The sequence below is a fragment of the Fukomys damarensis genome, unplaced genomic scaffold (genome assembly GCF_012274545.1).
Source record: "Fukomys damarensis isolate Sample0158 unplaced genomic scaffold, DMR_v1.0_HiC HiC_scaffold_16, whole genome shotgun sequence".
Classification (NCBI taxonomy): Eukaryota; Metazoa; Chordata; class Mammalia; order Rodentia; family Bathyergidae; genus Fukomys; species Fukomys damarensis.
In genome coordinates, this window is record NW_022900928.1 from 29739239 (window position 1) to 29841507 (window position 102269).

The 102269-nt window shown below is 47.4% G+C and overlaps 2 protein-coding genes and 1 long non-coding RNA gene across 4 annotated transcripts in view; 1 reads left to right on the forward strand and 2 right to left on the reverse strand.

Moving 5' to 3' along the window:
* Window positions 1–3278: 3278 nt before the first annotated feature.
* LOC104855102 (guanylate cyclase 2D-like) lies at window positions 3279–35537 on the reverse strand. The gene is made up of 19 exons (XM_010613910.1): window positions 35500–35537; window positions 34619–35365; window positions 32462–32757; window positions 31032–31386; window positions 29254–29338; window positions 28518–28614; window positions 28307–28435; window positions 26843–26923; window positions 24052–24228; window positions 23673–23829; window positions 23226–23375; window positions 21356–21504; window positions 15087–15250; window positions 14483–14675; window positions 11070–11244; window positions 10149–10247; window positions 9197–9291; window positions 7609–7694; window positions 3279–3483 (listed from the first exon to the last, which is right to left on the reverse strand). The coding sequence occupies exons 2-19, from the start codon at window positions 35358–35360 to the stop codon at window positions 3375–3377; spliced, it is 3339 nt and encodes a 1112-aa protein (XP_010612212.1). The 5' UTR covers window positions 35361–35365; window positions 35500–35537; the 3' UTR covers window positions 3279–3374.
* A 9134-nt stretch (window positions 35538–44671) lies between these two features.
* On the reverse strand, window positions 44672–59082 carry LOC104855189. Of its 2 annotated transcripts, none has more exons than XR_778348.1 (4): window positions 58187–59082; window positions 56074–56277; window positions 52932–53072; window positions 44672–45595 (listed from the first exon to the last, which is right to left on the reverse strand). It is a non-coding gene; the product is annotated as an uncharacterized LOC104855189 (long non-coding RNA). The 2 variants fall into 2 exon arrangements; XR_778342.1 differs by having other exon boundaries at window positions 44672–45721.
* Window positions 59083–101600: 42518 nt separating this feature from the next.
* The window catches only part of Tsku (tsukushi, small leucine rich proteoglycan), a 14311-nt gene continuing 13642 nt past the window's right edge, over window positions 101601–102269 (forward strand). The window contains exon 1 of the mRNA XM_010614162.3: window positions 101601–101856. The gene's annotated coding sequence lies outside the window, so the exon portion shown is untranslated. The remainder of the gene's footprint in view (window positions 101857–102269) is intronic.

Genomic DNA, 102269 nt, shown 5'->3' on the forward strand with positions numbered 1-102269 from the left:
GGAGGGGAGAGGAGGGGAGGGGAGAGGAGAGAGAGAGAGAGAGAGAGAGAGAATGAATGGGAAGGGTTTGACCAGAAGTGGGCTGGAGGTAAGGCAGCCATTGTGTCATGACAGTGTGGTGAAGGCAGCAAGGGAAACCCTGGGCTGATATTCCAGTAGGCATTTATAAGCAGCATTCCAAACAAGCATCAGACCAGGGATAGAGGAGCAGCAGAGGAGAAAGTGGGCAGGTGACCTCAAGAGTGAGCATCACAGAAGCCTTTGGGCTGATTTGTTCATTCATTTGTTCATTCATTAATTCGTCTTCCAGTACCTGCCTGTCCTGGGCGCCGGACCAAAGGAGTAAACAAAGCAAGGCTCCTACCATCAAGGCTAGTCAGACATGTCAATTGCTGGTTCATTCAGAACAGGGTGGGAAAGCATTTTGAGAGAAAGTGGCTTTTAGGTAGGCTTTGGAAGATGTGTAAATAGATGTTCACAGGGTATTGGAAAGGGGCTAAGGTAATTTAGGCAGAGAAAGCAGCAGGAGAAAAGTGGTGGTACTCTAAGGGATGTGCGGAAGACTAAGGACTGTGATATGGCCAAAGCATGGGTGCCTTGGAGTGGTGTGATGGGGCCAGCAGGTGTAAGGCTTTGAATGCCATGTTCACGGGTTTGGCTTTTCTGGGGACCCATCCTCAACTGTATCCACCTAAAGAACTAGGAACCAAGTGATTCCAGATCACCTGGCCCTACCAGTACCTTCCAGAAGTCTATGCCCCCTTCTGCCACGGTGAGGCTCCATCCCCTAGAGATGGTAGGAATGTTCAGCCTCAAAGGAAAGAAGAAAGGCCCCAGGCTGATGGAGACCTCATGGACATCCTGAAAGTCATGACTTGGGGCCCCTCTCCAACCTGAGCATATGCTCAGACTCTATGTGAATGGTGGGCTGGCTCCTCTCTGGAGCTGCTGCTCAGTGCTGGGGCCTCCTTTAGTCTCACCATGGAAGTGCTATCCTCACCTTCATTCTGCAGAGAAGAGAGCTGTGTGCCCATGAGCGCATCTCTGCCTTTCAGGAACCATTGCTATTTCTTTCAGCTTTCATAGGTACGGCTGAGTCAGTATCTTAGGTCAGGAGGCAGACAGATGGGCAGGAACAAGGCACCTCACGCCTTCTAGCCTCCATCTTCATCTGGAAAGTGGTCAATAACTCCTGTCTCCCAGGGTGGTGTGGTTGACACACTGAGCATGGAAGCCCCTGGCATATGGATGGGTAGTAGGTAAATGGGACAGAACAAAGCCAGAAGCCTCCCGGCTGAGGCATGATACAGGCTCCAGTGGGTGCTGGCCTGCTTCCCTCAGCCCCACTGGTATGGAAAGCTAGGGAGGCGACCTCAGGATGGGAGGTCTAGTTACATGCAGCCTGTCACTTTGGAACCCTCAAATTCTGCCCTGGGGTCTGAGCATTAGCCTCTGAGAGTGGAGTGGTCTTGGCCCGATCACATGTGTGTGGGCTGCTCCCTGGCCCACACATCTGGAGGGCCTAAGAGCTAGGCCCACAACCGGACCCAGCACATCCCAACAGACCTCACACAGACATACATGATGTGCACTGCTCTCAAACTAAGGTGCCCGAAGAAACTCAGACACATGACATGCACAGAGCTCGGTGCATGCAGATGCAATGAGGTCCACAACTGCATACATGAAGACATATGGATGCACAGATGGACAGCACCGATACTGAAGATACATAAATGCATGCAGATACAGTGACAAGCCACAGGTACATAGGTACAGGCACGGGCGCATCGCCGCCTGTCTGCTAAGGGGCCTGTGAACTCTGATGTAAATGTAAATGATGTACACACAACCACACAGGTCAGTTCCCATAGGCCTGAGTGCCTAAATCGTGCCTGTCCCATGCCTCTCAGTTAGTGTAGCCTTGGCTCCTGCCCCTTCTGTTCTAACAGCAGCTGTAAGGTGGACAGGGCAGTGAAGATCTGAAGGCCTAGAGACATCAAATGCCAGCCACATCACACACTCATGGAGGGAAAGCTGAAGGCTGGTTTGAATTTGGGGCTCCTGTGTCCGTCCATAGCTGGAGAATCTATCCCATGGATTCAAACAGGGTATGCACAGCTATGCACCCAGAGGGCCCTCACCAGTCACCCAAAACAAATGCTCATGTCACAGATGAGGAAACGGAGGCCCCGAGAGAACTTTCCCAGGCCTGAAGTGACCCACATTGAGAGGCCGTGGAGAAACCATGGCTTCCATCCCCACACCAGCCTGTGGCTGTACCAGGCGCATGGATAAAAGCACAGAAGCTGAGGGCACAGGACACAGACATACATGCGGGTCCTCCCCACACAGTGTCCTGTGGGCTCACAGGGCTAGATGTGACGCTTCCACAGACCTCATTTAATTTTCACATGACATGGCGGCGGGGGCGGGCAGTGAGAGCAACTGGACCCATATTGTATTTGAGGAAAACAAAGCATAAAAAGATTAGACTCAAAGTTGTGCAGGTAGGGACAAATGGTGGCATCTCCTGAGCCAAGTCTGCACACGACACGTCCCTTACATGTCTTCTATACCTTGTACACGCTGATTCATGTACACCAGGCATCCTAGATGCAGGGTACAGCAATCCCCAGAGAGAACATTTTCCCAGTAACCCTCCATTCAAAGTGATAGCGTTGTTTGTTTTCCCCCTCCCAAGGCTCTTTTGAACTCTGAAATTACCCATGTGGGATTTGGTGACCATTCTTTGGTGTGAAAGTCACTTTAATGAATTGGTTATGGGTTTTGGTGGTTTTATTTTTCTGTAAGATATGTGTCTCATTTTTCCAAGAACGAAGGGATTCTCAGCCTCCCTCACTGGCCCTGGATTCTGGGCCAAGGCCAGGACTCCTTATACAGTGCTTCTAAGATAGTGAAGGCTTGGGCCAGCTAGGGGAGAGGCAGGTAAGGAGACAGCACACTGTGCATTTCCTGTGGGCCAAGCACTATGCTAGGAATTTAAAAAATCCTTCCTGTGGGCCTTGGCCCTCTGCTGTGCAATGGGACAGTGATCCTACAGCAGGAGTAATGAGCTCCCATGATAACAAGCTCTCTGCATCAAAATGATTTCTCTGGAATAAAGTGCTGTGTGGGAGAAAGCAAATATTTCTATTTTTATTGCTTTGTGTAAGAGGCAAGTTTACCCCTGTGACTTGTACAGGACGTACCAGGTAGTATCACTCCTGGGCTCTTATTAATGAGCAGCCAGTGGCCCTCAGGGAGCTCAGCAAGAGTCTTTTGTAAGAAGTGGGACAGGGTGTGTGTGGGGGGGTATGGAGTGATACAGGAGCCTCAGGCTGGTACAAGCACTGCCCCACTCTGTCTGCTCCTTAGGGCCGGGCCACGGCTTCTCCTGAGCTCCAGGGCCCACTAGAGCTCTGGCGAGCTTTGGTGAAGGCTGCCTTGATTTCTTTGTTTATGAGGTCCTGCCAGGGGTCTCTGAGGAAAAAGGAGAAACAAGAGCTATAAACCATTCCCCAGAACAACAGCCTTGGGCATTCAAAGCCTGATGTAGAGCTGGTGAGTAGCTCCTTTCTCTTCCCGTGTGTCCTGCTCCCACAGAATCCCTGCCCTGGGCACATCTCCTTTCCCCACCTGTGAACTTTAGGGAAGTAGGTGACACATGTTTTCTTCAATGCCACACAGAGGCTGCATGTGTGGCTTCCAGGCCAGTGACCTCCCAGGACATGAGGAGCTGGCCCCAACTCTGTCTCTTACTCTGGACATGATCTTGGGAGGCTGGGAGGCTCTGGGTCAAGAGTTCTGTGACTGTCTGGGTGTTATGCAAATTATTGTAGGGTCCCTGGATTCCCAACCCAAATAACTTTCACGTTCTCATTTGCTGCTTATGGGTGCCTGGAGCACGTAGATCCAAGTCATTGCCTTACACAGACAACAAAGCAAGCCTCTGAGTGACAGCCAGCATCTCACATCAATCAGGCAGGGGACACTTCTTTTTCTGTACTGCAATTAATCACCACTCTCCTACCTCCCGGAACTCACATATGCCGGGCAAGCTCTCTACCATTGAGTTACATCCCCAGTCTTAGGGGGACACGTTTGAGCCTGGTCCATAGGGAAAGGGCCGAGAAGAAGCCACTTTTTAGTGTCTTTCTGACAGGTGACAGAGGCACTTCTCTGCACTCTGCTGCTTGGCTCTGGGGTTACACCAAGGCATGGTTGGGGAAAGACTTGTCCTCTTCCCCTGACCTCCAACAGCTTCTCCAAATATTCCCAAAGAGAAAGCTAAAAAACTTCTGCAGATATGGGAAATACATATGAAGAAGATAAACGCACGTTTATAAAATTTGGCTTTGAGGAAGACTCAGTTGCAACATTCGATTCAGGTAAAAGTCTTGTCAATACAGCCCAAGACAAGTTCCCATCTGGCTGACACCTAAGGCCCTCTTGCAGAGATACTATCTGCCTGTGTCATATCCAGACAAGCAGAGGGGTATGTGGCATTGTTTCCGTGCGTGTACACACCTGGTGCCCATCAGACATAGTGTGTTTTTATACATCTGTGCATGTATGCATGCTGTGGACCCCTGTGATGGGGGATCTGAGTACAGTCTCCCTGCCTGGAGGTCAGGGAGTCCCTCAAGTCAGGTTGTTTGCAACTAATACCCACTCTCCCTCCTCCCTGAGCCAAGGAGAAACCATTTTTGGCACTATGTAAAGTTTCTGTTTGAGTCGAAAAGCCTCAGCTGAGGGAGCTCAGGATGACAAGTGGCTGCCAGACCTGCAGGTTCCCAGTCCCAGGATGATGTGGCCAGGGAAGACTTGACTTTTCCAGCTGAAAGAACAGAACTGGGCTGGGAGCACGGCGGGATGGTGTTGTCAGAGCTCATATTCCCTGGGCACTGGGCACCAGTGGGTTGGGGCGCAGGTCTCCTGGATGTCCTGGCTCTCAGGGCACTTACAGAGTAGAGTTCCACAAATGCAGCAAGAAATATCAGGTAGTGCTATACAAGTGCTATAGAGACCCCCACCTGGGGGGGACTGGAGGGTGACGGCAGGGCTCTGTTCAGAGTGTATGACCAAAGCCACCTCTGATAGAGATAGTATCTGAGTGGAAACCTGCATGATACGAAGGGGCAGGGTGTCCCAGGTGTAGGATATCCTAGGTATAGTGAACAGTGAGTCTAGAGGTGAGCAGAAGCAAGGGGCACTTTAGGGAGCAACCAGCAGGCCTATGAGTGAATGGTGAGCAGTGGGAGGTGGCAGAGGAACAGGGCCACCAGTCAGGCACTGGTTGGACTCAGCAGAGACAGAGTGCTTGGGAGTCTGGCTTTAGTCCTCTAAGCAGGAGGATAGCCCAGGAGTGTGAACAGCAGGAAATTTTCATATCCATCATGTTTGTGTTTTTAAAAGATCTCTTTGGCCCCTAGGTGGATTAGGGGAAAGCGACTTGGAGCCCGGCAGGTGAGGTGCGACAAGATGGCCCGGGCAGAAGCATGGAGGTGGGAATGATGGAAGCAGGGCCGCAGAGTGTGTGGACGAAAGCCTGAGAGGTCCCGATTTGCTGGCAGAGATGGGCTGGGTATCGAGAGATGGAGTGGCCCAGGACAGAGTGCAGCTCTCTGACAGAAGATGGCGAGGCCGTTGGTGCAAAGGACTCTGGAGGAGGAGCAGTTTCAAGGGAAGGTGGGATTTGCAGTCTAGGGGGCTGTGGGAGCTCCATGTGGAAAGACAGGGGCAGCAGGAAGGGCAGCTGGAGCTCAGAGGGACATTTGGGCCTAGTCATACAGTGGGGGTGTTGTCTGTATGGCAAGGAAAAACCCAGAGTGGAGAGGGCCTAGGGGTCGGTGGAACCTCAGCATTTAGGGTTGGGAGGCAAGGGGAGGAGCTGGAGGCATCCCCGAGGAAGGAGTGTGGAGGCAGGCCAGAGAGTACTTCCAGGGAGAGCGAAGGCAGTGGGGGAGATGCCACAGGGCCATCAGTGGGAACTAAAACTTCCCATGGACCTAGTGACACAGAAGGAGGTCACAGGTGACCTTCCAAAGAGCCTTCTGGACTGGCAGGGGTGGAAGTCAGCTGGTGGGGGCCAGAAGGAAGTAAGGTTAGCATGAGCAGGTAGGCACCTTCTGAGAAGCTGGGCTCTGCACAAGGGCAGAAGCTGTGGATGGGCCTGGTGTCTCAGACATAAAGCAAAGAGCGGAAGGGCCCTGGCCTCTCTCCTGGGGCTGAGGGGGCTGAGTCTGCCTTGGCACATGGGAAGAGAGCTGGACTATAACGGAATGGCCACAAGGGCCCTCAGGGGCCAGGCCTGCGGGGGGGAGCACCTACCTGAGGTGACACTATCAGAGAGCTCAGGTTGGGCTTATTTTGGCTGCAGACCTGGCTCCTGTCCTCACTGTGGGCTACTGTCCCAGCAGCCATGCACACAGCAGCCTACAAAGGGGTGTGTGTGGGGGCACTGGCTGGCTGGAAGAAGCCTCGTCATAAACCTCGGCTGCTTCTATGCCTAGGAGGCTGGTGTAGAAAGGGACCTCTGTGTACTCTTTACCCCCACCAATGGCTGTGGCCTCATTCCTAAGCTTGCTGGGAGGCCCTGGGCCTGTTCTGTGTAACAAGAATAGGTGGCATGGCACTCTGAGATGAATGAGGTACCAGCTGACCCCCCAGGCTCCCTGGGGCCTTGAGGCTTTGGGTACCCAGACAGAAACCTCAGACAGGAGATGAATGCTATGGGAGTCTTTCTCCCAGGATGCCCCTAAGCAATCTGTCCACTCAGAGGCTCAGCCCAGCCTGCTCAGCCTACCTGGTCTCTTCCAAGGAAGTCCACGTATATCCCGCATATCTTTGAGAGATAAGAAGGATGGCTTTGGGATGGAGTCATCCTGGGACAGCTGAGAGGGGCCAGTCAGAAGTTTTGATGAAGGAGAAATCCAAGGCAGGGAGAAAACAAGTCTGTACTATGGCCCAAGCTCTGGTGTGGTTGTTTTGGGGCCCAGGAGGACACTGCATCTCTCTGCTCACCCTCCTTCTAGTGGGATGACTGTTGGTTCCAGTAACCCTGGACCTTCTTGGCCATTGGCAATACTATACCCTTTGCTCTGTGGCCCTATGGTCCTAGAGGACCAGTGACAGAGGGAAGTGCCAAGCTTTTAGGGGATCTGCTTGGGGGGGGACTAAAGGGTGAGGGCTCTTTTGATCTAAAAACCCCATATATGCAGAAACAGTCTGAAAAGTAACAAACACACGTAATGTTTACTACAGCTCACCTGTGGCCAGCCCAGAATGGAAGAACTCTACGTGCTTAACAATGAGAGAGGCTGAGTGTGTGGTTGTGGCCCCCTGACCAGCTGCTCTCCCTGGTCGGAAGCTCTCTGAGCAGGTCAGGTGTTATGGGAGCACAGGACAGCGTGAGTGACCCTGGTGGCCTGACCCAACCTGGCTGTCTCCCAGGAAAAGGTGGTGGGTATTTGAAGATTATTTGAAGCTTTCCATATTTTCCAAGTTTTCCCCTAGTAGGCAGGAAATAGTTTTATATTCAGAAAAATAACAAGTACCCAACTTGAAGCAGAAGAGTCCAGCCTTTGGGAGGTGCCTCTTACTTACCCGGGTTTGATGTGCAGGGGTGCAGGCAGGGGCCTGGAGAAGCCTGCTTTCCCTACCAGCCAGTAGGTCTCCTCCATGCCCTTTCCCTGGAAGAGGGAGGAAGGGCGTCAGAGCTCCCTGCCCGGCCCAAGCCTTTGGGGGATGAGGAATGAGGAATGAGCTGGGCCCCGACAGCTGGGCAGAGAGTGGCCTGGAACCTGGGGGAGGTTGTCTGGGCCCAAATCAAGCCTCTGCCTCTCATCAGCTGTGTGATATTGGCCAACTTATTCCACATCTCTGCCCCTCCCCTTCCTCTTTACCTCACAAAGTGATCATGAAGATTAAACAAGTTAATATTCATCAGTTAATGAAATAAAGCAAGAAGGAATCATAAACCCTGGCCCACAGGCCCAGGATGCCAAGACCAGAGGATTGTAGGACCTGATGATGTCCCTTCAATGAGGAAGAAATTGGCAGATTCCTGAGGATGGAGAGCAGCTGCCTGGAGATGAAGGGAGTGAGTATGAGGGACAGTGAGGTCAGGGCTGGCCTCTAGCACTCTAGACCCTGAGCTGGCCAGGCTTTGTGGGATGGGTGTTGCTCCAGGGAGCCCCAGCCAGCGTCAGGGCCCTGAGGTCAGTGCAGCCCTCCCAGCCCTCTACATGCCAGTCTGGACCTCTGCTTCTTGGAACACCCAGCAATCCCTACCCCCACCCCTCTGCCCAGCAAGACACAATGTCACTCCCCAAGCCCCAGGCATCCAGAGCACAGGGTGCCACACATGCTGGTCCTTGCCGGCTGTGTGCCCATCCACAGGCTGCTGCCCCTCTCTAAGTTGCACCCTCCTTCTCTGACACCACACAGTGAAATGGAGCTCCACAGAACACTCAGTTTCCAAGCCAGTCACTGCCTTGGGCCTTTAAGCCAGCCCATGCCTATCTCCTCACTAGGCTTGGCTTTGAGCAATTTGGGGAAATAAAAGGAGGTGGGTAGGAAGAAAATTCATTCTCAGCCTTCAAGCTGCTCATGGAGAAAGTATACCCAATATTATGCTAAACAGTGAAGTGTAGGGCCCATGGATGCACAGAGAAGCTTGTCAGTCACTTCTAGGGGAAAGAAAGAGGGTGCTTCCTGGGCCAGGGCAGGCTTTAGTGATTGGTGGCATCTGCACTGGGGTTCTGAGGAATGAATAGAAGCCTAACAGTGCTCTGGAGAAGGCACAGGATTTAGAGCTATCAGATCTATATTATGAGCTGTGTGTCTGACACAAGACTTTTCTTATCTAATTAAACTTTTTCAACTGTAAAATGGAGACAAGGCTACTACTTCAGTATTGCTCGAGTAGTGAATTTGTTGGTGTCTGTTTTGCCCCCATGTGTCACCCAGGTAGACCATCAATACAAGGTGACATCTCTGGTCTAGCTCTTCCTTTCACAAGGATCTCAAGGGCTCCCTCCCAGGAAGTAATATTCCTTAGGATGTGGGGAGCAGAGAACACATGTAAAGATGATCATTTACAGCCCTCACTCTAGACAGTCACGTTAGTGAGATGGGAATCTCTCCTGCAGCCTGTGGAAATCAGACCTGGGGGACCAGGACATTCTCTCACCTTCAGCTCTGTCTGACCTCTGACATCAATTTTGTAGCCTTCATCAAGGCTGAGCAGGGCTTGGACTGTGCTTCGGCTGATGTGGATTCTGTAGGCTGAGAAGAGTAGTGACTGAGTCACCCTGTGGTAGCAGTGAACCTAGCATTTGGTAAAATCATTAAGAGCTCAAGCAGCAAGAGCTCCATCCAATCCTACTCACAATTATGACTTACACAAAACCCTCTGGGCTTCTTATCTCTTTAGATAGTTGGTCACTAAGAGAACCCAAGGAAAAGCAAATTACATAGATTGTTAAGTGGGACTCAGGATGAAGTCAGAACCCCTGGGAACATAATATTTATTTGTAGGGAAGTCTGTAAAGGCTGAGCCAGAGAAGACAGTTTTTGTTTTCTTTTTGAGCAGAACTCCCCTGTTGTGGACTGCACAGCCTATACAACTGGAAGCAGAGGCCTTGGGACTTCAACATTTTCAGTTTCTCTAACAAGCCAGCCAATAGCTCCTGCTGCCAACAAAGGCCCAAAATGTTGGGGCTGCCTACATGGTAGTGTTGGGGCTTCCCTAGCATAATGGAAGGTGCTATGCAGTCAAGAAAAAAATTCCAAACTGAAATGGTCTCCTGGTAAAATGTGGAGACGGAGGCCTGCAGGAGGAGCATTCTTCTCACAGATATTACGCAAGCTGGTTGCAGACCCAGGGCTGGGCCCTAGTTTCCTCGTGTTTTGAGTCATTGTTTTCTCTGCTAATTCCCTCATGAAATCATCATAAATACCCTGTGGAAAATGAGACGAACCAGGGACACGCTTCATCTCCTTCCAGTTGCTTTACTAACAACTAGGGTATGCTGTCACCAGGTGGTGACGTGGTGACTCAGCCCTGTTGCGAATAACCAGGCTGTGCAGCTTATTGAGAAAGAGAGTCCCTCCCCTGGCCAGGACAGAGCATAGATACTCACGCAGGCCTGTGGACTCCATCCGGGATGCAGTGTTGACAGTGTCCCCAAAGAGGCAGTACCGAGGCATGGTGACACCCACGACCCCTGCCACACAGGGCCCTGAAACCCACATGTACCTGGTGAGCTCCAGCGGGCTCAGACCAGACAGTCCCCACTTCCAGAGGCAGGCCCCTCCAGGGTCCCCACATACTGTCATTCCCCTGGGTTCCAGCTGGTGGGAAGGACAGTGCTATCTGGCGTCTCCACAACACCCACCAAGACAGAAGATGTGACCTGCTAGGCCCTGGGCTGGGAACCCAGATAAATCAGAGCCAGTCCCTGCACTTGGGGAGCTGTTTGAATTGTGATCATTGCTGGCATGAGGGGAGCACTATGCTCTCCCAGGAAAGGACCACCAAGCTGGTCCAGAGGACTTTCTGGAAGAGGCTAAATGTGGGTGCACCTTGGAGGATGACAGGAAGGGTGGGCAGAGAGCATCAGGTACAAAGGCACAAAAGGAGAGCCCACAGTCTGTGGAAAACTGCAAGGAGTTGAGGGTGGATGGAAGGCCGCGGGGGGTGGGATGGGAGACTAAAAAGAGAGAACTGGGGCGTGATAGAGACTCTGGGTCTCTTCCAGATCCTTCTCAGCCAACATCTATTTGTTTGCATGGCCACAAGATTTCTGTTCTGCCTCTTCTATCAGACTATTGGCACCTCTACATAGAATCAGATGCCTTTGATCAGATAGATGGAGACTAAAACACTTGAACAACAGAAAAAATTTGTGAACTTGAGATAACAGTAGAAAATATGGCAACCAAGTTTTTCTGGCAGAGTTTCAGGATCTCAGAAATCCAGAAGCAGCCATTGGGCCACCCCAGCTGATGCCCCAGGGAGGGTTGGGAGGCTGACCATCATCACCCGAAGTCAACCCCTGTACCTGAGTGCAGCCCAGCCCTGATATGAATGGGTACATTGGGCGCATGCTGCATCCGGAAGCCACCTACAGAGCTGAGGATGTCCAGGGCCATGTTGGCAATCTCGGCTGCGTGCCGGCTCCCATTGCGCTGGGGCAGTCCCGAAGCCACCATGTAGGCATCCCCAATGGTCTCCACCTGGAAACCACAGCCCCCACACTCCAATGTGAGAACACATCCTTCCTGGTCTGTTCTACATCTGACCACACAAAGCCACCTTTCAAGAGCTCCCAAGCCCACCCTGTGGATCTTTGGCCCCCAGTGCCATCTCTGCTAAGTCCGGGAACTTCGGCAACTTCTGCCTATAGCACGTGACCATGACTTTTTCTCTGGTGCAGGCCATGAGCTCCTTGGCAGCAGATCTAGGGGTCTCCTATACACAGCCATGAGGGCTGATCAGGATTCATCTTTATACAGAGGGCTCATGTATGGGCACCTCCTATGTCCTAAGCCTGCTGTCCTCCAAGGCATACTGTGGAGGGCCTGAGAGAGGAAGACAGGAGAGAACCCATGTGTCAAGATATCTTCTCCTTTTCATCATGGTTTTGGAGAAGGCACAGCCTCAGAACCACCTGATTGGATAGGATGTTAATGATCACCCACCTTGTCTCCCATAGCTGCACATCTTCCCCAGCTGCTTTATGGGACAGGCATTTCCTTGGGGAGCCCCAGGCCAGTATAAGAGACCCGGAGCTTGTGTGCCAATCTTGCCAGCCCTTTCTGTATCTCTCTCTGCCATCTTGGACCTCTGCTTCTCAGGACACTCAGTGCCCCCTTGCCCAAGGAAGACACCTGGCCCTGACTTCTCCAGCTTCCTCCCTAAGCCCCAGGCACAGGGTGCCCCACATTCTGGTCCTCACAAAGGGGCTGTGCTCAGAGAGGCTGTCAGCTGCCAGGTGAGGGACATGGTTCGTGGTGCTCAGATGTGTCCCCTCTCACACACAGGTGGACACAGCTGGGAGTGGAGAAGTGAGAGCAAACACACTAACAAGTACAGATGTGAATTCTAATTCCTCCACTGAATTGCAGTGTGAACTGCTCTGAACCTGGGTCCTCCTCTATGGAGTAGGGAAAATAATCCATTCTACTGAAGGGCATGGAAAAGGTTCGATGAGGTGCCCTGTGAAAATCCTTTGGCTAAGTCTGCCCTTGTGGGGCCTCTCCCCTTCTCTGCTGGGGCTGGCGGTGGGGGCAGGTGTTAAGCTCCAGGTGCTGCAACATTCAACCTTATGTTGCTAAGTGGATGAAGGAAAGTGTTTTCGTGTTTCTTAATGTCAATTCTAACCCACAGGCATTTTCATCTCTGTTTTACAAATGGGGCACTTTGGGCTCGGAGTGTTGGCAGGCCCAGGATTGCCTGGCCACGTGGCTGGTGCAGATGTACACCCCTGTCTCCCTGAAGTTCCCAGGGACTCTGTTTTGCACTGAGTGTGCTCATAAAAGTGTGCACTCAGCACAGCCAGTGCTGAGAGGGAGCCCCAGACCCCTGCAGAACCAGGAAATGACACCCAGCTGCCTCCCAAGCCAGCTGGATTAAACAGCGTAACCAGATCCTGCTGGGGGTGGAGGGGAAAGTTAGGCGGCTGGCTGGAGTGATGAGAGATACATCGCACATCACAGGGAACAGGCCTCCTGTTTCCCACATCTGGAAGGGGTGTAGGCCGTGTTTTACTTCATTTCCCTCTTTCAGAAAGACACAGGCCTCTTGGCCAGAGTTCAGAGCAGAGCAGCACTGTGATTCAGAGCTGGGAGGGACATGTGTGAGGAAGGATCAGCGGAGGGGGAAGAGACAAGGCTGGGTGACTCAGGGTGGATCAAAGTTGTGGGGCTTGGCAGGATGGGACTCAATCTTTTCCTGGGCTCATGGGGCCAGACAACCATGGAGGCAGGAGAAAGATACCAGCATGTGAGAAATGCTTGGAAATGTGGGCCAGGGAAGGCGTGGGGTCCCTCATGGCAATGGAAGTGAGGTGGTATCCTTGGATGTCAGTGTCTTGGGTCACTGAGGGCCAATGTTGGGTTCTGTCTGCAGCAGACAGGACACCTTGGGCTCCTGTTCGTTGGCCCCTGTCTCCCTGGAGGGCTGTCGTATGTCCCAAGATGTGGTGTCCCCATCTTCTCCACCATGTATGAAGCAAACCCCAGGCCTAGCATCTGGATTAGAGAAAGGGATAGGGTTGAGGTGGGGAGGTCCACATGGCATGGTAAAGCCAGAGAGCAGAAAGTGGGAGGCAACTACTCTCATAATCTGTTTACGAGGATGTCCCATGGGGGACAGGATCCTCCTATCATCTGTGAACCTGCCAAGACTGAGGATCTTACTCCTATCCACAGGCAAGGGAACTTACCCCTTCCCCAGGGAGGAAGCTGTTTGTGCAAAGCCACACAGGAGCTGGCAGCCAGGCTGAGATGTGAACCCGGGATTTAGAGGTGCACAGGGACTGGACCATGGAGGGCCTTGATGGCTGTGCCAGGACCTCGGCTTCCCTCTCCAATGTCTCTCACCCCCAACCCACTGCTGGCCTACCTCATGCTCAGCTGTTGAGGACCACTCAGTATTCCGCACTCACCAGGACAGCACTTTTTCCTGGGAGCTTTCTTTGTTCTTACTCCACATACATTCCCCTAGCTAGCACGGTCTCCTCTTTGCCTCCTTGGGTTCCCCCAGTCATCACCTTTACTGGGGGTTGTCATCATCTCTTACCTGCAGGACTGTGAGTCCCTTGAGGGCAGGCACCAGAGTCATTTCTTCTATCTGCCCATGCCCAGCAAGGGTCAGGAACCAAAGGTCCTGCCAGTAAATGTTAAAGGGATGGATGGCTGGGCAGTGAACAAGTAAACACATGCCAGATAAATGGAAAATTGTCCACACTTTCCATGCTGTCTAGATCCACACCCATGGCAATATGACTCTAAAGCTTCTCCCATCAAGAGGTGGAGTTCATTTCTCCACATTTGGGCAGGACTTTTCCTTTGACCACTAGAATATATTAAAAGTAGTAATGTTCTGATGCCAGCGTAGAGCTCAAGAGGCCTGTGTTCCTCTGTTCTCTCTCTCCAAACCCAGCCATGCTGGGGTCTCCCAACCAAGGTTTCTAGCCAAGAGATGTGGAGGACTGCCTAAGATCAGCAGAGCTGCCCACCTTGCTCACAGCTGACCACAGATGTATGAATGAGTCCAGAAGAACCTTTCACCTGACTCTTAGGCTTGTGACCAATAGTAAATACATATTTTAAACTGATGGACTTTGGGTCTATCTGTTACACAGCAATAGATGACTGATATAAACACATAAATGGGTGAATGGAAGTAAATGTTCAACACAGACATAACAGTAAAGAGAGGAATAGAATGCTAGCTTCCTCTTATTCTCACCTTATATACATCATAGCTGCCCAGAACAGTATCATACAGTGTATAGAGGTCATGGAGCAAGCCCACCACCTCAATGGGTTCACTCAGGGCTGAGATGGTAGTGAAACCCACAATGTCACTGAAGTATATGGTAACCTGGTCAAAGTACTCTGGCTCCACAGTTGCCCCCATCTTCAGAGCTTCAGCCACAGACCTGAAGGGATGGAAGGGGCCAGAGTCATAAGGCTGGGGGACCCTTTTTTCAGTTCAGAGGTCAGAGAGGGATATTTTGGAGCAAGTCGTGGGTTGAGTGTTGGGGAATCTGTGACAGTCCTGCTGTGTGCTGGCTGTCCCGCAGCAAGTACCTCTCCTTCCCTGGGCCCGACTTTCTCTGAAGTGCAATGGGTACCCCGTGTCCCTCTCCTTCTCCCAAAGGTACAAGAGAGCAGAAGTTCAACCCTGGCACGCCCAACACAGTGCCTGGCACTTGCTGTTTAATAAATAAACAGGAATGAATGACTGAATGAATTCATGGGTCCCAAATTTTCTGAGTACCTACTATGTTCCAGGATGCCTTAATTGGAGCTGAGGCTAGAGGCACCCTTGAGTCCCAGGAGTCACTTACAGGGGGAGCATCTGTGAGAGCAGCCTTTCTGTCTTTCGCCTCTCCAGCTCCAGTTCCTCCGTTCTCTCCTGGACCAGGTCCTCCAGGCTCTGGGAATACTTCTCCAGCATCTGCAGCATGGAATCGGCAACATTGCTCGTCTTGCCTTGGCTGATGCTTTTGAACTGAAGATGGAATAGAAATTTCAATTCATCCCTAAAAGTCAGTGTCCTGGCCCTCAGCCTGGGAGTCTGGTGACGTGAATGAGCCCAGTGTAGCCCCAGACTGGAGGAATTGGGTTGTTGGGGGAGTCAGATTTGGAAGTATATGGGTGGGTGCTGGGGTGGCTATGACAAGGCAAAGACACACGTGGCTGTGAGCAGAAAGGCGGGGAAAAGATTTTGCAGCTGGTCTTGGACACAGCAGGGCATTATCACTAGCAAGTGTATCACCCTGCTGCCCACTTCCTCACACAGCACTGTGAGGTGAGGACTCTTGGTGGGGGGGAGAAGGAGACAGGTGGGGAGAGTAGGTCGATATATGGATGGGTAGATAAATGTATAGATAAAGTATATGTAGAATATGTATGTATTTATTTATTTATTTATTTATTTATTTATTTATTTATATTCTCTATTTCTAATCCTCTATTCCTTTCCTTATTCCAAAACTAAAATTTTAAGGGCCCAGAAGAAAATAAGGCAGTACTATAAAATAGAACACTAAACATGTGAGGACATTAGAACCAAAGATTTTTTTTTGTAGTTGCTAAGAAAAGGTTATTCCTGTAGTGAGGTCTATATGCAAAGTGCATGTTAAAATTTGATCACTATTTTGATATGAGTTTCCTAGCAACAAAACCAAGAGGGAAATATGGGTTACACAATCCGCAAAGGCCACAAGGCAATGAAGCATTAAAGTATTTGCTCAAAAGAGACACAAATTCTGCTCCTACCAAGCAAAGAGAAGCACCTCCTAGGTCTTCTTGTGAGGACACCTGCAGCCAACTGCACCTTCAGCAACAGCCTGTCAGGAAGCGTGGCAGCAGTTTCCTAGGGAAACTTTCTAGAACCTTCCCCAAGGCGGTCTGCACCTCCTAAAGTGCAGTCAGTAAGAGAAGCAGATTGGCAAGGGTCAAAGTGAAGGTGTGTGTTCTAGTCTAATCCAGAAGCTTGAAGAGTATACCAGAGTGTATATCAGTGTGTGCATATGTTTGTAGCAGTGTGTGTGTGCATGCGTGTGTGTGTGTGTGTGTGTGTGTGTCCAACCCCATTAACACCCACTTCTTTCAGCCAACTGTCTGCAAGTTGGGGAATGGCGGTGACCCCTCATGGGTGCTATTTGTGTTGCCCATTAAAAGCACAAGCTTCAGAGGTCTGTCAGTATGGGCAGGACATCAAGACATGAAGCTGATTCCAAGCTCACTGAGAGCCATCACTTAATAAATGAAGTAACAAAGAACCTGAGAAGTGATAACTTAAGGGACGCAGTTTCAAGATGAAGTCTTTAATTTTATCATCAACTGCCCCACTAAGGCATTATATTATTTGAAATGATTCTTTCATTGTTCTCCTGGGCTGCCCAGGAATGCAATCACAGGACCTGAAAATAGCAATTATTTTCTCCTTCCTTCCCAATATTAACTCTTTTTGGATTGCATTAGCTTGTATTCCCAGGGCAGTGGGACATGAATATAAACCAGCTTTTCACTTCAAGGTTAGAGCCCCTACTTTTGAACCTCTCTCACCTTCTTCCCAGAGAGCTACTTCTCTTTTAAAGACTGGTTATCTGATTTGCTGGCCACACCTCACCAAGGCTAGTTGTCTTCCCAGGCAGCATGTAAAGAGGCTGAGGTTGAACAGTCTTTAGCTTACTGGAGGTGAGAGAATAGGAAGGTGTTGGTACAGGGGTGAACCCGACCACTCCCACCCTCAGCCTCCCATGGTGAGATACAGTCCCCCTCCCATGCTGAACACCATATATAGCACCTCAGTCTTCTTTACCATAAGCCTTGGGCAGGAGTCTTTCCTACAGCTGCCCCTCACTAAGGGCCAGCGCCTCTTCCCTTGCCTTGTGAGTCACAGCTGTTTTTGACCCCCTGGAGGAGCTCTTAGGCTCTTGTTTTAGGATCTGGTAGCTCATTTTAGCTTAGCCACTCACCCTCACAGTGATCACTTTGAGCTCATGTACTCTGAGGCCCAGAGCCTCATCTGTGAGATGGAGCACCCCTACTCCCTGATGCCAGAACGCAGTGGGGGTGTGAGCAGCTTTCAGAGAACCCATGGGTTCTCCTGTCTGCATGCTTCCTCTGCTTCTGCTGTGAGGACACCCCTCTAGCTTGTGAATCTCATTTTGGCAACTTGCCTCTGTGGCTGGGTAGTGGAGGGCAGGAAGGGGAGGTAAAGATGTCATGAAAACTAAGAGAATGATACAAAAAAAATCAATGAATCGAAGAGTTGGCTTTTCAAAAGACTAAATAAAATCAATAAACCCCTAGCCAACCTTGTCAAAAAAATGAAAGAGCTGGGTGTGGCGGCACACACCTGAAATCCCAGCACTTGGGAGGCTGAGGCAGGAGGATTGCTGTGAGTTCGAGACCAGCCTAGGCTACATTGTGAGTTCCAGGTCAGTCTCAACTACATAGTGAGACCCTGTCTCAAAAAAGAAAGAAAAAGAAAGAAAGAAAGAAAGAAAGAAAGAAAGAAAGAAAGAAAGAAAGGGCTCAGATCTATGTAATTAGGAATGAAAAAGGTGAAGTCACAACAGATCCAGCAGGAATCCAGAGGATCAACACCTACTTCTAGAAACTGTATTCTAATAAAATGGAAAACACAGAAGATATGGACAGATTTCTTGATACTTATGAATTATCAAAGTTGAACAAAGAAGATTAAAAAGTTCTAAACACCCCAATTATAATCTGTGAAACTGAAAATGTAATTAAAAGTTTATCAACTAAGAGAAGCCCAGGTCCTGATGGCTTCACTGCTGAATTCTACAAGACATTTAGAGAAGAAATACTGCCACTACTCTTTAAACTTTTCAATGAAATTGAAAGGGAAGCAATACTTCCACATTCATTCATGGAAGCAAGTGTTACTTTGATTCCAAAAGCAGGGAAAGACCCAACCAAAAAAAGAGAACAACAGGCCAATCTCCTTAATGAACATAGATGCAAAAATATTCAATTAGATACTGGCAAACAGAATACAGAGGGTCATAAAGAAGATCATACACACTGACCAAGTCGGGTTTATCCCAGGATGCAAGGATAGTTCAACATATATAAATCAATAAATGTAATATACTATATTAACAGAATCAAGGACAAAAACCATATGATCATCTCAATAGATGCTGAAAAAGCATTCGACAAATTCAACACCCATTCATGATTTAAAGACCCAGCAAAAAATTGGAAGAGATGGTCTTTATCTCAACTTGATAAAGGCTATCTATGAAAAACCTACAGCCAACATCATATTAAATGGCCAAACACTGAAAACCTTTATGCTAAAATCAGGAACAAGACAAGGATGTCCACTATCACCACTCCTGTTCAATACAATTCAGGAAACAGTAGCCACAGCAATTAGACATGACAAATAAATTTAAGAAATAAAGATATGAAAGGAAGAAGTTAAACTGTCATTATTTAATGATGATGTGATACTCTACATAAAAGACCCAAAAAACTCTGCCAAAAGACTTCTAGACTTAATTGAAAGATTCAGTAGAGTAGCTGGATACAAGGTCAACACTGAAAAAAGCAATAGCCTTCTTGTACGCAAATAAAAGACTCACTGAGAGAGAAATTAGGGAAATAATTCCTTTCATAATATCATTCAAAAAAATGAAGTATCTAGAAATCAGTATAACAAAGGAAGCAAAAGACTTCTACACTGAAAACTACAGCACTCTGAAAAAAGAGACTGAAGAAGATATAAGAAAATGGAAAGACATCTCCTGCTCCTGCGTAGGAAGAATCAACAACTGCAAATGGCTATACTACCAAAACTGCTATACAGATTCAATGCAATCCCGATTGAAATCCCAACATTATATCTCACCAGAACTAGAAAAAATAGTCCAAAAATTCATTTGGAACCAGAAGAGACCTAGAATAGCAAAAGCCATCTGAGCAACAGAGACATGACAGAGGGTATCACAATCCCCATCTTGAAACTGGACTACAAAGCCACTGTGATAAAAACAGCATGGTACTGGCAAATAAATCTGAGGATCAGTGGAATAGATTGGAAGATACAGAAACAACTCCAGATGTACTCAGCTACCTCATCTTTGAAAAAGGAGCTGACCATCCTCACTGGAGGAAAGATAGCCTCTTTAATAAATAGTGTTGGAATAATGAAATGGTGTCTTTCAACTTGCTGAAGATTAAAACTAGACCCTTATCTTTCATCATGCACTAAACTAAAATCCAAGTGGATTAAAGATCTAAATATTAAAACAGAAACTCTAAACCTGCTGGAAGATAAGTTAGGCAGAACTATCAAAGACATTGACATAGGAAAAAAACTTTATGAAGAAATCCTCAGTAGCACAGGAGCTAGAAGAAAAAATCAACAACTGGGATTTCATCTTATTAAAAAGCTTCTGCCATGCAAAAGAAACCACCAACAGAGCTAAGAGACAACCTACGATGTGGGAAAATATTTTTACCAGCTGTTCCTCAGAGAAAGGACTATTATCTAGAATACATAAAGAACTCGAAAAAATCAGGCCACCCAAATATAAAGACCTGATTAAAAAATGGGCATCTGAAATGAAAAGACATTTCTCAGACAAAGAAGTAAAAGCAGCAAATAAACATATGATAAAATGTTCAACATCACTGGTCATTTGAGAGATGCAGATGAAAATAACACTGAGATTTCATCTCACCCTGGAAAGAATGGCTGCTATCAAGAAATAACAAATGTTGGCAGGGTTGTGGGGAGAAAGCAACCCTTCTTCATTGTTGGTGGGTGAGCAGACTGGTGCAATCACTGTGGAAATCAATATGGAGATACCTCAAAGAACTACTATTAGAGGTCCCATTTGACCCAGCCATCCCCCTGCTGGGTATCTTTCCAAAAGAATTAAAGGAATCACACCACAGTGACATATGTGCACCAATGTTTATAGTGGCACAGTTTGTAATAGTTAAAACTTGTAAACAGCCCAATTGCCCTTCAGTTGGAGACTAGATAAAGAAGATGTGTTTTTTTAAATAAAATGGAATACTACTCAGGCATAAACAATGAGAAACTAGAGTCATTCATAAGAAAATGGATGCCTATTGAGGCCATACTCTTAAGTGAAATAAATAAGGCACACATGTGTAAACACCTAAGTTTCTCTGGTGTGAAAAACTAAAAGTGTAAATAAGATCCAAATTGTATAACTGATAATGTGAAATAGGAAGAAAAGGGCTAAAGATGTAGGGGAATTGGGAAGGATAGGAAAAGGAAAGAAGGGAAAAGAAAAAATATGAGAAAAGGAAAAAATAGAATCAAAGTCTTTGTAAATAGGGGAGGTGGAGGGGGCGAAGGGAGGGCAGGGGTATGGGGAAAACAATGAGAACCAAGATCTGACATGTAAAGGTACAGGATCCCAATGATGAATGAAACTGTACTGTATATTTAGAAGGTACCAATAAACTCAATAAAAAAGAAAAGAAAAAAAAACGATGTCATCCAAGCTTGATGGGTTGGCCGTGGGGAGCTGTTGGCTGTCTCAGTCAGGTCCATACACTCTACTGTGCCTAAGGCCCTGTCCAGACTTGCCTTACCCTTCCCACTGCAGTCCCACAGTTGACTGGGGGACCCCAGGGCCCCTCATCTTCCAGTCTCTGACTCAGGAAGCAGTGCTGTCTCCTGGGCCACAAAGGGCCTCTCTGCTCAGGTGCCCGGAGGCCCAGTCCAGAGTGAGGCTCCTTGAATAGCTCTACCGACAGACAGAGAGGCCTAGGTCTCAGTTAGGTACCTTGGCCAAGTCCCCTCACTGACCTATGCCTCTTACCTGTTCTGCAAAGCCATGATAAGGACATGTCTTTTCAGAGGCTGCTGTGAGGCCAGACAGAAGCAAGAAACTTAGGAGGCCCTGACAAATATCCTGGGAACCTGTAGTTCTGAGGGAGGTTTCCTCAGAGGGTGGACCACAGGGGTGATGATGCCAGCCCTGGACCCCTGAATGCATGGCATCTCCAGACCTCAGGTCCATTGTGGGCTCTTGCCAGGCCGAGTGAGGCCCATGGATGGGTGCCCGCCTCTTCCCAGAGCCCTGACCTGGGTGTAGATCTGGTCCAGGCTTGGTCTGTCATCAGGAGCTTCTTCCCAGCACTGCTTCATGAGCTGGATACATGCAGGTGGCCCATGGTCAGGAGACACCAGTGGCCGGCACAGGGGAGGGGGAAATGCCACCTTCCTGATGATTTCTGCAACAAACACCATGTGGGCTGTGAGCCTGAGGTCCTAGAGGGCTCATGGGAGGGTGCTCAGAGGGAGAGGAGGGTAGACCTTAGAGCACGCTGATCAGGTCACTGGGATGGGTCCCACCCCCTTTACTGGTCCCAGGGTGCAGCCGGCCCATGGACAGAGCCTTGGTGCTTTCTTGGGTCTGCTCAGGGTTCAGTCAGGGAAAGCATCTCAGACCAGGAGCTGGGAGAGCTGGATTTGTATTTGGATCTGTCTCCATTTCTCTATGAGCGGGTGGAGCAGACCATGGAGACAGAGCAGCCTCTGTCTCCCCATCTGTGAAATGAGCTCAATAAATGGCCTGATTTGGAGAGGTGTTGAAGGAGGAGGTGACAGGTGTGAGGTGCTAGTATGTGGCACATTCTCTGCCACTGCCTCTACTCAGTTGCCAGTGGGTCAGCACGGGGCTCCTAGTAATCCATTTATATTCTATACATGTTGTATCAGCTTTCAGAGCCTTAGTTTCCTCACCTACAATATTACAGACCTTTAGGATTTTTATGAGGTACAGCAGATTAACTTCCTGTGAGGAGGGCTGGGATCCAGAGATGGGATCCCCTGGAGCCAGGAAGAGAAAACTTGCTGGATGTTAGTCCCTTCTCAGGCCTTTGTTGGCCTCCTTGTTGGGGGTAGCACAGGAGTGACTGTCTCGTTTTATAAACACAGCTGGGGGTGAAGGAGGGAACCGGCATAGGGCAAGTTAAAAACAAATCCTACAAGGGCGCTTGATTTTCCCCGGCCCACCCAGAGGTGCCCAGCCTGCAGGCCTCAGACCCTGAGGACCTTAGAGCATAGGAACGTGTGCAGAAGGAGTCAATAACACCACACATGAGCATGCGTGCACACCAGTACTGCTCTACAAAGGTGTGCAGGTGGCGTTGCGATGAATAAAATACAAATCCTTGTCAAAGTGTTGTTACTTTCAGAGCAAATTTTCCCTCTTTTTTTCATAGTCAGCAGGTATTAAAAGTCTAATAGTTGAATAGTATATGAGGCTTCAGGCTTTTCTTTTTTCTTTTTGGTATGGTACTGGTTTCTAGGGAGCCCTGACAGAGAACTCAGAAGGGCGGGGGCATTTCTAAAGTTAGGTCCTGACCCTGGGGCTGGAAGAGAGAAAATGTCTACACTGCAGATGACAATGGGGAACAGGGGCAGGATTATTTTGTAAGTGTGTATGGGAACAAAAGTATGGCCACAGAGGGGCCCTGGAAAGAGTCCCACCAGGCAGGTAACTGAGCCTCCAACTACTGAGCAGCCTGGCCATGTCAGCCACAGGCTGGCGCTGGTACATTTTTATTGGCTCTCCATTTTAAAAATGAAAAACCAAGGCTTAGAGAGCGAGTGATTTGTGTGAGTGATGGGTCTGTAGAGATGCAATCTGTTGCTGGACCATGCATTAGGCGTGAGTACCTACAGATGTGGCAGTGGCATTGGGAGAGAAAGGAAGGGGCCCGAGTTGGCACCGGAAATTAATGCTTTTAACTGCTGTAGCCGGTCAGCTGCCACTTTGGCAAAGTAGCCGAAAGCTTGCCTGGCTTAAGTCAAGGAAATTCAATACCCACAGTCAGACCTGAGATACGAATGTAGTGATTTTCAGGCTTGGATTTCCTGATGGTGACAGAGCTCACTATTTGGAGACTATAGCCAAGGACAAGCCAGGGAGGGGGAGTGGACACCATACCTTCTGCTGAGAGCCCTGAGGAAAAGTACGGGGGGCTTTGGGTCAGCACTTCCTGAAGGATGATGCCCATGCTGAACACATCCCCTTTGAAGGTGCCCTGCCTGGGCTCCTGGGGACCCCGCAGCAGCTCAGGAGCCGTCCACAGCAACTCTGCAATCACAGGGCAGGACCACGTATCACTCACTGCAGCAGGTTGGGCCAGGTGAGCTAGCACACATCTGTGATGTCATAGCCTCTCCCTCTGCTCTGGGTGGACATGGGCACTTCTATTCTCTGGGGTCACAGATAAAGAGCCTGAGGCTCCTCTAGAGCAGAAGTCATAGACTCAAGGTCATGGCACAAGGAGTGACTGATGACAGGATATCTTCTCCCACTCCCCTGCTTCTCAAGGCCCTGGTTTAGGCAGAGGTCTCAGAACCCCGGGGCCCTGCCCATTCTGGAGCTGACCTTCTGGGGCTGGCTGGGGTTGGGGTGACTGCTGGGTATCCAGGAGCTTGGCATAGCCATAGTCAGTGATCTTGAGCACAAAACGGCTGTCCATCACACAGTTCCGGGACTTGAGGCGGCCGTGGGTCAAGTGCCGATGGTGTAGATACCGCATGCCCTGGGGTAGACGTAATAGGGACCCTCTGGGTCTATGATGCATGAGAGGGGCCTCAGAACTCCCACGAGCTCCAGAAGGCCTTTCTGCCTTCCCTCCCCTTTCACCACACTATTCTATTTTCTCAGTTAGAGAAGTCCAGAAGAGCCCAGGTGTGGGATACCAGAACTTGTTTTGTCTCCCTGCCCTCCCGATGGGCCCACAGTTCCAGGGGAGGTTCCTCACTTGGATCAAATCCAGCAGTAGGGAGGCCTTGAAGGTCCAGTCTAGTCGCAGGGCCTCATTCCGTAGCAGGTCCTCCAGGCTGCCCCGGGTACAGTACTCCAGCACCAGAGCACTGACCCCAGGGGTCACGAAAAAGCCGAGGCAGGTGGTGACATTCTCATGCTGCATTTCTCGCATCTGCTGGAGCAGTGGGTATCTTAACAGCCCTCGGGGGACCCTCTGAAGGCTACACCAGGTAAGTCTACACGGAGGTCCCCTGTACTTAGCACCCAGTACAAGTATGAGCACAGAGAAGTATTAGAAATGATGGTTGGTTGGTTGTGTTAATAGATAGATGGATGGATGGTGGATGGGTAGACATGTGAATGAACAAGTGAGTAGAAATACCACTGATGAATAAATAAGTGAGCTATAATCACCTCCACAGAGTAGAGATCTAGGCTTTCTTCTCAAAATAAGTGACACGATTGACTTAGAAACTGTATCAGTTTTCTGTCCCAAGGCTAGGGTATTGAGGAAGGAGGAAGAACAGAAGGGATCTGGTATTAGCAGGTAGCAGTGTTCCTGACAGCTGCTCAGGAAATTAGAAAGCTCACATTCAGCGTTGATAGAGACTCAGTGGTAGAGCACTTGCCTAGCACACACACACAGCCCTGGGTTCTTGCCTCAGAATCCAGGAGGGAGGGGGAGAGGGAGAGGGAGAGAGAACTGGAACCTAGTCAGGGACACTGGTATTTGCCAAGCAGGACAGAAAGAGCCCTTGTCCGGCATGGCCCGCCTCATAAAAACAGTTCATGGATTGGCTAAGTGAGAAACCTGCACATTCTCTCCCACTGGAGATTCACAAGCTCGCTAGGAAACATGGGATTTAAGCATGGCCTTTCTCCCTGAGTGTGAGGGCGTAGTTCTGTGACTACTGTGACCAGCTGAATACAGTGGAAATTGTTTTGTATGCTTCTGCCTGCAGGACTGGCAACTTTCATTTCCTGTCCCTGTCCCTTGTCACCCTCTCTTTGGTGCCTTAAGCCCCCAGGTCAGAAGTCCTCTAACCTGAGTTACCACCCTAAAGAGGCTACATAGGGAAGCCCTGAGATTACAGAAAGAGGAGATGGATCCAGCAGACCCCAGCCTTCCAACTGCCCTGCCAAGGCACTGAGTATGAGTGTAGCCATTTTAGGGCCTCTGGTCTGAGAATTAGCAAATTTCCTGGAAAGGTCCAGAGAGTAAATATTTTAGGCCCTTTGGGTCTCCGTCACAACCATTCATTTCTGCCATTGTAGTATGAAAGCAGCCATAGACGACACATAAAGGAGAGAACGTGGCTTTATTCCAATAACATTTCATTTATGGACTCTCAAATTCCACAGATTTCCACTGCCAAAAACATGTAAATATTCCCAGTTCTCAACTATAAAGTGCTTCTCTCTTGAGGGCCTATAACTCTATTTCTTTAAGTGTGTATTTAAAAATTCTCTGTAATAAATCCTTTATGCCTCTTTTAAAAAATGTCATTTATCAAAGTAGACAATGTCCTTGATTTGCCTATGGGCCAGTTTACTAGCATCTGACAGCCCATTTATTAGCTAAGCACTACTGAGCTATCCTCCAACCAAGGCAAAGCAAAGCAGAATTGTCCAGTTGAGCCCTGCCAAAGGTTCTTCCCCACAAAATTGTAAGATATAAAATGGTCATTGTTTTAAGCTATTATTTTGGGGTAAATTATTACAGTGTGATAGATAGAACAGCACAGTGAAGATGCTGAAAAGCTTATGGCTAACCCAAGCAATTTTCAGATTTGAGTGACTACATATATGTCCTTGATTCCAGCTCCTCAGCGGGGGCAAGAGGATTACAAGTTTGAGGCCACCCTGGGAAACTTAGTAAAAACCGGCCTCAAAATTAAAAATTTAAAAGGTTGAGGTATAGCTTGACACTTTCTGGGTGTGTCAGGAGAGAGAGGCAGGGGAGAGAGGGAGAGAAAGACACATCTCCTCACGTTAGTTGCAAGATGACCACTGGGAAATGCCTAGCTTTACCCCCAGCCACTTAATCTCTCCAAACTTTATTTCAGAGTGGTGGTGTTGGAAACAGTAATAAAAAATAGCAAGAGTAAGATTCTCATAAAATTCATCATTGGTTAAAGATACATCGCTTGCCAGGAACAGTTCTGGATTATTTCAAATTCCCTGCACTCTTTCCAATTTCCCTGTGGCTGGACACTGTTGGCTCTGTTTCCCAGGGAGGCTAGTGTTCCTTGGAGGCAGAATCCTGTCTGAGATGTTCTTGTATCCTGTCCTTATCCCACAGTGTCTCTTGGGGTGGGACAATCTCAGGGCGAAGGTACTTATGTGGTTAGTGATGACAAGTGACCAGAAGCTGCTCCAAGGAAAGGACCTCTCTTTTCCAAAGCCCAGAACATGTCCTGGCACATGAGAGTGCTCAAAAATAGCAGATAGATGCCTGGACAGGCAGATGGAGGAAGGGCGCAGCACAGGGTCTCTCAAGGGTGTTGAGATGTCACATGATGGCACTATTGGAGGGGACTGTGTCCCTGGTGGCTATGGTGAGGACCATACTGGCATGGTAATGTGATCTTAGGGATGTGTGTGTATGTGTGATGGTAACAGTGATGGTGTCTAGTTGCAGTAGAGTGGCTGGTCATGAGCAGAGATCGTGATGACAAGCAGGACTTTCTCTCTGAGGCCAGAAGTTTCCACACTGAGTGGGGATCAATCCACACAGATTGCCCTGAGCAGATCCTCCCCATCCCACCTCAACCAAACAGTCCTACCTTTCTCAGGAGGCTGAGGCAGCTGGGGTGCCGCTCAGGAGCTGTGCCTGCTTCAAACTTCTTCAGCCAAACCCATTTTCCCTGTTCAAGGAAGAACAAGTTTGCCTGCTGCTGTTTCCTAGCTGTGTGACTTCAGGAGATCTCTACCTCAGTCAGCCCCAGCTTCTCCCCTGGGAAAGTGCTCTTTTGTGTTCTGTGATGCACAGAGCTTGCTCAGCAAGGATCATAGCTAGACTTTTACTGGGGCCCAGGTGGAGCCAGACCCTTGGCTTGACTGACAGAACCAAGTTCCAGTTCTGACTTCATCACCTTTTAGCTCTGGGACCTGAGCAGGTGACTTCAGTTCTCTGTACCCTAGGTTCTAAACCTGCAAGGAACTGAAGATAACCCCACATCTCCAGGGCCAATGAGATGGTGGCTATGAAGCATGCTAGTTCTTCACCTTGACATCAGCTTGACTCTGCAGGTGTCAGACATCCTTGATGCCCCAAACCCTGTGAAGGGCATACCTTTGACCTAGGAAAGGAGCAAGGGAGGGTGGGAGAGGAAGTGTCCTTAAGCTGGTGCTCTGTCCTTTTCTTGGCCCAGTGCAGCCCTGGCTGCAATTTCAGGCCTCTCTCCCCTTACCCCAGGTGGATGTACCTCCTTTTCTCACAGACAACACATACTTTGCATATCACTAAAGCAGAAAAGAGAAAAGGTGGAATTCTCTAGGGGAAAAGGTAGAAAAGATGCAGCAAGACTCTCAGGATGTTTCCCATGGATGCAGTTAGCTCATCAACTGTGGGAGTCACAGAATAAGAACACTGAAGTATCACTGAGTTGCTGAACTTGAGGATGACAGCACTTGAGAAATTGCAGTGGTTCTGGCAACCTCATAGTCTTGTTGGTTTAACATCTGTCTGCTAGAGGCTGTCCAGAGCTGTGTGCTGTTGTCAGGGGCTTGGGAATCAGAAATCTCATGGTTTAGATCTAGACTGTCTCTTAAATACCTGATGTGTTCAGAGGTAGTGCTTTTGGAAGGTGATTGGGTCAAGAGGATGCTATACTTATCTGTGAATTGATCCAGTGATAAATTCACAAGTAAATGTGCTGTTAGGAGGTGAGACCAGGTTGAAGGAGACATTTTTGCCTTGGAGGTAACAGACCATGGAGTGAATTCCCCCTAAACCATGAGCCAAATTAAACCTCTTCTGCTGTAAGTTGTGAGTGTCAAATATAGTGTCTCAGTGATGAGAACACTGACTACTACTGTGGCATGGGCAGTTCTTAGGGCCAAATGGCCAGGAATTATGAGCTGAAAGTCCTGTTTTCCACTTGTACCCTGTTGTTGACTTGGCAGAGGACCCAGGAAAGCCATGGTTCCTATTTGGGTCATTTTTCCATTCTCTGACAGGAATGGGCCAAATAACCTCCAAACTAATACAGCTCTCTGGGCCTCCCTGGAGTGGTAGAAGACCTCACCTGGTATAGGGCCATGTTGTTGGCTTCCTGGGGTGCTAGCAGGCTCCTTGCTGACCCCTCGGCCACTGATCTCAGGCTTCCACCATCCGCAATGCTTCTCGATTCGCTTGCACTGTCCATGTTCAGCTGCTGGAGGGGGCAGGCATGGTCAGGAGCCCAGTCTCTACCGAGGTCAGCTGCCTAATCACCAGCTCAGCCCTACCCCACCTACCTGTCGGCTTGGAGGTCTGTGGAGGAAAGTGAGTTCTTGGGCTGTCAGCAAGATGTGATGGGGGCCCCATGCCTGCTTCAGCTGCTGGATGCCTAGTCTGGAGATTAGTGAAAGAGGTCAGTATGGGTACTACAAAGGTCGCCCCACCTCAGTCTGGCCCTTGGTTCCACCTCTGACTCAGAGTCCTCCGCTATTCTCTCCTTGTTTCATTTTCGCGTCTCACTAGTCCTAGCTGAGCGTACTGAGCACTGTCCTCATGGAACCCTAGGCCTTGGGCTCAGGCCTGGAACTGCTGAGGGCCTGATGTGGCTTCTGAGTCCTAGCCTCAGCATTCCCAAGGTTTCTGGAGACTCCATGACATAGCCAGAGCCTAGGGTAAGCTGGGAATGAAAGGCTGCCCCCTGCTAGATGAGGCTGAGGCTCAAAGACCATCTGGATTCAGGAGCACAGCAATTGGAACCCAGAGAGAATTTGTTTTTATAGCTGAAGGGTCCTCAGGGTTGATCTTGACCACCCCTCTCACTGTACAGAGGACAGTCTGAAGCTCAGGGGTCAGCATCTCCTGGTGGGTCACAGGCCTCTTCCTGGGATCTCAAACAGACCTTCTTAGCTGGGGCCTTGATAGCCCTGATTATGGGTGGCCGTGAGGTCCCGGAGGATGGAGACAGATTGCCACAGAAAGGTCCTGTAGGGGGACAGGGAGAGCCAGAGCTGGCTCAGGCCAAGACAGTCTCACCTGATGAGGACAACGAGGGCCCCTCCAGCCAGCACCAGGATGCAGGTCAGTGACAGAGTCAGGAGGCTGCTCAAGGGCTGTGTACCTGTGGGGAAGCCAGGACAGACAAGAGTCACCACATAGCGACAGCCCCATCACTGCACCCCTGTGCTCACTTCCTGGGTGTCTCACCTGGGAAATGGGAACACACTGCCTAACTGCTTCCCCAGTGGCAAGGCTTGAAACTCCTGCCTGTGTTGGCAGGCCAATGTTCCATTCTCCCCTATAGCCCCGGGCTGAGCACAGTGCCTGGGGCAAGTAAAAGACTGGGTGAAGCCATTACCTCTGTTCCTCTCCCAGGGGATTTTTAGGGCTCATGTCTCTCAAGGAGAGAGACGGCACTATGAATACTATACCATATGCCTAGGGAGCACAGGTAAGGAGCCCCAACTTGACTTACAGAGTTCACCTCAAAGGACAAAGAAGATATAGCTAGGCAAAGTTAGGTGGAGTGGAGGGTCTAGGAAAGCACTCCAAGGGAAAGGGGTCACAGTCAAGGGAGCCTAACAGGGCAGTATGCATTCCAGGAAATGCGAAGAATTGGCCATGCCCGTGCACTTGGGTTGAGAGAGCAGAGAGAGCCCAGGTCGGAAGGAAGGGGCCAGAGGTTTGGGGCAAGGAAGAGAGTTGAACAAACCTGATCAAATCCGTGCTACCCATCAGTGGCAGTAGCTGCAACTAGGTGTGAGTTAGAGAATGTGGGTGGCCCTCTCCGCACACCTATGTGCACACATCTCTGTAGACTTAGGTACGTGAATGTCAGCACAGTCTTATCACGTCTGACACACGGGATGGATGAATAAGAGGAGTCAGAATGGCATAGGCTTCCTAGTCTCACATTCTCCACAAGGAAAAGAAATCCCGCACTTGCAGTCAGAGGACTGACGCTCCCTGTGAGAGCTCAGCTCCTGCCTCCCTGCGTGACCTGGGGCAGCTCGTCAATCCTTTCTGAGCTTCAGCTCTCTAGCGGTGCCCATGGAGGGCAATGGCCTAGTAACAAAGCTGTGGTGTTAGGAGATCGGAGAGATGGCAATGTCTCTGTAAATATTTTAGCCCTGCTCATCTGAGGGATGCCTTGCCAGTCTTCCCTGGTACCACATAGCTGCTGGCTCAGTCTTCTCAGTGAAGTGTCACAGCCTTCCTTTGCATCTGTTCCTGCTACTTATCCGAGGCTATCCACGTGAGAAACTTTAAGGAAGGATAGATGAAGGGATGGGCAGTAAATAGATGGGTGTAAGGGCAGGGGGTGGCAGACAGGCAGATATGGATAAATGGGGGATGGGTAGAAAGATAGATGGATTAGATGGATAGATGGGTGAAGGAGGGATGGATAGAGGTGGATAAGTGGGGGTGAGTGGATGGATGGATTGATGGGTAAAGGGATGGATGGGTGGTACATAGATAGATGGACAGATGGATGGATGGGTGGCTGTTGGATGGCTGGATAGATCATGAATTACCTCTCATACATAATTTGTTGGGATCAAACCAACAGCTGGAGTCACGGGCTGGAGGAGCCCCTCCTGGAAAGTGTATAGTCTTGCCCAGGGGCTGCACTTGCCATGTGGCTGTGTCCAGAGTGTAGGTAATAGATGGGTAGGAGGGATGGATAGAGGTGGATAAGTGGGGGTGAGTGGATGGATGGATTGATGGGTAAAGGGATGGATGGGTGGTACATAGATAGATGGACAGATGGATGGATGGGTGGCTGTTGGATGGCTGGATAGATCATGAATTACCTCTCATACATAATTTGTTGGGATCAAACCAACAGCTGGAGTCACGGGCTGGAGGAGCCCCTCCTGGAAAGTGTATAGTCTTGCCCAGGGGCTGCACTTGCCATGTGGCTGTGTCCAGAGTGTAGGTGGGGACTAGCTGGCTTTCTTGACCATCTGTATCCAAGATGACATACTGGGCCAGCCTCCTGCCCTTCTCATTGGTCCGGATCCTCTGGCTAAAGCCTGCCACATCAAGATCCCCTGTATGGTCCCCTAAATGAGCTCCTGAAAGCCCTGCCTCATGGCTTTCAGAGTGGTTCAGGGCATGGGCCAACAGGACAACCGCATCATAGATGGTTCCAAAGAGTGGGGACACCTGTGGAAAAGAAAGTCCTTTAACCGCACAACCCTATAGGAGGTTTTGGTCCTCTGCTAGGAGAAACGGTTTAGATTACTACTCTCTCCCCTAATGTAATCCCACATTATTACACTCAGCAGCTTCCCAGTCCCTATGGCCACCATCACTGTGGCCACCACCAATTCAAAGTTTTCCAAACCAAAGCCCCTGGTTCTATCAGGTGCTACCTCATTGTTCTTCATCTGAATCCTCACCTGGTTGCTTCCTGATCATTCACAGCTCAAGTGCCACCTCCTGAGTAGGCCACCTTGTCCATCCTGTCTCTAGTTGCTCACTACTCCCTCCAAGCCTCTGTCTATCACTTGATCCTCTTCTGTTTCTTGGCAGCATCATCACTATTTGAACTCTGTCATTGCCTGTCTCTCCCTAACACAATAAAACTCCCTGAGGCCCAGGTCTGTCTTGTTTACTACCCGGCTCTTGATACCTGACTCCTGATACCTGATACCTGATATGATGGCACATAAGAAGGACTCAATCCACATTTTTGATTGAATGATTGAATGACCCTCCTTGTCACTACTTCCAGATATTACCGTCTTCTTATAACCAAGAAGCAGACGGCCCAAGGGACAATGGAGTTTTTCTGAGTCTTACGAGCCAAAACCAAACCAGCAGCTTCATCCCCACCAGTAACACTCTTCACCTTAATGAGGTGTCTGGAAATCCTTCCTCTCCTCATTCAGTGCTCCCAGCACTTCCTCCTGATCTTCACAATTTGCTAGAGAGATGTAAGCCAGAGAGGCAGGATGTCCACACAGACAGAAGCAGGAGGAAAGAATGACAGGAGCTGAGAATGCTGCAGTTGGAGGGTAGAAATGGGAGAAGACCAAGAGGAGAACTGATAGAGCAGAGCAGAACACAGCACAGAGAGATGGAGAGAGAGAGATGGGGGTGGGATCTAACTCTGCTCGGGGAAGAGAAAAATCCCGTGTCAAAAAGAGACAGGCCGTGTGACCACAGTGGATGGGCCCACCCTTGGCTCACCTGCCCAGACCCCAGCCTTCTGATGTGAGAGAATTCGATCACCTACCTGCTCTGGCTCCAGGTGGGCAGCCGCTTCTCTCCCCACCCCAGCAGCACCAAAAGCCTCATTCTCAGGGCTGGACTCCAGGCTGACAGTGAGCACCGCGTCGTAGGCCTTCTGCAGGGGCCCGCTGTTGCCCAGGATGGGGTAGGAGCGGTTGCGGTAGGGCAGGGCAAAGAGGAGTGTATCATAGGGCAGGAAGACCAGCCTCCCATCCGCCAGGCCCTGGGCACCGGCGTGGCCCAGCAGGGCAGTCTGTTCCAAGCCCCCCAGCAACGCTGAGTGCATACACAGCACCACAACTGGGAGGAGGACAGCAGGGTCACCTTTGAGGGCTCAGGGCTCTGTGGCCTTCCATGGAGCCCAGAATCCTACAGTTCCTGAGAGCTGCTCAAAACTCTGCTGCTATGTCTCACCCCAGCCCTCCCTATTGGAACTCTGCTTCCCCTAAAGAACCATGTTTCCCCCAAAACATGACCTAGCCAGAAAATAATTATCCTTGAAAACTAGATGTCATAATTACCAGCCCAATTAGTCTATCCTTGCCCTACCTGTCTGGATGTGGTCCAGGTTTCTGCTGCAACCCCTTTTCCCAGAACACCCCAGAAAATGGAGCCATCAAAAAAGGCTAGGAGTATCCTTGCTGGGTTTGAGGATTTATATAAAAGTCAGAACCTGGAGCCTGGTTTGGCTGAGCCTCTGGGTTTGGTGACATGCCTGAGGTCACACAGCTGGAGGGCCAGTAGTGGAGTTCTTACAATCCAACTCGAGAGCATGAGACCTCAGTACTCTGCCTCTTGGTTCCTGAAAGCCAACACCATGGCTGGAACTCAGTCTCCCACAACAGGTATAGAAAAGGAGTCTAATGATTTCCTCACCTGCTGCCACCCTGCCCCAGCCACTGAGTTCAGCCACTCAGAACTGAACCAATCCCCCTTTGCCGCATCCCGTGAACGTGTTATCTCCACATGAGCTGATCCTTCTGCCCAGAATGACTTTCCCTCTCATCTCTATCTGTAATCAGCTTCTCATTGCCAAGCCCAGTCCTAACGTCACCTCTTCTGTGCAATTCTTCTCACCCCAAAGTGGGTGAGCTCCCAAGCCCCGGGCTCCTCTGTGCCTGTAGTTTATGCGTCTGTCTCCCCCAGACTCAGCTCCTGATAGCTGGGGCCCACAGCTCCTTCCTATGTCCCCAGGGCCCAGCTGGATCAGGATACATTTTACCCGGATACACTCACAGATCTCAGTATATAAAAATCAGGTCCACTGGAAAAAGCTTCACAGACCCCCCTTAATCCTTGCTCATGCAGGGGACTCTCAGGTAGAATACATTTTCATTCTGTTCCATTCTGTTCTATTTTATTGTACTCAATTCTATTCTTTTCTTTTTCTGTTCCATGCACTGCCCTTTTTATCGTGTGAGTCATGATTCACTAAATTGATTTCCTGACACTCATGGGCCATAACCCAGTCTGAAGACACTGAGGGTAGATTTGCCTAGGATCCATCTGCTCTCCCCTGTCCCATCCACTATGCCTTTCCCTGGCTGGTTACTTCCCTAGAGACAGGCCAGTGTTACCTACTCCAGGGATCCTCCACTTCCTTGCCCCTCGGGCTGTGCAGGCCTCTGCTTCATGGGATGGCCCTGACACCTCTGTCACACTGCCTGCTCACACAGCAGTCTTCCTATTGCACTGTTGTGCCCTGGAGGCGGGCCACCATGTCTGTCCTGTTCCTTGCTGTGACTAAGTACCAGTACTACAGGATTTGGTAAATAAAGGAAGCAATGGATCAATCAGTGAGTCCATGAAAGTTATAACTAACCACAAAATCAAGGCTGGCTCTGACTCCCATCCTGGGCTCAGGTGCTCCCACACTTTGGGTCCTTCATTTCGCAAAGTGGGAACCAAGGGTATCCTGTTCTCCCACTCTACAACCAACACTTGAATCAGAGCTCAGAGTCCAGCTGCACTGCCTGTCAACTGTGTGATGTGGGTGGACTACACACCTCCTCTGAGCTAGTGAATGGAGACTTCAGCAGGAATAGCTGTGGACTAGCAGTTGCCAATTGCTCAGCCCAGTGTCTGATGTAGAGGAAACCCCCATCAGAGGCAGTGTGAAGTCAAGCCTGCCCACAGGAGGGAGGCGTCCAAGTGTACTTACTTTTCAGGCCATCCATACTGCAGAGCTGTTTTAAAACCTCTGGGGCCCCTTGACCCCCAGGTCCCAGAGAGGTTACCAGCCCTACAGGTAGCCCATGTGTCCTGAAAGTCATGGCCAGCCGCTGGGCTGTGGCCACCCAGACATCTTGGTGGGAGGACACAATAGCTGAGTGAGCCCAGCCAAAGTGTCTCATGACAGACAGCATCACGTGGGCAGCGGAGGGCAAGGTGGGCACCAAATCACCTCCACCCTCTGGAGCCTCACACACCCAGGAGAAGAGAGTCTTTCCCCAGCTTTGGGCCAGCAGGGCTGCTGCTGGGCAGTAACCAGGATTGACAGGGCCCACAAACGCATCCACAGTATTCTTGTGGGCTAGCATTGTGGCCAGGGCTTGAGGAGTGTTGCAGCCTGAGGGGAGGACCACAGAAGCCAGCTGTGAGTCTAGTGATAGTGAGGAGTCCTGATTGGCTTGATCCACAGCCAGCTGGGCAGCTATACTTGGGAGGGCCTGGGCAAAGATGGAATCACAATCCCAGGGACCCAGTACCCCCACAGTGAAGGTCCCTGCCCCCAACACCAGATGGAAGAGGGATCCGGCCCACAGGAGGCCACCCCAAAACACCACCGAGAGAAGTGACAGGAGAGGGGTTGTCCTTGGAGGCCTGTGACGTGGGCCCTGGCAGGGCAGGCAGGTCTTGTGTGGCAGCGTCCAGTCCCAGCCTTCAGGGCACAGGCCCACCATGAGTCCTGGGAAAAGAGAATGTAGTCAGGGTTTGCTTTCAAGCATTTTCTGCCAGCACTTCCTATGTGATTTTGAGGCAGATACCCCCCCACCCCAAAATGAGGGACTTGGACAAATGATCTCCAAGAACTTCTCCCACCATGTCCACCAAGGTCTGGCTCCCAGCCTCCTGATGTCCATCCAAAGTCGTGGGCTGAAGCTCAGTCTTTCAGTATGCAGCATACAGGCACTGAGCTGACCATCCTCACATTCCTATTCCTGTCCATATGGCTCTGGGCTAACCTTTAAAGCTTTCTGAGCCTTGTTTACCTCCTCTGTAAAATGTGAGCAGTAAAAGCTACTTCACAGCATTATTGTGATGATTAAATGACATCATGCCTGGTACTTAAAATAATGCCTCCCTCTTCCAATGTAAAGTGCCCTTTGAGCCTCCCCTGCCTCTTCCCTCCAAGCCCAGTACCATTCCACCATGACCTAATTCTTCTAGATTCCACCTGGTTGGAGCTGTAGCATTTTATACACACAGCTTAAAAGCAGCCAGCTGCATATTCCAGTTCCAGCAGCGCTCCTTTGGTTGTACTCATAGAAGTTGTGTCTATAGGGTTTATAATGCACATGCCTGTCCCATCTCTGATCTCCCAGTCTTGTTCTATCCATACTATGCAAAGAAGGAAACCTAGCAAAACTGATTTGGAGTCATTAGAAAAATAGGATTTGACCCAAGTCTCTTCAGCTCATCCCTCATCCCACATTGACCTTCTGGATCAGGACATTTGGACCATTCCTCACTTCATCCTGCTGTTCCAGAGCCTTGAGGCCCACCTTGAGACCTTGCAGCTTCTGCCTGGCTTCTGCCTATTTCCCTGCTGTTGCCACGGGGCTCGGCATATTTCGTCCCTCACCGTTTATACAGCCAGCAGTTTATTGATTGTGGGGGCACCAGGAAGGAATAAGATTCAACCTCACCTTTAGGAAACTTCCAGGCTAGTAGGGAGGCAGATCCCAGCCAAGAGGAGAACTGACTCAGAGTGCAGGCAGTAGGCAGGACTGGGGGTCTGTGGGTAAAGGAGGCCCATATAGGGCTTCCCAGAGGAGGCAGTGCTCCAAGCAGCCCCACCCTAGGAGTATAACACAGGAAAATGAGAGGATGCCTCCAGGAACAATAGTGGGTGTACAGTTGCTCCTCAGACATTATGCTGTGTGCTGAGTAATGAGTAAAGAATCACATAGAAGAATAAACCCGTTTCCTTTTTCACTAGCCCTTGGGAAGAACTCTGAGGGAGATGAGAATAACTACCCAGGAGAGTTCTGAAAATGAAAATGTGTATGCTGTCTGAAACTGGGTTAAGTAGGCATTTACTAAAAGGAATAGTTATCATCATCATTACCTCATCATCACAATCTTTAGATTTTTGAGGATAGGCAGGTGGGCTGTAGTGCAAAGACAGCTGGCCAAGGAGGTGAGAAGTCGGATTCTCAGCTCCACAATAGGCCTTAACATTGCCCATCTAGAAAAGTAGCCCATTTACAGGGTGGGCCAGCCCCTCATCCACAGCCTGTGATGCTGTGGTCCTCCCAGCTCAAGGCTCTTTGACTTAGAGAGGGCTGCTTTTCTCCCAGCCTTTGGGCCCTCCCTGCTCTTCTGCTGCAGTGCTCTTATTGGTCTTCTAACAGCCAGGATGAGGTCCATCCCCCGCCAAGATAAGACCCATAGAGCTGCTGAATAAGCTCTGGATTCACAGAGAGCTGATCATTTCCAGATGGGAACACAAGCACTTACTGATGCTAATGATGCTCATCTTTCCTTTCAATATTTCTTGTCAAGGCACCTGTAATTCAGCTCTTTGCCTAGTCCTCCCAGAGCCACCAGGAAAAGACTTCTTACCTTCACATTCAGGGGAGCAAACTTTGGGTTAACAATTTGTCTAAGGTCTTACCAAAGTTAGGACTGAATCAGAACTGGAACTTGGATTCCAACTTCCCAGACAAAAGACAAAAGTTCTTTCTTTTCATTGGTATATGGAACATCAGAGCTGAATATTCCATGGAGAAATGAATATCTAAAACAATTCCTTTATGTCCAGGTGAGGAGACTGTGGCACATAAATGAAAGGAGGGTGGAGTTCTTCCAGTCATGGGAAACAGCAGTAGGCTCCTCTGGCTTGAGATCCTGCTGACTGCACTAAGTGCCCTCAAGAACTCTGCATTCAGTGACCTGCAAGGGCTCACAGAGGCCACAAATCCATTGCAGACCTGCTTTGGGACCAGGCAGGTGCTGACTTTCACCATAGCTCTGTCCTTCATCTGTGGCACAGAGTTCACATCCATTTCTGTGCCTCAGTTTCCCCAATGTACAGAGAGAGCTGTATTCAGATGCTTAAGTCTCCAAAGACCCTTCAGATCTGCTGTTCTACATATTAATAAAAATCAAGAAACAGGTAACTTCTCTCTGTGAAAATGGTCAAGTTTCCTCTCCCAATCTTTTCTCAAGAGGGCCAGAGCTGCCAATGTTGGCCAGAGGGCCAACTCTGCTCAGAGCAGGTCAGTTTGCCAACTACTGGGGACACCATTTGTATTTTTAGATTCTGGGAGATGGGCCCTGAAGATTAGCCACAGGTTTCTCGGCTTACAGAGCCAAATTCATGGAGTATATCACCTTCCTAGCACCATAACCCAAAGGTGAAGAAGGCTCTAGCAACATTAACAGACAAATAACTAAAATGGGAAGGTGATAGGAACCCACAGCAGGGGAATGGAGGACTTCTGTCAGAGTCAGGACCTTTGCAGCCCCTGCAGGAAACATTCACCTTTCTGACCCAACTTGTCCCTTTCTTCAGGTAAGCACTTACCTGCCATGATGAGCTCTTGATGCTGACTGCTGCTTCTTTGCAGATTCTAAGGTTTCTACACCAGCTCCTCAGAGATCACACTCTCCAAGCAGGCTCTGGCTTGGGGGCTCTCATTCTCAGCACAGCCTCAATGCCCATCCTGCTGCTGTCAGCTTCTTGAGACTCCTGACTGGGGAGTACCTCATATATGGCTCATTCCCTCCTTGACACCCTCAGGAGCCCGAAGAAGCCATTTGGAAAATTAGATCTGTTCAGATCCCAGGGCTCTAGAGAATCACATGCAGAAAGGAAGGAGGTAAAGAAGCGGAGGAGGGAGGGAGGGAAAGGAGAGGCTGTCTTCAGCACTGCGGACAGCTCCAGGCCAGCTACCATTCCCAAGAGGCAGGCAGGAAGGACAAGCACCTCAGAACACAGCATTAGTCACTAAGAGCCATTCCCCGTGCTGGACACTACTCATTCAACACACCAAGATAGATATCACTGTTATTCTTACTTTAGTGATAAAGAAAGTATGGCCCAGAGAGATGAGGTAAATCTGATAGATAGATAGATAGATAGATAGATAGATAGATAGATAGATAGATAGATAGATAGATTAGGCATAGATCTAGTAAGTGGCAGGCAGGCTTCTGCTCATCACACCACAATGAGTCTACAAGAACTAGAGAGGAGATTTTTCTGTCTTCCTTTTAGTATGGACACTTATGTGGAGATAGGACCTCAGTCCAAGCGGTTTATAGACTTTCCTCCTCTACCTGCTCTCTCCTACCCAAGGGTAATCATTATCTTTTGGGGTGTTTTGTTTTGTTTTTGGTATTGGGGATCGAGCTTGGGATCTTGCACTTGCAAGGCAGGTGGTAGAACCATGGAGCTAAAGCTCCAGTCCAGGGAAATTAATTCTACACTTGATCTTAGCCAAAAGGCCAAGAAGTGATGGGAATTAATTTTTATATGGCCACCATCCCTAGTATGTGCTAGCCTCATGCATACCCCGTTTCATGTCACAACCTGGTCAAGTGTATATTGTGTTTTATTCTCTTTGGATCCCTTTATTCATTCAATTAATGTAGCTAAGCCCAGGTCCCAAGCCCTGTGTTGTGGAGCCACCTGTAGACAACCCACCTGGGTGGCCTTGTTCTGGGACCTAGGCCCACTACTTTGTTCTGCATGACCTGGGGATGAATGAGGATAAATGACAAAGAGACAGAGAGTCAGTTTAATATGCAGGCAGCCAGTGGGTTTTTGACTCTTAGTAGGCAGAGAAGCCCCTAGTGTCTTGGCCATCTTGCCTTTATTCATGAAACGTAGATAGAAGCAATCAAATAACACAAGATTCATCTGCTTTCCAATGTCCATTGGTACCTACTTTTGTAAACAACTTAACCTCAGCTGTCTTAACTTTTCCCCAGCACCTGCACAATACCATCACCCCTGAGTGCAGCCTTTCTCCTTTGGGCTCACAGAGGAGGCAATTAGGCCCCAATTGTCCTCTGGTCTCTGACAAACTCATATTTACTGAGCACTCACTTTTTGGTTCTGTTGCAGGAATGTAAGCAGAACCTCCTGTCCTTTCCCTCCACTCCCATCCTACTTCTTGCCTCCTCCTTCCCAAACCCTGTAATGTTTCAGGCACTTTTCTGGACACCTGGGCTACATTGACAAATGAAAATAATAAAGATTTCTGCTGCTCACAGAAGCTCATTTTCTAGCTATGTAGGGAGGAGTGTAACAGTCAACAAATAAACATGGTAAGTAAGTACTGTAGAAAGTGACAGGATTTTGAAAAGGTAAAAGTTAAGGATGCCACATGTATTATATGATTCAGCATAAGTATTTTTCATACTGCTACAAAATCTTTATGATTATAATTTCAGTAGTCAAGAAACACATTGAATGGATATATCATAGGTTAGTAATTTTTATTGTACATTTTATTTGGCCCTTAATCGTTATCTGCACCTGTTTGTTCTCAGATACATTTTCTGACCTTCCCAGACTGAGTGAGCACCCAGAGGTGGGCTGGTGGTAGGGGAAAGGAGGGAAAGACTTTGGACTGCAAGACTGACCCTCTCGCTATAGGTTTCTGGATGGATTCAGCCAATAGGGGACACTTTCAGGGAACAGGAAAACCCAAAAAGGGAAGAAGACAAGGAATTTCTCCCTCTCTCTTTGTTTTGGACAATGTCCCAGTGATAGCTGCATCTCCTCACTGATCCTGACTTTTTGGACATCTGTCCCTATGTGGTCTCAGTTTCTGGGCTCTGTTACCACCACCTCCTTCCTTCCTTTTTTGCTCCACTCTAGGAATGTAGAAGGCTTCTGCTGCTACCAGTGTCTGAACTGCCTCACCTCAGCACCCCATGATCACTCTCCAACTGCACCTTCCCATTCCTAGACCACAGGAGAGGGCACACTATGACTCACCCACTAAGGTGAAGTTGGTTGCAACTTCTCACATAAGGAATAATTCTTTAATAAATGTCATGCTTTTTATAACCCTGGATTTTCTGCTTATGATAAACCCTCAGGAATGGACATGCTGAGTCAAAGGGTAGGAACAGTTTTAAACCTCTTGTTACACATCATTACAAGCACCGAAATGTATTAATGTCAAGATATTCTTTAGATAACTGGAGACATTTGAATGGACTAGGCATTAGCTTATATGAGGTTATTTTAAAATTTGTTAGCTTGATCCTGACAATGTGATTATGTGAAAAATTGGCTGCTATTTTCAAACTTGTATACTGAAATATATGGGGGGATGACATGTCTAGTGTTTGTTTTGAAATTATCATACAAAATGGGAAATGATAAATGACGTGTAGATAAATCTAAATTTTAAAATCTAGGCCATGGTGCACTTATGTTCATTATGTTCTTCCTATTTTTGTATATATCTGAGAACTTTTGCCATGAAAAGTCATGTTAATGTCAATTAAAAATGTAAGTATATAAATTTTACCATATCTTCCTTAGCATCCAATTGTCTACTTTTTTCTCACTTACCTAGAGTTTTAAAAATTAGGCATTGTATTAGCTTATTACATTGTATAACCAATTACTACAAACTTACACTTCAAAGAGTATCCCTTTATTACCTCATGGTTTCTGTATGAGGTCAGGACTCTGGGCAGGCTTAGCTGGGGTTTCATCTATGCTTAGGGGAAGATTGGCTTCCAACCCCCCAGATCGTCAGCTGTAGGTTTCACAGCAGCTGGCCCCTTCGAAGCCAGCAATGCTGAGTCTGCCAGCAAGACAGTATTATATAATACAATGCCAACTAACACAACACCATCACCCTTGCCATGAACTAATTAGAAGCCTGAGACAAGTCCTACCCATACTACTTGGCAGCATGTATACAGGAGGTAGGAGTCATGGGGCACCTTACAATCTGTCCTCCATGAGTGTGTAATAATGGAAGAAATTGACAGCCCGCATAAGTTCAAAGATATGAGTCATGTTGTGCAGGGAACAGGGTCAGGGCTGGAACCAGAGACCAGGTTTCCCTGTGTACTCTACCACCATTCCATGATTCTGCCAGAGCCATTATCTTTCCATCCTATTGCCCCCACTTCCACCCCTAGTTTCTGCCCTCTGCCTCCTGCTCCCCTTCATACTCTGCTCTCCGATCTGAAATACTCTCTTGGGAAGGTCACTGCAGGGTCTGCTCTCACTGAGGACTAATGGTGGACAAGACTCACCAGGATTCCTGGCCCAGAGTGTCTGCTGAGTAACAAAAGATCACAGATTATTTGCTCTGACAGGATGAACCTGACTCCTAGACACTTGAGGCTATACACAGTCACTGGGGATGTTTTGGGCGGAGAGAACAATATGACATTATCCTGGGACAGTCAAAGCCATGCTGGTACAGCAACCTGGAGGAAATTTGGGGATCTGCAGATCTCCGTTATAACCCTCAGCCCATAGTTCAGTCTCTGAGCAACGTTGGGTGAGTCATCTAGTTTCCCTGAGCTTCAGTGCCCTTATTGACAACCAGAGATACTGTTATTCATGCCTCCTTTATAGGAGATGGATGAGTGAGTGGAAAGCATTTGGTAAATGATGAATATCAGAGGTCATAGTCATCATTACTATTACTGAGCACTTCCTAGGAGCAGAAAGTCATCACATGATTCATGAGCAAAAGTGGTTCCCCTTTCCTGCATGTTCAAAGAAAGGAAAGACAGCCAATCAGGGAGGATAGTGCTGCAGCTGGAGGTGGTAGTAGCAGAGTGAGTTACTGTCCACGGGGAGGGACAGTTTATCCTTGAACTTGGAAGGGTAAAGAGGAGGCTGCCTTGACAAAGCAGTGACCCTCAACTAAGGGACACGGCCGCCCTAATCAGGTCTGTATTGAGGCAGCAACAGAAATAAATCTCCCACCTTCAATCTGCCAGGGTTCTCCTTGCCAAATCCAACCAGATGCTCTGAGGCACAGATGTCTGCTGATATCTCTATACAAACCAGCCTGTCAGGTGGGAGCACTGAGGGTGAGGTGATGAGTTCATCTGGTGGGCATGGCAGGAGATCTGGCCCTGTGTACCTTTTTGCCTCTTGTCCTTAGACCAGTGAAAACTTTTCCCCTATGACAAAGGATGTGGGAGGTTTCGGCAACACTGTGTTAGCAAGGTTGCTTATAGCCACTTGAAGCTCGTACCTCCATTCACCAGCCATCTTTATGGAGACAGTGGGTACAAAAGAAGCAATTGATATGACACATGGCTGCTATAGTCCCATTTCCATGGCTCTCTGGTGATCTAAATTGTGAGTCATCCTCCATTCATTCTATGCCCTCTCACAAAACTTCAGGTGATGCACTTCTTTCCCTGGTGTGGTGACCCAAACCTTCTTTCTGGAAGGATCTGAGATCTCAGTGGTCTGGTCTTTACTGGGTTGTCCTGCTTGCCAAAGCCAGAGTGCAGGTAAGGAAGTACCTGGGGTCCCCAGTTATATACTGCTTTCTTATCTTAGTCCTCCTGCCCCTGTTGTGAGGCAGAAACCAAATCTCCTGTGATAACCAGGATCTGTTGCATGGGCTCACATAGTGACTCCTTCTCTGCCTATTGATCCAGAGTCTGAAGGAGCCTAAATGGCCAACACATAGTTTCAGCTTTCAACTTAAAATCATTGTGTTAACTGGTAAAAGTGTGTGCCCCAAACCACTCAATTCCAGACCATGGGCAACGGCAGCAATGTTTATTCCAGTGAGTCTGTGTGGGGAGTAGTGAAAGAGGTGTCTTCTGTATTTATTCTTGCTTTCCAGTCCAAGTATCCAGACTCCAGGAACCAACTGTGTTAGGCATACTGCTCCCTGTTGGTGCACGGCATGGTTCCCTGCTTATTTTGTAATAGGGCCTCCAGTTTTTAGTCAAATACTTCGGGGGGTGGAAGATGGGTCCACCACATCAGTTTCTGTGCAGTAAAATGCTTCCTTGGGTCAGCACCACTGTAATGATGGGACACTCTTGTATGACTATGGTGGTAGTTCAGGCAAAATCACCCTGGGGAAGAAAAGCAAATTTATATGCAGCCCTGTTCCTAGCTCTTGGAGTAGAAAACAAGGCCGCTTCCTCTCTGAGGGGAGAGATCTGATATAATCAACCAGTCACCAGCCAGCTGGCTAACTACCTCCCATGGTGCCAGTTTGTGGACTCAGCAGGGGCCTCTGCTGCTGATAGGTCTGCAGTAGGCATTGAGCCATGGTGAGTGGAAGTCCATGTCCTTGCCTTATGTGGCCTTCATTCTGGCTACTATAGCCACATCAGCCCATTAAACAAGCACTGGGTGGCTTGGAGGAGCTGCTGATTTATAACCATAGGTCATCTTATTCACCCAAGTGATAAGTGCTTTCTGTGTTACAGATACCCTCTGGTGGGCAGTTATGTGGGACGTGTCTACCTTCACATCCTGAGATTCTTCTGACAAGTTCAACCACACACTTCATTGGCACCAGTTTTGTTTACACGAAGATGCCAGTCACCTAAACAGCCCATTATCAATTAACTATCTATAAGCGAAAGTAAAGAAGTAGCCCAGGCCATCTCTTCTTGTCCCCAAAGTGGGTAATAAGATATATCCCCTGAGGCTCTGCCCCTGAAAGACTCCACCTCATCCCGTATTGCAGGACCAACCTTGATCAGAGTTGTAATCCAGTTTCATCTCTGGCTGGTGTCAGAATACAGTGCTGAAATATCCTTCTATAAACCAGGCCATCACTTTTGCCCCTCCCACCAGTTGCTGTTAAGGAACTCCCCGTGAGCTTATGGGTGTAGGTTCAGAGAGAAATGGGAAAAAGCACAGAGATAAGTGCCACTGACCCATAGTCAATTCTGCTAGCAAGGTAACTTGGTGTTCATGGTCAAACATCCATTTCTATCTGGACTCAGAGGAAGTCAAAAGTGGTTTTCAAATACATAAAGTTGTCCATACACATACACACAAAATTTGCTTTACTTTAAAAATCCTAGGGTTCTACAATGTGATTCTCTTGCCAGAACTTGTATGTGGTTCCACATGGCCTCCTGGCCTGCTACAAACACTACTGGTGCTGTGGGGTCACAAGGCGCAGTGGCAGGGCAGCTGGCCTGAATCTGCTGCATGGCTCTTCCTTGCTGCGAACTCCACTCCAAAATGGCAGCTGATACATGGGCTACCTGATGAATGAGTCAGAGCAATACAGTGGTATGTGGCGTACATTCCCCCCATCCAAACAGACTCACCAATAGCTATACCCTTTTTATGTGATGGGTAGTACAAGGCACCACAACTCACCTCTGGCTTTAGAAAAGATACCCTGACATGATTCTGGACCAAATGGACTCCAGTGTGAAAACCTTCTGAGCTTTTGCTGGCTCTATCTTTCTCTCTCTGAGATGTGTCACTTGTAGGACTTTCCTAAACACCCCATCCAATTAGCAAAATGACATCAGTATAATCAGACAGTTCAATGTCCTGTGAGATATCAAGCTCATCTGAGGTCCCCTTGAGCCCTATTATGACAGGGAACTGGAGAGGTAACATGGCTCTGGGGACAAAACAAGTAAAGGCATACCATTGTTCCTCATGCTACTTTTGATTTCCCATACTGATAGAAATGGAAAGAAAATATTTTCTCAGCCAATGGCTCCAGACGAGGTGTCAGGTCTGTGTGACTTCCTCCAGTAGGACAGGTGAACGGCAGCTTCTCTCAGCATCATCTTGTGATTATGTGTAGGAGAACAGGCTTTATTCTCTAGGACCCATCTGGTTTCTGCACCAGTCAAAATGCAAGTGAAGGGGATGTAACAGGAAGGACTGCCCCACGTCTCTTCCATCTTTGATGTGGGCATCCATTTCTGCAAGTCTCCAGCAGATGCACTGTTGTCTTTGCTATGCTTTCTGGGCAGAGGAGAGGTAGGTGAGAAACAGTTTCCAGACTTCTACTTGACACTTTCTCCGACAATCCACAGGCTAGGGAAGCAATGTGAGGACTCTTCTAGCTGCTGTCTCCTCCCAGCATTCATTCTGGAGATGGGAAAATAACCCCAGGATGGGGCATAATTCCACTGGCCCCTCAGTTAGAAGGTCTCAGGCTAAGACTGCAAGTGACACCTAGCCTTCCTACTCTCTATCAGTATCCCTCAGGACAACCTGCCTTTTCAGCCACCAGGCATAATCTGAGCCAGTGTCCAGTAACCTTCTGGATGGTCTGGGTCTTTCCTCAGAGGACCATTGTCCTGATAAATGCCCCAGGTCCCCCTTGGAGGGAGATTCATGGTGTGCACTTTCCTCAAAGGAACACAGAATTATCCCTTCCTTCTCTAACCAAAGGCTGTGAGCCTCTGAAACTGCTCAGTCTGGGAACTGAGTAAGAGGCGTGGCACATATTACCATAATTTGAGACAGGTTTCTTTCTGTATGTGTCAAGCAGAATCTTAGAAGACACCCATCTATTCCTCCCCCTGAGTTACTGTGATTGTTAATGACTCCAGTGGATCACTGAAACAATTCAATAACTGCTCCACGCCTGTAGCGTCTTGTGATAGTTGTTACCATTTATTTATTTCTGGTGGTCAAATGCTTCTATTCTTTTGGGCTCTCATTACCCATACTGAGATTAGGAACCTTTTGTTACAACCCCCTCCACAGCCATTTCTGGCCTACAGAAGAGGGCCACCAGAGAGCCCTTCAGCATGATGTGGTCCCCCATCCCATAATGCATTCCTCACTGCTCTGGGCGGGGGGTGCATCCTCCAGCTTCTCCTTGGGTAAATGGCTTGTATGGATTCTATCTGCCCCCAACATGCCTGCTTCTCTAAGCCTCCAGACTCTTCCCTGTTTTGGCTCCAAGAAGGTTCTGAAATGTCATCTTCATGCTGTGAAACTTTCAGGGTCTACACTTCAATTAGCCTAGCAGATAATTAAAACTGTTCTTGAGTGAAAATATTCCCAAATCCAGCTAGGGCACTATATCTGTGAACAAGCCCAATTGAATCTAATTTTCCCCCTTAGTTTAAATCCTTGAAATACTGATGCAAATTGACAAGGTCTTATAGTCTTTTATTGTATCGATTTATGGTGTAAATCTTGGGCTCCTCCTGTAGACTGGACTGGGTGGAACCTCTATCATGAACCACTGTCCCAGATACCACCCCCATGGGCTTTTATGAAGAAGGGGTGCTCAGAAACGTCAGGAGGGTCTGCCTCTGCTGGCAAAGGGGATCCAGGGAAATTCATGGATTCAAAATTCTCAGCTCCATTCATGTCTTCCCAGATGTCTCTACTCCTTCCCCATCAGTGCCCTTCCTTTTGTACAAGAGACTGGAGGTGGGAGGCATGCTATTTTGCCATCAGATCCTAGGTCTGGGCCTCAGTCATCCTTTACTCACACGTATAGGACACGAGGAACTGCTGAGCTGTCATGGAACCCTTCTGTTCACGTGTTCTCAATGATGTCATCATAATTTAAAATTTCTCCCCTCCTGTGTCCAGTTATGCATAATGGTGAAGGACAGGCTGCATGTATAATGGTATGTGCCAAATAGCCTAGGAGCATGGTAAGATGTAGATATACTCTATGATGGTCACACAACTGTGTAACTGCCTAAGGCTATGCTTCTTAGAATACATCCCTGTCATTTAATGGCATATGACCACAAATAGACTCTCTTGGGCTATATGGTGAGGCTAGGTGGCTCCACTATTTTTACAGTCTGAATCGTTGCCAAAGAGGGTAAGTGCCACAGCCATGCACTATCCCAAAGCCTGGCTGGCCTTCTAACCCACATAAACTCCATCCTGTATGACTACCAGTGACCATCCCATTTTCCTCAGCAGAGAGATTGTCCTCATATTGCAAAAATATAGACCCACTTGGAAACAGCCCAATTGCCCATCAACTGGAGACTGGATAAAGAAGATGTGGTTTTTCTATAAAATGGCTACTCAGCCATAAAGAATGAGAAATTAGAGACATTTATAGCTAAATGGATGCATATGGAGGCCATACTCTTCAGTGAGACAAATAGGACATACATATGTAAATATGGAATAGTTTCTCTGGTGTGAAAAACTAAAAGTGTAAGTAAGGTTTAAACTGTATAATTGAAAAAAATTAAAAACCAAAAAAACTCCACCAAAAGACTTCTACACTTAATTGACACTTTTAGCAGAATAGCTGGATACAAAGTCAACACCCCAAAATCAATAGCCTTCTTGTACACAAATAACATATTCACTGAGAGAGAAATTAGGGAAATAATTCCTTTCACAATACCATCCAAAAAAATGAAGTATCTAGGAATCAATCTAACAAAAGAAGCTAAAGACCTCTACACTGAAAACTACAGCACTCTGAAAAAAGAGATCAAAGAGGATATAAGAAAATGGGAAGATCTCCCCTGCTCCTGGGTAGGAAGAATTAACATAGTGAAAATGGCCATACTACCAAAACTGCTATACAGATTCAATGCAATCCCAATGGAAATTCCAACACTGTATTTCGCAGAACTAGAAAAAAGAATCCAAAAATTCATTTGGAACCATAAGAGACCCAGAATAGCAAAAGCCATCCTAGGCAACAGAGACATGGCAGCGGGTATAACAATTCCCAATTTGAAACTATACTGCAAAGCCACTGTGATAAAAACAGCATGGTACTGGCAAAGAAGCAGACCTGAGGATCAGTGGAACAGATTGGAAGACACAAAAACAACTCCAGATGTACTCAGCTACCTCATCTTTGACAAAGGAGTTGACCATCCCCACTGGAGGAAAGATAGCCTCTTTAATAAATGGTATTGGAAAAACTGGATTTCAACCTGCCAAAGATTAAAACTAGACCCTTATCTTTCATCATGCACTAAATTAAAATCCAAGTGGATTAAGGATCTAAATACTAAAACAGAAACACTAAACTTGCTGGAAGATGAGTTAGGCAGAACTCTTGAAGACATTGGCATAGGAAAAGACTTTATAAACAAATTCTCAGTAACAGGGAACTAGCAGAAACAATCAACAACTGGGATCTCATTTTATTAAAAATCTGCAATGCAAAAGAAACAACAACAGAACTAAGAGACAACCTACAATGTGGGAAAAATTTTTACCAGCTTCTTCTCAGACAAAGGACCATTATCTAGAATATATAAAGAACTCAAAACAATCACCCCCCCGAATATAAGGCCCCAATTAAAAAATGAGCATCTGAAATGAACAGACATTTCTCAGACAAAGAAGTAAAAGCAGCAAGTAAATATATGAAAAAATGTTCCACATCACTGGTCATTCAAGAAATGCAGATGAAAACAACACTGAGATTCCACCTCATCACACAAAGAATGGCTGCTATCAAGAAATCACTCAATAACAAATGTTGGCAGGGTTGTGGGGAGAAAGGAGCCATTGTTGGTGGGAGTGCAGACTAGTGCAACCACTGTGGAAATCAATATGGAGATACCTCAAAGAACCAGGACTAGAGGTTCCATTTGACCCAGCCATCCCTATGCTGGGTATCTTTCCAAAAGAATTAAAAGAATGATATCACAATGAGATATACACACCTATGTTTATAGTTGCAGTTTGTAATGGCTACAACTTGGAAACAGCCCATTTGCCCATCAATTGGAAACTGGATCAAGAAGATGTGGTTTTTCTATAAAATGGAATACTACTCAGCCATAAAGAATGAGACATTAGATTAATTCATAGGAAAATGGATACATTTTGAGGATATGCTCCTATGTGAAATAAATAAGTCACACATGTGAAAATACCGAATAATTTCTCTGGTGTGAAAAACTATAATAGTACATAAGATCCTAATGATATAATTGACCATGTGAAATAGGAAGAAAAGGGCTAAAGGTTTAGGGAAAATGGGGAGGGTAGGGAAAAGGTAATAAGGGAAAAGAAAAAATATGAGAAAATGAAAAAATGGAAATAAAGTGTTTGTAAATGGGGAGGGGAGGAGGGGGTGAAGGGAGGGCAGGGACAAGGGGAAAAGAATGAGAGCCAAGACCTGTCGTGTAAAGGTACAAGATCCCAATAATGAATGTAATTGTACTGTGTACCTTAAATGTACCAATAAACTCAATAAAAGAAAAAAAACTAAAATCAATCAATAAATAAATTGTATAATTGATAATGTGAAATAGGAAGAAAAGGGCTAAAGGAGTAGGGGAAGTGGGAAGGGTAGAGGAAAGAAAAGAAAGAAAAAATATAAGCAAAGGAAAAATGGAAACAAAGTTTTTGTAAATAGGAAAGGGTGGAGGGGGTGAAGGGAGGGCAAGGGTATAGGGGAAAAATTAAGAACCAAGACCTGTCATTTAAAGGTACAAGATCCCAATGATGAATGTAACTGTACTGTATACCTAAAATGTACCAATGAACTTAATGAGAAAAGAAAAATAGGAGCAACTCATGTCCACAATCTCTACTTTCTAGGCTGCTCTTGGCGTGTCAGGGTCCCTGTAGAGTCAAGCTGGAATAATTTGAGAGACCTTGTTCATAAAGGTGGTTGGGTCATAAAGAATGTGGCAGTGATTGAGGTTAATGATACCAGAACTGTCACCTCTCCAGGTCTGGGGGGTTTCAGGAAGGGAGATTTCAGGAGCCTAGAAGAAGAGAGTTGGGTGCCTCCAAAGAAGGAATGACCTTAGATGAAGACTACACTGTCCCTGTTGAGGAGAAGGCAGGGAAATAGAAATCCAAGGTCATGTCCTTAGGCCGTCTAACGTCCTGTTAGGGTTTTTCACTCACCAAACCTAGCAACACCCAGAGGCACAAGGCCCCTGGATATTGTCTGCATGGTCCAGCCTCCTGGGCCCAGAACAGCAAGTAAGGGCGAAGAGTGGATGTAGATGGGAGACCTCCAGACACAGTTTCTCTCCATAAGAAGAAAGAGGCAGAGCACATGTAGTTCATCCCGGCCAAAAAGAAGGGAAAGTCCTCTGGGGCAGCGGGAAGGAGGTATCTGAGGAGAAGAGTGCAGAAACAAATGTGCAGAGACCAGGAGTGCAGGGCGCATACAGATGGGGGCCTAGCTGCCTAGAAGCTCGGTGTTATCATGTGCAGCTGACAGGCAGGTCTGCACTCACATCCTGAGCCTAAATCTCCAGGGTTGATCTGGAAGACGCTCTATTTCTGGAGCCTATCCATCTTACAGCTAATTATCTCCCACTTTAGACACCCAGAGACCTCTGGAGACTCCCGTTACGGTGGTCCACACTGGGGTGGCTAACCTTATCTATGGCTCCAGCCCAGCATTCTACCCTGCTGTCCATCCATCATATATGGCTGGGGGCCTGGATCTCACCAGCTTATCTAAGCAAGGTCACCCTGTAGCCAGCTTCTCTGAGTGCCCAGCCCTGCCAGGCAGGCATGTTCCCAGGTCTGCTGGCCGCTGTCAGTAGCAGCTTTGACAGAAGAAAGAACAAGGTGATCACAGAGCCTAGAAGAGGAAACCTTCTCCCTGGAGTATTGGTGAAGAAGGTTTCAAGGAGGAGGTACCATGTTACTACATCTGGAGCGTCTATGGCAGTTCACCAGATTTAGAGGAGAACATGTGTGAGGGAGAAGGCAAGATACCCCAAAATCTGGAGGCACAGAGAATGCCACATTTCTGGTGGTTGGGAAGATGAAAAGGGATGATGCTGGAGAAATCTGCAAGGACCAAATAAAAAAGAGATTTAAATACCAGGCTTGGGAATTTAGATCTTACCTTAAAGACAAGGGGGCAGGTACTGGGGAGTACTATGAAGATTGATGGGTCTCGGTTTGCATTTTCCTCAGGTTGCAATTTTACTCATTTTATAGAAGAGGATACTGAGACCAAGGGCAGGTAAGAAACTTGCACAAGGTGAATCAAGCATGTAAGGCACATGTCATATTTTTGGAGCATATTAGCTCTTTGAACTCTTAGGGAGACAAGCAGTGTGGTATCATGCTTAGTTAGCTAAGCATAATGATGGAAAACCAACTCCAACATGGAGGGCTGTTGCAGCAACCACCATTTATCACACTCGAGAATCTACGGTCTAGGTAGGGCTGGGCAGGGAACCGTGTCTCAGTGCTGTGTGAATCCATGGCGCAGCTTGTTAAGGTGAAGTGTAGAGCAGGGCATGTCTATGGCTGGGGTGCAATTCCTGGGAAGGGTGCTCAGGTTGCCAACTGGTCTCCTTGGCCCTGACAGAGACTTAGAAACAGTCAAGGGATTAGGGTTGAGACCAACAGGTGGCAGGCAGAGAGTCAGGAGGCAGCTCCTCCTTGGTCAGTCCCTCTCCGTTTTAGGGGTTTGTCCCAGGGGGTTAAAGGTCACTCTGTCTGTCCCTCAGAAAAATGGAGGCCTTTGACTAAGAAGGGAAGTATAAGTGGGCTCTTTGCCAGCTCATCAAGGTGCAGGAGCTCCCGTGGGGTCTCCACCCACACTTGCACATCTCTACTGCTAGCTACTTTCTGCTCCTGGTTGTGGAGCCACTTGGCTTAAAGTTTCCATCCTCTTGAGTGAGAGGCCTACCTTGCTCTGACCTCAGCATCCTGGTCCCTGATCCACACTGTCTGCCCACTCCTCTCTCAACCCCACATAGCCAAGAAGCAGCAACAAACAGAAGGCAGAAGTAAATGGCACCCATGGAGCCTTCACCGTATTCCTTAGGAATCTTCTAGGTGGTCGGCATGTAATTGTCACACTCCCACAAGACAAGATGGACTTTCCCTGTCTTGTTCTCTGCTGGATCCCTAAGACCCATTGTGGCACATATTAGACATACAATAAATATGTGTTGAATTGTTGTCCTCATTTTTCTGCTGAGAAAACCAAAGCACAGGGAGGCGATTACCTGCTGAAGATCACATTCCCCTCAGGTGGCAGAGATGGGATTTAGAACCAAACTCCATGCTCTCAATCCCAATATGCATGCTGATTTTTAAAATACAATGTCAACCACCCTCTTATCTTTTCTTTTCCCAGGAAAACATCTCCTAATCCTTGATTATTCCTTAGAGAGGTAATAACAATAAGATTATATACATGGCATGATGGGATGCTCTTTTCATGTACCAACTTAATTGTAACATCATAACATCACGATGGAAGATGTCAGAGACATCTCCCACCTTGTTCACTGATGCATCCCAAAGCTAAGTCAGGCACATACTATATCCATAGTAGATATATAACAAACTAGGTAACTTTATGGATGAAGGACTGAAGTTCGGAGAGCTTAAAAATACTCACCCAAGGTGGCAGAATTAGTAAATGACAAAGCACTGACTTGGAGCCAGTCTCTGCTTCCAAAGATGTATTGCACCATACTGCTTGGCTTCTGTGTGTTTCAGTTTCCTCATCAGTTGAACAGGATCCCAAGGCTGAGGGCTTCTGTGTGGACAAAGGATATAATGGATGTGAAAATGGCCTGCAAATAGGGGAGTGGAACACTCTTCTCTGTTTCCCTCTCTGTGTCAGATGCCTGTGAAGGGCCTGGTGCAGAGTAAGAGCTAGGGGTGCTGTGGTGGAAAGCCTGGTGACAGTGGGAGATACCTACAGGGTAGATGTGAAACCAGGATGGAGGGGTGGATGGATGGATGGAAAGATGGATGGGTGGGTGGGTGGATAGAAGAGTGGATGGGTGGATAGGTAGGTAGATGCATAAGTGGATGGATAGATGGATGGATCATAGCTGGATGGGTAGATAGATGGGCAGATGGAAGGATGGTGATGGATGGAAATGAGTTTTGAAGAAAAAGAGTGTGGCCTCTGGTTTATCCAGCAGAGGGCACCAAGACTCCACTAACTGGCCTTCGATCGTGTGCTTGGCAGTGAAAAGCCTCCCGCAGGGAAGCGCACCTGTGATCAGAGCTGGGCTTCACCTGCAGCTTATTGGTATTTCCAATAGGTGAAAAGGTCAAGACACGGAGGACCAGCTCAGAGTCGTTGCAGGACAGAGGTGAGATGTAAAAAGTATAGGTCCCACCTGCTGCCGGTACAGGGCCTCAGAGAAAGGGATCACAGGTCCCAGTTCCTTTTTATAAAACAGAGAAACAGCTGCGCCCTTCTGTACTCAGACTAGATGAGATGCACGGTTGGGGTACCTGGTATACTGGAGGTCCTTGGAACTTCAGGTGAAGCATTTGGGGGCCCCAGGCCACAGCCAGTCAGTATGAAGTGGGTGTAAAGGTATCAATCTCTGAAGAGCCTACTGAGTTTTCTTTGAGAATAGAGGAAATTAACTGTATTAGAATGAAAGTGGTCTCTGAGGGATGAAGATGGTCTGGGGGAGCTGCTGGGAGGCAGGGGAAGATTGCTGAAGACTCAGGAGGCTGGGTTAAGTGAGCCCACTCTGCCACCCAGTGGAGACCAAATGCACACTGCATTGTCCACCTGGAGGCACAGGTGCAGGGTGGTAATGTGGGAAATTAATCGCTTAGTGTGGAACTTGACTTTCACCTCCCCAGCGGCTGGATGTGAATTTGTCATCTTAACGGGGTGTTAGGAGGCTGAGTTTTCCCTCTGGTGGTTATTTTTTATGCCGCTGTCACTCCCAGTTCCTGCCAGGGATTTATCATAGGGACAAGACCCAGCTGAACCGCATCAGAAGGAGTTTGTAGGCTCAGTAGGTTCCCTGCAGAAATCCAAACTCAGTTCTACACGACTGCAAAACACAAGTGGAGCAGAGCATGGTGGTGTATGCCTATAATCCCAGGAATCTGGGGGGCCAAGGCAGGAGGATTGAAAGTTGTGCCCAGCCTGGACAGTCTAGCAACTTAGTAAGCACTTGTCTCAAAATAAAAAAATTAAAAAAGGGTTGGGGATGTAGGTCAGTGTGAAGGCCTTGTATTCAATCCCTTAATGCCTCACCCATCAAAAAACAACCTTGAGCTGAGTTGCCCCAAAAGTGGCTATGCGGGAGCCGAGGGAACAGTCAGTCTGCCCAGAATATGAAGTGGCAAGTAGGCTTCAGGTTGTAAGCTGGTCCCCTGGCTCAGTGAGAGCAGATCTGGAGGCGGGTAGAGGATCACACAGAAAGGTTCTTTCAGTCTGTGCTTTTTCTTCTCATCAGGCAGTGTCCAGACCTGCTGAAGTGCTGCAGGCCGCTGCAGAGACAAGTAGGTCACAGTCACCATGGCCTAAACCCTCTCCTGCTGGGGCGGCAGCCAGTATCATTTTCACACTTCAGCAGCCCCAGTGCACCTCACCCAGAGACAGCCAATGCTTCCTGCCACCAGGAGGGTCTGCCCTTCCACCAGCGTGCCTGGTTGAGCTCCCCTGTGTTCCTCTGTGATAAAGCTCCTCTGGTGAATCCTATTCACTCGTCCAGCTTGCGGAGAGGTACATACCTGTGCATCTGCGGGATTCATGTTCTCTGGTCTCCTAGTCTATGCCAGCTATATTTATGATGCAGTGAGACAAGGATAACTGCCCTCGGCATGGCAAGGTTTGGAACCTGGCAGAGGGGAGAGTAGCTGTGTCTGGAACAGGACTCCTGATCTGGCAAACCCTGGCCCTCTGTCTGCATACATGTGCAGGTGGGTGAGTTGCCCCCTGGTACTTCACCCCAAGCCCCAGCTAAATGATGGAGCCAGACAGAAGCAACAGAGGGAAGGCTGGTGGAGACCTGCCAGTGGCACAGAGCCAATGGCACATAGCAAGGAGCTGATGGTAGAATCCAGAAATGATCAGCAATGAGGAGCGGAGCCCACACTTGTCAAAGGGAGGGCACAGGACTGAGTTTGCATCCTGGAGCACTGTCCAGTAGCTTTCCATGGCAGCATGTCTTCAGACTTCACTGAAGGCCAGGAACAGGACTGAGTGCAGAGCTGACACTAGGGTGTGGAGGAACCCACGCTGGCCCAGTGTCTCAGGGTCCTGGGGTAGGGAGTCAGGAAGGAGGCAGATCCTCTTTTGTGTTGATAAACCACAACTATGCACCTCCAAGGCTGGCCTGTCATAGCTTACTCTAACACCTGGGCCACCTTTTGGGAATCTTCTTGCTTCCTTCAGAGTTGCCTCATGGCTCCACCCGCAAAACACCAGACTGGGAACTCTGACTCCAGTGTGGTTCCTGTTGGGATAGTGTGTCTGACATATTTTATTTCTCTTGTGCCTTTTCCAGGACCAGGACTGGCTGCCAAAGGTCTGCTTCTACAAGCCAACTCCATAGCTCTCCACTCTGCCAATTCTTCAAATGTGGATTGTTACAGTGGGTAGAGGATAATATGGGCGGGACAGACTTGTGCTGGGCTGAAAGTTCTTCTTCTGACTGGCCTGTGCCTTGGGATCTGAGTTCCCCCTGCCTGTGATATAGAGGACAATGTGCCTGACTCCTTGGGTGACTTTGAGGTTGGTGTAGGGTGACAGGCACACATGGCATGGTACATACCTAGCAAATGTTTGCCAGATCTAGACTCCAGAAAGCGTGAGGGCAGGCTCTGAGGTGTGGAATCTGCAGGCTGGATGGGATTAAGCCAACTCTGAAGCCATGGGTGGGTCAGAAATCTCCCAGCTGAGTTTTGATCTGCATCCACATGGGGAACATTCCAAGAGCCAGGCTGGGGCTGGAAGCTTGCAATTAAGGCTGGAGACTCTAAAGAGAGGAAGCAGTCTTTAGGCGCTTGCAGCTGCGCCCAGCTGTCTGTGTCTGTGTGTATGTGTGCACGCACATGGACATGTGCACATGCACACACATGGGCTGGGGTTGCTTGTGGAGCTGATGTCTGTACTCTGGGATTGGGCTGTGGCAGTATTCCCACCATCTGAGCCTCATCTGGATTTCCGAGACTTCTTCAAGACAGAGGCAGCCAGCTGGGCCCATCATGCTTCCTGGAGTCAGACTTGCAGCTGCTGTTTCCATTACAGGGAGGAGCCTGGCTCTGGCAGGGGCTGCGTGGCATCCACTCCCAGTTCCCATTCCCCAGTTAGGGCACAAACAAGAAAGGAAGCTCTGAATGTGGATAAGGAAAAGGGTGGGAAGCTGGAACCACGGTGTCAGGAAAGACTGGGGCTGCAATGTTGGAGGGAGTTGGGAGCAGTGAACTAGTAGTAACGAGGTGAGAGGTGGAAAACAGAATTCAGAGCAAAGCTGTCAGCCAGGGAAGAGGTAGAAAACCAGTGAGGAGGGCAGAAAGAAAGACAGACATTATAGAAAAACAAGAGAAAGAGATTCAGAGAAAGAAAAATTAAAATAAGAAGTAAATGTTGAGAGAAAGAAATAGTCTTAGAAAGAGAAAAGAGGGGGAAAGACTATAATTAGAGGCAGAAGGTTAAGAATATAGGATAACAACACAAGGAGCAAATTAAAGGATGTATGTCAAGGATGGGAGGTTGGAGAGGATGGAGGAAAGAGGGGCCTTATCTAACCCTTTCCATACTTTCCAGATTTAAAAGCTGAGGCCTAATAAGATAAGTGGCAAAATCAAGTGCCAGTGACCGTGAGAGGAGAAAGAAACCTGAAGGAAAGATGACAGATGGACATAAAGTTCCAAAGGTGGGGAGAAAGGGAGAGACACGAGAGGGAAGAGAGGCCAGGTTGGCAGGCGAGGGACCCAGATACCCAGAGGAGTGGACCCGCCGGTGGCCAACAGACTCCAGGGTCTCCTGCCAGACCCAGGGCCTAGCCACAAGTAGAGATAATAGAAAGATGAGCAGGACACATGGCTGGGATATGGGGCAGAACTGACAAGATGCCATTTAGCAGACACTAACACAGAATTTCCCAGTGATGCAGTCTTTAGACCCCTTCCAACCAGAAATGCAATGAGAAGCGTACAGCCTGGAGGGGTATCTAGGAAATGCCAGCCCTGGAAATCACAGCCATGTACCTAGACATGAGGTGTCTCGATATGAGACTACCCAGCACAGGGCATTGGTGCTGTAACAGGGAGTATACAGGACAGTGAAATACAGCTCCCAGCGTGCTCAAGCACCCTTAGTGAACTTGACTTACAAAGGCACAGAAAGAAGCAGACTATGCATTTTAGAGAAAGGGCCTCAAATCAAGAGTCTCACCTCAAGATGTATTCTTAAGGTCCCAAGATTTCAGGGGGGATTGTAATTATGTGTTTTCATTTAATCGACAATATTTGAGTGCTCTTCCCAATTATAAAAACAAACGATTTTCTTTCCAGTGACAATTCAAAATTAAAAGACACTTTTATAGAATAAAACACACATTTCCGAAGTCAGGATTACTCAGGAAAGACATCCAGAGGATCAGATCTCTATCTACCTCCCCTGGGTGGAGTCCTGGGACCACAAGGGGGTGAGGTCCAGCATGGGCTGTTAGAGCACAGGCAGGGTGAGAAGGTGTCCACACGAATAGGGCGCAGTGGTTGTGGGGGATACGGATCACATGTGGTTACATGTGATCAAATAAATGCATGCAAGTGATCAGAAAACACACTGAATATTTAAACTGTTAAAAAACATATTACACTGAAAGACCCATCACCATCCATCCCCCTAGAAAATTTCTCCCTTGCTTTGAACACACTTACCCCATAATTCTTGCCACTTTCTGAAGTAGTTCTGGAGGTCCTCTCTCATGTGTATCTTTACTTGTGCTGTTGTGGATGCCTGGTTGTCCTGAACTGATTCAAAACATTAACCTTTCAAGGTCATTTTGACGTTGGGAAAGAGCCAGAAATCTCATGGTGCCAGATGTAGTGAATGAGAACACACTAAATGGTTTTACAAGCCGGCCTTTCTGTTGGGTGGCACTCAGCAGTAGCATTCACCATGTTTCTTTAATCACACCTCAGAAAGACACTCATGAAAGAGGACTTCCAGAACTGCTTCAGAAAGTGGCCAGGAGAATGGGATAATTGTGTTCAAAATAAGGGGGAGTATCTTGAGGAGAGTTAATGGCAATGTGTCTTTTATTGTAATAATTTTTAAAATTTTAAATATTCACTATATATTTCAGTAAACCCTTGCATATCAAAGTAATAGAAGCCAGGCTCCCTACTGTTAGGAAGGAGTGTAGCAAGTATGAAAAAAGACAAAAGAACCACTCCAGTGGTGTTGGATTGGCATTGGCAGCACTGGTATGAACTCATGGGGAGATATGCTCTCTGGCTGTCTTCACTGAGAGAGATCAAAGCCTCAAGCACTTGAATTTTGTCTTCTGAAGGGAGCTAGAGCCCCTTGTAGAAATGGTTGATTGCAGGCCTGGCACAGGGAAAGTATAAAAGCCTCGAATCGAAAATCTTGCTGTGCTAGAAAGGAAGTATATGCTCAAAGAACAGGGGGCACATCAATAAGGCCCAGAAAGTACTGTGCAGGAGTTCCCATAGGGCAAATCTGGATCTCTCTGTGCATCAAAATCAATAATGATAGTAATTGATTTTAACTCCTTGAATAAAATAAGAAACCATGAGTCCAAACTGTGAGAGAAGAAAGAAGGAGAGAGGGAGCATTCGAGGAAGCACGGGATATTTATACAGTCTCAAAATGCCTCCCCACGGAATAGTTACTGATTATAAGTGAGAAAGGGATCATTTTCTGCAGCGAATGTGCTATGGAGAAGCCTGGCAAATGCTCTCTGTGAGACCAAAGTGCACATCACCAGGGATGGGACACGTGGAAATCACACACCCTCTGACAGGAGGCAGCGAGGACACAGCGGCCTCTGGAATGGTCCTGTGGAAGATACCAAGCTTGAGTGCTGTTGTGAGCAGGCATCAGACAAGCAAAAAGTGAAGGGTGTTCGACAGAACTCGCCTGTAATTGCCAAGGTTACTTGAAGCCTAGCCACTGCTTCATGTGCTGACTGAGACCTGACAACACAAGACTTTGAACTGGACCTCTTGGTCATACAGGATAACAGGACAACTGCAGAAATCTTCATGGGCCTAAGGGGCAGATGAGGGCATTGCATCCACGCTTGGTTCCTGATTTTGATGATCCTATTGTGGTTATACAGGACAAGGTCTTTGTTTGTAGGAAACACTGGAATATTTGTTCAGGAAAAATAAATTCTGTATATTCTACTTGCAGGTCTCTGCACATTTGAAATCATTAATTAAAAAAAAAAATCTGCCCACAATAAATCTCTCAAGATGAAGTGTTTTTCATCAATGTGATCCCAAACCTTCAAAGAATGAATAAGCCCTGATTTGCACAACTTTGCCTTACCAAAATCAAAGGCGATGTGGTAAAGGAAAATTCTAAATTTATGGAACCTGTGAACATATATGCAAAAACATTCAAATAAAATACAAGCTAAGTCTAGGGCACTAGCCTCCAGGAGCCACAGTTTATTGTTTTTCTTTTTCTTTTCTCCCCCCCTCTTTTTTTTTTGAGATAGGGTCTCACTCTGTAATTCAGACTGACCTTGAACTCACTATGTAGCCTGGGCTGGCCTTGGACTCATAGAAATTCTGCTGCCTCAGCCTCTGGCACGCTGAGCCCTTTCTTGAGAATCAGTGACCAGCCCTCTTCCTCCTGTCTTGCCCTGCAACAGAGGTGCACTGGACCTCTTGGACCTAAGGACACTCAGTAGGAGGTGGGCAGAGCACAAGAAGGAGGAGCCAGCATGCTTCCTGGAGGTCCACCCCAGACTACCCCAGACTGCCTGCTTGGGACTGCTGTGATGTGAAACCAGCCATGCTCCCCTTGTGTTACTCAAGCTACTACTTTGAATTTTCTGTCATTCATAGCCCTGAATCTAATTCGACTTAATATTTAACAATAACAGATTAAAGGAGAAAAACCAATATTTCATCAATAAAGTTCAGTATCTGTTCACAATTTAAATAAAACTCTTAGAAAACTTGAAACTGATGAAAACTTTCTTGACTTCATAAAGAGTACCTATAATACTACCCCCCTGCAAGGAAACACCATATTCAGTGGTGAATTTTTTAAAAATTCTCTTTAAAATCCAGAAAAGGACACAGGTGGCTACTGTCAGGACTTCTATTAAATTCTATCCTCAAGCTTTCAGTCAGCAAAATAAGGAGAAGGAGGGGCTGGGGACTTGGCTCAGTGGTTCTGCTGCCTGCCTGGCAAGCACAAGGGCCTGAGTTTGATCCTGGGTACACTAAATAAATAAATAAGTAAAATAAGGAGAAGGAATAAGAAGTATACATATATGAAAGGAAAAAGCAAAACTATTGCTTACAGATGATATAATTGTCCACATAGATTCCACAAATAATCAAAAAATCATTAAAATAATAGTTTAGCAAGATGCATGAATATAAGGTAAATATATAAAAAGCAGTTGCATTTTTATATACTCGCAACATAAAGTTCAAAAACATAATTTTATAAAAGTCGTATCTACAGCCAGGCATGGTGTTATACACCTGTAATCTCAGCCTCTCAAGAGGCTAAGGCAGAAGGATTTTAAGTTTCAGACCACTCTATGCAACTTAGGGAGGCCTTTTCTCAAAATGAACAATAAAAAGGGCTGGGGATGTAGTTCAGTGGTAGAGTGCCCGAGACTCAACCCCCAGTACCCCACCAAATATTTGTAATATGCTTTAAAGGAAGTTTAACAATAAATGGGCAAGCCTTTACAAGGAGAAAGATTTTAAACTTTATTAAAAATGATCAATTATTAGTGTCAAATAATAGATTTCTAGATTCCACAATTTTTCAGTCAAAATTCCAGCAGATCTCTTGGAGAATTTTGCAAATGAGTTTCATAGAGACTTAAAAAAAAAAAAAAAGATCAGCAAAAGACCAAGATATTCTCCAGTAAACCAAAATAAAATGAGGCAGCCTACTCTACAAGCTATTGAGACTATTAAAAGCCACAGAAATTTAAAAAGTGTGTTAGAAATAGCAAAGGGACACACCAGAGACCCCAGAAATCAGCCCCTGCACATATGGAATCTTGACAAATGTCATCTGTGTTGTAGATGAAGAAGGAGTTATTCACTGAGTGGGGCTAACACTCCTGCTTGTCTTTATGGAAAAAATGAAAGCTGGTGATTTGTACCTTATACCAAACACAGGATCACTTTCAGATGGATTAAGATCTTAACACAAGAGAGCTAAGTTTTTTGCTAATTTAAGGAGAAAATATGGGCACATTTCTTTATGAATTTAAGGAAGAATTTAGCAAGACATTAAGATGCAAATCTGAATTGAAACTGCAATAAATTTGACTCCGATAGAGTTTGAACTTCTGTTTATCAAAAGCTGTCACAAAGAAAGCAAAAATTAAAGTGCAAAGTGGGTGTGGCAAATGGTCTTCTAGAGCCTTGGTACTCCTCATCGAGTGGCAGAGTTTACATACTCTGCCCTTGAACCTGGGCTGGTGCTTGTGACAACATAACGCTGCCAAGGCTTGGTCATAAAAATGCCATGCACTTTGGCCTCTGTGCCCTGCTTTTGGCTTTGTATTTTCCCCGCCACACATGCACTAAGCAGGTGACACAGAGCTGCTTTCTGTCTCAGACCCTGGCTTTACCACATCTGATATGCTAACACCTGCTTAGGCTTGGTCTTCTCCAGCTGTCTTGGCACGGCCCTCCCCCATGTCCAAATGGCCTGGAACCTTGCCCTGGCCCTTCTTGGTTACAGCCCCCACCAGAGCTGGGGAAAGACATAGAACCCAGCAATGAAAGGCCCGTCGTGCAGCATTTACTCATGCTGAATTGTCAAGGAGGGGAGGGTGGCCTGGATCAGACTCATGTATGAAGGGGAGCTGTGTCCTCACTAGTTGTCTGGCCTGTCCTCCAGACTCATGCCCAGTAAGTGTGGGGAAATTTTGGACTTGAAGAGTCTGAGTCTTCTCTGCCCTTGATGTGCTATATGATACAGGGTATATTGCTTTGTTTTGGTACAAAGCTTTAGCATCCCGTCCTTCCTGCACTTTCCTGTGTACATCATTTTCATGCATCTGATTCCAAACAGTGAGCCTGATGTGTGGAGCTGGGGCTCTGTTGATAGGCTTGAAGGAGTACCCCCAGTTCACCCTTGTTTGTCAGGATCCAGCTCATTGTTATCTCCCCTAGAAAGTGTCCCTAACTAGTTAAGTCACACAGGGGTCTCCATCACAGCACAGAACTCTGTCTCTCCCCTCAGCCACCCCTGCCCTGAGCCTTCTACTGGCAGAAATCATACTGAAAATGTCTCTGCACCCAAGGTCCCAGCTTAGAGCCTAACACAGAGCAGGCACCAGGAAATGGCTGCTGAATTCATTATTTAATCAACACATGATGAAACCTGCTCCTCTGAGAGGACCTAGAAAGGTGTGCTTTGGCGGAAGGCCACAGCTGTTGCCAACCAGGATAGGGATCGAGTCCCCTGGATTCTTTGAGAGTCCTGTGAGTGAGATTAGTCATGGGGCGGTTGCGGAAAGTCACCGTCATCCAGACAGGGCTCTCTCAGCAGATCTCATGATACACATGAGGATCCTATTCATTTCTTTAGTGTCCAGTGTTGCAATTTTCCAGCAGGAGTTTTTTCCTTTTTCTATTAAGATCTGCAGAAAAAAAAATCTGCAGACATATGAGGACATTAACTGGCATCCATGCTGACTTTAAGACCTTTTTATACTTTTCATACCTTGATCAAAAGGCACAAGGTAAACTCAGTAGTGTGTGTATACATTGTCCATGGCCAATGTGGACACCTAGGTGGCTTGCCTGGGCCTCCTGAGCCACCTCTGCCTCTCATATGAAGCTCATGACTCTGGATTTCCAGGTTAGCCTGAACCAAGTAACATCTGATGTCCTGAGGTTTGCTCACACAACTCTGGTCTGCTACAAACTAGCTGGACCCTTTGGGGATACACTCAGACATGAGGAAGCACATAGACCAAGCTGTAGGTGCTCATTGAGCCCCACTATGGGACCAGCCTGTCTCACTGTCCTCTGCCTGATCCCTTACCCACAGCAGCACAGGCTGTGACCCTGAGTCTCAGAAAGGCCCCTCTGGCTATAGAGAACAGGCTGGATAGAGAGAGACTGAGGCAAGTGACCAGGGTTGCAGGCTCTGTGTTGTTCTGCTCACTACCCTGAAGACCACTTTAGCTGCAGGAAAGGTTTATTTCCACTGACCACTTCCCTGCTTCTCTGTCCAAAAAGAGAAGGGCTTTCTAGGTGATTCTAGCCCTGCAGATAACCTTGGGGTGCCCAGAGACACTCAACTCATTTCTCCCATGCACTTTATTGCTTTTCCTCCCCACTTTCTCCACTTCTGATTTGCTCTTATGAGCACTCCTACCCTCCTCAACAGACTACAAGGTCCAAGTCCCTGTTTTGGATTCTGTTTTGGGGGAGGAAGATGAAAAAGAAGACAGCCACAGAAAGGTCTGATGCAATAGTGCAAACAGATGTCAAGGGCCCGAAAAAAGACAGGGCCAGGAGAGTGAAGAGCACTGGCTGTTCCCAGTGAGGTTTCAATAGCAGAATGGGCAGGACGTGGCAAGTGATTAGATACAGGAAGTGGGGTGATAATATGGAAGAGGACAAGGGTGACACCAAGGTTTTTAGATTTGGCAACATATTTACTAAGAAAGGGTATGACGGAGAAGTAAATGCAGCAATGTCTGACTTCAGATTTTAATGAATTTCACATCCAAATTTGAAAATTCGATTTCAAATGTTACATATACAGAACTATAGCTAATCCTCACTACAGTCTTGTAAGATATTCATAAAACTGATTTCCCAACATGTCAGAAAAAGGAAACAAAGGATTTAAGGTAGCTTATAAAATTTCATAAAAGTACAAGATGGTATGTATGTAGGAATGCATGTTAAATGGACAGACGGCCAAACACAGTCATAAAGACAACAGGGCAGAGATATGTTCAGAGAATTTTATTAATGGATTCCAACTTCAAAAAATGGTATTATATTTCAAACTAAATTTTATTTATTTGCTGAACCACCATTCTGTGAGGGGTGAGGTGAAAACTTAATCTTAGGCATTCCTGAGCCTTTACTCTCTCTTCTTTTTCCCTGTTCCTATGCGTGGGTCCTCAAGTGCCACCTATCACCAATGGCATCCCCTGAAACATTCTATCCGGTTTCTTGAGCCACTGGCTCCCAGTCTTTACAGGTCATTGTCTGGTCTTGCCTTGGTCCTAATCATGTGGCCCTGTTATTTCCAGGTAGCATTGGTATGAAGAAAAAAAAAACTGCTCCTCTCTCCCCAGATACATTCATTTATCAACCCCAGAATATGGGAATATTACTGTAGATGACAAAAGATATGATGAAGACAAGGATCTTGAGAGGAGAAGCTTACCACAGATTATCCAGGGGGTTGCTAATAGTGATCCTGTACATCCTCTGAGAGACAGAGGGAGATGACACAAACAGCTAGGGAAGGAGATGTGTAGCTAGAACAGAGACAGTTTCAGCCGTCAGCTAAGGAGGACCAACCAACAGCAGCAGCTGGAAGAGAAAGGAAAAGACTCTGTCCTAGAGCTTCCTGAGGTAATGAAGCCCTACCAACACCTGTATTTCAGCTCATGCTATTGATTTCACATTTCTGTCTCCTGGAAAGGTGAGGGAATACATTTCTGTCATTTTAAGCCACCCAATTTATGATGATGTGTTACAGGAGTCTAGGGAAACAAATACAGCCACACATCAGGTAGGTTACAGTTGTGGCTCTCTATCACTTTCCATATCCTCAGAGCCCGGGAACTCTTCTCCCACCTGGTCCCTTTCCAGAGCCTTGAGGATGCTCTGAGAGTCTCTCTCCACCCCTCTGCCTGGGGACCTCAGTTGGGGCAAGGCCCTCCAGTGTCCTGTCCCCTACCTCCAGGCTCTGCCACAGGTGTGCCCTGCTCATGGAACTCCACAGCACCCTCTGCCTCTTTGTGACCGGCCCCCACGGACTTGGTCCTCCCAGAACAAGGCTGAGGGAGGTGGATGGTGCAGGGCTTCCTCTTTGTGCCTAAAGTTTCTCACCTTCACTCTAACTTTCTCTCTCTCTCTGCTCTCAGAATATTCTTCCTCTGGTGTGGGTAACTTGACTCTCCCTCAATTATCCCAAATTATCTCAATTAATTATTACACCTCAAAAGCCAAGTGAGTGTGACACAGTTGATGTACAAAGTACCCCCAAAGACTCAAGTGTGGAGAGTTTGATTCTCAGTGCAGCAATGTTCAGAGGCAGGGCCTATAGAGGCGATCACATCATGGGGGCGTGACCCTGGGGACTATATCCCGTCTCTGGCTACTTCCTCTCTTGCTCTTTCCCCCTTTCTCTGCTTCGTGGTTGCCAGGACAAGAACAACTTTCATCAGCCACACTCTACCACAGTGATGTTTCTGCCTTGGAGCCAGCAATCACGAACAGAAGCCTCTGAAGCTATGAGCCAAAATAAGCCTCTTCTCCTTTAAGTTGCTTTCCCAGGTATTTTTGTCACAGTGACAGAAAGGTGACTAAACGCAGGGGGCCTCCTGCCTAGTGCAAGTTCTACTGTGGCATCTGAGCAGCAGTACTATCTCAGCAGCCTGGGCAAGGACATGGGATTAAAGGAAAACAATGTTTAATAGCTTTGTTTTCCTCTGGCTGTACACACACTTGCATGGTTGAAAAGAAATACTATGAAAAAAGATTTAAAATGTTTATCACTGGGTCACATATATTTTTATTCATGGTCCTTTCTATGTACATTTCTACAACTATCTCACATTAACATGAACTCACATCAACTATTTATTTTTTAAGGAAAAATTTTATTTTGAGGGGAGGATTTAAAGGACATAACAGTACAAATAAATTCTTTAAATAGGCATGAAAGAAGAAAGTGCAGGAAAGAAGCTGGAGCTGCCTGAAGACCTGAGCATTCACCGAGGCAATGCTCACGCTGCCCTGGGCGGCTCAATAGCCAGTGAGTGCAAAGGACGCAGCCCAACTGCTCAGAAAGACTGCTATTCTTAGGCCCAAGGCAGACAGGAATTTCTGCCAAGGTTCTGTTAGACACATATTAATCTGTACTTTTACAGAGGAGAGTGAAGCTGAGGGGTGAAATAATGCCCAGTGTTGCAGTTCTGAAGAGGCCGAGCCAGGACTGGGACCCACAAAATCGTCCCAAGGAGCGATCCTTTCCAAATCTATGGCAAATCATGTCTCTTCTCCGCTCAAAACCACCAGTGGCTCTTCAGTGATTCAGGGCAGAAGCCAAAGTTCTGTTGGCCAGCATTTCTCTGGAGACCTGGCCCAGTAACAGATACCTGACCTCATACCTCTGTTCCTAGCTCCACCCAACAAGCCAGGTAGGCTCCAGGACAGGTTTTTGCCCTGGCTGCCCTGGGCTAAGTCCCTGAAGGCCTTTGTCTGGTGAACTCACTGACCTTTTTTGAGCCCTGGCTCCAGTGCCCTCTTCCAAGGAGGCCTGCATGAACCACTCGATTTAAAATTGTAACCCACCCTCTTCCCCCACACTTCCCTAGCACTGTGCTATTTTTATCCATAGCACTTGTCACTTTCTAACATTCACACTCTTTGCTATTTGTCGTCTGCTCCCCCTACTAAAAGGCAAGCTCTGCAAGGACAAAATCTGCAACTTTTGCTCACTGGTGTCACATAACCACCATATATAGAATCTGACACATAGTAGATGCTCACAAAGTATTTGTTGAGTGACTGAACGATGCATAGAGCACACTCCCTACGTTGGTGAGGTGATGTGAATTCTGAAATACTGAGTACTAGCTACGCATTTGAGTGTTCCTTATTTAATTTAATTCTCCTAACAACCTTGAAAAGTATGTGTTTCTGCTCCATTTTGCTGAAAGTCATACAAGGCCGCAGTTGATCAGTGACTGAAATCTAGTCACCTATCCTCTCATCCCTTCATTTCTTTGCTCTGCAGTCCTTTCTGAGTGTCTTCCCCTGTGCCAGCCACAGAGAAGATCTGAACACAGGTCCCCGACTCCTAGCTTATTCCTTTGCCAGGTAGTCAAATCCCATCTCAAGTAACACCATAAATTTCAATGCCAGGCATTTTATCCATGGCTTAGCGTTTAATTCTCCTAGCAGTACACGGGGAGGGAATCTGTCATTCTGTTTTATAGGAAAGAAAGCAGAGGCTCAGAAAGGGGAAGTAGTTTGCCTAAGACATCCATCCCCCTGGCAAGGCAGAAGCCAGTATCCCACAGAGCTAAATCTTTTGATTCCCACCTCCAGTTTCACATTCCATTCTTACCATTCCATCTCATGTTTTGGTTTTCTTATATCCTTCTGGTCCTGAGACCTTATCCTTTTTCACTAAAGAGGCCAAGAGATCCAATAGCCCAGCTCCCAGGAAGCAGGGGTGGGGGGAGGAAAGCAGCCCCCATTCCCTCTCCTTCCCCTGGAAGCCAAGAGTGCAGCCTTGCTTTGGGGATTGCTCCCTGGTTCAGGCACTGGAGCTGTCAGGGTCAGGAAGGGGCCCAACCATTCTGTAGGGTTGGGGTGGGCATCTCCAGGCTAGAAAAGGCCCAGATGACTTTGGCTATGGGTCATGGTCCCTCCCTCCTACCCCTCAGCAAGGCCATGCTAGTTTGTGGAGAGCCCAGCACACCCACCCATAGTCCTAGCCTACAGCACCCACCCAAGGCGAGGGCCTGGCTTGTCAGGGCTGGGCAGGCCCACACCAAGGACGGGATAAGGCCTAGATGAGATAGCCCAGCCGGCTGCCAGGCTGGGGAGGTTCAGGCCTATGGAAAGGGAGGGGCTCCTGGCTAGACAGGAGTCCAGAGGAGAGAAAAACAAAGACAGGAATAGAGAGACTTCAAAGGAAGTGCAGATGCAAGGGGCAAGTAAGAGACAGAGCAAAGAGACAGCCAAGCTAGAGGCACAGAGACCAAGAGACAGACACACACACAGAGAAACAGAGAGGGACACAGAGTCAGAGGGGCAAAAGGACGTGCAGAGAAAGAGAATCTGAGAGAAGTGAGCAGCCTGTCTTCCAAGGCCAAGGAGAGGCCTTGGGCAGTTCCACAGCTGCTGGGAGGCCTGCCCACTGCTGGCCTTGGGAAGGAGCCGTGACTCACCCATGCCCACGTGGAAACTGTCAAGGACCCTCGAGAATGAGGGTGTGGGGAGGAAGCCAGATAGGATCTGTGTCTAGCAAGGAAGCTGTGGATTACACAGAGGCCTGAGTGGGTAAAGGACAGGGGGAAAACAGTAGTCCAGAGAGGGAAAAGGAGAGGCCCAAGGTCTCACTGTCTACAGGTCTTCCGTTCATTCATTTATGCTTTTATCTGTTCAACAGTCATTAACAGCACCCACCACGTACTAAGTACTGCGCTGGATACTAAGGGGACACAGATGGTCTCAGCTCACAGTGCAACATGAGAGGGAGGCATCACAGTATAGTGTACTAAATGCTACAAAAAGGGAAACTCAGGGGTGTAGAAGTCAGTTTGGTGTTCAAGGGCAGCTTCCCCAGGGGGATATGAGAGTCAAATTGAAAGATGAGCAGGAACCAAGCAGGAGGAGAGGGGAGAGAAATTGTGCCAGGCAGAGGAAACTGAATACCAAGTACCTTGCATTCAGGTCACAAAACTTGGCTCACTGTGCTCTCCAGTGTACAAGGAAATTGTAATTATCTTGTTTGTTACCTAATCTGACTTTCTGCCCAAACTCCTCCCTCTTCTCTCCCTTCATTAACAGGAAAAAATTACATCATGTCTTCTACTTTGACTCAAAGTTTGGTCTGATCTGCTCCTGTAAATAGCCCAGATGCCACTCAGTGTATTCTGTGTAAAAGGTTTTATCTCTCAGATAGCTTTCACCTCCACCTGTGTGGAGTGTTGGGCACGTGGATGGAGTGAAGTCAGGGAGCTTAATGGAAACAACCAGGCAGGTAGAGGAGCACCCCAAAGGGGCAGATGAAGTTGAGATGCCATCTGCCTCTCTAGGGTAATCCTCTTCCTGCCCAGCTGGTGGGGGTCTCAACCCACTAGTGATCCTGGAGTTTTTTAGCTCAGGCCATAGTGGTGATCTTGCCTGATCTGAGTGCATGTGTAGAACCACAGTCTCAGCCCTGTTCCTCATGTAGTTCGTTACCTGCCTAGTGGTCTCCCCTCTACCTGTGCTGCCACGGTTCTTTACCCTCTGAGCCTATTAGTTTACTGGCCCTCATTTCAGCCTCTAGGACACTGTATAGAACTCCACAGCATTAGAGAGGAATCAGGATGTCTAGCCATCCCTATCCTCGAACATTTTATTACCAACTTTTCCATATAATTAGCAATGTTGCAATAAGCATCCTTGTGCTTTCTTCTTTGTGTTTCTGTGGAGTAGATACCAATAGAGGAAGGTCTGGGTCAAATGCAGTGTACAGTATTTTAAATTCTGATAGCATTTGACAGACGGCCTCCAAAGAGGCCACACCAACCTACACGGCCAGCAATTCATGGCTATTGCTCTGGCTTGAGTGTGGTTTGTCCCCCAAGGGTTCATGTGTTGGAAGCTGGGTCCCCAGTGTGGCAACGTTGGGAGGTGGTGTGGACTTTTAAGAAATGGGCCTCCTGTAAATTCCTGAGGTCACTGAGGGCTACCCTTGAGAGGAACTAGGGTAATTCTCAGGAGACCTGGTACTAAAGGAGTGAGCTCAGCACTCTGTGCTCTCTGGCCTCCTGTTTGAGGATTCAATCGCTTCTTCCTGCATACCTTCCTGCCAGTGTGATGCACTCTAACAGAAGGCCTTCACCAGAGCCAAGCTTGTGCTGGCATCAAATCGTTGAACCTCCAGAACTACAAGCTAAATAAACTTCTTTTATGAAGTACTCAGCCACAGAAGTTTCGCTATAATGATGGGGGGGTGACCTGATCCAGTTATCTTCAATAGTTTGCAAATTTGTCAGTCTCATAGGTGAAAACTAGTTTCCCAAACCATATCCATCATAGGCTTTCATTTCCCTGAGGACCAGTAAGAAGGGTATCTTTGCACGTGCAAATCCTTTTTATTTCCTTTATCACTTTCCCATTCAAACACTTTGCCTAGTTTTCTCTTAGTTTGACTGTCTCTTTTTGTGGATTTACAGGAGTTCTTTCCATTTTCTTGACATTAATCTCTTCTTGTGTATGTGGCAAATGTTTCTTTTTATTTGTCACTTGGTTTTTGTTTTTTTGTTTCTTTGTTTTTTCAAGACAGGATCTTGCTATATGGTTCAGGCTGGCCTTGAACTCACTATGTGATCCAGGCTGGCCTCTTAACTTGCAGTGATCCTCCTGCCTCAGCCTCCCTAAGCCATTTGTGCTTTAACATTATTCTGTCTCTTATTCAACAAAATTTCTAACTGACATGTAGTCAAATGTGTTAAACTTACCCTTTAAACCCATTGCCTTTTATTTTTCTATGCTAAAACTTCCTGAGATCTCCAATCTGGTCTATTGGAAAAAGACATCCTGAACTATTCCCTACACAGTGGGGAAGAGGTTTCCACTTTTCCCAGCCAGTAGCCAGCACCTGGGCCCCATCAACTTCTGCCACCTTTACTCCTCCTTGTCACACAGTAGTGTCTCCCACATCATGACAACCAAAGGGAGCCCCTCCTAGACCATCATTGTCCTCTGAAGAGTTGCCCCACTGTCTTCCTGCCAAGCTCCAACAAGAGTACACAGCACCTTGCCTGGCAACTCTGCCTATTTGGCTCATGGCCATGGGTGGTCCTGTGAGGTGGACGTTGGCACCATCATCTCACAGATAAGGATCCTGTGCCCTTTTCTCTTCTGCATGGACTCGGGTCTGGCAGTTGTTCCTTTTGAGCCCACAAAACACTCTAATTATACTCCCTCTTCCTGACCACACTGCTGTCCCCACCCAGGGATGACTTTTCACCATGACTTTCAAAGGACAGCTGTGCTTCCCATAAGTTGGGAAGAACATGAACCCTCCGCGTCAGCCTTAGCCCCTCACACTGGGCAGCCCAAGCCTGGGCCACTGCAGCAGTCAGGGTCACCTTTTCTCAGCGTCATTGCCAGGCAGCCTTCAGCCCAGGACTCAGGTGGCTTCCAGTGTCTGCCTGCTCACAAACCCCAGCCCACTGTCCCCTCCTCCAGGGACCGTCACTCTCCTGGTCAGGGGAACCTCTCCTGTAGGGAGGCCACACTCAGGGATCCCAATGTCATTTTCCACCTATTGCTTCTCTCTTTGCAGAACATAGAACTTAATTATTTCCAGGGTGCTCTTCCTGGCAGGGCAGTCACTGCTCATCCAAATCCTGGGGTGATAGGTTAGATGCACACAGACATTCTGAGTAGCAGCCATCATAAGAAAGAGGGTGTTCTCTCAGGAGTCACTGTGCTGAAGAGCCACCATCTGTACAGAGCCCCTCCCTAAGTCCATGGATTCTACATCAGCAGATTCAGCAAAACATGGATCAAAAATACTGTAAAAGGGCTGGAGATTTAGTTCAGTGGTTCAGCCACCTGCCTGGCAAGCGAAACGACCTGAGTTCAATCCCCAGTACCAAAAAACACAAAACTGTAAAAAATTGTATTGAACATATATAGATGTTTTTGTCATTATCCCCTAAACAATACAGTATAACAACTATTTACATTAGGTCTTATGTTATCTAGAGATGACTAAGAGTACATGGGAGGCTGTACATATGTTATGCACAAATAATTTGCCATTTTATATAAGAGACTAGGAGACTAGAGCATCCACAGATTTGGATGTCTGTGGAGGGTCTTGAAACCAATACCTTGTGGGCATGCAGGGTGGTTGTACTCCATCCTACTCATAGTGATGTCTTTTCAGGCTTTTTTTTTTTTCTTCTAAAAGCACACACAGTCAGTCTATCTCATTTTCCAGGGATTTCTTGACCCTAAACATCAAACTATTATATTAATTGGTATCTATAGTACCAGAGGCAGAACCAAAGCATGCACTTCCTTTATATTATCCTCCTCTTTTCAATGAAATGATCTGTTAATCATGTGACTACATATGGTTGAATTTTCATGCTTTATTTTCCTGCCCTGAGGATATAAGAACAAAGACAATATCCCTTCAGGCTGGGGATTTAGCTCAGTGGTTCCACCACCTGCCTTGCAAGCACAAGGACCCGAGTTCAATCCCTGATACCAAAAAAAAAAAAAAAAAAAAAAAAAAAAAAAAAAAAAAAAAAAAGGCAACATCCCTTCAAGATGGCACTTACAACCACGGTGGAAGACAGGTGGCAACAGTCAGACCTGGCACAAGAGCAAATGCTGAGCAGAAATTTGAAGCAAGCACTCTGAAGCCAGCTGGGGTGGGTAACTAATTCCCCAGGGATCTGGGAAAGTCCAACAGGATCCCTCGGGGTGGCCACACAGAATAGACAGGAAAGGGCATTCCAGACAGATGGGACAGCCATGCAAAAGCCCAGGAGCTGGAGACAGCATCTGGCTTGTGGGGAATGACAAACACCTTGTGGGGAAAGACAAATGCCAAGTGAGGGCCAAAAAGAACATGTGTGGGAATGAGAGGAGGGTGACGGGGCAGGAGCCAGGGCACAAAGGGCTTCGTCTACACAAGTCTGGAAAGGAGTTTGTGGGTTTTCTCTTCAGTGTTATCAAGAACCCACTGGCAATTTTCAATCATTTGTTTATCTCAACTTTTTACTGACATATGAGACACATAAAGAAAAATTCTATAATTATACTTCACGAATTTCCACAGGAAATACACCCATGTAACCAGCATCTACATAAAAATATGGGGCATGTCCAGGCCCAACAGCCTCCTGCAGGTCTCTACCACTTAACTATGTCCCTCCCAGGCTTGAACACTACCCTGTCTCCTTGCACCATACCTGTCCATTGAACTTCATATATGTCAAAGTAAACACGTGAACCCTGCCATATCTTTTTTACTGTTTTGTTGTATGTCCATGAGATTCCTCGAGGATGCTGTGAAAGCAGTAGTGGCCATGTTCCCCCACCGCCATGTGACTCCACCATGGCCTATGAGTTCATTCCACTGTGCATAGCCCCTGGTGTTGTGCTGAGGCACAATGCACAGGGCTATGAACATTCTAGTCCATAGTTTGGGTGCACATGGGCACGCATCTCTGCTGGGTTTTGCTGGTCAGAGTGTGAGCACACATTCAGCTTTAAGATGTGACACCAAATTGCTTCCCACAGTGTGTATAAATGGAGAGTTCTGAGCAAGGAGGTGCAGATGCAGGCCTGGTTTGGGGATGATCCTTTCTCTCTCTGGCCAGGCTGAGTGTGAGGGGCATGGGGATACCCCATGGCACTGCGGACTTGCAGCTGGAGAGGCAGGTAGAAAGGTTGGAGGCGGGTGAGGATGGAGCAAGTTGGGTGAAGAAAGGCAGGGCCACAGCCATGATGAGGTAGTGAAGGAGTCCTGGGGATGGAGGAGGCTCCAGAAGGGGCTAAGGAGGGGGAAGACCCAGTGAAGTGAGGGGCAGCACATCACGGCACCAGGGCCAGACACCAAGAGCATCAGATAGGACCAAGCATGAGTCTGACATGAGGTGCATGCCTGTAATCCCAGTGACTCAGGAGGCCAAGGCAGGAGGATCAGGAGTTCAAGACCAGCCTGGCAACTCAGTGAGACTCTGTGTGAAAATTTTAAAAATGTATAAAAGGGGGCAAGGGTTGGAGATCACTCTCAAATTGTTTGCTAAGCATGAGAGAGGCTCTGGATTCAATCTCCAGTCCTCCTTACCCAAAAGACAGAGCTCCAAGTATCCACCCAGTTTGACAAGGGACTGTGGAAGGCATGGCCACTGGGTTGGTGAGCATGCAACACTGCAGCAGGATGAGGTAGAGAGAGAGGAAGGATGTGCTTTATGAGCTGAGCCATGCACATGCAGAGGTTATTGGTGCTACTGAAGTCACCACGTGGAGGCTGGGCCCAGCTCCTGTGAGAAGCAGGTCTGGGCTAGTCCCTTTGTCCTTCTCCAGCCCCAGGTTTAGTAGGAACTGTTCTGCTGTTCCAACTGTGGCCAGTGTGCTGTGGAGGAGGGGATGGGGTGGGAAGTGGAAAGTCAAGGAGATTCAAGGGCTGGGCAACTCTCTCACTGCTTATCTGAACTGAAATGTTATCAGAGAGACTGGAAATGGGAACTGCTTCATGGGATAAGAATGAAAACAAAGAAAACCCCTGCATTGTTCCTAACACAAAGCAACTTTGGTCAGTATCCAAATCCTCTCCTTCCTGGGAACACCCTCCCCGCCACTCTCTTCATATTAAGGAGCCTTTCGGTTTAACATGAAGGATGATGGCTACAGATGAGACTAGAGCCAGGCCCTGTGGCAAATGCTTCCCATATCATGTCTCAGTTAATTTTCATGACAACATGTTGAAGACTTTAGAGTAGAAAATCATACCCATTTGAAGGGTGGGAAAATTGAGACTCAGGGAAGTTAAAAGACTTGGTCAAGATAACCCTAATCAGGAGGCTGTACACACTGACTCCAAAGCTTATGTACTTCTAACTCCCACCAACTCAATCTTCCTGAGATCTAGGCTCTTAGAATTCTGGAGTCATATGTTGGCCACCCATTCTCTAGGAAAGCCCAAAATCCTTCCTACTTCCCAAATGTCAGAGTCTGGTGCAAGAGGGCACAAACACCGTGACCACCAACATTGAGGGTTTTCTATTGGCCCTGGACAAACCATTCCCTTCTCTGTGCCTCTGTTTTCTCCTCTGTAAAATGGGGATAATAGTCTATCCTCCCAAGGCAGAGTTGGGAATTAACTCACTTGTACAATAAGGACCAAGGACAAGTATTTCAGAGTAAGCACCCATCCAGGTGAGTTCTGTTCTTTTTTCCACTTCCCATGCTTGGTCCCTGCCTCAACCTGCACAGTGTAGGGTCTGACACTGGGAAGAGCAGTGGGAGATGAAAAAAAGATGAAAAAGAGACCAAGATTATTCTTGATTGCTGGGACTAGGTGGGACCATAGCCTGATGAGCTGATGGCTGCTTGGCATCCAGTGGGCTCTTTATTTATAGTAGGAAGGCGGGATAACTAGTGCCATGTGGCCCACATGACCTAGGCTGAACATGATTATCTCCTGACTGGGGCAGGTGCAGAAAAGGAACAAGGATACATAATGTAACTGACTCCTAGGGCTGTGCCATTCAGGATCTACAATCTAAGCAGATGTCTGACAATCTAGTCTATGGAGGAGAAAGGGAACAGGGATTAGTGGAAAGGCCATCTTCAGGCTTGGCTGGGGGCAGGTCCCCCTTCTCCTGTCGAAGGCCTGGCCTTCTGTAGGGGTAGTGGTGGTCCATTGTGAGATCTCACTAAGGGCTCATGTTTGCTTTGGGTGACCTAGAAGATTTCCAGCTGACTTTTCAGCTGGAGGTGCTCCTCACTGAAGACACCCACAGACCTGCAAAAATGCAGGGCTGAGTCTTATGGCTCAGAGCCACTGAAACTGCCTACCAACAAGCTACCTGTTGAGGTCTTTGTGTCATGCACTCTTGAGGTCACAGCTTGATGGGCTTATAACTTTCAATGGGGGTTCATTAAATTGTATTTGTGTGAGTGCACACATTCTCACATGCAAAACCCCACTCACACTTATAGCCATGGCTTGGTCACACATACTCATAACCAATTATGGCTGATCAAAGAAGTAATTTGTTATAAGTCCAGTTGGGGAGCAGGACAGCAGCTGGTAGACAGGATGCAAAAGTCTGTTGTGTGGGAAGTGTGACAGTCCCTCACAAAGGGGGCTTTGTCTTCAGCCCCTCTTCCAAGAAGTAACTGGCACTTCCAGCCAGGAAGAGCTTGGTCCCATCACAGTAGAATGGCAGATGCTTGCAGAGACCATGACCCCAGCTGGCTGTAGAGAGGGCCGGGCTTCATCCTGTAGCTGTGCTATAGACAAGAGTGCAACTTTAATGCTTAGCTTCTGCTGCTGTGGGGCACAGCTTCGGTCAGTCCAGGATTCTTCTAGACAATTCAGGTTGTCCCAGCCCTTCTACCTGGAGGTATCTAAGTTCTAGACATGGGCCTAGCCATGACAAAGGGCACAGTTCCTGTTGGGCAGGAATGCTGCCCCTCATTCCTGCTGGCACAATCGAAGGCCCACATTTCCATCTGTTCAGACCCACTTAGATCTAAGCATGAGAGGCCTGAGCTTTGAGCTTTAGAGGTCCATACAGATCACAAAAACAAAACTATAAATGTAGAGGCAGTCTTACAAGAAATTACTTTGAATGTCTACTGCTTTGTCACCAGTTCAGACTGGGGAAGTTTACTTAAGATGCGGGCAGCCCAAAGAAGAGATGCAGAGCTGTGGACTGGATTAGACATCTTAGTCTGAGGTGGTGCTCCGCGTTGTGTACTTGTGTGGCAGTCCTCAGGCCCCTAGACAGCCCATTCTCACAGGAGTCCTTGGCTACTCAGTCTCCTGCTAGCCCTCACGGCAGTGTACAGTTATATTGAAATACACAACCCTGGCTATGTGCCAGTAATGACCTTTGCTATGTAAGTTATTTACACAGGCCAGCATTGGCCTTGGCTGTATCGGTTATTTAACTGAGAAGGATGAGGTGCACCTGTGCCAAAATCTTGCTGACTTGACTTAATGCCCACCAGAAATCACCCCCAATATACACACACAGCCATCTTGTCCTTCATTTTTCCCTAAATTTACTAACTGACTGAATGAACAAAAATGACTACAGATGGAAAGAAGAAATAACTGAGGACAACTGAGTGACATAGGACATGTCACTAGGTGAGCATCAAGCATTCCTAGTGTCAGACACCGGGATTGGAGAGGCGGACCCCTCACTATCCAGGTTGACTCTCAGCTGCCCCCACTGTGTCTGGACCCCTCAGATCAGTGCTGCCAGCACCATTAGCCTCATAGCAAGTTAGAGCAGCTGGAGATAATGAGCTCAGATGGGCCCTGGTGAGCTAATTAAATTAGGGCTAAGGGGAGTTGGTAGTAATTGAGTACATGGAAGTGAGGAAGCAACTTTAAGGTCCTGAAGGAAATCAGAGGCACAGAGGCATTCACCCAGGGCCTGGCTAAAGCTCTGGGAATGGAATACTGGTGGGGACAGGAGTCCCCAGCTACGGAGTCCTCCAAGACTTTCTAAACCTCAGAGCTAGAGATCGCAGCACTCTTGTACAGCTGGGTAGGCAAAACCCCCAGGGAGACAGGGCTCCTGCAAGGCTCCCAGCTGAGCTGAAACAGAAGCCAGGGCTTTGCACAATCACACCCTTTCCAGGCACCTCAGGAGCTTTGAAGTTCAAGGGCTGTGACTTGCGCCCATGCAGCTTTTTTCCTCATCAAGTTGTTAATGAGACCAAGTGACTGGGCCCCACCTTGGCTCCCATCAGGGCCCTTCATTCCCATGACTACAGCTTCCATACCCCAAAGCCAAACATAATCTTAAAACTAATTGGTCAAATCAGTAAATTCAGCAAGTAGATGTTCTGCTGGGTGAACAGCTTCTACCCTTATCTGCCACCCCTGCCCCCATCAGACTCACACACAGAAGCAGCAGCTCAGGTCCATGTCAGGGTGACCAGTAAGTGACTCATATACAATTCAGGGGTGGCAGCTGGATCCCAGTCACCACCCCTTGGTTTCCAGTACTCAGCACAGAGCTTTCCACAGAGGGGGCCTCTTGAGGGTGTTGGAGGGATGAATGAACAAAACATATCTGCTCTACCTGAAACAACATCCCCATGCCAATAGCAGAGCTCAACATAGCAACAGTGCCAGGAGATGCCCAGGGTGAATGGATAGTCTATCAGTTGGATCTGCTATCCTCCCTGTCCATTCTGCCCTGTGCCAGAGGCCAACATAAAGAGCTGCATCAAAAGGCCCTAGTGCCTTTTGGCGTTTAGTTGAGTCAAGCCAAAGGGGTGCTTGACAGGAGATGGGAGGATGGGAGGGAGGGAGGGATGGAGGAGGGAAGAAAGCCACGGGATTTATTCCTGGGCTGTCTCTCTCTGTGGCATCTCAGCCTGGCCAAAGCAGACAAAGCTGGGTGTCCAAGCTTAGCCTTAACAAAGTCTCTCCTTTCACCACTTCAGGCTTCATAGGAAATCACTTTTGCTGTTCCCAATTCTAGGGTACTGTCAGGACTCTGGTTTCCCTGTACAGTACCCGCTCTTCACCTTTCTTAAATAGTGCCTTTGTTAAGCTCACCTTGAAATATCCTAATTTAAGTGTGGATCTGTTTCCTACTGGAATCCTGCCTGCCACAGATGGGAAGATGGCTGACTGGATGAATAGTTGGAGCAAGATAGAATAATGTAGTAATTAAGAGCCCAAATGTTGTAGCTTGGACTGGATGTATGAACTGGACCAGTTTGGTAATGTCTCTAAGATTTCATTTTCTTAGCTGTAAAATGGGAATTAAAACAGTAACTTACTTGCAGGGCTGTTGTGAGGAACAAATGTGATAATAAATTCAAAGTTGAGCATCTTGCTTGGCACACAGTAAGAGCTTAATAAATGGTTGCCCTTGCTTCTGTGACTGGCCAACCAGATGGGAAGATGAAGGCCTGAATGTTTCCCTCAGCTTGAGCTACATTAAAATTTGTGGACCCTTAAGGAGGAACACCCAGGTCACTATGTAAATGATCTCTGTGCTACTCCCTGGGGTGGGCAGAATATCTCCTGGCTTCCTGAACCTGACTAGGGGTGGTTATCTGAGGGGGGCAAACAGAGCTCTAGGGGCTCCTGCCGAAGAGCCCATGGTTTGGTCTTCTTGTCTTGGGGACGGGAACATGGGGAGCTGGCTGAGTACTTTCTGACATGTGAGGTGTGACTGAAAAATACATTGTTCAAATTTTTAAAGATTATTACAGTAAACCACACATCGTCATTGATCTCCCTCAGAATACTCCCTTCATTTCAAACATGTGTTTCCCATTATTCCTGGCAATGTGTCTTTTATTATAAGAAGTTCAAATTTTTTTAAATAGTCAATGTAATTTTTGATCCCCTTTGTAGGTGACCCTGGCATTTACACCAGACACTGCAGTCGCAGTGTGCTTTCAACTCTGACCTTCCAGTATGCCCTGGAAATAAAGTTCTAGGAGCCCTTTCTGTTAAGAGGCATTCCAGGCCAGAAGCCCCCGCTGGAGCTGGAAATAGGTCCTGGTCCATCTCCCTTGCTCCTATCTCCCCCTGCCTGCAGCTGGGGCAGGGAGAAGTTACCCTGTCTCATGAGGGCCACAGAGCAGCCTGGCCACCCTGTTACATGCTGAGTGACCTCGTGCTGTCCCGGCCCCCGAGCACTCCTACCTCACGGTCAGTCGGGGTTCACTCAGGTTCCCTCTGAGCCACGGGCCACCCTAAATCCTGGAAACACAGGTGAGGCAGAATTTCCAGCATGGCTCACACTTTCACAGAGGGGGTCACCACAGGAAGATGGTTGAGTTTAAACCCTTAGAAATTCACAGAGGTGGACAGTAAAGTCTAGAGGGGACAGGGACCTTCCCAGGGCCACTCCACATTTTGGAGCACAGCTTGCTCTTGCCCAGATTTTCCAATCACCAGGAAAATCTTTCAACCTCCTGAGCCAGCATGAGTTGCAGCTTGAGACTAGGGCAAAGAGGGACCTTGGAAACTACCTGAGTTCAAGGTGTAACCCCACTGCTGACTTGCTGAGAGTCCATTGGCAAGCAACCAATCTCTCTTCACTTCAATTTTCTTCACTTTTAAATAAAAATAATAACTCCTTTCTTGCACAGAAATGTATAGAGAGCACCGTCCTACTGCCAGAAATACTGTGTTACTGAATAATATGCTATGGATTGATACATAGTGTCCTTTTCTCCTTTTTTTTTGTTTGTTTTTTATAGAATGGCTCCATCCAATTAATTTTTTATTGGTATCAGCATAATTATTAACTTGTGCTTGCGCAAATATTACTTCATCTCTCAGTCTCCTCATCCAAAGCAAAGGAGGCTATAAACAAAGCACCCTGTGTAAGGCCTGGAATATGCTAGGTTCTCACTAAAATCTGGTCTCCTCTTTGTCTTCCCCCTTTTGTACAGTCACTTGTCCTTTCAGTAGTCACAAGGGCACTTCTTTCTTTTCTGATTACCGTAGCCTGGTGATCATAAGAATAAAATTATGACTGAGAGAAGAGTAAGGAGTTGGCTTCTGAAATCATCTCAGAGAAGTTTAAAAAGTTAAAAGAAAAAAAGCATATGTTTTAAAAGATCTTGCACAGTTCCACATTGTCTGTTCACAACCAAGACTTCTGTAGGTCCTGGGGCAGGAGACCCTATAGATGGGCCTCTCCATCTTCCATTTTCCTTTACCAACGCTGTCCCAGACCCTGAACCAGACCCAGCAAGAAAAGTCAATTCTATGTGCTCTGGATAACAGCTGAGCAAATGGTACAATGCTCTTTTGATAGCTTGATATTACCTGGCCACAGTGGAACTGAAGATTCCAATCTAGGAAGGGCCCTGGTATCTCTGAGTCCAGCCTCCCACCTAGATGTGTGTCTGTCACACACTGTAGGCCAATATTTCATTATGCTACTCAGAGCAGTATGTAAGTTAAGAGTTATAAATTGTTCATTTCTGAAATTTTCCATTTAATATTTTTGGACCATAGTGGACTGCAGGTAACTGAAATCATGGAACACAAAACCATGGAGAAGTGGGACTACTCTAACTGTTCAGTGTTAAATGAATAGCCAGACTCCATGTAAACATTTTGGTTAACAAGCTACTATTTTGTTAGCCATCCATTCCCCTAAAAGGGACAGACTGGAGGTGGTGGGCCCAAGCCAAGACAGGCCCAGCTGGATCCCAGGTCTCCTGACACTGAGAAGAGACCATGCACGAGAGAGGCCCCTGCTGCCTAGAAACTTTCTACACATGCCTGGGTTCTATACTGAAAGCTGGGGGATCCCCAGGCCTGGAAATTCCCACCATTCTTGTCCCACTCCACCCCAAGTCACCGCAAGGCTGGTTATTCTCAGCGCCATTTCTTGGAAGGAGAAATTGGCTCATAATCTGTAGTTCTGGAATTCATTACAGGAAGTGGCTGTCTGAGCAAGGAGAAAGGTTTCTGATTAAAGAGCCAAGAATTCTGGGTTCTGATTTCTACTCCAGCAAATGTAAAGTTGGGTAGTGGACCTGGGTTCACTCTGGTTTCAACTTTGCTGTTGAGAAACAGCCTGATTCCTGGCAAGTCAGGTACCTTAGTGAGCCCTGGCTTATTCTTTTGAGAAGGTATTGTGGTATCTGTCTAGCAGGTTCTTATGAGGATGACAGAGAAGGAAGATGAGCACATCGTCAAAGATTTTAGCTTGATCAGTAGCTGCTATCCAGAGCCCCTGAGGACCCCCCACCAGGCCAGTATGATTCAGCAAGAAAGCCCAGCAGGGGCTCTCCAGGACCCTGGTGATCCTTCCAATTAGTTGGTTTCCATATTTAACCAAACATGCGAGAGTGAATGTTTTGTAAACTGTAAAGTGCTGGGACCCCACATCCACACACCAAATTCAGATCTATCTCCTGAACAAGGATATTCATCCTTGCCTCCAAGACCTGTCATTGGGATGTCTGGTGGCCATGGCAGGCTCACCACTGCCAAACTGAGCTGTATCTTTCCTGTTAAATTCATCCCAGGGATTGTTCCATCCAGGGTTGGGTTCTGTCCATATGCCCCGGCAGGAGTTTGGGAATCTTCCCAGACCCTTCCCACACTCATGCTCTCCACTGTCCAGAAGCTCCATTTCCTCCACATTTCTCAGATGTTCCTTCTTTCTGCCCCTACCCACCTTGTACCCTCAGGATTTTTCTGCTAAACCAGAACAACCACTTTCTCACTGGCTTCTTGGTTCCAAGATAGCATTCCATTTCATCCTTACACTACAGAGCAGAGCTACCTTCCTAAAGCAGGAGTCTCTTATTGATCCCTCGGTGAAATGTCACCCATCAATGACATCGCTCTATAATGGCTGTTGCAGGTTTGGTTCCTGGGAAGGAGACTGAGATGAAGATTTGCTGACAGTAGCGGCCTCTCTCATGGACGGCCTCTTTCCGGTGTCACACCTGGGACTCAGCTGGGCCTATGTTGGCCTGGGCCTACCACCTCCAGCCTGTCCCTTTTAGGGGAATGAATGGCTAACAAAATAGCAGCTTGTTAAGCAAAATATTCCCATGGAATCTGGCTATTCATTTAACATTCTCATTAAAGAATACCCTCAAGATTAACCCCTGGTTTGGGGAGGGATCTGTAATTGAAGCAGGACTGGGCTGAGGGACAAGTTTGGCTATGTGGCAGACACCACAAAAGACTCTGGCAGCTCTCACAGTGCTCTGGAGCTGGGACAACCTTTCCTAGTTGTTTGCAGTTGTGGGTCGGGGGGGCGGGTTGGGCCTCAAATGAACAAGACACTGGACACAGACAGCCTTGGGAAGGTACATGACATTCAGTGAGGAGGAGGCAATGGCCATAAGGGTCTTAGCAGCAAGTCTGCCATCAGCAACTGAGCAAGGAGTGCCGCAATCTAGGGGGTGTAGTTATCTGGGTAGCACCCATAGTGCCCACTACAAAGGTCTTTGGGTCACATGGATCTTTAGGAATATTTGTGGCATAATATAAAGACCAAATTCTCATTGCCAAATTGTGGGCATCTGATTTTGCACACAGGCTCTTTGGCCATCCTAAACACCCTATCTGTTCCACTCTCATCTTTCCCTTCTTCTAAATATGGACACCACTTGCTGCAACTTTCTAACCATACTGCGCTTCTTGCAGTTTCCTGAGCTCAACATGCTATTTCACACCTCTCTGCTTCTGTGTGTTGTTTCATCTGCCTGAAATGCCTTCAAATGGAACAGAGAAATCCTGTTCTTTTCTTCCAGCCAATTTCTACTCCTTCATCAAGACTCCAGCTAAGCTCTACCTCCCCTGGGAAGCCTTCTTTTAATTCCTCCAAAGTCAGTGTGTAGTCCTACACACCCAGGGCACACCCACGGGGTGCCAATCTGGCAGGCACTCAGCTTTACCCTGGCTCAGAGCACAGGTCCTGGCTACTGGGTTACTCGGGACATGTCTGCACTGGAGTGGGAAGTCTTGGGCAATGGCAGCTGGGCAGGAGAAAAGGGTGAGTGTGAAGAGTGCCCAGCACGTCAGGGGAGTCTGAGCAGTGTCTCATGCTCTTCAACATCATTGTTACATCATCCTCCTCCCTCTCAGGGCCATCATTGCTGTAATCATTGTATCATCAAGGCCACACTTTCTCAGTGCTGACGATATACCAGGCCCTGTGCCATTGTTTTACAGACACCCTTGCTTTGAATTTCTACTTTATCCTCACTATTAATGACCCTCCCGCCCAGTAGGTACCATTATTATCTCTATTTTACTACCAGAAAACTGAAATTGGGGAAGGTTAAGAGCTCTGCCCAAAGTTGCAGCTGGATAGTGATGGGTCTGGCCTGAGGATGATCTCCATTTACCACACCAGTGGGTAGCTGGCCACACTGACCTCATCCCTTCCCACCCCTCCCACACCATCACATCCTCGGGAACTCTTTTCCTAAATGACTAGCCATCCCTCTGAGAAAATATCTTGTGGGCACAGCTGGGACAGCCACAAACCTTGGGAGGGGTGAGGGCAGATGTTCAGAACCACATTTGCCCTTCTAGATCTGACCAACATGGGGCTTGATTCATCTACAGTTACTGCAGTCATTGTGCATTGCTTGGACATTACATGCCCCTCTCCTCATGTCTGCAAATAGGACATGTGAATTCCCAAAGGGGAAAAGCCCTTTCAAAGGTCACACTGCCTGTCAGTGACCACTAGGGACGCAGCCTAGATTTTGGGCTTTCAGTCCGGGCCCTTGCTTGATGCCGGGCTAATTGCAGCAAAGGCCACCTCAAAGGAGCAATCGGAGGGAAGAGCCCTCCTCATTCATGAGGCTACCCCTACCAAGGCTGTTTGCAATGCCCCTAATCCCTCTAGAGGGTGAAAGTTATTGAACCCTGGGGGATGAGGTTCCTGACCCTGAGCTCAGGCCCACAGCCAGGCCCCTAACTGGAAACCTCCCATTCCAGCTCCCTCACCTTAGGAAATGTGCAAGCAGCCAGGCCTGATTCTGAGGAGGCTCTTGGAGTCAGCAGACCTCACACCTGGCCACAACAGGGACAGATGGACAAATGAGAGATGGCATAGCCTTTTAGCCAGATGAGTTTTAATCAGGCTCTGGATGTATTTAGCCATGTGAACTTTGGAAAGACATCTGATTGCTCTGTGCCTCAGTTTTCTTATCTACAAAATGCGAAAGTTATCATGAGGATTCAATGCAATAGACATTGAGGGTATTCGATGGAGCAACAGGGCCTGGTACCAAGGATGGGCTGGCAATAATCCCAGCTGGGATTTTTATTGAGTCCATGGAGGGGCAGATCCAGTGGTTTTGTTCATGGTTCTCCAGTCTTCACTGGACAACACTGCATCATCCATGCCCCTAGAGTCCAGAGTGAGTGGCATGGCCAGGCAGCCCAGTGCCTGGAGTGGTACAAGAAGAAAGGTATGGAGTGAGGGGGCCCTTCATGCCCTTTCCGTATTCTGAAAGGTGGAAAGAGGCTGTGGGAGGTGGGGTGATTCCCTGGAAGCATTCTGGGTGGATACTGAGCAGCGATGTGCTCGTAGAGCATCTGGATCCATTGTGCCTGTGAGCCTGGGGACAATGTCTAAGTTGGAAAGACATTCAGAGGCCCTCAAGTGCAGCACTTTCAACATGAGGGCTGAAGCCCCCCAAAAGGATGGATTTGCCCACAGTGAGTCAGTGCCAAACCCAGGCTGAGGAGCAGGTAGCTATCTCTGCAGATTCAGTACTGCTATAACCACTTTACAAAAGAGAAGATCGAGGCCCAGGGAAAGGCAGAAACACCTAGAGGGTCTTTGGCAGACCAAAATCGTTCTGTCTTTGGCTTCAGGGTCCCTCATGGCTACCTGAGCTGAGGTGTTTCTGGCTAGAGGAGTAAGATCAAGAGCCTGATCCCTACCCCTAGAGAGGTGCAATGAATCCTTCCTGGGGGATTGGGCAGCATCCCCTAGCTGGAAAAGCCACCATGTACCACTGTCCTACCTTTGCTTCATCTGCCAAAATACTAGCTTTGGGAGTGGCACCCACAAGGCCATGATGACCCTCCCACCGCCAGTCTGAGTTAGAAACCTAGCTCCGAAAAGGTGTAGCTGCTCCAAGATCCCATAGCCAGATTGGCTGGGCTGGGCCTGGACCCTAGGCTTGTACTTTCTCAGGAAAGGGACAAAGACAGGGGGTGGGGGTGGGGAAGTTCAGAGGGGACTGTACTCATCTGGAAAAGTCCGGGCAGGAGGGAAGAAATATCTGCAACCATTGGAAAACAGCTGGCAGGTTCTGGGCAGCCCCAGCTCTCACGGAACAGGAAGCCTCTAGAGCCAGCGAAAAGGAACAGCCAAGATCTGCCCATACTTGGGCTGTGTTCACCTCAGACCCACCCCAGTGTCCACGATCCAAGTCACCCCACTCATTGATGTGCTCTGCCTCTCACCCAGACCATTTTACTCCTTGGCACATGCTGTTCTGTCTGCTTCATATGCTGTCTTTTCCCTATCCTTCTAACTCTTACCTACATCTTAGGAGAGGCTTTTCTGAGAGGCTTCCAGGCCTCTACCAGCCCTCTTTCTGCCTACAGCAGATCATCTGCCACATGCTCTGGCTTCCCCAGCCTGGTGCCTCCTTCCTCCTGTCATACTGCAGGTCATGCCAGCAGCCACTCCTGCATCATATGGAAGCCTCTAGAAAACAGGGTTGGGCTCGGACTTACGACAACATACCTCAGAGCAGCAAAAGGCCGTTCACAAAGGATTCACAGCTTCCTCCTTCCTCCCTGCCTCCCACCCTTCCTCCCTTCCATCCTCAGATCCTGACTGAACACTTACTATGTGCCAGGCACTGTTCCAGATGCAGGAGATAGAGTGTGAACTGTACTAAATTCTCGCTACATGGTTATCATTCTATTTGAGGGGCGCAAAATGAAAATATAACAATCCACATAAGTTTGGATAGGGTTAAGTGCCAGAAAGAAAGTAAAAGAGTACTTATTGAAGAGGGGGCTGTGGACAGGGAGGCTAGTTTCAGACAGGTACAGAGGGCTGGATCAGTCTGCAATCTTCCCTCTGAAGAGCTGTCAGGAGCTGGGGGAGGGAGGTTTTGTGGGAAGAAAGCCTTGGGCCCCTGGAAGTGCCAGACGTCTCTCCCACCCACGGATATGCTTCCTGGCTCTCCAGGAATTTGATTCAGCAAACAGTGCTGAGCAGTTAGTTGTGGAATAGCCACAATAGCTGCCATTTATTGAGGGCCTGGAGAGCTCCGGCTGCAGAGATGGCCTCTAATCACACTCTTCAACTTCCCTGCCTGGCAAGAGCCCCATTGAAGGAGGGCCCAGCATCAGACAGCTGATCCCTGGTCCAGCTGGGATTGGAACCCAAGTCTGTTGAATCCTGGATCCCATGCTCTTCCCACCTCACTTTCTAAAATCCTGAAACTTTGGAGCAAGCCAACAGTCCCGTGGCAGAAAGTAAGAACCAGGGCCATATCTGCATAGCAAAGTCCTAATCCCAGTTTAGATTTGCTGAGTGGGAGTCCATCAGCTCCTCTGGGTCTCAGTTTTCTCAGTGTCAGGAGGATCTCGTTAGCCCAGCCCAGCAGGGACAGTCACTGTGAGCATTAGATGAAACAGAGAAAAAGTACTGTGGAAAACACCAAACATAGCAGCCCTTCACCCCAGACTACTCCAACCTAGCCACTGCTCTCCTGACTTTCCAGCATACCCTTGCGTTTATGCCCATGCCAAGCTGGCCAATCACTCATGACAAATTTGCTGCTGAGCCTGGACAGGGGCAACAGCATCTGTACACCCTACTCCCAGTACAGCCTGGCAGAAATCCAGTTTCAAGGTTAGGGCCAAGCCGAAGGCAGGGCTGCCAATCTGGCAAGAGATGAATGCGGGATCAAGGTTTGGATTTCAACTGACACAGGATGACTCAGGAACTTTCTTACTTCCTCCTGGAGACAGTCAGATCTATCTGAACACCAGCCTTTTTCCAAACGTGTTTAGTAACTACATCAGCGTTGTATGAGTGTATTTATTTGTTCAGGCAACTATACCAAAGGTCCACACACTGGGTGGCTTAAGCATCAGAGTGACATTACCTCACATTTTTGAAGGCTAGAAAAGTTCAAGGTGTTGCCAGGATGGGTTTCTTGAGACCTTTCTTCCTGCCTTATAGTTGGCCATCTTCATGCTTATGTGGCGCTCTCCATGTGCGTCTGCATCCCGAATTCCTCTCCTTTTAAGGAGACCACTTATATTGGACCAGGGCTCATCCTAGTGACCTGATTTTAACTTATGGTGCCTCTCTAAAGACCCAAACACAGTCACATTCTGAGATTCTGGAGGTTAGGATTTCAAGAGATAAACGGGGTGTGTGTGTGTGTGTGTGTGTGTGTGTGTGTGTGTGTGTGTCAGCTTATAACAATGAATAAATAGCAGACCCACACTTGAACTAGGGAAATCTGCCCTCTTTCTGCCATTCCACACTACCTTTCTCTCTCTCTCTCTGCCCCGAACCCAAACATTTATCACTGGCCTGTCACAGAGGAGCTAAGATGGTCCGAAATGTCTGCTCCATTCTAAGTGTTTTTCCCCTTATTTCATTTAACACAACAATGTGGTGAGAGGCCATTATGAAGAAACTGAGGCTCAGGGAAGGGAATGGTGAGTCAGTAGCTGTGATAGGGTGTGAACTTGAATGTGTCTGACCTCCTCCCTCTGCCACCCTGCTTCTCCTCCGGGAATGATAGCTACATTACTTGATCCATCGATAGCCACACAGCAGTACGGTGACGTGGGCAAGTGGATGTTGGCCAACTGTGCTGAGGCAGAGGGCTGCCAGGCCTCAGCAATTGACTTGCTAGAAGGTAGAATGGGGGTAGTGAAGGGAAGGGGTTGTGACCCTGCCAGTGTAGAAGCAGACCAGTCCTAGTGTGTACTGTTTGAACATCAGCTTCTACCATTGTGGGAAGCCAGAATCAGCAGATGGAAATGCAGAGAGCGGCAGGAACTTCTGACTGGGAAGGAATTTGACAGGAAGGAATTTCCTACTATTGAAAAGAAACCTTCCATCTAAGGAATTACAACCCAGATTAGAGGGTGTAGGGTTGGAATGGGCCTAAGAATCATACTGTTCAAGCCCCTTACTCTACATTCAGGGAGACTCATGCCCAGTGCCTGAAGATTTGTCTGGATCTGTGCAGTGAGATGGGCCCGAATGAGGGTTAGAGCCCTGGGCTCTGGTCTTCCTGGCCACATTTGCTTGGGTGTCCTGAATTCCACAGAATGACCCTCCTGTGCCTGCTATTGCCTCACCCCGCGAGTTTACATGAGTTAAACAGCCTCTGAATCTGCTGTACCTGGTGAACCCTGGAGTCTAGTACTGGCACCAGAGTTCATCAAGTGCCCATGACCTGACTGGGCCTGGGCTGGGCTCAGTTCCTGTATCTACTCATTCCCAAGGGCCAGGTCAGTTTACCATGCTATCAACTACATGAAGCCAGATGGACCCCGACCCATGAATGAGAGGGCAGGGGCTATGCACCATAACTGCAACTCCCTCTGTCCTGGGCCCCAAGTCAGTGAAGCCTATTAGCTCAGTTCTAAAGCCAGAGGATTGAAGTTTTAGTTCTGCCACTTACTAGCTCTGAGAATTGAATCATTTAAATCTCTATGCCTCATTTTCCCTCTCTATAAAAGTGTGGGTGATAACAGTAATGCTTTCCACATAGCGTTGTAAGGATTGAGTTAAGAGCACAAGTGTGTCTTGCCTATTATGGGCTACAGCTAAGTTGTCAATTACATTTTATTTACTGAGTCCACCGTGAATTGCTAACAATGCAAACTAACTTTGCCTGCTCACTAGCTCTGCCTCTATCGCTGTATGGCCTTGGGCAGTCACCTCCCCTCTCTGAGCTCCCGTCTGTAAATGGGCAGAAGTGATTCCCAGGGTTACAGTTCCACCATTTGTGACCATAGCATGAACCTTGGGAAATGCTTTAAGGATGCTCTGTTTCTGTGATGTCCACTGGAAATGAAGGTGAGAGCAAGTAGGCAGATGAATATCTTTTTCTCCTTTTTTGGAGAGGCAGGGGCCAGTCCTGCAGCTGTGAGAGAAGGACTTGGAGGTGGCTGAATGCGGGGAGAGGAGCCATGGGTCGTTTACTGACCTCAGCTCATGGTGGACCTGAGATGCCCTCTTTTGCGAAATTATTCCTGGGATGTCTGTTCTGACAGCACAAAGCCAAGGCAGATGAACTTTCCTCACCCGCCTGCCTGACAGGATTCCTGGATTATTATGCACAGTGGCCAAGGCACACCCTTTTGCAACTGTTGCTGGTCCTGCCCTGCCCTTTCACCCTGTCCTCTCTCCTCCTCCAGCCTCCTCCTCCTTCAGCTCTCAGTCTCTGCTCCCCCGACCCTAACTTATACCACCTTCTTCCTCAAGTCCTAGCTTTCAGGACACCTGACCTCCCAGCTCCTTAGTCTTTACCTGGAGACTCCTGGGGTATCCACCACTGGGGCTGGCTAACAGGAGGGGCCCTGGCGCAGTGGAGACAGCAGGAGCAAGGCTGAGCATGGAGAGAGCAGCTGCGTATGTGTGGGAGCGGGGCTGTCACTCAGTAGGGGGTACAATTAGCTGGGTCTGGAAGTGGCAGATGTGTGAGAGAGAGTGCTGCTGTCCAGGATGGGACCTCACCTGGTTGTTCTCAGGGTCATGGAAGGGCTGAGGTGGGCAGAGGCACTGGGGTAGTCTTGATGGCAGAGTTCTCCCTGACACCATGGTTACAGAGGGTTTTGCATTGCTCAACCTCAGGGTGTGGCACAGAAGACCTCTCAGCAGATGCAGGGGACGTACAAGTATGAATGTGGAGAGGCTCTCGGGTCCAATAGCCCAAAGTGAAAACCTGCATTTTGCCCCTTACTTGCCATACACTTGTGATCAAAGTACTTCCCCAGTCTAAGCCTCAGTTTTTCCATCCATGAAATCAGACTACTAATTGTACCACCTTTATCATGAGCACTCACAGAGGCAAAATTTGCACAGTATTGTGCTCACAGCAGAAGCTCAGCAAATCTTATTCCCTCCCCTTGTCTCCTACTCCTGTCTCAGCTTGGAAGGCAGCGGTGTGAAGTGAGTCATGTCTGTTATTCCACAAGGTATATTGAACACCTGCCTCCATAGTTTTTGTTGTAAAAGGTTATTATTATTATTGGTAGTAATAAACACTTACTGAGCAAAAGCTATGTGCCTGAAGTTGTACTGGTCTGTGCAGTTAAGAGTTAAGCATATTTCCACTTCCTCTTCCACACTATACTTTTGGCCCATATTTTTTCCTATCAGTTTCCTAGCTCTGTGCGCTTCCCAGGACATGAGGCAGATTAAGACTTGTCCAGGGGCTGGGGAATGAAATAGCAAGAAGAATGAGGGCCTCAGAATCAGAGGCTGGGGTTTGAGTCCCAGTTCTCCATTGGTGAGGTGAGTGACTTTGGGATTTAAGAAGGAGTCTGACTAGGGGATTCCAGCTGCACCTCTGCCCAAACACAGTGTGCAGTGCAGATGAGCCGCTATCCTCTCTGAACCTCAGTTTCTCCATCTGTAAAATCTAAGATTCCAAGACAGTTTGGCCTGTCTTGCCTGTAGAGAATTCTTCCGGAAGGTCCTTGTCCTCGTTCCCTGACCCTCGCCCTGAACACTAACGCATGCCAGACAGGACAGATGCTCGGTCCTCTGGTCTCCCAGGAAAATAGGCCCCCAAGCACAGTCAGGGTGGGTTATATAACCCAGAGGTCTGCCTTAAAAACAGCCTCCACGTGAGCAATGCTGGTTGCCTGCACTAGGATCAGGTGAAGTGGACAGAAAGAAGTTAATTTAGAAAGGCTGGGATGGACATGTTTGGGGATGAGGAAGAGGGAAGACATTGTGTGATCCTCAGATCCTGCAGCTGGATGGATGACAGGCATCTTTCACCATGATGAGGTGAGAGGGGCAATTTGGTTGGAGCCATATCTGGGGTGCAGGGACTGGAGTGTGAGGGCTGTGGAAATGAGGAGCAGACAGGTGGCAGAGAGATCTAACAGAGGCAGACCTGCGGGCCACAGCCGGAGACACAGATCCACAGGTCTTCAGCATGAGGAACAATAGAGACCGTGGTGTGGAGACAGGGTGGTCTCCAAACGCAATTGCAGATTGAGAGGAGTAGGGCATGCAGAGCAGTCTTGGGAATAGTCATGTGTGGGCTGGGAACCAAGGAGACCAAGAAGGAGCAGCCTATCACTGGGGAAGGACAAGAAGGAGGGAAACCAAGTTGCTTGGTGGGTGGGGGTCAGGAGTCAGCAGCAGCAGCAACAGCTTGACAGTGGCAGAGGCCAGTTTGTGGCTTTGTAGAGAAGGGGATGAGTGGAAGGTGAGAAAGTGGAAAGTATGATTCTAGACTTCTGTTGCATTGTAACCAGTTAGTGGGATATAAGATTAATCTACAGGGCTGTGACCACCACTGTTACTCCCAATGGAGTAGAACAGGCTAGAAAAGAAAATATGAGTGCATTGTATGTGGTAGGCATTATCTGTAAAACTTTTGTTGCAGATATTTGTATGTGTATGTGGGTATATATTCGGAACCCCAGTTGTGATAATATACATCTCTTATTTTGAGCTATCATTTAAAAAGGCCCTGAAAACTTCTTGGTAGAATACATTTGCTCATGGCTTGCCTTGACTTAGTGACTCAGGAGTAACCTTCCATGGGGTAACATTCTGCCGCTCTGTTTGCTCTAGAACTAAAGGTAATTGAGCACACAGCCCTTTGTACACAATAATGTGATAACACACCCTACACGCAATTTTTAAAAAAAAGGTCACCAGGGTATACAATTTAAAAAAAGGTCTCCAGAGTTCATTTGCTATCTGGGATGCTTGGTCAGGAGGTTTTTTGGCCACTGTGTAGGAAAGACATCTTCTTCTGGAGAGGGTGCTCCATCTAGAGAAAGGCCAAAGATACAATGAGTAGGAAGGTCTTTGCTGGCTGGAAATCATGGTGCAAATCTATTGCTATTAATAAGTCATTTATGTTGAAGCGTCGTGGCAAAGTCAGGAATCTCATGGTGGGGCTTCCTGCCTGCAGAGTATGGTGCCAGGACACAATTAGGTTCTTGTCAAGGAGATGGGACAAGGGGGAAATGAGAGGTTTGATTAATTGGCAGGAACTGCTAGGCTGAAAGAAGAAAGAGGCCAACAGAAGACAGAGGGAGGGAGGAGTGAAAAGGCATATATGGGGGACAGGGAAGGTCAGGGGAGCTGTCATCCTCTAGGAGGAGAATGACAGGGTAACAGGAGAGGGAAAAGCTCCTTCCCCATATTCCCTTCCTTCCTGGGCACTCTTTACTGAACACCTCATAATGTGGAGGCCATCCAGGACTCTCACGCATGTGGCATGAAGGTCTGTCACTTCAGCCTGCCCACGGGGCTCCATGATTTTCTCACCTTTTTCTCTCCAACCCATCTCTTGTTGGTCACCCTTATTCCCTGTACCTCAGCCACACAGAACTGCTTGCCATTCAACGCTCCCCCTGCCTTTCTTTGTCATGCTGGTTTTTTCTACCCAGAATAGCCCTGAGTTTTTTGCCAAACCCACACTGCCAAGACCCAACAGGGCCAATGGGGATATCCTCTAGGATGACACCTTTCCTGACTGCTCTGGCCCATTTCTGCCCTGTGTGCTCTATGTGGATTTCTAGTAGGCATTAAAACTCTTTAGGACCTAACACACATCTGTGCCCACTCAACTGTGAGCTCCTAGAGCCCAACCATGATCAGATATGTGTCAAGTTCAGCAGGGAAACATTTGTTGGCTAGATGGATAGGTGAACAGATAGAGAAGGGAAACAGTGGGGGGGGGAAGATAGTAGGAGGGATGAATAAAGGGACAGGATAGCAAAAGGAATATATAGGCACAGTGGCACTATAGACAGCTCTTGACTGAGAGTCTTGAAACTTTCCTGCTCATTAGCTCTTTCATCTTGGACAAGTCATTCCCCTACCCGAACTTCAGTCTCTCAAAATGGATGGGATAATGTCTGACACCTGATGTCCAAAACCCTCTAGCTCTTTTACTGAGGCTGTGGTGGCAGGAGCATCATATACTGTTTGAACATGCAGGTGAGCTTAGTTGTGAGATGCAGGGGTAGGAGCAGAGATGCCAGAATGGGAGGAAGCCTAGAAGCCAAGGTGGGGAAGGACAGTACCTTGGTGTGGACCTGGCCTCCTGGAAGGATCCCAGCTCTGGCAACTGCTGAGGAGACCACTAGCTCCTGACCTCTTATAAGCACCACCCATCTGGGAAATCTGGAGACTGCGGCTTTAGATGATAGGATTTAGCCTATTGCCTCTCTATGAACCACTGTTGCCTGGCTAGAAAGTAGTGAGGGAGCCTTTCTCTCTACTGGGTCCTCACCTTCACCAAAAGCCAAAGCTACAAGCTCCTCCCTGTTTCCCTGTCCATTTGTTGTCCTTTTTATTGTAGTAAAATATACATAGTGTAAAATTTATCATCTTAACTTTTTTTGCATAGAGTTGTGTTAATATTTATAATATTGTACTGCCACCACCGTTTATCTCCATATTTTTTAACTTGTCAAACAGAAACTATGTCCATCAAGTGTATGTCTGCTAGCTCTGGTTGGTGTGTTATGTTGTTTGAGTCCTTTGATTCCTAACTTATCTTCTGTGTGGTTGTTCTACCCATTATTGAGAATAAAGTATTGAAATTTTCAAATATGGTGGAACTATTTCTTCCTGAAATTCTGTCAGCTTTGGTGGTCTCATTAGGTACATAAATATTTGTAATTGTTATTTATTGATTGATTGATTGTACCAGGGATTGAACTCAGGTCCTTGAACTTGTGAGGCAGGCAGCTGAACCACTGAGTTAAATCCCCGGTCCTGTAACTGTTGTATCTTCTTGCTATGTTGAAACTTTTGTAGATATAAAGAGTACTTTTTTTGTCTCTCTCTCTTACTTTTTCTTTTTTGTGTGTGCTGGAATACAGGGTTTCATGTATGCTAAGCAAGTGCTTTACCACTGAACTACATTCCCAATCTACTCCTTTTATACTTAAAGTATATTTTTTCTGATGTTGGTATAGCCATGCCCGCTCCTTCAGTTACTGTTTGCATAAAATATCTTTTGTCATCCTTTCATTTTCATTCTACTAGTGTCTTTGGATCTAAAGCGAATCTCTTGTAGATAGTGTATATATGTGGGCCCCAATTTATGACAGTTTGACTTAATTTTGCCTTTTACTACTGTGGTGCAAAAGCAATATGCATTCAGTAGAAAACAAACTATGAATTTTGAGTTTTGATATTTTCTGAAGCTAGTGATATGCAGTAGGATACCCTCTTGTAGTTCTTGGCAGCAGCAGGGAGGCACAGCTCCCAGTCAACCATAGGATCACAAGAGTAAACAGCCAATAATCTACAATATACTGTGTTGCTAAACTATGATGCTTGGTAGATTAGGTATAAATGTATTTTTGACTCAAGATATTTCCAACTCACAGTGGGTTTATCAGGCCATAACCTCATCACGAGTTAAGGAGCCTCTGTAGTTAGAACATGTATTTTAATCCATTCTGTCAATCTCTGCCTTGATTAAAGTTGAATCCATTTACATTTTAAAAATTAGTGCAACCTTCCCTTATCCACAGTTTTACTTTCCACAGTTTCAGTACACCTGCAGTCTACTAAGTTCCAAAAGTATTAACAGAAATATCAGAAATAATGTATAAATTTTAAATTGTGAATAGAATGATGAAATCTTGGCCTATGCCCATTGTCAATTCCATCCCATCTAAGACTTGAATTATTCCTTTTCCAGCTTATTCCCTTTTGGTTATAGATTTCACAAAACTGCATCTTTATTCACTGTGTGCCCTGAGCATAAACTAATGTTTTCAAATAGTTTCTTAAATTATGTAGAAAACAAAAAGTGGAGTTATGAACTGTTATAATGGTAGCATTTATAACTATACATACATTTATCCTCATTGAGATTTTTATTTTTTCATGCAGCTTTGTTACGATGTCCTTATCTTTTACCCCATAGAACTCCCATGCAGATCCAGTAGTAACAAACTCTCTCAGCTTTTGTTTATCTGGGAATATCTTAATTCTTCCCCACCTTTGAAGGACTGTTAGGATATAGGCTTCTTGGTCAGTTTTCTTTTAGCACTTTAAATACAACAGTCTGCTACTTTCTGGCTTTCAAAGCTTCCGATGAGTAATCTGATACTTATTTAGAGTTCCTTATATGTGATGAGTTCTCTCTTACTGCTTTCAAGATTTTTAAGATTCTGTCAGGCTTCTGACAATTTAATTATCATATAACTCATGTGGGTCTCTGAGTTTATCTTGCTTAGGTTTTGTTTGCTGAGTTTCTTGAATGCTTATACTTATGTTTTCTATGAAATTTGGAAAATGTTCAGTTATTTCTTCAATTATTCTCTCTACTCATTTCTTTCTTTTTCTTCTGAGACTCCCATAATTCATACGTTGCTCTGCTTGATTGTATATCACAGGGTCTGTTCATTCTTCTTTAATCATTTTTTGTTCCTCAGACTTGACAATATCCACTGTCCTATCTTCAGATTTGCTGTGTCTTTTGCCTCCTGAAATCTGTCTTTGAATCCTTTTAGAAAATTTTTCATTTCAGTTATTGCACTTTTTAGCTCCATAGTTCTTTGTTTTTTTAAATAATAGGTTTTCTCACTTTATGAGTACTTCCATTCTGTTCATACATCATTTTTGTGACTTTGTCCATGTTTCCCCTTTGGCATTTTTAACAGAGTTTTTTTTTTTTTTTTAAGTCTTTTTAAAAGTAGATCTCCATCAGGTCTTATTCTGTTTCTGTTGGCTTATTTATTCCTATGAATAAGCTATAATTTTCCATTTCTTCGGTACCTTGTGATATTTTGTTGAAAATTGGACATTTTAAGCTAATACTTTGGTAGCTCTGGAAATTCGATTCTCCCCTTTCCCCAAGGCTTGTTATTTTTTTGTTAGTTTCATTGTTACTGTTGAAAGATATCATGTGTCAAGGACCAGCCTGAGATGTAATGCAAACTTAAACTCTTCCTGGGTCTTTTCTAACATGCATGGTCACTTTGTAATTTTTATGTGCATTTGCTTTTTTTTTTTTTTTTTTTTTTTTTTCCGGGGAAACTTGGGTCCTTGTGCTTTCGAGGCAGGCACTGAACCGCTGAGCTAAATCCCCGGCCCTGCATTTGCTTTTTTAAAAATTGTGCTGCTGGGGATTGAACCTAGGCCCTAAAGCATCTAAGAAAGTGGTCTACCACTAAACTACATCTCCAGGCCTTATTCAATTGTGTATTAATGGGCTAGCCTATAATGCCTAGCTTTCAAAGGGAATGAAAAAAAAAAATAGGGAAAGGACAGCAGCTCTTTAAATCCCCTGGAAGTTGCTTTAGCTGGAGGACAAGGGTCTTGGAACATCTGGGAGATTTTGAAAAAAAACTTACTGCTTCTTTGTCTGCACTTTTTGGATCAGAGGCAACAATCAGAATCAGAGCTCAGGTCCCAGTATTCAAGACAGTGTCCTTCTTGTGCATCTTGGTTCTCACAAGTTGTATGCAGGTTTCTCCAGGTACATACACACAGCTGCAGGATGAGCCACTACTGTTTCCAGCTAAACTGGAATGAAATTAGCCACAATTTCCTGCCCAATAATCCCTTGGAAGTTTCAAACCCTCAGTAGACCTGAGTTCCAAAGCAAACAGATTATATATTATATAATAGATTATAATACATATAATCTATAGTATATAGATTATATATATTATATATAGATTATATATCATATATTATAGCAAACAGATTCTGTTAGCAATTGTTTCAGTGGGAAGACAAATTCTTGATGCTTGCTACTCTACTACCTTCCTAGACTCCTCTTTCTTGTCTGCAAAAAAAAAAAAAAAAGGAAATGCTTTCCCTTTGATGATGTAGAATGAATTAATAAACCATAAAAGTAGTCAAAAATATTCATAAGGCCTTACTACATTCCCGGCTCTGACTCTGACACTTTCTACCTGGATTAATTTATTTAATCTTTACAACAATTTTTGAGGTAGGAGCTATTGTTTCCTTATCTTTACAGATTTAAAAAAAAAAAAAAGGCAGGAGGAGATTGGTGTAAGAACTTGCCCACTCTGAGGCTGGGATTCAAACCTGAGTGATTTGGCTCCAAAGAATGCATCTGGCCTCAATGAACGAATCAATGATTGAACAATCTTGTTCTTAATTGAGGAGTCCTCTGTATACCAAGGCAGCAGAGAAGAAGGAGAGGCCAAGGGGGGCTTCCTGGAAGAGGTGATGCCTAAGTTAAAGTTGAAATAAGTAAGAGCTAAGGTGGGGCAAGGGACACCTCTGAAGGAGCAAAGACCTGGAACTGCCAGCATCTGCTGGGAGCCTTAACAGCTGGGATGCAGAGCATCAGATGGAGGTGGGAAGCAGGACTGCAGAACAGGTTGTTCTGAGCCACAAACCAAGGGCTTCCAGGCTCAGGGGAAGAGAAACTGTGGGAAATGGAAATGTCTTTGCGAAGGAGGTGGTGTGTTTGGAAGGCAGCAGGGACTGCAGCTGGTAGACTGGGCTGAGAAAAGCATTCCAGGCAGGGGAAAAAGCATGGGGGTGGGAGAGTGGGAGAGAAATATTTAGGGACGCATTTGATTTGGCAGGAGGGGAGGAGTGCTTGTCATACAGTGACTGAGACACCAGCAAAGCCTGTGCACGGAGCTGGCCCTGCAGCAGAATGGCTCGAGTTACCTCACTGAGCCAGTTTCAAGTTCCAGCTGTGCAATCCTGGATGAGTCATTCGGAATATCAGTTTCCACATCTGTAAAATGGAGGTAATAATCAACTACCTAAGAACTTTGCTCAGAGTTTTAAAAAGTAAGAAGGTGTGGGGAAGGACTTTGCCGACCCCAAGACATTCTGCCATGTCCCCCAGTCCTCATACTAACCAAGGGGCTTTTAGGAAATATAACATGTCACCCGCCGACCTAGACTGACACAATCAGAAGTGGGGTGGAAGACATATTCTTTTTCCTCCAGCACTTGTTTTCTACTTTTTTCTTATGCAGTCCTGAAGCTCTGTTGACCTTAGGCCTGCTAACTGTTGACAGCTGGAAAGGAGACAATGCAGCAGGGAAAAAAAAAGAGAAAGATCTGGAAGCTGGTGGAGACAAACAGCCAAAGGGACTAGTGATGCCTTCTTACCACCACAGAGAGTTCTTTGAGAAGAGAGATCCTCGAGTAATCATCTTAGACCACAGGAGCTGGTCAGGGAAGTCAATTAAAAGCACACAGCCCTCTACAGTTTACAACATATTTACATCTGTATTAACCTGTTTGATCTTCCCAATATGTCTGTGAGGTAGAGCTTACTTACCCCCATTTTACAAGTAAGAAGACTAAGGCTCTAGGGAGGAAGTGACTGCCCAAGGTCCACAACTAGCCAGAGACAATTTGCACTTGGGACCCTTAGATTTCCTGAACTTTCTACTACACCACCCTCTGCCCTTTGTGGAGACGGCATGGTAATAGAAAGAGCAACAGGGTCCTAACTGTCCTCACTCTGCAGAGACTATGCTGTGTGTCTTGGTTACTTTTTCCTTGCTGAGACAAAATACCCACACCCACATCTCTAAGGAAGAGAGGTTTATTTCGGCTCACAGTTTGTAGGGGTTTCATTTCATAGTCTTCTGGTTCCAAGGCAGGGCAGCATGGCAGAGGGGGCAAGGCAAAGAATTGCTCATGGCATAGTAGGCAGGAAGTAGAGAGATCTAGGGAGGATGGAAGGAGAGGCCCTTCCAGGTCATGCCCCCAGTGACCCATCTCCTCTGACCAGGCTTTACCTCCCAAACCACATTTAGTTCTAAACTCATCATGGACTAATCCACTGATGAGTGTCACACCCTTACGATCCAGTCACTTCCCAAAAACCCCATCTATGAGCACAGGAGGCTTTGAGGGCATATCTAGATATAAACCATAACACTGTATAACTCCAGGCTGACTTCTTGCTCTTCTTGAGTTTCTCCACTATCAATAAAGGGTGGTTGTTGTTGGGATTAAGGGTCAGAATGATTTAAAAAGTACCCAGCACATTCTCTGACATGTCACAGGGGCCAGGATGACTTCAAGAAGGGTGAAGAAAATGGGTAACAAAAACAGTGCTCAAATACAAAGCGATTTGCAACACACTGTAATAGGAAGGGGGACTGACTTTGGCAGAGGGCTTCCAGGAGGAAGGGGACCTGGGACATAAGCTTGAAGAATTTGAGGGCACCATTCTCCCTCCTCATTTCCCTATGACAGAGCTTGGGACCTGAGAAGAGATGGTCAGAGGTAGAGGCCAGGGAGGCATATCACATAGGCCTGAAACACCACACAAAGGAGTTTGGCTTTTGGCTGTAAAGGGTTAAACAGGTAAATGTCATGAAGCATTTTGTAGATTTGTAGTTTAGAAAAGTCTCTCTTCAGGTAGTCTGAACAACAAACAGGAGCTAGGAGGAAGGGAGGAGCCTAGAGACAAAGTGATTGTCTACCAGAGGCTCAGTGAGGGAGGAGGGAGAGAGCTGCTGAGATTCTCCAGATGACCACCCGGGCAGCCACCTCCCAGAAGATCAAGGACAAGGTTGATTGTGGAAGCTCAGAAACTGCCTCTAGCTACCAGCAAGGTGTGAAGAATTGTTTACCACATTAATAAAGTGAGAGGCCCTTCAAGAAGCCAGCTGGGAAATTTACCATTCACTCCAAGCAAGAAAGGCGGAAAATCCTTAGTCCGAGGCCAGGGGCTGGTTGACTTCTTCAAAAGATGTCCTCCTGGTTAGCAGAAGAGGCAGCCCACACCTAGGCTGGACAAGCCATTCATTCCCCTGTCTGTACCCTCCCAAGCCTGCAGAATTTCCAGCCGCCATCCTAATTTATTAACTACAACCACGCACTGTGGTTCTTCCTGTGAGCTAGAATAGTGCATTGCCAAAGTTACCTTGTTTACCCCTCAGTTGTAGAAACTGTTTCCGAGAGGTTAGGTAACTTGCCTAAGCTTCTTTAGAGCTGCTAAATACTGTACAGGGCTAGAACCTGGGCCTGTCTCAGCTTGATCCTGCCCAGATACTGGTTTAGGCCCCTTTCCCAGCCAACAGGGAACCTTTGGGTGTGGGATGGTGGAAGGAGGGTTCAGGCTTCTCCCCAAAGGCCCAAAGTTAAGTTCCAGCAGGCCCAGTATTAAGCTCATCTGTGAGGAGGACTCCAGCCACAGAGGAGCATATGGTACCAGTACAGATGCTTTGCTGAGGACTCTGAACTGGATGATCTCAAGGCCTCCCAGTCAGAGGCTGGATCCTAACTGGGGAGAGCAAGGAGTGCAAAGAAGAGAAGGGCTCCTTCTGTCTGTATGGACAGGTAAGACCAGGCTCCCAGCTTTCACCCCTTACCTCTCTAACTGGCAGGGTCCAGGTGACTCCCTACAACCACAGGGCTAGAGCTCCAGGAAGGGCCCTGGAAGACCACTTTATTGTGTGAGCAGCAGGTCTGACTTTGCTGCAGAGACCCCTCCCTGCTTTCCCCCAGACACGCACGCACTCATGCATACACACATGAGCACACAAAAGCCCAACCAACATTTTGTTTGTTTTCTTAAAAAGTAATTAGGAAAGGAGTAAAAAGACTGGATGTAGCAAGTCTGGGCCAGGCAGGGGGAACATTGCCTAATGTTTCCACCCTCTCCAAAGTGGGGCAGAAGTTCCTGGGAGGTCCAGAGCAGGACAAAAGCTGCCACTACCCACCCCCATCCCTCCAGTGCAGAACTGTCCCCCTCTGAGGGGGGCACTGTCTGGGTGTGCAGTCTAGGACTCCCTCCTTTCTCTTCCAGGGCATGCGTCCATCAGATAATTCCTCCTTGCAAGCCTATATTTTAAGTTTTTTTTTCTTTTTCTTTTTGCATGCTTTCCTGCCTCTTTTTAGCAATATAGAGCTGTGGGAAAGGATGGACTGCAGGAGGAAGGGACAGATTTAAACTGTTGCCTGGCCCCAACAGTTTCCCTGCCTAAAAATCCTGCCTGAAGCTGATCTCTATAAAAGAAACAAGTAAGTCTGCTGGCTTTCTCCTCGCCTGCCAGTTATTCTGCCCAAGCCCAGCTCTCCTCTGTGGGCTCCTCTTTCAGCCAGTGTTTCTTTACTTCAGATTCTTTGGTCTCTCGATCTCTACGACGCTGAAAGTAAATCGGGGCGGGGAGGCGGGTAGAATTGGAGAAGAAACCCTCATCCACTCATCCTCTTTCTTACCAACAACTCTCTCTCCACACACACAGAAGCACACGCACTAAGGCGACCTCCAGATGTTCCCGACCGTGCGGCCATCTGCTGAAATTGCTCGGGTGCTCAGGGGGAGGGGGCGGGGAGCAGGGATGCAGGAAGCTGGGAGTGAGGCCTGGTGGAGTGGGCGGGAGCTGCGCACTTTTGAGACGCTCCCTAGGGTGGGACCCTGGCTCGGGCGGGGG

What these genes read in the sequence shown, in the direction of transcription:
- LOC104855102 (XM_010613910.1), bottom strand. Translation starts at nt 35,360, where the DNA reads ATGGTGGGCCTGTGCCCTGAAGGCTGGGACTGGACGCTGCCACACAAG. An exon ending in CTCAGGGCTCTCAGCAGAAG is followed by an intron (nt 21,505 to 23,225) that starts GTATGGTGTCCA and finishes TGTTTGTTGCAG; the next exon opens with AAATCATCAGGAAGGTGGCA. An exon ending in CCCCTGCACATCAAACCCGG is followed by an intron (nt 3,484 to 7,608) that starts GTAAGTAAGAGG and finishes CTTTTTCCTCAG; the next exon opens with AGACCCCTGGCAGGACCTCA.